This window comes from Muntiacus reevesi, chromosome 17, assembly GCF_963930625.1.
Source record: "Muntiacus reevesi chromosome 17, mMunRee1.1, whole genome shotgun sequence".
NCBI classification, from domain to species: domain Eukaryota; kingdom Metazoa; phylum Chordata; class Mammalia; order Artiodactyla; family Cervidae; genus Muntiacus; species Muntiacus reevesi.
In genome coordinates this window covers 54,898,175-55,042,353 of record NC_089265.1, presented here as the reverse complement: position 1 = coordinate 55,042,353, position 144,179 = coordinate 54,898,175, and the positions used below count along the sequence as shown (strand labels likewise).

The 144,179-nt window shown below is 40.5% G+C and overlaps 1 pseudogene; it reads left to right on the top strand.

The window, feature by feature from the left end:
- The first annotated feature begins 133,017 nt into the window (after positions 1-133,017).
- Positions 133,018-133,986, top strand: LOC136148571 (CBY1-interacting BAR domain-containing protein 1 pseudogene; annotated as a pseudogene).
- The last annotated feature ends 10,193 nt before the right edge of the window (positions 133,987-144,179 follow it).

Genomic DNA, 144,179 nt, shown 5'->3' with positions numbered 1-144,179 from the left:
TCAGATAAGAATAGTTTACTTTTAAAAGGGTATTTATATAATTTGAGTTTGAGAAAATCTGATCTATAGCTATATTATTAATTTAGACTCTGTATATTAATAGAGTTAATTTTTCAATTTGGGATTTTTTTCTCCTTCATTCCCTATAAAATATGAATAGATTAAAAAATAAGATAAAATTCTGACTAACAGTGACAAGGAGCTGAATTTGTACTATATTGTAGTAGAATGGCTTCCTTAGGTTTCTTACAGATGGATCTAAAATCAGTTTCAGAAGGAGAGTTTCATAAATGATGAGACTAACAGAAAAAATGTACAAAAACTTACACACACGGAGCTAGCTAGGTAGATTGAGATATGATATGAAATTCCTGTTTGAGGGTGAAGACTTTAAAATTGAGTAGTGTATTTAGAGAGAGTTTGGTGGTTAAATTACCCTTTCAGTTAATTTTAAACATTAGCCAATGGCACCAAAATACTTTTGACTTAGATTTATATGGCTTATACTTATATTTAAGATTACTGTCTTTTATTTTTTAGCTTACTTTTATTTTGTAAAAAAATTATCTTATGTTGGAGTACAGTTGATTGAGAATGTTGTGTTAGTTTTAGGTATACAGCAAAGTGATTTGGTTATACATCTATGTGTATCTGTTCTTTTTCAAATTCTTTTCCCGCTTAGGTTATTACAGAATATTAAGCAGAGTTCTCTGTGCTGTACAGTCGGTCCTTTTTGTACATCTGTTTTAAATGCAGCAGTATGTACACGTCAATCCAAAACTCCCAGTCTACCCCTCCGCTCCATCCTTACCCCTCCCTGGTAACCATGAATTCATTCCCTAAGTCAATGAGTCTGGAGATAATCGTGTCAAGTGAAGGAAGTCACACAGAGAAAGACAAATATCGTTCGATACCGTGTATGTGTGGATTCTAAAAGAAAAGATGCCAACAAACTAATTTACCCTCTCTTCTCTGAGAACACCCATGTCTTACTATTGTATCTGGAGACCTGTGTACCCTGCCTCAAGGACGTCATGTGTGACAGGTGATTAGGATGCTGCCCAGCGTATGGTGGGGACTAAATATGTTGTGGGCATTGTTTTTATTTCAGTATAAACTTAATTATGGGGAATCAAATAGAAAAGCAAAAGTAAATAAAAAAAAGATGCAGTTTCTTTGATCCTTTCATTCTCCTGTTTGATGTTACTTTCTCTCTCACTTATAAAATGTTGGAATTTCCCAACTCTAGAAGTTCGGAGTTCAGCCTTTGTGTGAGGCACCTCCCCGTTAAGTCTATCCCTTGGGAGTCTCCCACACACGTCACCACTCAATGGCAGAAAACTATCTCAGATGTCAAACCATTCCAGAGCCATATTTCTAATTGCCTGCTAGTCTTACCATGTTGATTAGAGATGTGACTCCCAGAAAAGTTCAGTTGACCCTTATTTTGTCTTGTGCAACCTGAGGCAGTACATTCTTTCTGTGTCAGCTCTTCAGGTATTTGGAGAGAGAAACCATTATAATTTAAACTCAGTACACTGACCTGAGGGTTTTAAGTGTCATGTCATCTGTTGAGTTTCTTATCCAGGTTCTCGGCATCCCTTTTCAGTAGAAATAATATCCAGAAATGAATAGCTGTTCAGAATATGGTCTGATCACATTAGAGTAGAAAGGTTCATATGTTCTGTGTGCCTTTTTCTTAACACAATTTGAGATTGCATTTATGTCCTGGGCATTCTAATTCTTTTTGTATCAGGAAATAAAGAAGGTAATTAAAAAAATAGATTCACTTATTAATTGTTTGATTTAAATGTCTTTATCTTAATTGATTTTTGCATAGAATCAACTGAAATTGCTCTGAGCATTTTATTTCCCCTGATGTTTAATCATGGAATGCATTGTGGCTCTTGGCAAGAATGAGAATGTCAGTCTTCTTGATTCCCTTGCTGTCTGATTTCACTGCTGTGTTGTCTTGAACATGGCCAGCCTTCAGGTACAGTGGTTCTCTCCTTTGTCACCAGGTCATCCTGTCTCCCTGCATGGGTGAGGACTGTGCCTCTCTGGCCCTTTTGGGATCCCATGCAGAGGATGAATTGTGACGTTGACACCCTGCCCCAAAACTGCTTTGACAGCGGCCTGTCTACCCTGAGAGACTATGGTGAGTAAGACTCAGAGGTGGGGTACCAGCACCAGAGGGGATTCCAGAGATCACAGGGTTTGCAGGAGAGTTTTGAAGGTGATTTTCAGACACAGACATCAGCCCTTAAATCACTGCTCACCTGGTTTCCATCTTCAGTAGAAAGACATGTATCATCCTGTTTGACCTTTATCTGTCATGGGCATTGTTTTAAAGGTTATGCATATGAAGCACAGGAGAGTGTTTTTCTCTACCAAGTTAGGGAAAACTCACAAGTTTCCTTTTGGGGCCGTACACAGGTCTCGCCTTTTCTCTTTGCTGCTGCTGCTGCTAAGTCACTGCAGTCGTGTCCAACTCTGGGCGACCCCGTAGACGGCAGCCCACCAGGCTCCCCCGTCCCTGGGATTCTCCAGGCGAGAACACTGGAGTGGGTTGCCATGTCCTTCTCCGATGCATGAAAGTGAAAAGTGAAAGTGAAGTCGCTCAGTCGTGTCTAACTCTTAGTGACCCCATGGACTGCAGCCTAGCAGGCTTCTCCGTCCATGAGATTTTCTAGGCAAGGGTACTGGAGCGGGGAGCCATTGCCTTCTCCCTTTGTATGATACATGTGTATATATGTAGGGGCGTGTGTGTCCTTGTGTATAGAATGGTCCTCCTCTGTTCTGGCTAAGGCCTAAAATTGGGAAAGGAAGACTGACAAAGAACTTAGATATATATTTACCCAGTGAGATCAACCAAACCAAATTTAGAGCCAGAGATGACAGATTCATTTATGCAGCAGCACTTCCTGAGTCTTCCTGTGAGTCATGTGCTGTTGTAGGACCGTGGGTGCACAATAAACAAAGCTGACTAAATCCTAGTCTGAAAGGAACTTACATCCCAAAGGAGGGAATTGGATGAAAAGCAAATTTAAAAAATTAAGTTTGGGAGAAGTATAGTTTTACACAGGGTGCCTAAGGAAAGACTTTGTGATCAGGTGTCAATTTTTGTTGGTAACATGATCTTACTGATGCCTAGTTTGCCATTATGTTCAAAACTGTAGCTGGATGTATGTTCCTTCCCCTTCTTCACAATGGGATATATGAGTAATACCTCTTGGAACAAGGAAAAAGTACTGTCCTGACTTGCCAAATTTGCATAATCTGAAAAAGGAGTTGAAAATATGCAAATTATCATTTATTTTTTCTCATCTAAAGAGTTCTTATTTTGATAACCAGAAATGTTAGAACAGATTGGTTACCCTCTCCACCATGGGTATTTTTGTAAATTTGTGGTTCCCTGTTATATCCTTCAAGATACCAAAGTTGAAAGTTCATTTCAATTTAATTCATGAAAAGATACTGGTTCGGTTGCTAGAGAGCATGGCATATATATGTATCGTATACATGTGCATATATACATAGGCTATTCTTGCATATATACATTGATATGTGTACACATAGACATGTTTGTGTGCATGTACACACACAGATATAACCGAGTCCCTCTAATTCCATGGACAAATAGAACACGGATTTTCCTTTTATCTGTAGATTAACTCCTTCCCTAAGTCAGCCAGCCTACAGATGTGTGTCTGTGTGCACCTGTGTGATTTGACATATAGTTTGTAAAGGTCATTCTTCTTGAAAGCCAGGTCCATTCCTCTCTACTTCGCTGAACTTTAACTTGTTGGCCCTTATCTCATTCAAAGAGAGCTTGAAAGTAAAAACCAATGGAATACTTTTTTAGAAACTGATTTTCAAATGAAAATTCTCATTATAGAGGAAGAGTGAACCATATTGCCATGCTGGGATACCACTGGGCAGGAGAGGCAAGATACTTTGAGTTCTGTTGAGACAGACAAACCATTTAAAAAACGTATGTGGTTGGCCGTGAGCCTATGGCCACCTTATCTTTGACAAAGGAGGCAAGAATATACAAGGGAGGAAAAACAGTCTCTTCAATAAGTGGTGCTGGGAAAACTGGACAGCTGTGTGTAAAAGACTGAAATTAGGATACTTCCCAACACCATACACACAAAAAATTCAAAATGGATTAAAGACCCAATGTAAGGCCAGAAACTATAAAACTCTTAGAGGAAAGGATAGGCAGAACACTCTCTGACATGAATTTCAGCAAGATCCTTTTTGACCTACCTCCTAGAATAATGAAAATAAAAATAAAGAAATGGGACCTAATTAAACTTAAAAGCTTTTGCACAGGAAAGGAAACTAAACAAGATAAAAAAGAACTCTCAGAATGGAAGAAAAGAATAGCAAATGAAGCAAATGGTAAAGGATTAATCTCCAAAATATACAAGCAGTTCATGCAGCTCAATATCAGAAAAACTAACAACCCAATTAAAAAATGGGCAGAAGACCTAAACAGACAGTTCTTTAAAAAAGAAAAATACAGATGGCCAATAAACACATGAAAAGATGCTCAACATTACTCATTATTAGAGAAATGCTAATCAGAATTGTATTGAGGTATCACCTCACCACTGGTCAGAATGGATATCATCAAAAAATGTACGAACAATAAATGCTGGAGTGGATGCTGGAGAGGGTGTGGAAAAAAAGGACCTCTTGTACTATTGGTGGGAATAGGTAATTGATGCAGCCATGATGGAGAACAATATGGAGATTCCTTAAAAATGCTAGGAGTAAAGCCAGCAGTCCCACTACTGGGCATATACCCTGAGAACACCGCAATCCTAAAAGATACAGGTGCCCCAATGTCCATTGTAGCGCTATTTATAATAGCCAGGACATGGAAGCCACCTAGATGTTCATCAACAGGTGAATGGAAAAAGAAATCATGGTACATGTATACACAATGGACTATTACTCAGCCATAGACAGGAACGAATTGGAGTCAGTGTTAGTGAGGTGGGTGAACCTACTGCCTATTATGCAGAGTAAAATAAGTCAGAGAAAAACAAATATTGTGTATGAACACATATATAATGGGATCTAGAAAATTGGCACTGATGAATCAATTTGCAGGGCAGTAATAGAGATGCAGACATAGGGAACAGACTTGTGGACATAGTGGGGGAAGGAGAGGGTAGGACGAATCGAGAAAGGAGCATTGAAACATAAACAGTACCGTATGTAAAACAGATAGCCAGTGGAAATTTGCTATATGATGCAGGGAGCTTAATGTCGTACTCCGTGACAACCTAGAGGGGTGGGATGGTGGGGTGGGAGGGAGGTTCAAAAGGGAGGGGACATATACACACACGTACACACACATACACACACACACACACACTCACACACACACACACTCACACACACACATTTACACACATACACTCACACACATTCACACACACACACACGCTCACACACACACTCACATACACACACACTCACACGCTCACACACACATTCACACACACACTCACACACATTCACACACACACTCACACACACACGCTCACACACACACTCACATACACACACACTCACACGCTCACACACACACACTCACACACACATTTACACACACACACTCACACACATTCACACACACACTCACACACACACGCTCACACACACACTCACATACACACTCACACACGCTCACACACACACACACACTCACACACACACACTCACACACACACACACACTTGTGGCTGGTTCACATTGTTGTATGGCAGAAACCAACAGGACATTGTAAAGCAATTATCCTCCAACTAAAAAAGAGATGCATGTGGCTGACATGGCCCTGGTGAAGCGCTGCTCAGGGTTTAGGGTGAAGAAATGTGGGCGGAGGCATGCCCTTCCTCTGGTGAGGCCCCCCGCCAGTACTCTGTGCATGTGCCCTGTGATTTTCCACGTGGTTGGTTCTCCCACCCACCCACAATACTCCTTACCCACCACCCCCTAAATAATTTGTGTCTGATGTGCATCTCATTCCATCTTTCTCTGTGTCCCACATATGGGATCTGGTCGTTTGTTGCTGAGGCTGAAACTTTTAAAGAAATTGTGCGTTTCAGCCTTGTTCTAGTTATGCATTGGGGTTTGTAGATATTCTTGGAATTATTTGGTGGAGAGAATGATGGCTCTTCTAAACCAGTAGCCCAGATTCTTATCCTGTTCCCTTTCACTAGGTTACTCTAGGCCTTGGGGATGGCTGTTTCACAGTAATAGGCTGCCATTAGATTCTTCTCAATCAGGGCTTATTTTAGAAGATGAGAAAAAAGTGAGCATAAAAGAGATGAGGAGTGAGGCAGCACCAAACTAATTGATTAGAACTGTTACATAATGAGCTTTTCTGTTTTCCAGATTCATAAGTATTGCCAAGTCTTACTTCAGAAGTGCAGATGGTGTTTTGCTGCTGTATGATGTTATGTGTGAGAAAATCTCTCTTAATGTACAAGAATGGGTAGATATGATTGAGGTGAGAAATCAAAACAGAGAAGCAAAAAAGTTACACTGGAGAGTTACAGGCTGTCCTGGAGAAATGCTATTTTTTTCCTTTGTCAAAATGAACTCGATTACAAGCCACTGATCCAGGCTATCAGAAAGAACTGGGTGTGAGCAGTGGGGTTCCCAGTGGCATTTGGCCGTATTGATCTCTGCCTTAGTAGCTGGGCAAGTTCCCACAGAGCCAAGGACACCACTAAAGTGAGCTACTGGGGAAAAAAAAATAACTTCTGCATTTTCTTATAGATAAAATCAGAATCCCATTGGCAGTGAGCAAAAATTCAGGCAGCCCAAGAAGGAGCAGCAGCTCTCACAAACAAGGGGGTGGTGGGGCTGAGCATGGAGTGTGATTGGAGGTGTAACAGGGGCTTCCACATGTGCTGGAAGCACAGATGAAACACCACCTGGGTGAGAGCTTGTGCCAGGTCCAGATTCCACAACAGCCATGTTTTCAACCTTATTCTTTCTGGTAGTGATTCGGGTGATTTACACATCCCAAGGTACCACTGAAATACTTTGGTATTTTAAGCTTATGTGGGTAACTGTCTGTGCTTTCGTTTGCTCTAGTAAGATGGTGTCTTTCATCTGAGAGGCTTTCATATCCTTTGGTTTCATGGTAAATACTTTCTTAAAGTAGGAAATGATTTTGACCACAGTAGTTAGGGTGCTACCAACAGTCATTAATGACTATAAAACTACAGTTCAAGCCGTGGTTCATCACACTCTCTTGGGAAGAAAACTAAAACCCATGGCTAATACAATTTTTCAAGTAAGTCTATTGTCTGTAATTTTTTTCACAGGCATTAAGTGCAGAGGTGGCTGAACGGAGAACTGATTGCTATCTGATCTCAGGTTAGCCTCTAGATTCTTCAGTTGGTCCTGTTTCATACCCTGTGAAACACTAGAATGAGTATTCTTTTTAACTAAGGAAGTAAGAAATGACTGGTCCAGGGACTTACAGGCAGTCCAGTGGTTAAGACTCTGCTCCCACTGCAGGGGGCGCTGGTTCAATCCCTGGTCAGGGAACTAAGATCCCACATGCTGAGATATGGCCAATAAAAAAAAAAAAAAGGAAAGCAAAGAGTGGTTGAAATTAATGATAAGATTCAGGCAGTAATAATGCATGTTGTTCAACTGAAATATGACTTAAAATGATTGTAAATACAATGAAAGTGTGTTGACATTTATATTGCATTTTATTTCACAAAATTTTCCACATGTTGTGTTCACCTCTGTAGCCTGTATGATAAAGAAAGTAAGAAATATAATGCTATTTTCACTTTTTAGGAGAAACCTGAGGCATAGAAAGTGTATGACACTTGTGTTTGGTTATTAAGAGGTTAGGGGTGGAAGGGGGAATTTGACCTCCTAATTCAATATGGGTTGCTCCTTTGATTAAACACGAGTATGCACAAGATTAAGAAAAAAAACAAATTTTGCCATCAAGAAAGGATCTCCAAGGTAGTTAGTGTGTAGCTGAGAGGGATCTGCCCGAGGGAACAGAAGACTTTCCCGGGATAGACCAGTGAGTTCAGAGAACCCAGTGAGAATGGATAACACTTGCTCACTCATACCCACAGATATAGAAGCTTTGTAGCAAAACCTTTAATTGTTGAAACTGTTGGATTTGGTCTTCATTTTAAGACTTTAGATTATATTCAAGGAAAGGAGGCACAGAAGACGTGGTCAGCCCCTGGGTTGAGATAGCCGAGTGACTAGCTGTCATGGCCTGTGCCAGGGGCCCCACTGCCATAATTTGCTAAATAAGCATCTGCATGTGATAAGTGACCTTTTTAGTTATTTGTATTACCTTTCATATGGTCTGAAAAGGAAGAAAACTGTATTCAAAATGAATTCTTGAATTTGTTACGGAGAAAAAATTAGATGCCACTTGGCATTTGACTTTCACTAATCACGATGAAACTTTGCCATGGCTTAAATCTTCTGATTTGAGGCAGTTGTACTGGGGTGATTTATATGGTCACTATAAGTGGGTAGAAACTCATGGTGAGTTTGTTGGAATAGGCCAGAGGATTGAGAAGCTGTTGAATGTTAGTGGTGAATGGACCCTCTGAATTAATAATTAATACGCTTTGATCGAAAACCACCAAGTTATAAAATCTCACAATAAAATTAAGGCCATTTACTTACCTGTCATGAATAATTTATTGTTTGAATATTCATGTGAGATATCTTTCTGACTTTTACACCTTCAAAAGTATTTTTGGAATACCTGCTTTGTGCATGTACTGGGCTAGTACTTGTAGTAAATCCATTAACAGAGCCAGGAGCCCTACCCTTATGGAGCTTATGCTCCAGTGTGGGAGACATAACACGGGGCCAACATAAGTAAAATAAATAGGATGATAGAAAGTGATAAATGTTATAAAAACAAAAAGAGGGAAAGGTGACAGGCCTCACAGTGAGGCAGTGGTCTAAGATAGTGTGGTCACGGGAGTTGCACCAGAAGGTGATATTTGAGTCAGGACTTGGAGAAGGTGCCCGTATTTATTTTACCTGTATGCCTGTGGGAAGTCATTCAGACGCTCAGACTCTTGGCTCACTTAAGTAAATGTTCGACTCATGGCTTCCATGTGATGCCCCCTTGGATCCTGAGTGGTTCCCCGCCAAACGCAATTACTTAAAACATTAATGGGTAGGGGGTCCAGTTTTGGGGAAGGCCATTCATTTCCTTCTCCCCTTTGCTTTTACTTCACTCTGCTGCCTTCCGTTGGAGGAAAATGGTCTGAAGAGAAAGGAAGTCGAATATAGTTTCATCGCTTCTGAGGCTTATTTTTTGATGCTGTGTCAGGTGTGGGGCCGGAGTAGATGAGCACGTGGATGCCTTTCGGCACCACAAAGAGTCATTCCCCACATCTCAGTCAGGGCTGCGGCCTCTCTTGTTCAGGAACCAGAAACCTATTTTTCCAGCCAGATTATCCTCTGTTCTCATCCCGCTTGCTGAGGGGGAAGTGTACCCTTACTGACTGCTCAGTTTTACACGTAGGGAAATGGAGGCAGAAACAGGAAGGCACCTGCCTGGTTTCACACAGCCAGTGAGTGGCGAGGTGGTGGCAGGGGTGGGGTCTCCAGCTTAACTCTGCCTCTGGCATCTTCCACTGTGCTGCCAGCTCCTCTGGGCATGCCAGGGCTGAGGGACGGAGTGCTGTGCTGATTTGGGAGCATTATCCTGAGAATCTGTAGCTTTGAATGATTGCTCATTGACTCCTCACAAGGAGAAACTTGACCTTTAGGACCTTTGTATTTTGCTTTTGTTATAAACCAGATAACAGCAAGTGTGGAACTTTCAAACTCCAATTTTGCCCCATCGTAGCTAAGGGAATTCTTGTGTGTTTTGTATCTGGAATAATGAAGTTGACTCATAATCACCATTGTTCGGAGTGAAAATTGTTCAAAATTATGTGGGTGCCGCAGCCAAATAAAATTTTGTGGCCATGCCTCTTGAGTTTGTATTGTCTGTGCAGTGGCAGGGCTGATAGAGTCAGTTTAGACCCTGGTCCTGGTCTTACAAGGTCTTATTTAACCCCTTACCTGGCAGTGGGAAAAAGTTTGGCTCCTTTTATAGATAGTTTGAGGTTTGAAGATATTGTCTGTAAATCATGTGGCACATAAGGGGCTTTTGGAAATAGTAGCTGTTGTCATCATCATCCTGGTAACGTATTAAATGTTCGACATGTGCACAATTTTTTTCTTCTCTTTGAGGTAAGATGCAGCCCATGAGAGCATTCCTCTGTGTTGGCATGAAACAAGGCTGATCTTCATGATGCTGCTGAAGCAGAGGGACAAAAATGTGTCCCAGGGTATCTTGGAGAAAAACGAGCTGTGATAAGCAAGAGAGAGGGTCTAAACTGGAAGGGGTCTTTCACTGTTGTCTCACTTTGCTGAAGAGGTTGTTTGACAAACCTCCACTCTGTTCGTTGGGTCTTTTGTCCTGATACAGGCAGTACTCCCAGTGGCCCCTTCTGCCCCGTGGAGGTAAGTAATTGCACCAAGAATTAAATCCCTTGTAGAGATAAAACCATCACATGATCTCTTCCCCCTGCTGAGTATCAATGACAAAGAGGAGGCAGAATTATCCCAACTTCCTCCTCGCTCTTCCTGTTTCTTTTTTTTTTTTTTTAATTTTATTTTATTAGTTGGAGGCCAATTACTTCACAACATTTCAGTGGGTTTTGTCATACATTGACACGAATCAGCCATAGAGTTACACGTATTCCCCATCCCGATCCCCCCTCCCACCTCCCTCTCCACCCGACTCCTCTGGGTCCTCCCAGTTCACCAGGCCCGAGCACTCGTCTCATGCATCTCACCTGGGCTAGTGATCTGTTTCACCACAGATAATATACATGCTGTTCTTTTGAAACATCCCACCCTCACCTTCTCCCACAGAGTTCAAAAGTCTGTTCTGTACTTCTGTGTCTCTTTTTCTGTTTTGCATATAGGGTTATCGTTACCATCTTCCTAAATTCCATATATATGCGTTAGTATACTGTAATGTTCTTTATCTTTCTGGCTTAGTTCACTCTGTATAATGGGCTCCAGTTTCATCCATCTCATTAGAACTGATTCAAATGCATTCTTTTTAACGGCTGAGTAATATTCCATGGTGTATATGTACCACAGCTTCCTTATCCATTCATCTGCTGATGGGCATCTAGGCTGCTTCCATACCTACACTGAAACCAATCTTCCCGTTTCTGAAATTCTTTTCTTGTCCTGGAATCCAAATAAAGGAAAAATAATGGGTATCCTATTTGGAAAAGATGGGTTTGGTTCTGGAAGATCTCTGTGCTGGGGGCGGTAGATGGTGCAGTGTATCACCTTGGTGAAGAGGTGAAGAGAGTTGGAAAACTTGTTCTTTTCTCCAGGATTCATACTCAGTTGGAATAGTATACAATTATTTTTGGTTGTGTGTTTGTATTGAAGTTGAATACCCTTTCCGTCCCCATTATTACCGTGGGCAGTGTTTATTCTCTTGTTATTATTATGTCACTGTGTCAGAATGCTACGTGGGTCTCTTATGCCTTGTCCTACCTGAACAAGGTCCGTGCAGTCAAAGCTATAAACCATAGCAGTCGTGTACAGATGTGAGAGCTGGACCATGAAGAAGACTGAATGCTGAAGAATTGAGGCTTTCAAATGACGGTGCTGGAGAAGACGCTTGAGAGTCCCTTGGACAGCAAGGAGGTCAAACCAGTCCATCCTAAAGGAAATCAACCCTGAATATTGAATGGAAAGACTGATGCTGAAGCTGAAGCTCCAATACTTTGGCCACCTGATGTGAAGAGCCGACTCATTGGAGAGGACCCTGATGCTGGGAAAGATTGAAGGCAGGAGGAGAAGGGGGTGACAGAGGATGAGATGGTTGGATGGCATTGCCGACTCAGTGGGCATGAGTTTGAGCAAACTCTGGGAGATTGTGAAGGACAGGGAAGCCTGGTGTGCTGCAGTCCGTGGGGTCACAAAGAGTTGGACACGACTGAGCAACTGAACAACAGCCTGAACAAGGAGCCAGATGGGTCAAATAAGAAGTTCACAATATAGAAGTCTGACCTGATGTGATCGTTGATGTCTGTCCTCAACACCATGAAAAGACTGCTTTGTAGTATATACTCATGAACTTTAAAAGGAAGTTCAGAGTTCACTATTTTAAGTTGGAGTTATTCCTTGTTTTAAGCCTTAGAACTGTGAACCTGATATAATAAAAATAAAAAACCAGGCAATGAAATACAGAATAGCCTCATTCAGCACAGATTTAATGGTCTCCACCCCATGAAAAGCACTTCAGTGTGAGCTGAGCAGAGGGTAAAGAGTGAAGCAGACTGTCCTTGCCCTCACAGGGTTGCCTCTCGGGGCAGACAGATATTAAACTCATATAATGCACATGTCCCCCTAGAGATCTTGTAATTCCTGGCTACATGCCAGTTTTATTCCCTGACCACAGTTTTTCAAATTTGGTTATTTATCATGCATCTCTTGACCTCCACCCTCTTGCATCATCAAAGGGAGTCTCCATTTTACCCCACAGCATATTGGTTATGAAAGCTAGCAGCAGCACCACCCGTTTCTACTAGAAACACATCCGTTTAGGTTTTTTAAGGTTCTCTGTGGATCTGGGGGTTCATGGGCAGAGGTTTCACGGTAGTCTCTCCCTGATACCTGGTTCTTCCCTCTTTCCCTTCCAGAGCACCTACCACATCCTCCCACACTGGACTGTGTAGCCACACCCGGCCCCACAGCACACACAGTTCTCCTTTCCTAAGGGAAATGGTCTCCAGCTTATTCAACAAGAACACACATAAATAACTTTGTCAGTTACAGTTGTGCTGGGAAAATACATAAGTCAAGGAGTTTTATAACAGGAAGACCTACTATCAACTTTTCAGAGCTAGAAAACACTGAACTTAAAGAGAGGATTACCTAAAAACCTAGAAGGTGGGTAAAAGCCTAGTAAGGGGGCTGATGGAGGGAATAACCTGGATAGTGGGGGCAGCAGGTACAAAGGCCTTGAGTTGGCAGGGAATTTGGAGCATTGGGAAGCTAGGGGGCCAGCCAGGGTAACTTGAGCCTTGTGAGTGAGGGGGAGAGGTGGCAGGTAAAACTGGAAGGTTGGCTGTGGGACATACAAGCGAGGCCTTTTCAGCTGGGTAAGCATTTCAACATTACTTGAGAGGGATGGGGGAAGCATTAAAGGGTTTGAAGCAGGAGAGTAATATGATGGATGATCACGTGCATAACCCCTGGGGGAGGTTGAAATATGGTGGTCTTGACAGCAGCGACATAGGCTGCTGAATCTTGATAGGAAATGATGATAGGGCTGATAGGGTGAAGGGGGAAGTGTGTTAGCTTCTGGCCAAGAGAAGACATACTTTTGAAGGACTTTTAATTCCTGAGTGCTTACCTTAAGCTAGCACTTTTCTCTCTCCCAAATTATTGGTACAGAACAGTTGGTAGCCTGGGTGACTTTTGGAAATAAGAAGCTTAAATCACAAAATTTTGTACTGTAGGGTTTTTTGTTTTGAATACAAATAAAAATCTAGTTAGGAGTTGTTCCTGGAATAACTAGGCTCAAACCTTTTTTTTTTTTTAAGTAAACAATTGAATCCAATTTCTTAACTATTTGTTTTACCAAACTCAACAGGGGAATATTTTTATTTTCTTTTATTAGTTTTAAAAGCTAACATTCCAGGAAACCTAATCAAAGCCTTCATTTAATGGTGTGTGTGCGTGTATGTGTGTGTGTATGTGTGTGTGTGTGTGTGTGTGTGTGTGTGTGTGTGTATTTATAGATCTGTGGGGCATTATTTTGTAAAACAGCCTAAAAGACGGTTTGGATATAGTGGAAGTTTGGTAAAGTTTTGCCTTATATTTGGAAAACTGGATGCAAGATAGAATTTTCACTTAGCTGTTGCATGTGCCAAGTTTCTTGACCATAACATGAGTCTGCATCAGAAAACACTTTCTTGTCTTTCAGTAGTAGTTGGAGAAACAATTAAATGCAGTTTTTATAAAAACTGGTGGTGCTTCTTGTTCACTGTGGACTCTGGCAAAATATAATACCTTTGCTGCCAAACAAAGCAGGTGCATCTGAGACACCATTGACATTTCTGCAAATGTCATCACAAAGCTAATAGTTGACGTGTATGAATCAATTCCAGGAACTACATTTTAAACACCAGAGACTATTATGAATACAACTGTCTATTATGACATTTTCCAAGGTAAAGGGGTGAAAAAACTGAATAAAGCAAATTGTATATCATGCCAGTTGGAAGCACTTTGTTTAAATTATTACTCAGGTAATTATTAAGCTAAGGCAATGATGTTAATAATAAATAACATTTTGGGATGTGGATTAGAATGAAAATTGCATCCTTGAGGAATTTGGATTTAACTGTACTTTAATCCTTGCAGTGTTCTTAAGAAATAACTGTTTTATGTTAGATTTATTTCTTCTGTGCAGTTTTCTGTCACAAATGAAAAGATGATTCTTTGCTGGTCAAAAGAATTAAATATTAAAAAAATGTGCATTAACAAAATCTAGGCTAATGATCTTTTTTGTTTTGTTCAGTTGCTAAGTTGTGTCTGACTCTTGGTGACCCCATGGACTGCAGCGCACCAGGCTCCTCTGTCCTTCACTATCTCCCAGAGTTTGCTCAAATTCATGTCCATTGAGTCAGTGGTACTATCTAACTACCATCTCACCCTCTTCCAGCCCCTTCTCCTTTTGCCTTCAATCTTTCCCAGCATCAGGGTCTTTTCCAGTGAGTCAACTCTTCCTATCAGGTGACCAAAGTATTGGAACTTGAGAATCAGTCTTTCCATCAAATATTCAGGGTTGATTTCCTTTAGGATTGACTGGTTTGATCTCCTTGCAGTCCAAGGGACTCTCAAGAGTCTTATCCAGCACTACAATTTGAAAGCATTGATTCTTTGTCACTCAGCCTTATTTATGGTCCAACTCTCACATCCAAACAGAATAATCTTTCGTTGCTGACAAAACAAAAATGTAACTTTAGACATGTAGTTCTTTCTCCTGATTATTTCTGAGATTCTGGTTTCATAAGAATATTAACTTTAGTAGAATAAGGGGCTCAGTGCTACCTTGGCCTCAAGCTGGGGTTGCTGAATTGCTGCCCCGATTGAGTAGGAATGGATGCGGCAGGTCAGGCCCTCTGCGTGGCTCTTGGCTTCTGCCCAGCACGTTGGAGGGGTGTGGCGTCAGGAGGTTCAAAGTCCAGTCTTAAGTCTACCCTGAACACCTGTGCAATTTTGACTAAATCTCTTAGTCTTTTTTAGGTGTCTGTAATCTGTATAGTGAGGGAAGGGGCTGAAGAAGCTGGTGCCTAAGGCCCTTTCTAGTTCTGACGGTGTATGCTTCTGTATGTCTAACAGCCTGGATTCCACTGAATAACATAATCACTATTTAACACTGAGTTGTCTTGTGGAATCATATTATAGTTAACTGACTCTAGATTGCCATGGTCATACCCAGAGTGCAGGATCTACCCTCTTTATTATATCATAAAGACAGGAGGGCTGGAGGCTGTCCATGCCCTTCCCTCACCTGCTCCTGTGGGTGAATTGGGTTAGCTTGGCAGCCACACTGTTTACAGTGTAGCTTCCGCCCAGACTTACATTTCTTTACCTAAAACACCTTATGCAGAAGTGTTTTGGTAACATAAGCACTTCCTGTGAACCATTTATCAAGGAGTTTTAAAAATTGTTGTTATGGTATTATGGCCTGACTTAAGGCCTCCAAGTTATGTTCACAATGTGTTACATTTGAAAATTAAAAATAAATAGTCATGTAAAGACTTTAATTTGCTTTATTATTGTGCCATCAGATTTACTTGCAAAGTACCCAAATTTTAAATGAAAACAGTATAGATTCCACAGGTAACTTTACCATTTAAAAGTTTTACAGACTTTAGAACTTTATGTATAATGGAAATCGTGTTAAATTCTTGATTTAGATCTCATAATATCTCATAAGATACTTCCTACCGTGTCAGGTCATAAAAACTTGAACTAAAAGAGTTGAAGATTTGCACTGTCTGAGACAGAATTCATTTATGAAGGAAAGCCATACATGTTTGCTTAACAACCTGAACACTGCTTTTTCCTGGAAAACCTCTCAATCCCGGGAGAAGTTTCTCCCTGAAATGCAGTTTCCTGTATGGCTAATAGGACATTCATCCTAACCACTGCAAGTACATTTGCTGTCACTGGAGCCACAAGCTTTCAACATTTTGCAGTAAATTCAAGTTCAACAGGCATTAAATTGATCAATGACCTCAAATTTGAGAAAAAGAAAAAATTCTGGCTGAGGTATCAGTGGAGCTCCATTATTGACCCCACTGGGTGTAAATCTGTCCGTAAGAGCGAGTCTTTTAAAATGCAGTTGTTAAGCATATGGTATTTTTTGCTGAGGTAATTTAATTTTCCCAGCCTTAAACCTGCTTTAGATGTTTAGAATTGTGTCTGCCTGATTTCCTTAAAGTGGAATGTGCTCGCATTTTTGTTGGGTTAAAGAAACTGAAGGCCAGGTGAATAATATGGGTTCTTTTCTCTCTTAATATTTGAACTCAGGTTCAGTAATGTCTACATTATTATGAGTATGTGACATGAAAGCCCTGTACATCAGGGTATGTAAGACAGGCCATGTAATTTAACATTAGAGAAAAAAGAAACTATATGACGAGGCAGTCATATGACATGTAGCTGATAGAGGCCTAAGGGAGAGATGTGAGTTGTCTTGTGAGGATGCTGTGATTATCATACATTGTACATCACAAAATGGGAAATTAGACTGCTTAATCAGTTTGCTCAAACTGACACGGCTGTTAGGTTTGTACAAAAGTAACTGTGGTTACGTTTGGACTGTGAATTTTAAATCATTATAAGTGGGTTCAAACACATCTTTATTAATCAAAATAGGAACCATAACAATCAACACATTTTTTGCCAACGAGAAATGTTTAGAAATGTTTATTCCTGTTCTTTGGGTTTCCCAGGTGGCGCAATGATAAAGAATCCACCTGACCAAAAAGGGGCGTAAGAGATGCAGGTTGATCCCTGGGTCGGGAAGATCCCCTGGAGGAGGCAGTGGCAACCTACTCCAGTATTCCTGCCTGGAGAACCGCATGGACAGAGAAGTCTGGTGGGCTACAGTCCATGGAGTCACTTAGAAACAGACAAAACGGAGTGACTGAACACACATACATTCCTGTACTGTAAAAATCCCTGCTTTAGGATTCACTGAACTCTTGGAAGGCATTTTCTGCTTCCTGCGGGTTGTGGAAGTGTTTTTCCTGCAAAAAGTTGTTGAGATGCTTGAAGAAGTGGTGGTTGGTTAGTGAGAGGTCAGGTGAATATGGTGAATGAGGTAAAACTTCGTAGCCCAATTCATTCAATTTTTGAAGTGTTGGTTGTGTGACATGCAGTTGAACGTTGTCATGGGGAAGAATCGGGCCCATTCTGTTGACCAATGCTGGGTGCAGGCATTGCAGTTTTCAGTGCATTGCATCAATTTACTGAGCATATTTCTCAGATGTAGTGGTTTCGCCAGGATTCAGAAAGCTGTTGTTGATCAGACAGGCAGCAGAGTACCAAACAGTGACCTTGACCTTTTTTGGGTGCAAATTTGGCTTTGGGAAGTGCTTTGGAGTTTCTTCTTGGTCCAACCACTGAGCTGGTTGTCACCGGTTGTCGTTATAAAATCCACTTTTTGTTGTCTGTCACAATCTGATTGAGAAATGGTTTTGTTGTTGTTGCATAGAATAAAAGAAGACGACACTTCAAAATGGTTTTTTTGATTTTTGGTCAGCTCGTGAGGCACCCAATTATCAAGCTTTCTCGCCTTTCCAATTTGCTTCAGGTGCCAGACAACTGTAGAATGGTTGACATTGAGTTCTCGGCAACTTCTTGTGCAATTTTAAGAGGATCGGCTCAGATGATCTTCTCAATTTGTTGTCAGCTTCCGATGGCCAGTCACTGGGCTCCTCATCTTCAGGGTTCTCTGCTTCTTTGCAAAACTTCTTGAACCACCACTGCACTGTACGTTAGCTAGCAGTTCCTGGAAAATGCATTGGTAATGTTGCGAGTTGTCTCCACTGTTTTATGACACATTTTGAACTCGAATAAGAAAAGCACTCGAATTTGCTTTTTGTTTAACATAATTTCTATAGTCTAAAATAAATATAAGATAAACAGCGAGTAATAAGTCATTAGTAAAAAACATAAAGTGAGAAATAAAGTGAGAAATGCACATTAAAATGATGTATAACAGAGCTGCATTTATTTTAGAATGTATTCCAATATCAAAATAGCAAAGTTCAACAATGAAAAACCACAATTACTTTTGCACCAACCTAATGCTAAGTGGCAAAATTAGGACTTTTTGCTACCCTGAACCTCTGGCTTGTCTTTAATGTTGGTAATCTGAAGATTCTGTTCTCTCTTCCTCTTTACTCTCTCTCTCTCTCTCTCTCTCTCTGACTGTTTTCTACCCTCATGGTTTCTAGAACTTTGTCTAGCTGATGACTTCCAATTTCTGTATTTTTCTATATTTTAATCTCCATCTTTTAAAAAAAAATTCGATGATCACATTCCCACCCACCAACAGATGGAAATTCCATAGGCATGACTGCCCCCAACATATCTAAAATCTAATGTGTTAATTTTCTCTAAAATTATTCCTCATTCTACATTCCCTTTCTCAGGAACTACCAACATTATCACTAAAAAATAGTTACCCAGAATCAGTCTTGACTCCTTCCTGGCTTTCTCCATCACCTGCCTTTAGTGGGTTCTGGGTCCCTATTGACTTAATGACCTCTCTGAAATCTTTCTTGAATCTGTCCATGTTTTTTTCTCTCTCTGTTCTTCTTTAGGCCTGAGAATTTCCTACCCCAGTTAGTTCAGGAGGCACCTAAGTTACCCTTATGGCAGAAAATGAAGAGGAACTAAAGAGCCTCTTGATGAAAGTGAAAGAGGAGAGTGAAAAGTTTGGCTTAAAGCTCAACATTCAGAAAACTAAGATCATGGCATCTGGTTCCATCACTTCATGGGAAATAGATGGGGAAACAGTGGAAACAGTGTCAGATTTTGTTTTTGGGGCTCCAAAATCACTGCAGATGGTGACTGCAGCCAATTAAAAGACGCTTACTCCTTGGAAGGAAAGTTATGACCAACCTAGATAGCATATTAAAAATCAGAGACATTACTTTGCCAACAAAGGTCCGTCTAGTCAAGGCTATGGTTTTTCCAGTGGTCATGTATGGATGTGAGAGTTAGACTGTGAAGAAAGCTGAGCACTGAAAAATTGATGCTTTTGAACTGTGGTGTTGGAGAAGACTCTTGAGAGTCCCTTGAACTGCAAGGAGATCCAACCAGTCCATTGTAAAGGAGATCAGTCCTGGGTGTTCATTGGAAGGACTGATGCTGAAGCTGAAACTCCAATACTTTGGCCACCTGATGTGAAGAGCTGACTCATTGGAAAAGATCCTGATGCTGGAAGGGATTGGGGGCAGGAGGAGAAGGGGATGACAGAGGATGAGATGGCTGGATGGCCTCACTGACTCTATGGACATGAATTTGAGTAAGTTCCAGGAGTTGGTGATGGACATGGAGGCCTGGCGTGCTGCGATTCATGGGGTCACAAAGAGTCAGACATGACTGAGCGACTGAACTGAACTGAACTGAACTGAAAGCCTCTGCCTCAGAGTTTCTCCAACATCAGTTCATTCTTAAACCTGTAATCAGGGTAATCTTTACAAGTGAAAATCCAGTTCATACTTTCTTTCTCACGCCCCCACACGGCTGTTCTACCTGCAGCAGAGAGTGCAAGTTCCCTCGCAAGTGGCAAATAGTCCCTCAGAGCTCAGCCTCACCTACCTTTGTTTGCATCTCTTATCTTGCTTCCCAAATGACAGATAATCTACAGACACCGCAAACTTTGCTTCCTGTCATGGCCACGTTCTTTTGTGCCTCTTTGCCTCCTGCATGCTGTTTCCTACACCTAGGATGTCCCTCATTAAATGGAGGTGAATTCCTATCCCATCAAGAGGTTGCTCTGCCATCAAGGTCTCCATGAAACTCTATCTCCACAAAGCCTGCCTTCCCCTCACCCCAGCATGGCTGCGGTGCACACTCTTTTTTCCTGCAAACACTGTGCTTGTGTGTTAGCAGCTTTCTTTCAGGCACCTGCTAATGATTTATTTAGAAGACATCTGTCTCTCTCTCTCTCTCAAAGCTCACTGGTTGAGGGTCCCAGAGCTTGGCATAATTTGTTGAATGACCAAATGGTTGCTGTTTTGCATTTGAAAGTTGGGTGAATTTTCTGTTGTCACTGTAACAAACCCCCATTGGCCTAGGGGTTTAAGCAATAAAAATGTGTTATCATCCAGTTCTGGAGGTTAAAAGTCTGAACTGAGTCTGGTAGGGTTTCTGTGTTGACCTGTGAAGAAGGTTCAACTCCCTTCTTTTCCTGAGTCTTTGTTTCCTTATCTGTGAAGTAAGTAGACTGATGCTCACCTGTTATCCGTCAGGATTTTGTGGGTGTGCGTTGCGTGTATTAAATAAGGAATATGTGAAAATGTGTAGCATAGTGTTTATGAACTCTAAAGAGCAAGAACTAGTTTTTCCTTTTCCCCCTACTCACAGGGCAGTGGTTTTCAAAGATTAGCGCATATCAGCTCCTTCTTGGGCTGTGCTGACCAGTTTAGCAGCCAGTGGCCGCCTGAAGTGTGGCTGATCCAAATTGAGATGTGCTGAATGTATCAAATAAATACTGGCTTTTGAAGATGGTATAAACATTGTAAAATACCTCATTGATATTTTTATTGGTAGCATGCTGGAATGATAATATCTTTGCAATACTGAGTTAAAATACATTGATAAAATCAATCTCACCTATTTCTCTTTACATTTTGGATGTGGCTGCTGAAACATTTTAAATGACATTTCTGCATTACAGTCTGTTCCTCTTGAACAATGTCACTGTCCTGGGAATCAGCATCTACTGCTCTGTAACAAACCGCCCAAACTGTAGTTGCCTAGAACACCACTTTTTAGTTTTTGCAATTGTTGGCATTGACTGGATCTCCTTGGAGTGTCCACAGTTCCTCTCCCTCATGTGTTTGTCGTCAGATGGATGGGCACTTAGATACAGTCTGTCTGTCTGCTGCCAGAATGCTCCTCCCCCTGCATCTCAGCCCTTGGGACCTCTCTGCTGGCTTCTCTCCAGTGAAGATCCCTGGGCTGCTTTTATCGCAGCTCAGAGTGGCCAGACCTCTTTTTAAGAAACATTTATTTATTTATTCAGCCACGCCAGGTCTTAGTTGTGGTAGGCAGGATCTAGTTCCCTGACCAGGGATCAAACCTAGGCCCCCTGCATTGGGAGCACAGCGCCTTGGCCGCTGGGTCACCAGGGAGGTCTCTAGACTTACTAACGCCTGGCTTGAAAGTGTCAGCACCCCCTGTCCCCGCTTTCCTACTGGTCTGAGCAGTCACCGAGCGGGTAGGGTCAGCCATGGGGGTGCAGCAAAAGCTTCACCGCTTCATGCGAAGTGCCAGACACTGCAGGGAGCTGGAACTCTTGGAGACGAGCTGTCACATTCTCCTCACCCAGAGACTGCGGTTTTCAGCTTGTCTGAGGGTGTATTTCCCACGCATCCCCAGGGGTAGGAGACTTCTTTTTCTTAAGATTGTGGCGATCTTTGGTCCAATATTGCCTCTAGAAGTTAATTCTGCAAGAAATTTTCCCCCTGGATTTTAACCATCTGTTATCTCCATGATCATAAATGGTAATAAAGCAATGACTTTTATCATTAGCATTAGCGGGGAATGGGAGCCATGTTCCAGAGTCCTAAGGAGTGAGCTGTGTGTGGCAGACTATAAATCATGTGAAACCACAAGAGACGGTAGGAGTAGCTGGGTGTGCTTGTGAGTGTGTACACATGTATGTATGCATTTGGGGGTGTGTGTGCATGCATGAGTATGTGGTCTGGTGCTCAGGATGCAGGCGCTGGGGCCCACCTGCATGGTTGGAATCCCAGCCCTGCCAGTTCTTCAGCTTTGTGACCCAAGGGAAATCTCTTCACTTTTTTTTTCTTTCATTTGCTCACATATAACATGGGTCACAACAAAATTGCGTAGTTGTTACAAGGAATAAGTCAGGACCTACAAAGGGTTTGGAATGCTGTCTGGGTAGCGCATAGGAAGTGCTCAGCAGTGCTATTTTATTTCTCTGTTTATGGTTCAGTTTTATACCTCAGTAATCTCCTTTCTCTCTCTGTCTTTTTCTCTCTTCAGGAAAGTTAAAAAAAAAAAAAAGATGAAAATAAGGATGACAATTACCAATCTGAGTGGGACCAGTTCCACAAAGTCAGCCCAGATAAGACCCAGATAAGAATTGTTGCAGTGGTTAAATCCCAAGCATCCTTGTCCCGTGAAGCCTTCATTCTCAGAGAACTGAATGTATGGGGCTTGTTTGCTTCTTAAGCAGAGTGGAGTATCCTGTGGATGCTTTGTGTGGAGAGTTACCGTGTGTGCAATCTGAGCAGTGCTCTGGGGTCCCTCCTGAGCCTTGGCTCTTTTTTTTTATTTTTTGCTGTGTTTCAATGAATGATTTGGGCCCTCTGGTTAAATATACCTGTCTTGTCATTACAAAATCTTAGCAGATGGCATGTAAATGTTTTTAAAGTGGTTAAAAAAAATCACATGCTCAGATCAAAGCTATAGAAGATGGCTGACTTTGTAGACAGTCTGTAACATTTATTTCCAGCATTCAATACTGGAAAACCAGGAAATGGGGGCTACCATCCTAGCTACACTGTTAACTAGGCTTGTGGTCACCTGCCCACATAGATCCGTTTTCCTCCTCTGTACGCAGGCAGCATGGCCTTTCAGACCTGGACCCTCTCAGCTCATAGCAGTGGGAAGGAGAGCATGATGGCCACAGTTAATAAAGACTCTTGTCCTTCATGCTTTTTAAATATTGGAGCATTGATTCTTCTCACTTTTTATAGAAGAACGGAATTTAATTGAGGGGAAAAGTAGTAATGTTTTAAACTCCAGTGGAGACAGAAAAATCTATTTTTTATGTATAAAGAATGAAAATATTTTTGCAAAAGAAAAAGTTTATATATAGAAGAGGGTATTTTAAAATCTCAGAATACTTATAAAGTCCATGGTTTGAATTCTGTGTTAAAAGGTCTGATGAGAACATATAAACCAACATACTACTGAAAAGATAATGTGCAGGAAAATTGTCACATTTCACTTAAAAAGCACAAGCCAGCAAGTGACTGCCCGGGGCTGGTGAGGGAGAAACAGAGTGGCTACTGACGGGTATAGTTTCTTTGGGGGATGATGAAAATGTTATGGAATTGTATTGTGGTAATGTTGTGCAACTTTGTGAATATACAAAAGCCCACTAAATTATATATTTGAAATGGTGAATATTATGGTATGTGAATTATATCTCATTAATGCCAAAGCCGTTGACTGTGTGGATCACAATAAACTGTGGAAAATTCTGAAAGAGATGGGAATACCAGACCACCTGACCTGCCTCTTGAGAAACCTGTATGCAGGTCAGGAAGCAACAGTTAGAACTGGACATGGAATAACAGACTGGTTTCAACTTGGGAAAGGAGTACGTCAAGGCTGTATATTGTCACCCTGCTTATTTAACTTATATGCAGAGTACATCATGAGAAATGCTGGGCTGGATGAAGCACAAGCTGGAATCAAGATTGCCGGGAGAAATATCAATAACCTCAGATATGCAGATGACACCATCCTTATGGTAGAAAGTGAAGAAGAACTAAAGAGCCTCTTGATGAAAGTGAAAGAGGACAGTGAAAAAGTTGGCTTAAAGCTCAACATTCAGAAAACAAAGATCATGGCATCTGGTCCCATCAATTTCATGGCAAATAGATGGAGAAACAGTGGAAAGAGTGGCAGACTTTATTGTTTTGATCTCCAAAATCACTGCAGATGGTGACTGCAGCCATGAAATGAAAAGATGCTTACTCCTTGGAAGGAAAGTTATGACCAAACTAGACAGCATATTAAAAAGCAGAGACATTACTTTGCCAACAAAGGTCCATCTAGTCAAGGCTATGGTTTTTCCAATAGTCATGTATGGATATGAGAGTTGGACTGTAAAGAAAGCTGAGTGCCGAAAAATGGATGCTTTTGAACTGTGGCATTGGAGAAGACTCTTGAGAGTCCCTTGGACTGCAAGGAGATCCAACCAGTCCATCCTAAAGGAAATCGGCCCTGACTATTCATTGTAAGGACTGATGTTGAGGCTGAAACTCCAATACTTTGGCCACCTGATGGGAAGAGCTGACTCATTGGAAAAGACCCTGATGCTGGGAAAGATAGAAGGCGGGAGGAAAAGGGGACGACAGAGGATGAGATGGTTGGATAGTGTCACTGACTCAATGGACATGAGTTTGAGTAAACTCTGGGAGTTGGTGATGGACAGGGAGGCCTGGTGTGCTGCAGTCCGTGGGGTCGCAAAGAGTCGGACACGACTGAGCGACTGAACTGAAGTGACTGAAAAAAAAAATACACTCAGAACGATTTAACATCTTGCCAAGTGAAAGAATGCATGCCTGAATCTCTCCATGGTTTAGAAGCATCATCTCCAATATAGTACAAATTTCTTAACTCTCCCTGCATTCACCTTCTTAAATAATGAACAGTGAATAGAATGTTCTGAATTGTTTTGGAAAGTCATCTCTTTTGAAAGGGTATTGTGGTTAAGGGACAGTAAGTCGGAGTCTTTTGTCCGAGGTGACTGATGACTTACTCTTGCACACAGCCTGGTGGGTCCTGCTCGCTGGAAGCTATGCTGCCTCCCAGACTTCCCCACCAAAATGTCTTCAGGAGCTGAAGGAGTCAACACCTGACCCCAGGCTGGCTCATTGAGGCCTGGTATTCAGGTTTTGGTTTTCAGTGACCTGAACCAATCAAGTTATTCTCAGACAGAGACTTGAATTTACCTTGGTTCATAGGGCCAGGCCAAGTAGCTTGCTGAGAAAAACAGAAAGAATAGTTCTTACTTATTGTACTAAGTAATCTAAGAACATCCCTTTTTGTTGAATTAAAACAGTTCCATGTAACAACAGTGTCAATATTTGTCTTAGAATTTATATATAAGAATGTACCTTTGATATAGAAGTATCATCTTGTTCTTTGCTTCTGGGTTTTACCACCAGCTTACCCAAACTGATTAGATTACAATGGTACCTCTGATAGACAAAGCCATCATCTTTAGCTATTTGAACCTTGATAAATATTTTTGTAACAAAATCCAAATTAGAGACTTAAAGTTCCACTTAGCAATCTTGTTTAAACAAAAGTTCTTTCTGTTGTCTTCCAGTGGAAATCAAGACTATTACCAAAATTTGATTTCATGAAGGTGTTCACAGTTTAAATAATATTTTTGGTAAGAACAAAAGTACCTAATGTTTTTAACTTAGACTTAATTCGATACATTTGCATAGTTCTGTGCAAGTAACTCATCTTGGCTCAATTTCTCATTTGAGAGCTTTTAAAATCACAATTACGCTACACTCTTTTATGTATCCTGATACATTGGATAATATTTTAGTTTCATCATGGAAAAGAACATTGAATATGGAGACATTTTTCACTGTTAACTTTTAGCCTCATACATTTTCATAATTTATTTTTTTCCACTTGCTGCTTTGTATGACATATGTGACATTTGATTATTTAATACTAAATGTGATTTGCATAAAGCCAAACCGCACAACCCTCTTGCTGAAGATAAAACTGAGGTTAAAGATAAAGATTTATTTTCATATTTGTACAGTGAATGACTTTAGAGTGATGGTTTTTGTGGGCTTTTATTGCATATGTGTGTAAGAAATTTCATATGTATATATTAAGTAGGCCTCTGAGTATTGAATAATTGTTTTATGGTTTTGATTTACATGGTTTACATTTTCATAGTATCAGCTATATTTCGTTTGTACTGTTTATGTCTCTTCAAACCATTAATAATTATCCCATAAAGTATAATTTTTATAGCAATGCAAATGTCCAAGGAACTACAAATGTTTTCTGCATTATAAATTCAGTACAGCATGCTTACTTGGGCCTTCTGGGTGTTCCCTTTCAACATGGCTGCAGGCATCTCTGAAGCAGTTTTACTTCTAGGATGTGCCTTCGGGAAACCGTGCCTTAAGACCCTGTTGTTTTCTGGCCTGGGTGAGAAGAGGATGAACATACGGTCTGCAGTGCTGTGGCATAGCCTTCTCATCTCAGCCAGTTGACCAGCTTGGAGTGTGATGGTTAGGAATAGTGAGGCTGTCTTAGGAAATTTTCAGGATGTGCTCTGGCCATCCTCATGATCTCAGGGGTTAGTTCCTTTCTCTGACCTGCCCCCCCCCCCTCCCGCCACCACTGCCTGCCCCCTGCCCTCCAGATAGCTAACTTTTTTTCATCCTTTTGTTTTAGTATTTTTTTTAATATTTATTTTTTTATTTGGCTGAGCCAGGTCTTAGTTGCAGCCTATGAGCTCTTAGTTGCAGCATGTGAGAGCTAGTTCCCTGACCAGGGATTGAACCTGAGCCCTCTGCATTGGGAGCACAGATTCTTAGCCACTGGAACACTAGGGAAGTCCCCTTTTGCTTTAGCGTAAACATCACTTCCTTCAGGAAGTTTACCCTCTTGACCCCAAACCAGGACGATGCCGCCTGCTATCTTTCGTGTAGCACCCTTTCCAACTGGTCAGCATCCTTACTGTTCTTGTATTTGTTCGGCTAGACATATGCCCTGAGTTTTATCCCTGCTTGCTGCTGCTTCCCCTCTGCTTTACACAGACCTTCAAAAATTAACTGTTTAAGGCAGGATTTGCAGAGATTTTGTAGGTGCACATACACGGAGACATGCATACACAATGGACAAGGACAGTATAAATAAGAGACAGCCTAATTAGTGGCCATGGGTATGAACTCTGCAGCCAGCCTGCCCGGTTTGAACCTGGCTCCATGTACTTACTAGTAGGTAACTATGAGCAAGGGGCATAACCTCTATGTAATCCCAGCTTCTTCATTGGTAAAATAAGGGTGATGACAGTAGCCTTCTCATTGAGTTGTTATGAAGACTAAATGAGTTAATGTATGAAAAGGGCTTGGAACAGTACCTGGCACTTTGACCAGTCAATTAAGAAAGAAAAATCTGAGGCACCACTGATTGCATTTGTCTTGTTCAGGACCCTGGGTACTACCATAAGTACATGACAACTCCTGAAATTTACCCTGTTACTTGGGGGATGGGGGCATTGTAGAGGATTCATTTTGACATAAGTTCATTAACCTCTCACATATGTTCTTGGTGTTTCGATGGACACAAAGTTGAGGTATCATATAGGATAAGATAGTGTGTTCAGTTCAGTTCAGTCACTCAGTCGTGTCCGACTCTTTGTGACCCTATCAATCGCAGCACACCAGGCCTCCCTGTCCATCACCAACTCCCACAGATTACTCAAACTCATGCCCATCGAGTCGGTGATGCCATCCAGCCATCTCATCCTCTGTAGTCCCCTTCTCCTCCTGCCCCCAATCCCTCCCAGGATAATGTGTAGAGTGGATTAAAAGAGAAGGAAATCACAAAGAAAAATGAGGCCCATGGAGTTAAAATGTAAAGTTGTGGGTGGAGTACTTACAAGCATAGGATTTCCATTCATTAAGGGCTGATTAGATGAAGTAGTTGAAGGGATTAAGAATATAAAGACTTCTGACCAAGATTTTGAATCTAAATGACAGTAAATGTGGTGGTGGTGATTTCTAACTACATGGAAACTAACCTTTATGTTAATACTAGGATGTAGCCTGTCAACAGGGTGGATATACCCAAAACACCACAAAATGAGAATACATCCCTAGCAAAGCATATTGTTTTGCAAGCCTTAAAGTAAAAATAATATCTCTTCTATCTGGATCTAGATGTTAAGATATGTCTTCATAGCTGAAAATGGAAAATAGGTACAAATGCTTCAACTCGAAATTGCAGGGCAAGATAAATTTTCATGTGCAAAATTCTAGGAATAATTACCCATTAAAAATTTTTTGTTCCTGCAACTGTGTATCAGGTTTATTTGTGAATTTATATTTCTTAAATAATTTCAGAGAGTGGAAATTTAGTTGTAAGACCCTTTAACTTTTGACCTCGCAGGGTGGCAGTGCATAAACCATGTTCCATGGCATTTGAAATATATTTTTGTAGAGTCCCACACTGTTCTTAGGATTTTGGCTTTCTAAAAACATTTCAACCCCAGTTTTCTGGCACATCTTCCCATTGCTATGCAGCAGGATACAACTCAGGAGCTGGATAAAGATCTCTTCACGGGGAGTCTTATGAGTAGTTCCAGTGTGGTTTTAGGAGTAAAATTAATGTTCTTTAATTTCCCACAAATATCATCTCTTCTTGATTGGTTATTCCAGAAATAGATATTTTGTCTCAGATAAAACCCCAAAACTTTTTAGCATGATCTCTCAGGCCCTTGGTGATCTCCCTCCTACCTGTTCCCTCACTAATTCACTTGTGTTTATTGAGCTGGATGTCCTGGATGTGATTCTAGACACTGGGGAAGTGGAGTGGGTAAGACAGATTCTCAAGCAGACTACATTCTGGTGGGCATTGACTGAAAACATGTAAATTTTTTTCCCATCTGGGATAGAAATAGGGATTTTTATCCATAGACCCAATGAGTCCATGACCCCAAGTTTTATAAGGACCCCAAGTTTTATAAGAACCCCTACCCTGAGTGAGAAGCTGCAAATGTAGTTTATTCAGATGAGAATTCCTATGTAGCAATTAAAACTCCAAACTTGATTTAGAGATGTTAGTCCTTTATAAGCTCTCATTCAGGGCTGCTTCCGCCTGGAATCCTGCTGTGGGAAGGAGGGCTTGGTTCCCTGCTCTGTCCTGCACCTCTGATCTCCTGCTTACTGCTAATACATACATACCCCTTGAGGCTCCAAGCAAGGGGAGCCTGGTGCTCACACCATATATGTTAGCAAGCTAAATCTCACAGAAGAAAAAGATGCATGTGGCCAGTAGTTCTTGACCATCAAGTGTGCTGAAGTTTAAGGATAAAATGTGTTGGCCCTTGCAGGAATGTGTTGTATAATCTACTCCTGCCTTAAAACTGCAGCTCTGAAACTAACCTGATTTAATCATCCCTCTTACAGCCACGAACATGGCCTAAGGAAGGAAAGAAGGTTTAAAGATTGAAGATTACTGGGTTAAGAATCAGAAATATTGAATGTTTTCTGGGGTGAAATGGTATATCATTTTTCTTCTCTCTAAAACTCCATTGAAACTAGAGTCAAATGGATATTTCTTTTAAAGGTACAAACCCACAAAGACAGAAGACAGTAGCAACAAAGTTATGAAACTGGAGAGCAGATAGACAGTTTGGAAATGAGCTAACAGCCTAAGAAAACTGAATCTGAAGCCAGTAGTAGGGGAATGCTGAGAGCAATCTAGATTTACACTGCAGATTTCTCCCAAAGCTCAGGAGTTTCTGGAAGCAGGGGGTTTAAAAGGGAAGGTGGGCGGGGGAAGCAGTTTGAGAAGCAGTTCTATTCTTAAATATTATTCTCCCATGCTGTGCCACTACTACTGTGACCAAAGACTGGAGATGTATTTTCTGGAGTGAAAGGGAGGGATGCTAGATTAGGGTCTATGCTGGGCACTGTTGACTGTGTTGGTACTATTTAAAAAGCAGGAGAATTAAGTGACATTATCTGAGTGCTCAGTGCTAAAAGCTGATAATATGCACTTAGCTTTCAGAACACTGATGCCTTTATCCTCCAGAGACTGAAAGACTTTTCCCCCTAATACTGGTCAGCTAAGAGGAAAGACCCCTTTCTAAGAAATAGGCCCTGTCCTCTTCACCCTACATTAAAGTTCAAAGTTGGCAAGTTGCTCCCATTACTCGGAGCTTTCAATCAGGATTTTAGCTCCTCTGAACAATTGAGGGGTCAATGGATTTTTATGGAAAGGCTCTAACATGTAAAATTGAGGGCACATAAAAAGAAAAATATCAACCTGGGTGGGGGGGATAGAGCTTATGCAGAGGAAAAAAAGCTATCATTAATATATTTAGAGAGAGGCAAGACTATTGCAGCCATGAAATAAGAACAAGGTACTATGAATGAAGAACATTCATAGAGCAAAAATAAGCTCTTAGAAATATGACAGTAAAAGTTTAAAAAAGTAAACTCTCTACACTAGAGTTTGGAATACAGATTCAAGGAGTCTTCCAGAAAGAAAAGCACAAAGAGAAACCAGGAGAGAAAGGAAGGCCAACATCCAAAAATAGCTGTTCCAGAAGGCAACAGCAGAGAAATCAGGATGGCGTAAATACTCAAGACAAACTTCCAGAACCAAAAGACATGTCGCTAGATTGAAACAGCCTATCTAGAAATCAGAAGAAGGAATGAAGATAGAGTACAAGTCTCCTAGGACCCCAGGCCTAGGGTCTCTGCAAGTTTCCAGAAAAAGAGATAAAATCAGGAAACAAGAATTAGAATGGCTGTGCATGTTGCAATAGAGAAACCAGAAGCACGAGGCAGTGAAGCAATGCTTTCAGATTTCTGAAAGAAAATCATTTCTAACCTTTAATTCTGTACCTAGCCAAACTGTCAGTAAAATGTCACTAATGATGACATTTTCAAGACATTCACAATCTCAGAAAACTCTTTCATACACGATACATGCTTTTAAAAGAAGTTCTTGGAGAACTTGTTCCAACAAAGGAAGAGTAAGTGACACAGAATACAGGAAGTAAGAGATTCAGCGCAGGAACATTCTGAGAAAGATACTGAAGGGAGATCCCAGGATGGGAGGCTTTGCCAGGTGCAAAAGGATACTGGTCCAAATTGGAGCCGTGTGACTTAAGAAAGCTGTAATCTAAATACAGCTAACTCTGCTGAATGCTGTCCATGAAAGCTAAGAGAGAAGATGTAGGAGTTCTCATCACAAGAAAAACTTTTTTCTGTTTTTTAAATTTTTTATCTAAATGAAATGATGGATGTTCACTAAATTTGTGATAAGACTTTCATGATGTATGTAAGTCAAGTCATTATGCTGTACACTGCAAGCCTAAACAATGCATGTCAATCATATCTCAGTAATACTGAAGGGGAAGAACTGCCACAAAAGTCCATTTAAAATAAAAAAAGAGAAAGCTGTCATCATCAAGTGCCATTACACCATCTTTTTATCTGAGGACAGACCTGGGGAGAGCCTGACCCAGGTTCGATCTCAGCTGGGCTCCCCTGTCCTTGCCTCCGCATGCCGATGGAGTCCTGCTTCCTTCCCTGCATGCCCTGCTGTTTAGATTAGCTGTTCATTCTGCCTCATAGGATTATTCTGTTTCTGCCTCTTGGTGGGAGACTGCATGGACTATAAAACAAAAGAGAGAAGGAGGGAGGGAGGAAGGGAAGCAAGGAGGGGGAGAGGGAGGGAAAGAGAGAGTTCTGTGCACTCTCCCTGCCTATATTGCCACAGACATTCTGTACCCACTCTCACTAGATCCTCCCAGATTGCGCATCTCTAGTAAGCCTTATTTCCAGGGAGAAACTCACTGGACTTTCAACTGATGTGTCCAGAAGGAGGGCGGGTGGGAGGAAGGAAGAAAGGGAGGAAATAAAGAGGAAGGGAGGGATGGAAGAGGTGGATTAGTATTACATGGAACACAATTTTCAAATATTCTCTAATTTAGATACTTGAATTTCACTCAAAAGTTTTTGAATCACCTGCCTCTGTTCTTCCTTACTACAGACAAATGGGTCTTCACAATAGAATTTTAAATTTCTTAATTAAATACTGTGCCATATAATTCAGGTTATCAGACTCTCTGACAGCCATTTGTCACTTTCTGTACTACCAGCATCTGAGTACCCTTCCTCTTTAGCTGGAATCCCACACCATGGATGTTAGTGGGAAGAAGAACTCCACAGATCCTAAGAGAAACTTAAAGGAACAAACATTCGTCTCTGCATCTCCTAAAACCCAGACTTATGTGTACAACCTAGACTTAGTAGCTATGTCTAAAGGAGTGACACAGACTTCAAGGTGGTTGTTAAATCACTCACCCACCGTGATGGTAGAGGGGGTGCTACAGTGGCATGTGTTGGCTGGACCCTGGACCCTCTGCGCGTGGCTGTGGCTGTACTCCCCCAGACTGAGCTCCCTTGCTTGATATCTGCTTGTAACCTGTAATCTGCACTGGTTCTCAAGACTTCTCAGTTCCTGTGAGTTACCCAAGGCCTATGGACAAGATTATTTTCTGCTAATACTCAAAAAGAATGTAAATAGAATTAACCCATTAATCTTTCTGATTTGTTTACGAGTAACACCTCTTAACTTTGGTATCAAACCCCCACCCCCAATAATTAGTATGTTATATGTATTTTGTCTTGTTTTTCTTCTTGATCTGACAAATTACCGCAAGCCCTATGACTGAAAACAGCATAAAGTGATCTCACAGTTTCAGAGGCCACAAGTACAAAATGGGTCTCATGGACTAAAATCACAATGTCGACAGGATGGAATTTCTTCTGGAGATTGCAGAGAGGATCTGTTCCTTGTTGCTTCCAGCTCCTTAGAGGCTCCTGGCATGACATCACTCCCCCTGCCCTCCAGCAGTGACATCATTCAATTTCCTTTTCTGCCTTATATCTCTTTCTGGTTCTGACTTTCCTCCCTTGCTCCTTCTCTTCTGAGGACTCTAGGGATTTTCTTGAGATGACCTGAATAATCCAGAATGCCCTCTGCATCTCAAGGTCATTAGTCACATCCCCAAAGATCCTTTTGCCAATAAGGTAACAACATTACAGTTTCTGTGGATTGTTACTTTGGTGGGTTATTAGTCTCACTACTGCCACAACACAATAATTTTGTACCTTTATTTTTTTCTTTGTAAGTTATTAAGTGATTTAATGTTATAAAGGAAGAATGCTTTTACTCTTCCATAGTTTGCCTTTTTATCTTCTAATTCGGGGAACCTAAATAGAAGCACAGAACCAAACGTTTTGAGACCTATTTTAATACTTGCACATGAAGTTATTTTTAAAAATTCATAGATGCTTTTTGAAAATAGGAAATGAGCATTTATCATTTCAAACATAAAGTTTATAAAAATGAACACAACCTGACATCAGTTCAGTTCAGTTCAGTTCAGTTGCTCAGTCGTGTCCGACTCTTTGCGACCCCATGAACCGCAGTATGCCAGGCCTCCCTGTCCATCACCCACTCCTGGAGTCCCCTAAGCCTTTATAGAGGGCCTGGACTTGTCAACCCTTTGATTTTGGACTTTGGACCGCCAGAATTGAGAGAGAATACAGATGTGTTGTTTTAAATCACATAGCTTGTGGTCATTTGTTCCAGTTACCCTTGGAAACAAACACAGTCCTCAGACATCTCCAGCATTCCTGCTAGAGCTAGAAGCTTTGAGAAGCATGCATGGTGGGGAAGAGAGGACCAAAGAGGTGCAGAGGACAGTTTTTTACTTTCAGGCACTCAGAGTCCAGCAGCATTGTTAGGGACCTTAGTGATTCCCCCATCCCACTCGCAGGTTTATCCACTTCTCAGAACAGCAGTTGAGGACAGGTGACATCCATGGTGACATCTGTGTGTTACGCTTTCTCTGCAGGAAGTGATAGCCGGAAACGCTGTGGGAGAGGAAATGTCAGTAAGTCTCTGGAAGCAGGCCATCGTGAGATCAGCCTCAACGAGAACTGAGGCCAGAATTTTCAACCGCTGAAAGAACAACGGTAGTATTTAGAGTTGTTTGGAGCTGTTTTGAGGTTCTTTGCCAAGATGAAGAAATCGGAGACTAGAGGGTAAGAAAATTCTGTCTGAAAATACTTCTAGCTGGGATTCAAGGGGGAAACGTGCAGAGGTCACCAGCTCCTGGGGACCCACACGGCTCCAGCGTCACACCTTCCCAGCTCCTCTTGTACATGGTAAATTCCTACTGGGTTGGCTTGAGTTAAGTTGTGACCATTTCCCTAGCTCTTGTTTCATATGAAGAGTTGAGCTGGTCATAAGAGAGGAGGGGACCCATAGTGACTCTGGTTTTTGTGCCAGTTATGTTAATGCATGTTCATGAGCCAGGACGTTTGCTTTTCTTTTCCCTATGGGACATCTGAATTTTTACCATATTATGAGGTACTGCAGACTGAGAACTGGAAGGATTAGAAGATAATGACTCCAACTTTTTGACAAATGCTTTGGGAAACCTGAGGACCTTTCTTGGGTAAGTTATCATTTACCCAAGGTCGCACAGCTTGTGAGTAGCAGATTGACATACCTAGGTTTGTCATGTAGCTTTAGAAAAACCATTTAACCAACTTTTCTCTGATAAATAATAGCACTGTGGAAGAGCAAGTTTCTGCTTGCTGTGAGGGACAAGTTTGTCTGCATGTAGTAGGTGTTCCATCAAACCCTGCTCCATCAAAATCAGACTCCAAACCCAGATGTCTTGGATACCAGAGTATGGTTTGGACTATTAATTGCTATCACGTCTTTGGAGAATAATTTGGCAATACCTATCAAAATTTAAAATGAACTTTATTTACCTGTTTTCGCTTTTACAGATATATTCACATGCATCCAACATGTCCATCACTGCAGCATTATCTGTTATAGCAAAGTTTACAAAGGAGCCAAATAGACATTTTAACAGGATTGATTTTGGTGGGTCTGTGCAGAGGAATATTATTCAGTCATCAAGATGAACCAGCTCTCCATATACTTATGGAACCATTTCTAAGATGTACTGGTAAATGGAAAAGAAAGATAAAGAACTGATAAGCGTAATATGATATGATTTGTGATACATAGGATGTAAATACATTTATGCTTATATATGTACAGCCTACCTATGGAAGGACCCAGAAGAAATGCAAGGGAGGAAAATTGGGGAACTGGGAGCCAAGGGTGAGAATGAGATTACCATTTAGTATACCCTTTGGAACCTTTTTGGAGATTTGCTTTATGTGCATGTATTTCCTATTTAGAGAAAATAAACACAAAGCGAAAAGAAAGGCTGGCCAAACAAAAAAATTCTGGTGGTTTCAGTGCTGGCACTAACAGCGACCCCACTCATCTAGTCTAATGTGCTCGGACCAATCTCCTTTGACTCACTGGCCTCTTGGATCCTCACCTTGGCTCTCTCCTGACTCCCAACGCCCACCACCAGCCTCCTTTGTCCTGAAAGCCCATTTCAGACAGGCTCCTCTGGCTTCCATCTCTGGTGCTCTCTCTCTTGGACATGATGCCAGCATGATCTCTGGCTCTGCGGGACTCGGCCTTCTGGAGCCAGCTGACTCCTGGGCTGGCCAGCCAGGTCACCAGACAACATGCGTCTCCTGGCCACAGACCCGGCCTAGGCACAAGGAAGGAGTGGTCTGCGTGGATGTCCATTGCGCAGATGTACTACTGGTTCTCTTTGTGGTGACATTTTACCTTTGATTGGCCCTGGCCAACTTGGTTTTTTCATTCACTTGTTTCTTCAAAGGTTGATTTGTTGGTTCATTTGTTCATTCATTCATTCAATGCTTCTGAACCTGAGAACAAGTTGCGGTTCAGTGGAATTAATATTAGGGATGTGCCTGGGAATTTCATTTCCCTCTACTTTTCCTTTTCCTCAACTGCATGGATAATTTAGGTTTTATCATATTCTGATAGCATAAGACTGAATAATTAAACCAATTGAACATGTTACATTAACAGAGGCAGTTTCTGGGGGTTACAATTAAATGACCTTTCTTTCACGCTCACCAGAAAGGATCTATAACAATGTGTTCAGTTTAATGACATTTGCAGGCGAGTTTTATTTCTCTTGACTGAATTTTTTTTTCTGAACCAGTAAAAATCCTTATTATTGAGGCTTTTCAGTGGTCCAGTTTTTTCAGAGGGCATCTTAGGGAAAGCAGGGAATGTCTGTAGACCATCGACCACTTTCTATCTTTAGCCTTCAGGGATCTTGGGTGAGGTTAGAAGAGCTGCCAGGAACCCCATCAATATTGAAAAACGCCTCCAGCCTGATTAAGCTTCGGAAATACCTCCATTGATCCTATTCAACTGTTTATTGAACACCCACCTCAGATTGACTTCAGAAAAGTCACCTTCACTCAAGGCCTGGGAGGGAGGGCACATGTGGACTCTGGGTGGGAAAAGGAAATTCCTCATGGGGTGACTGAAGAATGGGCTGGCTCAGCTCCAGCCAGAGAAGGATCCAAGAGGCAAAGCCTCTAGGTCCTGAACACTAACAGGGTTATGGCCTCTTCTGTTAGTGAGGTGGTCTGACCTGAATGGGCAATGAGCAGGAAAGGAAACCTACAGAGGGGCAGTGGGAATGGTCCAGGAAGGCAACGGCTTTCATCAACTCATCAAGAGGCACTGTCTTGAAAAACCCCACAGGGAAAAGCAGCAGTGTCTGGTGTTATCCTATAGAAAATGTTCTTTAATGAGATAGCCCAATAGCATGGTTTTAAGAATAGTTACTCTGGAGTCAGAGTAACTGCCTGGGTTTTAATCTTTATTTTACCTCTCTGGATTTCACTGTCCTCATTTGTAAAATGGAAATGTGATAGTATCCACCATGCATGGTGGTTTGAGGACTAAATGAGTAAAGATAGCACCAGGACCATTGTAAGTACTCAAAAATGTAAACAGTTATTTAAACTGTGCTGTTTTGCCCTTCGCAAAATAGCCCTCTTCCAGTGAGTGGAACTGATAATTTGCCTAATTTTGAATTTTGTACTAGAAGGGTAATAGGCTTTTTGCACTACAAAATAGCTTTTTTCTCCCCTTTTTTGTTTCTTTGCTTTCTTGTCTTTTCAACTTCAAAACCCCAAGTTTGTTGATCGCAGAGAAGTGATGCAAACGAAGGGAGCCGCACAGTCTGTGGTCCTGGGATGTGTTCCTGGATGTACATGTGCTCATTAAATTCAAAGAACAGCCCATCGTTCCTGGCTTAAAATGTCACAGAGAGATTGCAGCTGAAAATCCCCAAGCCCTTGAATGATTCACCTTAGGTTTATGCCCCTCTTTGATTGCAAGTGCCATCAGTAATGTGGACTAAATCATTACCTCCCCCAAAGCCCGCCCAAATTAGCTTTTCCCTGAACCTGTGTGTTCATTGTACTAATCATTTGGAAATAATGTCCTCCTGAAATACAAGTTCTTCAGGTTTATTTAAAACGGCTTGCGTTTGTGTACAAGCTGACATTGCCTGAGGAGAAAGTCAAAGACCTTCTCAACAACAAACTTTTGACTTTGCCCTTGAAATAACGACAATTAGGAATGCACCTGTCAAATTCTGTCACTCGCAGAACTTCAGTAATCAAGACATCATCAGTCTTGTCCTTTTTTCTATCTCCACAATACTCCTTGGCTTCTGATTTGAGCCTGAATAACTTTTGAATAAATTTCAGTTTTGCAATCGAAGTGTAGTTCTGACCAGATAGACCTATTCAGACTTTTGTAACAATCCATTTCCAAATGATTTTTCCATCTATGCAGTTCAAGCTGCAAATCAAATCTAACTGTTGTGATACTGAAAACTGTTCTTTTCTAAGAGCTCCTCAGAACCATTCCTTAAAGGCTGTCCCTCTTTAGGACCACCTTGGGTGTGTTCAGTGAAAAATTATTATATATTTTATGATTGTTTTATTATTTTTTATTATATTATATATTATTATATATAATATATTATATTATATTTTATTATATTCCTGGGGCTCATTTCAGCTATTTTACCCAACCCTATGCAGGGGGAGAAAGGTCGCAGTTTATTTCAACAGCGGCCCCTGCTCTTTGAAGAGCAATGCGTCAGTTCTTCCGCGGTACCGCTAGGTGGCACTGCAGCCCAAGACATCGTTCTCGGTCCTGCCTTCCGCCCCTCCCCCCCTCTTTCTGGGCTGGAAGCACAGGTTGGATTGGCAAGCAGGGAAAATAATCATTAAAAATAAATGCAATCAAAAGAAGTAGGTTATTATAGTGGCACATTGGAACTGCTTTAGTTAGAAGTCTGTCAGCCTCCCATCAGAAATGTTGTTTGGGAGGAGTTTGCCACTGGGCTGTGAAAATCTGCTAGAGGTTAAAAGAGACGCTTGCTGGGCTTCAGGCTTGTAGCCCATTTAATCCAGAGAAGTTTGACTTTAGATGGTCGGGCGGCTTTGAAGTCGCTTGGAAAGATGCACAGATGGATTTGCTTTGCTTAAGGCGATTCATAACTGTTTGTAACATGCGCTATGACCCAGTGATGTATGGTGGTTTCACTAGCCATGAGCGAGGGTGCATCCTTAGGAGGATTTCAAGATGAAATTCTGAAAAATGCTGTTGTCTGAGCAGGGAAATATGATTATGTATACGCCTTTATCAATTCCTACAATAATTTTGTAAGGTAGGTAGTTGAGAAGCTACATTTTACAGCAGTCAAAAAACTTTCCCAAATTTCTGAGGTAATAAATGCTGGAGCTGAGATTTGAATCCAGACCTCTTTGATTTCAGAGTTGTACTTTTGAACCATTATGCTATGCTGACTTCTTTCCTGATTTGTATGTTTTAATAACAGATACATCATTGAAAATATAATTTTGATTGGTTGAAAAGTTGACAGTACAAAGTAGCATCAATTTGGAGTAAAGCCTCCCACATATGACAAGAGACCTGAATTCTAATATCCCACTTACTGGATGAATGACTTTGGGCAAGGATCTTCATCTGCCTCATCCCAGGTTCCATATCTGTAAGCTGAGAGTTAAATTTGGATCATTCATTTTCAGCCTTACTGTATATACTGCAGGGCTTGTTTAAACTGCAGATTCTGATTCAGCAGGGCCAGGGGGTCTGAGATGCTGCAACTCAAAAAGTTTCCTGGTGATGCTATTGTTGCTGGTCCAGGAAGCACATTTTAAACAGCCAGGAGCTACGTGATGATTGCTAAGGCTTCCTAGTATCTGAGCCTGTGAGTCGTTTGAAACTCTTGATTGAACTGCTTCTTAATTTATATAATTGGCACAAAAATATGAAGCAATTGGTTTGGTTATCTTAACGTCCGGGTACTTGATCATTCGCCCCAACATGCATTCTCTCTTCTTCCAGCAGTAAATCTACAGAATCTCTGGAGGTTCTCTCTAGTCCTTAACCTGTGCTTCAGGTGCATTTGGAAGGCATCAGTGTTTACGATTTTCTGGCCAGAAAACTTTTGGTTCAGGGAATGTCACGAGACAGATTGAAAGCCAGTAAACTACAATCAAATGTACGCCTGAGAACTCAAGGACGAGGCAGAGATGTTTTTCCCTGGGCTTGATCTTGAAGGACTAGCGCTGCCATGGTCATCTCGCCTGAATACTTGTGTGCACAGTAAGTTTACCCACGAAGAGAAAATGGACCTAAAGATATGTAGGGAGAGAAAGCAAGTCCTGGGACGCCTTTTGAGCTTTACTTGTAAAAGTAACTGGGCAGGTTTACCCATACATGGTTAGATACATTTATTAACATGTGTATGTGTATGTGTGTGTGCCATGTGTAATTACCAGTTAAAGGCCTATCAACTGTGTAGGTTCAATCTCCTCCCATTGAAGGGCCTTACGCCCTGGGATCTGGGCTCAGCGTTGGAGAATGGGCCCAAGGCTGAAGACACCAGTAAAAGTCAAGCAGAAAGTACAGTAGAGGCATGGATGAAATGAGGGGGTAGAAACGGGAGGGAGGCCGCAGATCCACTGGACAGTCAGGCTGCAGCCCAGGGGATGAGAATGGGGCTGCAGAGAGGTGCCGTAGTGCCGGCCTCTGGCTGTGTACCATCCACGGCGAACCTCTGAACTCTGCAGTAGGTGAGGAGGACGTCAGGAAGTGTGCTGGGCCAGGAAGATATAGAATGAGGCTAGTCTGCTTACTCAGGCCTTAAAAACAAAGACATATACTATGGGTTGAAATTCATTTTGGCTAGGAAACTGCTGCTTGTGGTGCATGCGTGCGTGCATGTGTGTGTGTGTGTGTGTGAGTGTGTGATTATTTATTTTCCGACAGAAGCAGTAACCTCAAATGGTCCCTTGAGACTGGGCAGCTATTATGGATGTCACAGATGAACTCCTTGTAGGATGGCCGACTTCACTTTGACCTGAGGCAAAGCTATTTAAATTTTATTAGGGAAGCAGGCCAACCACCCTATTAGACCTCTGGGTGATTAAAAGAAAATCATCATATAAAACATTCCATTATGTAGGTCTGTTAACTGACCATGGCTTCTTGATGAACTTAAAATATCTGATAGGCAGATAGCATAACAGTAACAATCTGTCTGAATCAGACTAAACACACTCAATTTTATGGAATATCGTGACATCTGTATTTTTCTTATTTATGAGCAACTCTCCTTTTTCCCCCCATCCCCCCAAACACAGTTGCTTCAGCGCATTCCAAGTCCGTGTTCCCGTGATTGTTTTTGTCTTGCTTCAGTGACTCGAGAGCATTTATCCATGTAATAGCATGGTCTTCTGCCCCACTGCTTATGCTGCCCTCACGCCTCAGCGAGTTTGCTTGATGGGATGCAGACAAAATGCTGCTTAGTATATTTTATGTATCTAAATGAATATTTATAGCAAACAAAGGAGGCAGACATTTTAAGAGAGATACAATCATTTTGAGGCAAATGGCTAATTAGGTTTTATCATATACAATAACTTACAATCCGAGTACCCCTTATTTGCCTTCTAGGACAGTGTGTGTGCCATATTTGACTAAACGATGGATGCTGGCATGTTGGTTTATGAATAAACCAAAACACAACCTAAAATAAGTTGGTAAGCTTCCGTCTCGGTTTAATTATTCTATGCTAGTCATTTACATGTATAAAGATACTGTGTGTTTAGGAAGTTGTGATTAGGAAATCGTACAAAAAATTTTATTAAAAGGATACCCATATTATGGTACAGATCCACAGAGGAATCTAATGCAGTTGATAAGAAAGAAAGAGAGAGATTTATACTTGCTGACAAGAAAGGATTTCTAAACACAAAGACAATTTTGTAATAAGTCTATTTAATGTTAATCTGTTTTTATTAAAATATTAATAGTAAGACTAATACACATTTGTCTTATAAAACTGTGAAAGAAGCTGTAATTAACTTATTTTCACAAGAGAAGTAAGATAATGGGTTACTATCTCTTTCTAAGTTGCATTTCCATATTATTTTATTGTGGGATTTTTTAATAATGAGGAAAAAAAGTAAGTGTTTTCTTTGCTTCCCAACTTAGTGTATATAGAAATAATTCTGGGCTACCACTGGAAATCTGACTACCAAAACGTGAGCTGGTAAGGTAAAATGAAGCAGTTGCTTTAGCTGTTTATGGAAGAAAAGAGTATGATAGAAATCCTTGAGTGTCTGGCTTGGCGGGGAACTTAGGGGCAGTGAATCTGACTCATCATTTTGGTGATGGGGAAGATGAAAGATTAGCAAGAGAGAGTCTTTTCTGAGCTCAGGCAGGCAGGGCATAATGAGATACCGTGGACGTAGGGTCCCAAGATTCCCATTCCCACCTTTGCTGAACCCACTGGGGCTCTCCATTCACCAGGTACACTTGTGAGAATTCACAGATTTTTTTTTTTTCCATTTTAGGTCTTTGGGGGGAATTAATTTATATATTCATGTAGCTTGAGTCATCTGCTTCCTTATGAAACACACACATGATTCATTGGTGGAAGCACTGAAGCTCCTTTCCCCATGACAGAGGCAGAAATTTGGTGATAGGAGAGCTGGAGTGAACTGTCTACAGTCCACATCTCTGTTGTCTCCAGGAGTTAATACGAGTTTGTCTAGGTGGAAAGTGACCCTGGAAAGCAGCAAGAGCGCTTTCGGGATAATGTGGCCGGGTGAAGACTCTGGACGTTGGGTTAGAGTTGGCTTTGTAAGAGCAGTCTTAGGAACTGCTTCCTAGGTTGGGTGTAGGTGGAGAGGTCAGGCTTCAGATCCACAGGCCTAGGTGACCTCCAGAACATGATGACTTATAATGGAGAACAGCTGTATTTGCAGTTAGAGGCCTCTCTGCCCCCAACCCAGCAACGCTGCTGTAGAGAGCTGAGCTGAGCTCATCACAGCCTTCCACCCACAAAGAATACACTCTTTCTTTGGGACTAAGTCTGCAGAAAAGTGAAAGTGAAGTCGCTCAGTCGTGTCTGATTCTTTGCAACCCCATGGAATGTCTGCAGAAGACTCCATCAATACCAGTGGACTCCAAAGACAGTTCTGTATGGAGGACATGGGATGTATTCTGTCATTCTGGGGGTGAGCAGCAAAGGGGATAGCTTGGTGTGTGCTGAGGGAGGGCTGGTGACATCCCGAGGAAGGCTGAAAGGGGATTCTGCAGGAGAAGCTGGGAAAGAATTTGGGGAGAGGGGAAAGTCAGACATAAGAAGCACAGTCTAGGATTATGTGAAAGTGGGGAATGAGGTCTCCCCTCCAAAGATATTTTGTCAAGGGCTGTTATAGAGAAGGCAGACAAACTAGCATGAACCATACTGGCTGGTTCACACTCGAGGTGTGACAGTGGCTTGTTGTAACTAGGAAGATGGTGGCAAGTGTGGGACTCTAGAAAGAGAAATTGAGATGAATCGTAAAACTTGTTTGATTTTCCCTCCTGAGAAATTGATTCTAATACAAGTTTATTAGGAACATTTAGAGTGACTCATTTGCCTCTTGGCCAATTTAGCTTATGACTTTATTATTAAAAATATATGATCAAATCATAAATGCAAATAGAGAGGTGGACACAGTTTTCTCTTGGTGAGCATCACTTAGCTCGAATAATATTCTTTGCATAGCATTTTCTAGAAATTGTTTGCGCTACTATGTACATTTTCTGGAGAGCAATAGTTTAGAGATGATCCATTTTACAGATGATAAAATGGAGAACTGGAGGCACTGGGGCATTTCCAAAGCCACGGAGAAAATCAGTAGTGAAGCTGGGATAGGACTCAAGACTCCTCAGATTCAGGCTGATACCATTTTCTGTTGAACTGTACTATCTAAGACTATGTTAGCTAGAATCCTTTCCCTGGCAAATATTTCTTTCCTTCCTCACTCCCTTCACAAACCTGGAAAGGAAATACAGGTCAGCTGAGTGACAGGGTCACTAACATGGAGAGACTGGGTAATTTCTTCTCTCCCATCATTGTCAGTAGGATGTAGTTCCTTTCCCTGTCTCATTCACTTCTCCCTGGAGAAGGAAACGGCAACCCACTCCAGTATTCTTTGCCTGGGAAATTCCATGAATAGGGGAGCCTGGTGGGCTACAGTCTATGGGATCGCGAAGAGTCGGCCACGGCGGAGCTACTGAGCACTTCCATCTCTTCACTACTTTCCAACCCCACGAGTCAGCCTTCTCCATTTTATAAGGCAGTATTGAGTCCAGCTTAATAGTGTATCTTGTAAAAGATCTAGATTAAATTTATTTTATCCTTCAGAGGAGAAATAATCACAGAAAACAAGAGTATTTCTTTCATTTAGGTCATAGCTGGTCACATCTAGCCCAAGAAGCACTAGCTGAAATTATTTGTTACATCTTATCTGGGTGCTGCAAAAAATTTAGACATTGTTTTGAAGCGTCATCAAATTAGATCTTTTCTTGATGGAGAGTTGTCATTAATTTATGCAGTTGTCAGGACTGGCAATCAAGCTGCTTCATGTTTGAGTATACACTCTGTGGAGTGCATTCATTTTTGGGTGTCACAAGAGTGCAAAATTTAGAAATAATGTAACAACAGAGATGATTTACCCTTCTATTTATTTTCTCTCTTTTGGGAGAATGTGTTGTTCTAGAAAGGAAGACTGCAGTGCTATCTATTTCATTCCGCTTTGATGATAACCTTCCCTTGTACAACATGTCAATTTTGAATGATACAAATTCCTTTCCCCCATAAACACAGAGATGGCTGACAAAGCTTTAACTTTACTGAATGTGATGCTATAATTAAGGAAATGTGGACTTTGGAGGTAATCATTAGTTCTTCCGTATGAACATCTAGCCTGGGATTTTGCCGCCTACTATGTTTCCTTGTTAATAACAGTGTTGGGAGGCTTCCATGTAATTGAAATTGCCCCCTTTGAAGAACTGATGTGTTAAGTGATCATGTAATCTCATGATGAGCTATCAATGGAGAGATGAAGAGTTTATATACTGGCACAAAGTGGAAATAGTCATACAGTAAATTTCTGTACCACTCTGCAAGTTCATGTGGTAGAATTAAAGTAGTTAGGCATTACTCTTTGCTATATACATTAAAAAAAATACTTCTAGGTTGTTTTAGGTAGATTATAAATGAATTCCAATCATATTCCATGGATTCAGCCACTTGGGGTGAAGGACTCCATAGGTCTTATGCAGGGGTCGAGGCGTGGAGTGTATTTCTCAGTTATTTCTGTCACAGTTTTGCATTCCAAGCATAAGTATACACACCCAATAACTTCTTTATTCATTCATCCACTGATAGACACTTCAGTTGTTTCCATGTTTTGGATATTGTTAAATAATGCTGCAATGAATATGGGGGTGCAAATAAAGATTTTTGAGTTAGTATTTTATTTAGACAAATACCCAGAAGTGGAACTACTAGGTCCTATGGTAGTTATATTTTTAGTTTTTTGAGGAACCTCTCAACTGTTTTTCATCGTGACTGTACCAATTTATTTTCCCACCAACAGTCACAAGGGTTCCCTTTCCTCCACATCTTCACCAATATTTGTTATTTCTTGTCTTGTTGATAGCAGCCATTCTAATAGGTTTGCAGTGATATCTTGTAGTTTTGATTTCCCTGATGATTAATGATATTGACATCCTTCTAGATTACTGATGCAATCTTCTTACTAGTAATTGATCTGTTCACATTTTCTATTTAATCAAGATTTTGTCCTGGTAGGTTGTATATTTCTGTGAATTTATCCATTTCTTCTAGGTTGTTCAGTTTGTTGATATATAATTTTTCATAGCAGCCTCTTATGGTCCTTTGTATTTATACTGTATCATTTGTAATATTTCCTTTTTTATTTCTGATATTATTTGAGTCCTCTTTTTCTTGGTTAAGTCTAGCTAAAGACTTGTCAATTTCATTTATCTTTTCAAAGAACCAGCTCTAAGTTTGAACTTCTGTACTGTCATTTTGGTCTCTATTTCTACTGTAACCTTTGTTATTTCCTTCCTTCTACTAACTTTGAGTTTCATTTGTCCTTCTTTTTCTGCTTCCTTGAGGTGTAAAGTTTGGTTGTTTATTTGAGACTTGTTTTTTGAAGTAAATATTTATTGCTATGAAATTCCCTCTTAGAACTGTATTTGCAACATCCCCCAAATTTTGGTATATTTCCACTTTTGTTTGTCTGAAGGTATTTTCAAATTTTTCTCTTTATTTCTTCTTTGATCCGTTGGTTTTTTAGTACTATGTTGTTTAATCTCCACATATTTTTTAATTTTCCAGCTTTCTTCATGTAATTAATTTCTAGTTTCATGCCATTGTGCTGGAAAAGATACTTGATATGAATTTAGCCCTCTTAAATTTATTAAGGCTTGCTTTTTGACCTAACGCATTACCTTTCTTAGAAAATACTTCATGTGAACTTGAGAAGGATGTGTATTCTGTTGCTTTTGGATGGAATGTTCTGTATGTTAATCTCATTTGATCTAATGTGTCATTTGAGGCTGATGTTTCCTCATTGATTCTCCATGTGGATCATCTGTCTATTGATGTAAGTGGGATTTTAAGATACCCTACCATTATATTGCTGTTTGTTTCTCCCTTTAGATCTGTTAATGCTTGCTTTATATATTTAAGTGCTTCTATGTTGGCTGCATATATGTTTACATATGTTATGTCCTTTTGTTGGATTGACCCTTTTATCATTATAAAGTTCCCCTCCACTCCCTCTGCAATACACTTGGCTCTTCTTTGTGGAAACCAGAGAGCTTCCAGGAAAGCAGACCAGATGATACCTCAAGCTAATCTCAAAGAAGTAGAAGTCTTATCAGGGCTTTTCATTGTCCTAGGATCAGTTCTATCCCAGGATATTGAATACCCGCATTCCAGATGGGGATGATGAGGAAATTGTCAAGAAAGATGGTTCTTGTCAGCTGGCCCTGTCATCTTCACCCCTTATTTGGAGATGTTTATCCTGTTACTCTTTTCCTATTACCTTCGTTTCATTAAGGTTCTTTTTCTTCCCCCTGAGATTTTATCTTGTTCTTTCATTTGTTTCTTCATTTTGCTTGACACTCCGTGCTGGCTTCTAGACAGGGGATGAAACAACCACTTCTCCCAGCCTTGAAGGAGTGGCCTCGTGTAGGAGATGAACCTTGTTGTTCAACCCTGCCCCGATGCTTTGCTGTCTCTCAAACCTCTGTGCTTCTCCAAGCAGCCTGTTATAATTTTAGTGACTCTCAGTAATAGAGGATGTGGCAAGAGCTGTCAGTGTTTCTAAGGGGAGGATCTCAGCATCTAGATTCAGACTGTTTAGAAGCCAGACCCCTCAGGCAGTATGAAAATATGTACATTTATTTTGTGGGATCATAAGTGTATAGTCTGCTGGCCAGGTGATCTGGCACTCACAACAATTGGAGCTCCAAACAACTGTGTAAGCTCTTTCTGGGAGATACTGGGGAGTTGGAGCAAGACAGAAGGAGATGGCCAAGAGGGCACCCACAGCCCGCATTGCTTGAGAGCCGCTCCAGAGTCTGCTAGCTGTGTGGGGGACCGCACACCTGCCCCTCGGGCCAGAGCTCCAGGACAAGCCAGGAAACCAACAGACTGGGGCGTGGGGGGTCGGGCGGTGTCAGTCCGCTGTCCGCAGTCCCCGGGCTGGCTGCCTTCCAAGAACTGGCTCTTTGACTTGTCACAGTCCTGTAAGATCCATGAATGCAAGCACCCCGCTCCCTGTCCACCAGAGCCAGGCCATCAGAGGGCATCCCCTGGGCAGCAACTGCAAACCTGGGGCACTGGATGCCAAAGCCAAGGCTGGGGCCAAGTGGAGAGCTCCCCTCCAGGACACGCCGGCTCCCTGGAGCACAGCAGCAGGAAAGCCTAGAGGCAGTGCCTGTCCTCGAGGTCTCTGCAGAGGGTCACAGTCAGCCCCTGCATGTGTGCTTAATTAGAAGCCTGCCCCTCAGGCCCATCCATGATGATAAGCTAATAGGCCTTCTTCCCAGGGGACTTCCCTGGTAGCTCAGCTGGTAAAGAATCCACCTGCAATGCGGGAGACTCTGGTTTGATTCCTGGGTCGGGAAAAGCCCCTGAAGAAGGGCTAAGTTACCCATTCCAGTATTCTTGGGCTTCCTTGGTGGCTCAGATGGTAAAGAATCCACCCGCAATGCGGGAGATCTGGATTCCATTGTTGGGAAGATCCCCTGGAGGATGGCATGGCAAGTCTCTCCAGTATTCTTGCCTGGAGAACCCCTATGGACAGAGGAGCCTGGAGGGCTACGGTCCCCGGGGTTGCAAAGAGTCGGGCACGACTGACTGACTAAGAACTTCTTCCCAGAGACAGGCTTCTGGGTCTGCTACCTCTTGCTGTGCCCTGAGGAGTGGTAGCTACTTAAGAACCCTTTCTCCTTTGGTTACAGTCTTGTGAGACCTACAGGTATAAGCCCCACTGGCTGCCAGAGGCTGGTGTTACAGGCGTGTCCTCTGGCAGCAGCTGCAAAAATTAGGGTATGAGCTCTTTTCTGGGTAATACTGAGTATTACAGTTCCACAGGACCAGGAATGCAAGCTCTATTTGCCTCCAGAGCCAGGTAGTCAAGAGGTACCCACCGCCCCTCGTGGCAGGCACAGAGATCTGGGCACCAGACGCAGGTAAAAGCTCCCTTCTGGATGATGCTGGTGCTCCGGAGCAAAGGGGAAGTTTGAAAATGGCCCCCTCCCCAGCCTCCCTCGCTGTAGAGTTCCCGCAGACTCCTAGAGGTGGGTGTCAATTAGATGCCCGCCCCTCAGGACAACACTCTTATCAGCTGGTGAACCTCCTTCAGTTAATTCAGGGCTTGATTGGCTGCCTCCAAGCTGGGTCCCGGAGTGGGTAGAGCTGAGCACGTGGGCCCTTTAAAAGCGTGCTCTCAGGATGCTGTAGTCCTGTGGGTCTCAGGATGGGAGTCCTGTTCGCTTTCAAGGTTAGAGCTTTTGGGGGCTCCTCTCTCAGGTGCAGGTACTGAAAGGTAAGGTGTCCAATGTGGGGCTCAAAGTTTTTCCTCTTGGGGAGAAATTCTGGGTTTTGAGTTTTCTCCTGGTTGTGGCTCGCTGTGCGGGGAGTGGGGTTTATATCGAGACTGTATGTCTGTTTCCGTGTGGTTTCCTTCTTGTTTGCCACTCAGCCTAACTTTAGGTTTTCTTAAGAGAAAAATCTGTCCATATGTGTGTCTAAACTCAGTGTGCCTGTGGGAGGAGGTCAGTTTGGGATCTTCCTGTGTTGCCATCTTGAACAGTAACTTTTCTGGAAGGAGTTTTAAACACTCTTCAAATCATGCAACAGCTTGCAGCCTACAGGTTTTTAGAGAAAATCATAGGAAATAAACACTTTAAGTAGCATCAGTGTGAAAAGAATGATCCTGGAGGCATAAAACATTGTCGAGGTTTTCTAAGTGCTCCTTGATACATTGGGGCCTCAGTGATTAAGATTTGAACTCCTGTGATCTATTTAATACTGACAAGGTTATTCTAAGGGCTTTGTGCTCTCAAACATGAGCAGCATTTCATTACCCTAGATTTCTGCAGAACCTCTGAAATGCCAAGAGTTTGCCTGCTGTTTCTAACTTAGGAGAAATACTGCCTGGTCCAGCAGGTCGGAGGACCTTACCTTTGCATGGGGCCCACCGTGAATGAGAAATGGTAAGTCTTTACAGCCAGAGCATTTGAAATGGCCTTTCAGTTCTTAATTAGTAGATGCTTTCTATACCACTGACTACCTGGGAGTGACTTGAAGGAGAATTTGCCTAGTTTTCAGGGGGGCCTGGGAGAACCATTATCACTCACAGTGTGTTAGAAATGAAAGATTGAAGAAAAGATGATTAAAGCCCCAGCAGCTGCCTTCACAAATGAACTTCAGGAGAAAAAAGAAGTTTAGTGTAAATGTGGCAAGTCTTCATGCTGGAGCTTGATGAAATTAAAGGCAATGCCAGGTAATATAAACCATTGTTGAATCTTTCTTTTATTAAAACTGGGCTAAAACAAGGAGTAGGAATTTGTCAGGTGCAGTAATTACTTTGGTACTTTACTGATGAAAGCTCTCTTGGGCAAAGCCTTCCTCTCATCTATTTTCCATTTCCTCATAAGTTAGACTTCCAGCTGCTAGAGGAGAATAAATATGAGCTAAGAAGAGGGCAGCTTTGCAGCCTATCTATTTATGAATTAAAATTTTAAGGGTAGTGCTGGTGATGTTCCTCTCATTCTTTCAGTTGCCCTGAATGAGGAAATCTCTAGATTATTTGGTCAGTTATATTCTTGGGAGAACTGAGAAACATACGTGTTTAGTGACCATAGAAACAGGAGGAAAAAAACTCAGGCATTTGTTATGTGTAACCCAGGTGTTGCCGCTTAGGCAGGAGATGGAAGGAAGATAGGGGACATTAGTGGTGGGATTCTGTTGATGGGCGGGGCTGTGCTCCCTCCCTGTTGTTGGACCTGAGACCAAACTATGGTGGGGGTAATGAAGGTAATAGCGACCTCCTGCAAAAGGTCCGGTGCACTCACTGATACACTCAGTGCCCCCGACCCTGCAATAGGCCACCGCCGACCCACACCTCCACTGGAGACTCCTGGGCACTCACAGGCAAGTCTGGGCCTGTCTCTTGTGGGGTCACTGCTCCTTTCTCCTGGGTCCTGGTGCACACGAGGTTTTGTTTGTGACCTCCAAGAGACTGTTTCTCCAGTTCTGTGTAAATTCTGTAATCAAATCCCACCGGCCTCCAAAGTCAAATTCTCTTGAGAGTTCTCAGTCCCTTTGCCAGATCCCCAGGTTGGGAAATTTGTTGTGGGTCCTAGAACTTTCTTAACAGTGCGAGAACTTCTTTGGTATAATTGTTCTGCAGATTGTGGGTCGTCTGCTTGGCGGCTCTATGGTGGGGTTAATGGTCCAAGAGGGCTTACGCCAAAGACTGTTTGACTAGGTAGTTGCAAAGGTCCATCTGGTCAAAGCTGTGGTTTTTCCAGTAGTCATGGATGGATGTGAGAGCTGGACTATAAAGAAAGCTGAGCACTGAGGAATTGATGCTTTTGAACTGTGGTGTTGGAGAAGACTCTTGAGGGTCCCTTGGACTGCAAGGAGATCCAACTAGTCCATCCTAAAGGAAATCAGTCCTGGGTGTTCATTGGAAGGACTGATGTTGAAGCTGAAACTCCAATATTTTGGCCACCTGATGTGAAGAGCTGATTCATTTGAAAAGACCCTGATGCTGGGAAAGATTGAAGGTGGGAGGAGAAGGGGACAAAAGAGGATGAGATGGTTGGATGGTATCACTGACTCAATGGACATGAGTTTGAGCAAACTCCAGGAGATGGTGAAGGACAGGAAAGCCTGGCATGCTGCAGTCCATGGGATCGCAAAGAGTCAGACACGACTGAGCGACTGAACTGAATGGTGGGATAAAAGAAACTGGTAAGGAAGAGGTGATGAGTCTGTGAGGTTCTTGCTGATTGTATTGTGGTCTTTGAAACAGAAGTATCACCTGGAAGCTTGTTAGAAACGTAGCATCTGAGGCTTTACCCCAGAGATACTGAGTCAGAATCTGTATTTTAATATCAGCAGCTGATTCATATGAACATTTGGGTTTAAGAAGCTGTAGTCGATGGGCAGTCCTTGAACTGGGTGCTGTCAAAGCCAGGGAGACCTATACAACCCAGGGGATATTAACAGGTTCTAAGAAGGCATTTAAAGAGGGCATGCCAGTGGAAGGAATTATGCATTCAGTGCCTGTGAAGACAGCAACAAATAGCTGGAGCAGTAGACATTCACAGGAAATTTTTATTTTTAAAAATTTTATTGAAGTATTGTTGATAATGTGTTTAACTTTTGCTCTACAGCAAAATGAGTCAGTTATACATGTACATACATTCATTAAAAAAAAAAATCTTCCATTATTGTTTGTCCCAGGAGGTTGGGTAGAGTTCCCTGTGCTATACAATAGGACCTTTTGTTGATCCATTCTCTAAAAGTTTGCATCTGCTAATTCCAAACTCCCAATCCTTTCGTCCCTTACCCACCTCCTCTCTATGTCTGTCTGTTTCTGTCTCATAGATATGTTCATCTGTGTTGTAGACAGGAAATTTTTATAGTTAAGGCAAGAAAGCTCTCTGCTTTAAGGAATGAAATGGTGTAATAGTTGGAAAGGAGTTAAGGCTCTTCGCAGTATGTTTACTTGTTACGGAAAAAGGGCGCTGGGTGATCCAAGCAAGGGCAGTATGGACGAGTGTGAGGTGTGGAGCTACTGGAAACAGAAGAGACACTCAGAATCAGATAATATAACTGGTGAGACACTCGGCGAGATGGGCGTAGTCCAGGATAAAGATCTGCTTCTTATCACTTGTCGCTAATAGCTTATGTAGCGAGGTGGAGTTAACAATAAACCTAGACCATGGCCCTCGATGTTAATTCTTAATAATTTACTATACATCCTTATCTATTCCCACATACACTTAAATTAACTCTCAAACTACATAATTTGTTCATTAATGGGTTTTGCTTCTTTTCAAGCATGGGCTTATTTCCCAGCTTTTATACACTATGTGACTTTGATCACCTGTATCTTAGCCTCAATTGCCTCAGTTTCCTCAGCTGTAAAATGAGGATAACAGTAATGCTCATCTCATAGGTTTGTTTGAGATTTAAATGAATTAGCACATATTATTTGCTAAAAAGAGCACCTGACACTCAGTTCAGTTCATTTCAGTCGCTCAGCTGTGTCCGACTCTTTGCGACCCCATGAACCACACACAGCACGCCAGGCCTCCCTGTCCATCACCAACTCCCAGAGTTTACCCAAACTCATGTCCATCGAGTCGGTGATGCCATCCAGCCATCTCATCCTCTGCCGTCCCCTTCTCCTTCTGCCCCATAGTTAGAGCTTAATCATTATTTATAAAGTCTTGAAATAAAAGAATGCATTCAGGTAGTTTAAGCAGAGATAGATAAACCAGGAGGATTTAACCAGCATTGGCAATCACTCTGTTAGGACAGATCACATCATCAGATATATTAGGTGCTCTAGACCTTAAAAATGGGTCTGTCTGTTCTAAGTTGCTTCAGTCACGTCTGACTTTTTGTGACCTGATGGACTGTAGCCCACCAGTCCCCTCTGCCCATGGGATTCTCCAGGCAAGAATACTGGAGTGGTTTACCATTTCCTCCTCCAGAGGATCTTCCCAACCCAGGGATTGAGTCTCTTAATGTCTCCTGCATTGGCAGGCAAGTTCTTTATCACATGGGAAGCCCCTAAATAAGGGTAACATAAAAGTTAGATAGGATTTTGAGTAGGCATAACTTAAATGTGTTTCTATATACCTGTGAAATGAGCTCCCTGGAAATGGAAAATCCATTACTTATCTTTGCTTCCGGAAATCTCATCCATTTTCTTGGGTCCCTTTTATTCTTGCTCCCTTTGAAGGCCAAGTCCACACTAGTAGTTTTTGGATAGTGATAGTTGAAGTATTGTGGTTGAATTTCACAGTCCTTAAAAACTGAGGAATTGAACTTAATCTGAAGCTGTATCATGCATCTTGATCTGAAAGACAGGAAGACTAGAATACAATTATGATGAGGTAAAATTGTGCAATATTTAGGATCAGCTGAATCTCATGAAGAATGAGCCATTTATGATTAAAACCAGCTTTAACGAAAAAGTTATTCTCAATTACTTTGCAGTAGTTTCTCACTTGGATTCTGAAGATCTTCCTCCTCTGTTTCCCCTTTTCCCTTCTTGAGGGGCATTTCTGCGAGGAATGTCTATATGAACCCCGTTTTTTGTAGGCAATAACAGTAAAATCCAAAAGCAATGCATATGAATAGCTCTCCTTGAAGAGGCAGAACAATTATGTTAAGTAAGTTTAACTTGTGTTCTAGACTCGCTATCTGAAAACTTTCCTTCTGGTCATGGCTCTGCTCTGACACTGCTGTCCTCTTGTTCCTCCAAGGCTCAGGGTCCCATCTGTGAAATCTGAATTAAAATATGAACCACGTATTCAACCAACTTAAAATTCTAGGTCTCCGTGATTAGGACCCTATGCAAAAGAATTATGAAAAGCATTTCTAGCCAATTAGTTAAATTTAACCTGGTTTACGAAAGTTGGGGCTTCCCTGGTCACTCAGATGGTAAAGAATCCCAACCGCAATGTGGGAGACCTGGGTTTGATCCTTGAGTTGTGGAGATCCCCTGGAGGGGGGCATGGCAACCCACTCCAGTATTCTTGCCTGGAGAATCCCCATGGACAGAGGAGCCTGGAGGGCTACAGTCCATGGGGTCTCAAAGAGTCAGACATGACTGACTAAGTACACACAGGAGAGCTGGGGTCAGGAACCAACATGAGACGACCCTGGGGGGAAATGCAAGTCTTTCCCTGAATATAATACTTTCCTTGGCTAAAAGTAATTTCTGAGAATAATTTCTTATCCTGATTTTCCTTCAGTCCAGGGCCATGTCATTTGGCTTCTTAGTAATAATGAATTTTTATTTTCCAAACTGACTTTCTTGCATCTGTTCTCTCTCTACCATTGAAGATGCTGTTGACAGTCTATACAAACCAGGAGAAAAGAGGTCTTTGAGATGCTAATGCATTACACTTGGAGTCTTTTGGCCGAGGTGGCTTAGGCTTGGCAGGAAGGATGTGGCAAAGTTGCAGGGAAGTCCTGAGCCAGCAGGGATTACTGTAATTGAATTCCTGGGCAGCCCCTTGCTGCTTTCCGACCCAGGCACACATCTTTGCCTTTTTTTCTATTTTCTTTCTAGCTTCCATAAATAATCTGCAGAGTGTCCACAGTTGGCAAGCAGAAAATCAATTGGCCCTTGTATCTTCTCTAATTAATTTCTTATTGTCAAGCAATCACAAGGCCTTGGTAGGGAATAAACTAACTCTTCTACCTGTTTTGACAAAACAGAGATTCAGGGTGGAAAAAACAGGTAAAATTCTATAGCTGTACTTCCTTTTGTATATCTGTAGAGTGCAGTGTCTTCCAAAATTATAAATTATTAATGTAAACAATAATTTAGTTTAATATATTATCTTTTTTGAGCTCTGCTTTTTTAAAAGCTACGTTTTAGTGTTATGTGACACAAACTATGGGTATTATAAGTAAATAGAAGATAGTGATGACAAAATAAAAAAATGAAGTACATGAAAATTCCTAAGCCTTTGAAACATGTGTTATGAAGAGCCTAGTGGACATACATGTTAGGTGCTCAAGAAATATTTAATGGATGAAAAGAATTTCCCCAAACAGTTCTTATTTGTGTTTCTACCTACCAACAGTTTAGGAGATAATCTATTTTATACTTACCTACGCCATTCAATTCTGTTCCACTTTTAAAAAGTTTAAGTAATATATTCTTACTGCACACCTATCAGAATGGCTAAAATTAAAATATTGAAAGTACCAAATGCTGACTAGAGCAACAGGGACTATAATCCATTGTTGATGAAAATGGGGAATTGTCTAGCAACTCTAGAAATGGCTTGGTAGCTTTCTATGAACGATACACACTTACAAGACTCAGCAAGTGTACTCCTAGGTGTCTGCCCGAGAGGAATGAAAATTTGTGTTCATACAAAAACTCTACACAAATGTTTACAGTAGCTATATTCATTATCGCCGCAAACTAGAAACAGCCTAAATGTGCTTTAACTGCTGCATCCATGTAGTGTAATCCTACTCAGTAATATACAGGAGCATATTTTTGATGCACATAATTAATTGCACAATTGCAAAGGCACACTGTAGCATGAAAGAAGCCAGCATCAGAAGGCTACATACAGCACGACGTTCTCAGGGAGTCAGAACTACAGTTAACCTGTGGACAGCACGGGATTAGGGGCGCCAACCACCCCCTCCTGGTTGAAGTCAGAATATAACTGTAGTCAGCCCTTCTCACCCACGGTTTTGCATCTGCAGATTCAACCAAACCTGTGTAGTGCTACAGTATTTACTATAAAAGAAGTCATGTCTAAGTGGACCGCATGTATAATTTGAACCCGTGCAGTTAAACTGTAACTGCTGTTCAAGGGTCACTGTATAGTGATGGAGAGTAGGTCAGTGGTTGCCAGGGGTTTGAGGCGGGGTTAATGGGGAGGTTTTGGGTATAATGAAACTGTTCTGTATCCTAACTGTGCTGGTGGTTACGTGAACCCACGCATGTGCTATAATTCATAAAACTGTACCTCAATAAAAAGCCACTTTTAAAGTGAAAAACACATTCTTATTGAAGACTATTAAATGATAGGGAAACGTGAAAGTAAAATGGGGAGTCTTCACTCCTTACCTCCCTAACTCAATCCAGGGTACGTATCTTTTTAGAGCTCTCTCTGCAAGTCTGCAGGCTGAGAGCTGCTGGGAAGGACATCACCTCAGGAGATACGTGACCTTGATTTGTGTCCCAGCCCCTTCATTTACTCAACTGTTGCTTTGTGACCTTGGGCAAATTACTTAACCTCTCTGTTTCTCATTTTCCTTATGTACAAAATGATGCTTCTCACAATCTGGTAGGCATTTGCATGACAAGCACTTAAGCATTTTCAGTTTTTACTGTAGGAACATATGACATGCACACATAAGATAGGTTTGTATTATTTGTATCGTTTTGCTGCCTCTTTTGTTCATGTGACATTACATTATTACCTTTCTGTGTCAGTATATGAAGGTCTTCCCTACTTCTATGAATGCCAAATGCTGCATTGTAGTAGTCTATCATATGTATGAATTAACATATATTTAATATTGCATATTTATAAATATATTTAATGCATTAATATTAGGTTTAAAGTTATATATTCTTTTTAAGGGCTTCTGTGGTGGCTCGGACAGTAAAGAATCTGCCTACAATGCGGGGGACCCAGTTAGGATCCCTGAGTTGGGAAGATACCCTGGAGAGGGAAATAATGTTTTCATTGATGAAGGCACCTTTTTTTTTTTAACTGAAACTGGTTTGTTACTTTAAAAAAATTCTCTCCACCAATCCCATCCCAGTGTGCTTGCAATCTCCTAGGATTTGTTCACAGTTCATTGCTGGTGCCCTTTCCTCCCTTCTCATTCTTTTATTCCTCTTTCTCCTTTAAAAAATCTTTCCACAAGTTCTGTGGGCTTTTGGGGAGGCATTGGGAATGACGTGTGGTTTCAGTTAACCATCACGAACCAGACGCTCTTACCCTCCTAACCTCCTTTCTTAAACCAGTCCTGCAAGTCAGGAGAAGTACTGAGGCAGAAGATTCCAATGATTAGGGGAGAAAAGTGAACTCAAGCTGGAAAATTTGAGTGTGAATTCTGCTTACCCATCCATTAGTTAGTTGAAGGTGGGCATTCACTTTACATTCTCTGGTTCTCAATTTCTTCAGCTGTGAAATGATAACGGTCAGACTGGATGAACTCTACAATTCTGTGTTATGTCCATTTACAAAATGATGACACTGTGGCTCACAGAAGTGAAATGATTTGCCAGCGGTCCTCCAGGAAGTAAGATATAGGCTTGAGTCTTGAACATGTGTCTTTGGATTTCAAGTCACGTCAACCTGAGCAGTGCCACTTTAGAGGCTGAGAATGACGGGGACACCTCTGAGTGCCGTTTCCTACCACGTGTGGATGTGGGCGTGTGTCCACACACAGAAGCTGTCCCAGGAGGTGGCCTTGTGGCCCAGCTTGGGTTGGCCCAGCACCGAGGAGCTACCCTGTACAGATGGCGGGGCGGCTGCTTGCACAGTGGTCGGGCCTCCCAGTGCTGGAGAGCGTGGCTGATCTCATTCTGAAGTCGCTCCGACAACATTCCTCTCCTGGCGGCCGTGTACTCTCTCCTCCAGACCTGTGCAAGCAAATGGCTTTGCAGCAGCTTTGCCCAGTCCTGGTGTAAATGAGGCACATGCATCAGGCCTGTGCATTTGTGTATATTTCCCTTACTTGAATCTTTCCACAAAGTCTTTTCCAGACTTCATTTCCTCCTTCCCTCCCATGGATTTCCCTTTGGGTTGTTTGAGTAGTTTTTGGTCTATGTCAGGATTATTTATTTATTTATTTTAAAAATTCCCAACAAAATCCCACAACTCCTCCGAACACCCAAAGAAGCAAACAGGAAGTCAACAAAGACTTGCATCCTACCAATGCAATAAAAGTGCTTCTTCAGCACCATCACATCAACTTCTAATTAGGGGATCGTTTGCTTGTTTCTTACATGGTTTAAGAATGAAGCATGCGTCTATTTCCACATGCCTTGAATTTCTTTTGAATATGAGTTTCTGGAATTTTTTTTTTAACTTAAACAATTTTTATTTGGCTGCATGGAGTCTTAGTTTCGGCATGTGGGATCTAGTTCCCTGACCAGGGATCAAACCTGGGCTCCTGCATTGGGAGCTCCGAGTCTTAGCCACTGGATCACCAGGGAAGTCCCTGGACTTTTGGAATTATGATTTGTAGCTTCATTCTTTCTGGTCTCCTTCTCCATTTTCTGGTTTTGTCACTTTCCTAAGTCTTTTACAGTTACACCCTCTGGGCAACCTTTTGGTTACTCTAGACCAGCTGTACTCAACTCTGGCCAGATATTAGAATCACTTCGGGGTTTAATTCATCTTTGTTGGATTCTCGGTGTATATATATTTAAACATACCTCAAGTGACTTGTACATCAAGAGAAGAAATGGATAGCATTTGTAAATGGAATCAACTCGTTCCTTTCTCTACCTAGCTAATCTAGCCTTTTCCTCTTTCAGGAATTCTCAGATTGAAAATAAGAGTTTCCACTGCATGGTTGTTGGCTTTCAAGACTTTGATATGACAATGTGTTTACCACTCTGGTATTGTGATATCCACCCTACAGGCTTATAGACACTCTTAGAAGTCACAAGATGAACACAAGATACAGCAAAATATTTTTGCTTGCTTTTTATTTTCTCTGTCACTCTTTAATTTATAGTTTTCAAGAAGTAGATGAATTATATAGGATTTTTAGACTCTTCAGTAAAATGAGAAGGGGAAAGGGAGCTCTAGTTTGCATAAATTTGTACAGCAAGAAAGTATGCACATTTCAGAATATGTGGTATCAGTATTTGAAATGTTTTTGAGTCTAGTTCTTTTTAAAATACTTCAGGGTATCCTGACTCTAAAGACTCAAGGTATCTTGCACAGGATACCTTGTATGCTTAAGCTAACGGGAAGAGAGTCATAAAGCACACCTTCCATGACCACCTTCTGTTGGGTATCGAGAAAACTCTTTCCCTTCATCTAAGCACCTGTGTTGAATTTGGTAGCTGTGGTGTTTGGACTGATTCAGCAGTAATTAATCTCCAGGCTAATTAGGAGCTCTGTTGTCATTTTGCTAGATGTAATTAAACTGCATAGCTGGAGAAAGTTGGGGAACTACGGTTTCCAAGAAAACTCTTCCCTGTAACTTGGCAAGGAGCTCAAGAGTGACAACATAATCAGCCAATTAAATATAAGCTGGAAGCCTGATGTCCTTCAGGATGAGTTTACAGGAAGAAGACAAATGTGTGTTCACAAGAGGCACCTGCTGTTTTACTGCCGGCTTTTTGGAAAGTGCTTGGAGTATTCTAGAGGTTTTCCCTCATTAATCCTTTTTATGGCTTTATTAAACAGGAAGCAGAACAAACATTTCAGTCCCTTTCAAACAGGCGATGGTTAATATCATGAAGGTCAACTATTGTTGTCAAAGAGCATAGTGACCATGGGTTAGAAGAAGTTTCAATAATGTATTTCCTTTTAAAATGTGATTATCTGGAGAGGAGCCAAGATGGCGGAGGAGTAGGACGGAGAGACCACTTTCTCGCCTAGAAATTCTTCAAAAAAAATAACTGAACGCAGAGCAAACTTCACAAAACAACTTCTGATCGCTAGCTGAGGTCATCAGGCGCCCAGAAAAGCAGCCCATTGTCTTCGAAAGGAGGTAGGACAAAATATAAAAGATAAAAAGCGAGACAAAAGAGCTAAGGACGGAGATCCGTCCCGGGAAGGGACTTAATAGAGGACGTTCCCAGACACCGGGAAACCCTCGCACTGGCGGGCCTGCGGGAAGTGTTGGAATCTCAGAGTTTGAATCTGACTGGGAGGGATACAATAAATAAAACCCACAGATTACGAGCCTAAAAGCAACTCCCAGCAGAAAAGTACCCCAGACGCCCGCATCCGCCACCAGCAAGTGGGGGCGAACGGAGAGGAGCGGGCAGCATTGCTTGGGGCAGGGTCCGGGCCTGAGCGCCCTGAGGACAATCAGAGGGAGCTTCTGTGAGTTGCCAACTTGAACTGTGGGAGAGCAAAGAGAGAGAAAATTAACCGGCCCGAACACACTGCCGGCCGTTCGCAGAACAAAGGGACCGAGATTCTGGGCGGCCGAAGTCCGCCGGGAGGGTCGCGGCGAGACGGAGGGCGCGGGCGGGAACTGGGGCTGGGGACGCGGAGGGCAGAGGGCGCGCACGCCCGACTGGCGCCGCTGGAGACTGAGGCTGGGACCGCGCGGGGCAGAAGACGCGCCGCACCGGGGAGAGAGCGCCCGTCAAGCGCCTGGCTGCCTGGGCCGCTCGGGCGGCGTGGGGACGGAGCGCGGGCCCAGCTTTGTGCGCCGCGCTTTTGTGACTCGCCCGAGGGCTGGAGCCGCGCGCAGCTTGGTGCGCACTTCAGACAGAGCAGCCCGGAGCCTGAGCAGCGCAGACCGGGAAAAGAGCGCAAGCCTCGCCCGAGAGCGCCGGCCCCTCCCCGCACAGCCCCTCCCTGCCCAGCCCCTCCCCGCAGCGCGACGGAACTAGCTACCTGAATAAGAATCCACCTCCGCCCCCTGTGTCAGGGCGGAAATTAGGCGCGGAAGAGACCGGCAACAGAACCCAAATAAACAAAGGGAACCGCTTCAGAAGGGACCGGTGCAACAGATTAAAATCCCTGAAGAAACCACCGACTGACTACAACGGAAGGGCCTGTAGATATCGAGAAGTGTAAGCTGGAACGAGGAGCTATCTGAAGCTGAGCCGAACCCACACTGACCGCAACAGCTCCAGAGAAATTCCTAGATATATTTTTTCTTTTTCTTTTCTTTTCTTTTTTTTTTTTTAACTAAGGGAAAAAAATTTTTTTTCTTTTTTCTTGGTTCTCTTTTATTTTCCTTTAAAAATTCCCTATTACTCCCCCATTACTCCTTAACTTTCATTTTCATAGATTTTTACGATTTTTTTAAATTAGGCAAAACAATTTTTTTTCTCTTTCTTTTTTCTTTTTTTTTCTTTTTCTTCTTTTTTTTCTTTTCTTTTTTCTTCTCTTCTATTTTCTCTTTTTCTTTTTCTCTGATTTCTTTTAAAGCCCTCTAGCACTCCTTTTACTACGCCTTAATCTTCATTTTCAATACACTATAACCTTGCAGAAGAAAGAGAAAAAAAAAAAAAGAAGAAGAGAAGCCCTATTTTTATACCAAACTTCATATATATTTCTAAAATTTCTTTTGTGTGTTTGGGTTTTTGTTTTTAATATAGTATTTTTAAGAGTCTAACCTCTACTCTAGATTTTTAATTTTTGTTTTTCAGTATATGATATAAATTGTGAACATTTAAGAATCCAATATTCAGCTCCCATTTTTATTCAGGAGTGTGTTGATTACTCTCTCCCAATCTTGACTCTGTTTTCTACCTCAGAACACCTCTATTTCCTCCTTTCCCCTTCTCTTCCCAATCCAATTCTGTGAATCTTTGTGGGTGTCTGGGCTACGGAGAACACTCTGGGATCAGACAACTTCGTAGATCTGTCTCTCTCCTCTTGAGTCCCCCTCTTTCTCCTCCTGCCCATCTCTATCTCCCTCCTCCCTCTCCTCTTCTCCATGTAACTCGGTGAACCTCTCTGGGTCTCCCTAACGGGGGAGAAACTTTCCACCATTAACCTAGAAGTTTTATTATCAGTGCTGTATAGTTGGAGAAGTCCTGAGACTACAGGAAGAATAAAACTGAAATCCTGAAGCAGGAGACTTAAGCCCCAAACCTGAGAACACCAGAAAACTCCTGACTACATGGATCTTTAAGTAATAAGTGACCGTACAAAAGCCTCCATACCTGCACCGAAACCAACCACCACCCAAGAGCCAATAAGTTTTAGAGCACGACATACCACGCAAATTCTCCAGCAACGCAGGAACAGTGCCCTGAACGTCAACATACAGACTGCCCAAGGTCACACTTAACACATAGACCCATCTCAAAACTCATTACTGGGCACTCCATTGCTATCCAAAGAGAAGAAATCAAGATCCGCACACCAGAACACTGACGCAAGCTTCGCTAATCAGGAAACCTTGACAAGCCAATCGTCTAACCCCACCCACTGGGTAAAACCTCCACAATAAAAAGGAACCACAGACCTGCAGAATACAGAAAGCCCACTCCAGACACAGCAATCTAAACAAGATGAAAAGGCAGAGAAATACCCAACAGGTAAAGGAACATGAAAAAAGCCCACCAAGTCAAACAAAAGAGGAGGAGATAGGGAATCTACCTGAAAAAGAATTCAGAATAATGATAATAAAAATGATCCAAAATCTTGAAAGCAAAATGGAGGTACAGATAAATAGCCTGGAGACAAAGATTGAAAAGATGCAAGAAATGTTTAATAAAGATCTTGAAGAAATAAAAAAGAGTCAATTAAAAATGAATAATGCAATGAATGAGATAAAAAACACTCTGGAGGGAACCAAGAGTAGAATAACGGAGACAGAAGATAGGATAAGTGAGGTAGAAGATAAAATGGTGGAAATAAATGAAGCAGAGAGGAAAAAAGAAAAAAGGATCAAAAGAAATGAGGACAACCTCAGGGACCTCTGGGACAATGTGAAACGCCCCAACATTCGAATCATAGGAGTCCCAGAAGAAGAAGACAAAAAGAAAGGCCATGAGAAAATACTCGAGGAAATAATAGCTGAAAACTTCCCCAAAATGGGGAAGGAAATAGCCACCCAAGTCCAAGAAACCCAGAGAGTCCCAAACAGGATAAACCCAAGGCGAAACACCCCAAGACACATATTAATCAAATTAACAAAGATCAAACACAAAGAACAAATACTAAAAGCAGCAAGGGAGAAACAACAAATAACACACAAAGGGATTCCTATAAGGATAACAGCTGATCTATCAATAGAAACCCTCCAGGCCAGAAGGGAATGGCAGGACATACTGAAAGTAATGAAAGAGAATAACCTACAACCTAGATTACTGTACCCAGCAAGGATCTCATTCAGATATGAAGGAGAATTCAAAAGCTTTACAGACAAGCAAAAGCTGAGAGAATTCAGCACCACCAAACCAGCTCTTCAACAAATGCTAAAGGATCTTCTCTAGACAGGAAATGCAGAAAGGTTGTATAAACGTGAACCCAAAACAACAAAGTAAATGACAACGGGACCACACCTATCAATAATTACCTTAAATGTAAATGGGTTGAATGCCTCAACCAAAAGACAAAGATTGGCTGAATGGATACAAAAAGAAGACCCCTATATATGCTGTCTACAAGAGACCCACCTCAAAACAAGGGACACATACAGATTGAAAGTGAAGGGCTGGAAAAAAATACTTCACGCAAACGGAGACCAAAAGAAAGCAGGAGTCGCAATACTCATATCAGATAAAATAGACTTTCAAATAAAGGATGTGAAAAGAGACAAGGAAGGACACTACATAATGATCAAAGAATCAATCCAAGAAGAAGATATAACAATTATAAATATATATGCACCCAACAGAGGAGCACCGCAATATGTACAGTAAACACTAACGAGTATGAAAGAGGAAACTAATAGTAACACAATAATAGTGGGAGACTTTAATACCCCACTCACAACTATGGATAGATCAACTAAACAGAAAATCAACAAGGAAACACAAACCTTAAATGATACAATGGACCAGCTAGACTTAATTGATATCTATAGGACATTTCACCCCAAAACAATCAACTTCACCTTTTTCTCAAGTGCACACGGAACCTTCTCCAGAATAGATCACATCCTGGGCCATAAATCTGGTCTTGGAAAATTCAAAAAAATTGAAATCATTCCAGTCATCTTTTCTGACCACAGTGCAGTAAGATTAGATCTCAATTACAGGAAAAAAATTGTTAAAAATTCCAACATATGGAGGCTAAATAACACGCTTCTGAATAACCAACAAATCATAGAAGAAATCAAAAAAAGAAATAAAAGTATGTATAGAAATAAATGAAAATGAAAACACAACAACCCAAAACCTATGGGACACTGTAAAAGCAGTGCTAAGGGGAAGGTTCATAGCATTACAGGCGCACATCAAGAAACAAGAAAAAAGCCAAATAAATAACCTAACTCTACACCTAAAGCAACTAGAGAAGGAAGAAATGAAGAACCCCAGGGTTAGCAGAAGGAAAGAAATCTTAAAAATTAGGGCAGAAATAAATGCAAAAGAAACTAAAGAGACCATAGCAAAAATCAACAAAGCTAAAAGCTGGTTTTTTGAAAAAATAAACAAAATTGACAAACCATTAGCAAGACTCATTAAGAAACAAAGAGAGAAGAACCAAATTAACAAAATAAGAAATGAAAAGGGTGAGATCACAACAGACAACACTGAAATCCAAAGGATCATAAGAGACTACTACCAGCAGCTCTATGCCAATAAAATGGACAACTTGGATGAAATGGACAAATTCTTAGAAAAGTATAACTTTCCAAAACTGAACCAGGAAGAAATAGAAGATCTTAACAGAGCCATCACAAGCAAGGAAATCGAAACTGTAATCAGAAATCTTCCAGCAAACAAAAGCCCAGGACCAGATGGCTTCACAGCTGAATTCTACCAAAAATTTAGAGAAGAGCTAACACCTATCTTACTCAAACTCTTCCAGAAAATTGCAGAAGAAAGTAAACTTCCAAACTCATTCTATGAGGCCACCATCACCCTAATTCCAAAACCAGACAAAGATGCCACAAAAAAAGAAAACTACAGGCCAATATCACTGATGAACATAGATGCAAAAATCCTTAACAAAATTCTAGCAAACAGAATCCAACAACATATTAAAAAAATCATACACCATGACCAAGTGGACTTTATCCCAGGAATGCAAGGATTCTTTAATATCCGCAAATCAATCAACGTAATACACCACATTAACAAATTGAAAGATAAAAACCATATGATTATCTCAATAGATGCAGAGAAAGCCTTTGCAAAATTCAACACTCATTTATGATTAAAACTCTCAAGAAAGCAGGAATAGAAGGAACATACCTCAACATAATAAAAGCTATATATGACAAACCCACAGCAAGCATCACCCTCAATGGTGAAAAATTGAAAGCATTTCCTCTGAAATCAGGAACAAGACAAGGATGCCCACTCTCACCACTACTATTCAACATAGTGTTGGAAGTTTTTGCCACAGCAATCAGAGCAGAAAAAGACATAAAAGGAATCCAGATAGGAAAAGAAGAAGTGAAACTCTCGCTGTTTGCAGATGACATGATCCTCTACATAGAAAACCCTAAAGACTCTTCCAGAAAATTACTAGAGCTAATTAATGAATATAGTAAATTTGCAGGATATAAAATTAACACACAGAAATCCCTTGCATTCCTATACACTAACAATGAAAAAACAGAGAAATTAAGGAAACAATACCATTCACCATTGCAACAAAAAGAATAAAATACTTAGGAGTATATCTACCTAGAGAAACAAAAGACCTATACATAGAAAACTATAAAACACTGATGAAAGAAATCAAAGAGGACACAAACAGATGGAGAAACATACCGTGTTCATGGATTGGAAGAATCAATATTGTCAAAATGGCTATTCTACCCAAAGCAATCTATAGATTCAATGCAATCCCTATCAAGCTACCAACGGTATTTTTCACAGAACTAGAACAAGTAATTTCACAATTTGTATGGAAATACAAGAAACCTCGAATAGCCAAAGTAATCTTGAGAAAGAAGAATGGAACTGGAGGAATCAACCTGCCTGACTTCAGACTCTACTACAAAGCCACAGTCATCAAGACAGTATGATACTGGCACAAAGACAGAAATATAGATCAATGGAACAGAAAAGACAGCCCAGAGATAAATCCACGAACCTATGGACACCTCATCTTTGACAAAGGAGGCAAGGATATACAATGGAAAAAAGACAATCTCTTTAACAAGTGGTGCTGGGAAAACTGGTCAACCACTTGTAAAAGAATGAAACTAGAACACTTCCTAACACCATACACAAAAATAAACTCAAAATGGATTAAAGATCTAAGTGTAAGACCAGAAACTATAAAACTCCTTGAGGAGAACATAGGCAAAACACTCTCCGACATAAATCACAGCAAGATCTTCTATGACCCACCTCCCAGAATATTGGAAATAAAAGCAAAAATAAACAAATGGGACCTAATGAAACTTAAAAGCTTTTTCACAACAAAGGAAACTATAAGTAAGGTGAAAAGACAGCCCTCAGATTGGGAGAAAATAATAACAAATGAGGAAACAGACAAAGGATTAAGCTCAAAAATATACAAGCAACTCCTGAAGCTCAATTCCAGAAAAATAAACGACCCAATCAAAAAATGGGCCAAAGAACTAAACAGACATTTCTCCAAAGAAGACATACAGATGGCTAACAAACACATGAAAAGATGCTCAACATCACTCATCATCAGAGAAATGCAAATCAAAACCACAATGAGGTACCATTACACGCCAGTCAGGATGGCTGCTATCCAAAAGTCTACAAACAATAAATGCTGGAGAGGGTGTGGAGAAAAGGGAACCCTCTTACACTGTTGGTGGGAATGCAAACTAGTACAGCCACTATGGAAAACAGTGTGGAGATTTCTTAAAAAACTGGAAATAGAACTTCCATATGACCCAGCAATCCCACTTCTGGGCATACACACCGAGAAAACCAGATCTGAAAGAGACACGTGCACCCCAATGTTCATCGCAGCACTGTTTGTAATAGCCAGGACATGGAAGCAACCCAGATACCCATCAGCAGATGAATTGATAAGGAAGCTGTGGTACATATACACCATGGAATATTACTCAGCCGTTAAAAAGAATTCATTTGAATCAGTTCTAATGAGATGGATGAAACTGGAGCCCATTATACAGAGTAAAGTAAGCCAGAAAGATAAAGAACATTATAGTATACTAATACATATATACGGAATTTAGATAGATGGTAGTGATAACCCTATATGCAAAACAGAAAAAGAGACACAGAAGTACAGAACAGACTTTTGAACTCTGGGGGAGAACGTGAGGGTGGGATGTTTTGAAAGAACAGCAAGTATATTATCTAGGGTGAAACAGACCACCAGCCCAGGTGGGATGCATGAGTCAAGTGCTCGGGCCTGGTGCACTGGGAGGACCCCGAGGAGTCGGGTGGAGAGGGAGGTGGAAGGGGGGATCGGGATGGGGAATACGTGTAACTATATGGCTGATTCATGTCAATGTATGACAAAACCCACTGAAATGTTGTGAAGTGATTGGCCTCCAACTAATAAAATAATATTTAAAAAAAAAATGTGATTATCTATATAGATTCCTATGGCAATCACCAGATATATAAGATAATACTCACACAAAGATAAGAACTGGTGAATAAATTCTTTAATTGTTTTGGGGGCCAACGTTCTGTTCCATTTTTTCATCTAGGGTAAGGAGATACCATATGTCAACTGTAACTATAATAGGTGTTGCTGAATCACACTGGTCTTGGTCTTGCTTAGAAAGGACCATTTTGAAGAGATGAGGAAGAAGGTCCATCTGGTCCATATTCCCATAAAAATCAGCCTTGGTAACCTGTTTGGCAAATAAACAGTAGGCATCCAAGCCCTGATGTAGGTAGAAAGACATTGCAATTTTAATAGCTTTTAATAGCTTTTAAAATTAATAGATTTTAATTTTGTAATTTTAAATAGGTTTTAATGCTTTACTTGAGCTCTAATCTGACTCTTTGAGTGTACACAGAATACACAGTCAAGGAGAAAGCATTTAAAGCATGGGATAGCTACCATCACTGGTGTGTTTCCTAAAGCATGTGTAGGTGTGTATACTGGCCCCACAAAGGATACTCAGGAACTCAGGATCTGGGGAGGTACATCTAGTCATATAGATAGTTTTATATCGTTGGATATTGTTCATAGTTTTGTTTATGGCAAGGGATTCTCATTTAAAATAGCAAAGAATAAATTTCCATTTGAAAATAAATTTCTCAATAAAACTGCAAAACTGCAAATTGTTAAATAAATAATGATATGGGTGACGTGCAGGTAGAGGCATAATTATGAAAGGTGGAGCTTGAATAGCTAAAAGTTGGGAAACAGGGTCTTCTATTTATTTTCCATGGTTGTTGGGGGGTAGAGATTGACTTCCAAGGGCCAGGGAAAATTTTTCAGGATGTTGGAACTATTCTCTATCTTCGCTGTGGTGGTGGCTGCATGACTATATACATTTGTCAAAACTCATAGAACTGTATACTAGAAAGGGTGCATTTTACTGACTGTAAATTATACCTCAATAAACCTGACCGAAGAACAAATAAATGTTCATAGTGTTCCATAAGAAGAATTACCAGTAAAACACGAAATAACAGTCAAACCAAAATGAAAGGCCACAAATATCTGCAAATCACTTCTTGAGGGTGGAGAGAGTCAGGCTCAACTTTCAAATTGATTTACCTTGATAGACAGCCTCTTAATCTATATGTCTGGAGTAGAAATGTCAAGTGAATACTTTTAAACAAACTGTTTTCATTCAATCATTTTGTTTTCATTCATGACTAGATTCATTTCAGCCCTACTGCTCCTCATAGTTCGAAAAACTTACCATGGCAAAGAGTGGTTGGGTATTAGTAAATGCTGTTAATGATTGCCCTGTAGCAGTTTTTCCATATAAAACACACTCTAGTTTTGGGACAGTTAGGGAATTCCTTAGTTTGGAAATGATGGAGAAACTAGGAACATATAAACCTTTGGAGATAATGCCCTCAGAATTATTTCAGAGTGGCCAACTTTTCCTCCCCCAGCTTTTTAAATAGTGTGATGAAGTGCAGACTGACCTTGCATGTCTCCCTGTCTCCGTGCTCATCATGCTGCTGCTTCTAAGTTGTCCGACTCTATGTGACCCCATAGACGGCAGCCCACCAGGCTCCTCTGTCCCTGGGATTCTCCAGGCAAGAATACCGGAGTGGGTTGCCATTTCCTTCTCCAACGCATGCATGCATGCTAAGTTGCTTCAGTCATGTCCGACTCTGTGCGGCCCCAAGGACAGCAGCCCACCAGGCTCCTCTGTCCACAGGATTCTCCAGGCAAGAACACTGGAGCGGGTTGCCATTTCCTTCTCCACCGTGCTCATCATATTGTATGGTAATTTTTGGCTCACCTTGGTGTCTTTAGCCTTTGAGTTCCTTAGGAGCAAGAGACATGTTTCATTCATTTTTGCGTCTTATTTTCTAGCACAGTGTTTATAGGAACTAAAAATTGTTTCTAATGAGTAAGTGAAAACTTATGGCTTTCTAATTATACTAAATGAATCATTTCCATGTAAAAATGGGCTTTTGCAAAGAGCTGGGCAAGTGGCATGAATTATGAGATGCCAGCATGGACACGTGAGGCCATTGTCTATGATACTGTACGTGTAGCTTTTCTTGGAGGCAGGTGGCTGGATATGAAGACCTCTTGAAACATGTTCTAGTTTCTGGTTGGATAAAATAAGAACTGCACAAAGCTTTTAATGCGTTAAGTAAGATTTGTTTAAGGTAGTATAACAATGAAAAGTCATTTAAGTCATTGATGCATTTTTAAAGGTTCCTCTACCTTGCAAATACAATGCATTATCAAAGTTATGTGCATTTTTATAGACACTGTTTTTAAAGGACTAATTGATTTTCTTTTGAAGCAATGGTATATTGTTGCCATTTCTAATCATTCCTTATTAGAATAAGAGATATCTTTTCCTTGTGGCTTTTTAGGGAAGTCTTTTAAAGTAACGACATGAAAGTCTGGTAAACGTATAGTTTTCATAATTGTATCTGTTGTGATTCAAGGACTCATTTAAGATTTCTATTTATTTTTCTTATTTTGTGGCAATCATAGTTAACCATGTTCATCTTCTGAAACCCATGACACAGTTTTCATATCAAGGAAGGCAGCACTCACCTTAGCAAGCCCTCAGGATTGTTTATTGATTACAGATTCAGTTAATTCTCAAATGGTGCAAAACAGTCAAGATCGGCTCCTTTTTGTTGATTTACTTCCAAAAGGCCTTGCAGGATACTGCCTACCTCTGTAGCTTCATTTCACAATTTGTCTAGGCTCTGTTTCCTTTCACACATAGTATTTACCATCATCTCATTTATCCCAGGCTTACTAATCAATACATCAATTAACAAATATTTGCTGCGTACCTTCTGTGGTGGGTGCACGGTGTTTGCCTTGCCCAGGAGACGTTCTCCTTTCGTATGATAGCTACACTTAGGCTTCCCTCAGGCGAACCTCCCCCTACAGCCCTAGTTCTGTGCTTTGGATTTTCCAGGAGCTCCGGCAGGAGGCACATGACTCAGATTGGCCAGTCGGTGTATCCCATCCCTCTGGCCCCAGTGGCTTGTATGGTGATGGACATACAACATAAAACAGTCTACTCAGAATGAATTCCATGACTTTTGACTTAAACTATGGGGAAGAGAAGCTCTTTCTCCTGATTACTACCCAGGTGCAGTGTTTCTGGGGCTGTCTTTAATCCCACTGTTAGAGGATCTTTGAAGAATGAAGCCAATATAGAGAAAACCAGAGTCAAGGAGTAGATAAAGAAATTCTTATGTTCTCTTTAAAAAGCCTGATCTACCTGTGTCTGAAGCTGATATCAGATTACACATGTACTTTGGAATACACTGTACTTCTGTCCTTACACTCATGAATGCCAAGATCCTGGAAAATACAAATTTATGGTTTGCAAGTGTTTATAATAAATCAGAAAACAGATCATATCAACTTAGCATTATTCTTCGAAAGTATGCTGTTTTTCTGTCTATCCCTGAAATTATCACTTGATGTCAGGATTGTTTGCATATATCCCTTTCTTCAATGATAAATCTTCTATTTGCCTCCTTGGTCTTAATATCTAGCACAGTGCTTGCACATGGAAAATTATTCAGTAATTTTTCACTGAGTTTATCTGAAAAGACAACTAACTAATGGTACTCAGGGATTTGTGGTACACGCCAGACGAGTAGTTTAGACCACGACATCCTATTGTTTTATGTCAAATGGCATTTTTTTTTTTGTCTTCTGGGTCAGGTCTTCATTCTAATGGCTAGCATGAGATGATTTGTGTTTTGTTTTGCTTTATTGAGCAAAGATATGGCTAGATACTAGACAGAGGAAGCTTTGTTGGGATAGAAGAGGGGAATTGAGAGACTAAGACTCCAGAGAATTTATGTTTTACAAGGAATATGCTTCATTATCAAAATTAAATTATCTTGTTCACTTATCAACTTTACACTGATAAACCATCAAATCTTAATTTTAATGAGGAAAAGAGAAAGGAAGACTCACTCCCAAGAATCAAAAGTATATGCAATAATAATCATATCTTGATCATAATCATTGTTTTTGACCTTCTGTAGCTCAGATGACTCAATTACGTTTATGTAGTTGCATTGTAGAAACTTTTTTTTCACTAGTAATTAGAACCAAATGTTCTGACAAGGTCTGATTCTTTCTTTATTCCCAGAGCTGTGAATCTTTGTTTTTCCTGGACCAAACTAAAGTGAACTTCATTCCTGTCTGATCTTTTACCAACTTCAAAAGTGGAAGCACTGGAAGCTACTTTGTTCAAGGTAAGTGAACCAGACATCTGCACTGAATATTTGTTTCTTTTGTATTTTAATTGATACAGACATGGATGGTCTTCTTATGAGAATGCATACAAAACAATGTTCAAAATAAACATAGATTCATGGCTAAGATTCAGAGAAGGAACTGAAAATACGAGACTGATATTTAAACTTTGTTTTTTCATCTTGGGTTATGTCATTCTATAGGATGTGAAATAGTGATGGTTAACATTTCATAATTCCTTTCTGTGGCTTTATTAGATAAATAACATCATAGGTTCTTCGTAAGAGAGGGACCCCTGAAATCAGACAGACCTAACTTTGAATCCCAGCGCCACCATTTGCCAGAGTTCTTAATTGTAGACAAGTCACTTACCTTTTTCTGGCCTGTTTTCTCATCTGTTCCTCATGGAGTTGCTAAGTACTTAAGTTGCATAAGTATTCTAGTGTGTGAGATCAACGCACAGTGGTAGGACTAGTCGTTACACGTTAGCTGGAGTAGTAATTACAATACAGCCTTTCCTTGTATTCTTTCTAGGAAACTTGGTGTAAGGACGATCCCATTTTCCCCAAGGTTGAATGGGCTTGTAGCTGGCTAGGCGCCCTCTTTCTTCATATTCCAGTTTCAGAGAGGCATATAGGGTTGAACTGGGTGTCCTTCCAGAATGAGGGAAAACAGCTCTTCAGTTCAGGGTACACCTCTAGGAAACATGAGGATGACAAATAATAGAAAAGAACCAGCCCCAAATGCGTTCAAACTGTGAGTATAATCCTAATGTTGGTTTTCATGTAGCTGAGTTTTTTTGTTAAAGGAATTCTAACAAAACTAGTTTTGATCAAAGTAGTTGACCCAATGTCATACAAGAAATACGGATGTTACTGGAATTGAATAGTTTGTTGCTCGAATAATAAAGACCACAAGAGGAAGAATTTGGTTTCTTGTTTAATCCCAGCTCCAAAAGTTGTACCTGGAATTAAGTGGTGCTCATATATAATTATTGAATAACTGAGTGAATGCTGCTTAAAAAAAAAAAAAAAAAAAAAAAAGGTAGATTTGGGCTGCATTGTAAGTGTGGTAAATGTGGCCATATAAAATAAACTAGGTAGAGGCAACATGGTTAAGTCAGGAAGCTGAAATTCTTATTCTCTGAAGAGCTCTAAGAGTTGGTTCAACTCCCATTTCTCCAAGATCACACCAGTTTGACTTTTGAAAAGAGGACAGGCCAGATATATTCTGAAGTTGAAAGGTTCTAGAACTCTCCTGGAAAACTCCATATCTGTGTGAAAGAACTTTCCTCATCTGGGAACTTGGAGAACTTTGCCAGGCAACACAAATATTGATCCTTAGTTAATCTTGCCTTAAGACCATGCCTTAAGGCAATCATACCGTAAGACAGGTTTCCTTGCTCCACCTCCATTTGCTTCTGACACTACTTTGTCGCAAGCTACCTGTTACCTTGTGTGCAGTTGATGATGACCCCAGTGATAGTTATTCATAGTTTTCCTTCACAGAGAGCAGGAAACAGTTCCTTTTTATTATCTGGGCCATATGTAAATAGCTGAATGACATTGTTGCTTTCTGTCTGCAGACAAAGAAGTTTTGCTAAAGTGTTCACAGATAATACTGATTTTTTGTATGTCCTAGATCATCTTCAGGATATTATCATGAACTGTGATTCCAGTTTCTTTTAGAAAATAGTATAGTATGTCAAAGTACTTCTTTCCTTTATGTGAATAATGCTTTATTCATTTAAACTCTTAATGTGAAACAAGAATATTTATTAAAAGATTTCATGGAAATTTTGGGTAAAAAACAATGCTTATTTTATAATCAGAAATAGAATAGTATTTATTTTGGGAAAGAATTTTTTTCTTATTACCATGGTGGGTTACTGACAATTTAGGATAAGGTAACTAGTATAATAATTGAATATATTTCTGTTGTCAAAAATCTTTGAAAATGGACAGGTTTCTTGCTAAATGGCCTAATGTATATGAAACCAAAGCACAATTTTTCTTGTTCGGTTACATACTAGATGTAGTATCAAAAGTAAACCACAGCCTATAAGTTCACATCATGGCTAGAATACATCACAGGACGGCATAATTAGAAGACAAGTATGAACCAATGAAACCCACAGAGTAGAAAGATACCATTACAGATTTATAGATCATACATCATCAAAAGTACCTTATGATATTGATGAAACCGAAAGACCTGGCTCACTGAAACCAATTTACTTACATTGTATATGTAAATAAAAGACAGTAGGTCTGGTGAAATTAAGTTGACTAACTTAGCAAAAGATTTCAGTGCTCTCTAGTTTGCTTTGAAGGTATAATTTATGAAGATGCTTTAAGGTCATATGTAATACAAATGACAGTTTTTCTAGAGATATATTTGTGCTCTGTAGGATTCATGAGTAATAATGCCTGGAGCGCTCCAACAAAGGTAGTTGCATGAATTAATGGAGCTATCTGGGCATCAGTCCAATAAAAATGTTGGCTGAATGCTTCCTTGAGGGGAAAGGATATTGAGAACAGGATAACTATAAGCAATTGATGCTGGTTAAATAGAACATCTTCCTTTTTCTTTTCCGCTTCCGTTTGCATTTGAACTGTCAGCTGTGTGCCTTTGAGAGAGGAAGAAAAAGGCTTCAAGGGGCAAGTTTACTTTAATGCAGAGAGTCAGTTTTCAAGTAATGTAATCCTTTTTAGGATAGACTGACGTTGAGTGTGATTAGCAAACCCTTGATAATAAAGTCTCTGCATTTAATGCTGATATCTCAGACCTATGCTATACACTTCCCATAAGATTGAAGTAAAATATGTAATTCTCAATTTCTAGGCAACTGTATATTTGAATACCTTTATTTTGTGTTGGAAACAATGGGAATAAATGGAGTCAGTTAACTAGGTCTAATAGGAAGAGTTCCTTTCTCTCTTGGCTTGGTCTTCTATGGGGACATAAAGAAATAAAAACTGTGGGCCCATAAGAACTCCTGTGTTTCACTTGCCAATCATAAATAGAAGGCAACTGGATGTCTTTAAGTGATTGTTAATGGGCGTGGAAGAAAAGACTGTGGTATGCAATAGCTGAGCTGGGTGGAGTGTCACTTGCTTTTCAGAACTGGTCTGGGACTCTCTTTCCATTTATAGCCATGGAATGGATGGAGACCAAATTCAGCATCAGAATGTTTTAAATCCATCCTTGTTCTATCACTTTCTAGCCATGTTACTCAGGGCAGGTGGCCTAACTTCTCTGAGTACCACTTTTTTAATCTATGCAACTGGAAAAATAAAACTCTCCTTGATGTCTCACAATCCTTTCCTGAGACTCTGATGAAATAATGTATGCAGACGAGTTTTGCTGGTTATGGAAAACTATGCCATTGTGAAGTGTGGGTATTATTATCCTCACTAATGGAAAGCTCCCTGAGGGTTTATACCTTTCATAAACCTCTTCCAGCTGCCTACTTTATCTTCCAAACACTCCTCCTTTGGCTCTTCCTTCTTTTTGTTCTAATTACATCCAGGAGGAAGCCTCCATTAGGAATTAATGAGCTTTAGTACCTTCATTTGCCATCTGCTCCCCCGTCCCCTTTTAACGAATGAAGGTGTGTCTCAGCCTCAAGACCTTACATTGACGGTAGCCAGGCAGATGGGAGTGATTCAGATGAGAAAGATTCTTTATTCCATGGTATGAAGGTCACATTTGGGTTTGGTGCTGCTTTTGGAAGCCAGATGGCAACTAGAAGGTGAGAAGACCCTCTGTTCAGAGCCCTGCTATGGGACACACGGGCCCCCCTGGCATTAATTTATTCAAGCAGACATTTATTCATTCAATTAACATTTACTGTGTGTCTGTTATGTGCCAGACACTATGCTAGATGGTGAGGATATAAAGTTGAATGAGACAGACTCTTTTCCTTGAATTGCTTACAGCCTACTGGAGGAGATAAACGTGTGTACTCAAGTGATTGCAGTGTAATATTTGTGCTTTAATAATGTTATGGCATGGAGTCTAGGTTTGAATATGGGGAAAGCTAGAAGAGCTGAGTTACTCTCACAATTTGGGCTTTTCAAAGAAAGGACGGTGCTCTAGTTCCTTTCATGTCTGTTAGCAAAGGGAACTAGTCTGTGGACCAATAAGTATCCAGTCGATACCCCGAATTCTACAACTTTTAAAATTTACTCCTACCTATGCTGTGTTCAGCCTGGGAATCACCTAGAACAAAACTGCAGTATTGGAAATATTTGCACATGTAGAGAATAAAATCTCCCCATCTCTATTCATCATAACTGTGTGCCATCCATTGTTTAATGAAGAGTGTGGTAATTAGGGTCCTCAAAGAAAACAGATGGTACACAAAACTGTTATGAAGGTGTGAGTACAACCCCATACAAGGGATTGTGCAGGAATCTGGGGATAGTGGCAGCTGAGCCAAAGCAAATTCTATGTCCAGAGGAGAAAAGAGAGGGATCAGTTTCAGGAACCCAGCGGAAAGCGGTCTTGTAGAACTGGTCTTCTTGAGAGGTATGGTAACCTTCAGTGGAAGGTTATAGCCCACGTGGAGGCTGTCTGGTGGGGACAGAGTCAGGGTAACAAATCCTGTGACTTTACCTTCCACCTCTCTCCCATATGTCTCTCTGAAAGTGAAAGTTGCTCAGTCAAGTCCGACTCTTTGTGACCCCATGGACTATACAGTTCATTGAATTCTCCAGGCCGGGATACTGGAGTGGGTACCTTCTCCAGGGGATCTTTCTCACCCAGGGATTGAACCCAGGTCTTCTGCATTGTGGGCAGATTCTTTAGCAGCTGAGCCACCAGGGAAGCCCTATGTCTCTCTAATGCTCTTCACAGCCCAGACCCAGTCAGAGGGGCTGGGATCCTGTAAGCCTCGGCCTTGCAGGTCACCAGAGAAGGGTGGAGAGGTGGCCTGGAGAGAAACAGATGATAACCACCCAGGAGGGTTTAGGATCCTTCCCTGTAACATAAAGGCATAAGAATGTAGGCTTGCCTACTCCCCAAAGTTATGTTACTTATGTATATATGTATGTGTATATATAGCATAAATTCTGTGCACATATATTTTAGTGTGCCTACATATACATATTATATATACGCACACATACACGTGTATTTTCTTAAATCATAGCACACAAGTTCTGTATAGCTTACTTTCTTGAGATGCTTTATCAAATATTCTTTCTTTCCTTTTAGAAAAAGACTTAGTTATGGAAAAGTTTTAAAATATATAAATAATAAAGCCCTAGATGCCCATTATTTTGCTTCAGTACTTAACAATTTATGACCAATCTTGTTTCATTCATACTCCTATCGAATCTTCATAATCCTACAATTTTGAATTATATCCTATGTTTGGCTTTTGTTAGGCCAAAGGCATGTTAAAACTGTTTTTAAAAAAAAGAATCCCCTTTCTCAATCACGAATTTAGCATGTGTATTAAGAGCTGAATGATAGGCAGTAATTAATGTTTTTTAAAAGGTCAGTCGGCCCCACGAAATCTTAAGATTATTTTAAGATAATAATGAAATGGTTGCAAAATACAATGAAGTAACATGATTTATATAACTATTTTCTGTGTTATAGTTTAAAAATCTTGGCTTGTACCTTTTTTACTTCTCTTTTCATTGTTTGGTAGCTAAATGAAATGGAAGAAAATGGAAGAAATCTTGGTTTAGGAATTTAGTCATACCCACCTCTGTTTTGGAAACCTATCATCGGGTACCATTTACTATGCAGGACGTTGTTTCCCTCTGGTTTGTAATGTGTTATCTTCTATATATCAAATTTCAGTACATGCATGGGCCTGTGTTGGGCACTTCTTTTTATTCTGTTGGCTTATTATTTCATTAAATCATTGTGCAAGTATCACACTTTATAATGTGCTATAAATTACCACTGTATCTGACATTTAGAGTCTTCAAAAGTATCTTCATCTTTCTTGGTCTGCTTTTCTATATAAATAGGCTTAGCTTGTCAAGCTTCATGGGGAAAAAGTCCTGTTGGTGTATGGCAGTTGATTTCTAAAATGATCTGAACTACAAAACTTATTGTTTGAGAACTTTAAAAGCTGCTCTAAGACTGGGGTCCCCAGCTTTTTGCTGATTGTTGTTGGCGGTCCCCCAGGTCCTGGAGGTCCTGAAATTCCTCCCCATAGGCTGCTTCATTGTGGCTGCTGACTTCAGCCAGCCAGAAAGGAGGGTCTCTGGCTAGTGGAAGGCCTGGTTCCTCTTTGCTGAGCTTTCAGTGACCAGGCCCCACAGGACAATCTCCTCTGTTGATATACCTTTTTGACTTGAGACCTTCGTAACATCTGCCAGACTCCTTCACCTTCGCCATACTCAATTGTTTAGAAAAAAGTCACAGATTCTGTCTATGCTGAGAGGGCGGTGATGACCTGGTGTCAACACCAGGGGGGCAGAGTCTTAGGGCCGCCCTGGAGGTTTTTTGCATAGGGCTAAAGTAAAATGACAGAAAAATTGCCATCTTTGCTCACAGCTTTGGTTCTTTAAAAGTCAAGGGCATTTCTGGGATGAGACCTGCAGAGGCAGAGGTGTTAGGGTGATGTGGGTCCAGCCCATTTTGCCTTGTATTTGTGGGAGGGAGAAGGAACACACACTGGCCTCCTGAGCTTTGTAGGTGGCTGTGCTGGGGCTCTGGGAGCTGGCTGTGTGCCGTCTCCCCTTCAGAGGATAGATGTGGGGACGCAAGGACAGAGCTCTGACAGGCAGGCAACAAGATCTCCTTGCAGTCAGAAGCCCAGGAAAGAGTTAAGGCTTGACTTTTGTTCCCAAGCCAGGAGTTTTTGATTAGAGGCTTAATTGCTGTTGGAAGGTTTAAGTGTAGGGTATACACTTAGTGACCTGAGACATTCAGAGACTGGATTTCGTACCTACTCTTCAGCCTGCTCCCAAGGACAAGAAGAAAAGAAGTTTGGGGGCATGTTGTTGGCACAAACGCTGGGCGAACAATCACCTTCCTGGCCGAGCAGCAATTTCCCAGTGCAGGTGATTCTCTATGTGGTATTTGTGCTGTACATCTCCCTCCACCTTTCTGGCCCCAGCCTGCAAAAAATTTCTGGCACAGCGGGGGATTAGTGCCTAATGGCAAGAGAAAAGGCAATTAGCATTTCCTAACAGCTAACCAAACACAAAAGCTGTCCCCCAGCCTTGCATGGAACACCTCTGACCATCCGTCCCTCCGCAATGGCAAAGCCCCGCACCTTACAATTTGCGCTTAATTATACAGGAAAAGAGAAATCTGTTTCTCCAGGAGAGCCTCTGAGAACCTGTTGGGGAAAGCTTTCAATTTTAATTACAGAAGAAATACTGGCTGAGGCAACGTTGAAAGGGAATTACCTTTCCTTTTCTTCCGATTTTGCAAAACAGCTGGCCAAACAGAAACCCGAGGCTCTGTTTAGGCAACCAGTGCAGGGTGGCTGCAGGCCGTGCTGGGGTTCATTTTGCAAATCAGCTGGAAAGATTTCTTTGGGGCTTAAGGAAGCTAATTTAAACATTGCCTGTGTACAGAAACTTTAATCCCTCTTAATATGTCAGCTGTGCGTCAGAAAATCAGACCTCCTGTGCCAGCGAGCTCAGGAAGAAAACCAATACCATCTTCATTATTCAAACCATCAGCCCATAGACAAAGGGGAGAAACAAGAAACAAATCATGCCAGTGACACCCAGATCTTTCCTATTTCATTTTGACAGGGTTTGTTTCCATGGGGCGCTGGCTCCCCCCACCCCATCCTGCAGCCATCACTGCCTGTTACTCTTTATGGTAATTGAAGCTGGGCCCCAAAGCCCTCAGAGGCTTGTATTTTCTTCTCACATGAGTGACGCTTCAGTGATAAACTTGAACTTAAAGTTACTGAGGCGGAACTGAGGGTTCATTTGATAGCTAGTGGTTTTCAGCAACTCTGAGGGGCTCCGGGACCCAGCGTGAGGTAGATTGTTAATGTCCTGTGAGGGAAAACAATAACACATTTCATTAATGCGTTCATGTGTGAAGCATCCATTAGTGCGCTGGAGGTATTAATGACGTTATGCTTCAAACTGACATGTGGGGCATGGCAGGAATTGCAAGGTCGGATGGGAATAGATGACATGATGAGCAAATATTTGAATGGCTTCATTTGCCTGCAGGTCAAACGGTGGATGTGAGGAGTGGAGAGGGTGGGGGCTGGGAAGGAAGCTTTTTGTTTTAACATAGACCCGTGGCAGCAGAACCAAGAAGAAGAAACACACACATGTGTGCTCAGCATGTGCCCTCCCTCCCAAAGAAAACCAGAGTCTGACCGCAGTTAAAGCGTAAAAACAGATTTTACTCAGGAATTATTGCAATCAGGGAAAAGAGACCTCAGTTTAGAGCTGGGCTCAATTCCAAGTACAGCACGGACAAGTGGGGATTTATAGCTGAGGAGCAGGGCGGCGGGGGGGGGGGGGGGGTGACGGATGAAAATTGTTGAGAGGAAACAGCAGGAGTGTGGGGGCATTGCAGCTAAATGGACTGGACAGGAAGCTTGCTGAAGGCTGGCCAGGGTGGTCAGGTACCAAGGGTGGTGGATGAGGAATTTGATCAGACACTGAGGGTTGTTAGGTATGGAAGGTGGGTGTTCTTTTTAGATTGACCTAACAAGATTCTTGCTAAAACTGGGCAGTGTGGGTCCTACCAAGACGGACACTGCAGGTTGAGGCCTGGAGGGCTGAGAGGAGCCTGACAATCAACGAGAGTCTTTTTCTCCCCTGTCTCCTGCCTCCTCCCTCCCCTGCCAGACACACATACAGGTGGGAGGGTGGGGAGGGTATGCACAAAAAAGTGGGCAGACTGAGAGCACAGGTCATATGATGGTTTGTTTGCAGGAAGGGGCCAGGCAGACTCTTGGCTGACAGAAAACTTTCCTCAGGCAAAATCTTCCTCCAGAAGACCCCATCATCAGGCCAGGATGGAGATAAAATGGTATATTCTCTGCCCAACCTACTAATGAGGGATAGCAATTTGGAAACCCAAGTGCTGTTGGATCCTTCATCAGGTGGCATCAGACAGTCCCTGAATGATACTGGGAGAAAAGAGAAGACTCGGAATTGAACTTGACCTCTAGGAGCAGGGAGTTCGTTGCAAAACTTGTCAACTATGCAGAATGTGACACGTGTTAGAACAGGTGTCAGTGTAAAGTGCCTTGGGAAACAGACCAGAAGTGACTGATGTGTACACCACATACATCTGGGTTGGTCACAGAGAGCCTGGTTTATGCTGTTGTCCCAGCATGATTCAGTTCAGTTCAGTCGCTCAGTCATGTCCAACTCTTTGTGACCCTATGGACTGCAGCATGCCAGGCTTCCCTGTCCATCACCAACTCCTGGACCTTGCTCAAACTTATATCCATTGAGTCACTGATGTCATCCAACCGTCTCATCCTTGGTTGTCCCCTTCTTTCTTCTCCTGCCTTCAATCTTTCCCAACATCAGGGTCTTTTCTAATAAGTCAGTTCTTCACATCCAGTGGCCAAAGTATCAGAGCTTCAGCTTCAGCATGGATCTCTTAAAAGTATCCTAATTTGAGGTCAAATAAATCAATGGTGTTAGCAGTCAATAGAGTGGTTACCCTGGCTCTGGGGAGAAGCAGGATGGGATCCCAGGGAGGGGCTTCTGGCCTAATTTCTGATTTTAATCTGGTTACAGGTTCCACAAGGGTAGTCACTGTGCACATATGGTTTGTGCCCTTCTCTGTATGTGTGTTATGGCTCAGTCAAAAGATTTTTTGTGACTGTCCCAGTTGGGAAAAGACCTAACACTCTGCCCGTTATTCCCTCAACTTCTACACTCCTCACCCAAAGGAGATCTTTAGCTTAGAAGGAGGAGTGCATGTACATCTTAGCTTATAGTATTTTAGCTTAGTTTAGCTGACAAAGTAGAGCTGCCTGCTCCTTGATCAAGGTCCCAAAGGCTGAAAAAGTTGCAAAAGGAACCATGCAAGAAAAAAGGGAGGGACAGACAAGATCCTTGCCAGGATCACTCAGATGCCAGGCTGGGCTCCATGTGCAGAGGTCTATTATTCTTCCCAAGGTACCTTTCTTGTTGCTGTCTCAGTACCAGAGATGCTAACATTTGGATTTATTTTTTTAGTTCGTGGCAATGTAATTCACTGAGTTTCTTACACAAGCTGAGTTGGGCAGCTACTGTTCCATTTTTGCTTTAATAATGAGATGTAGAAAAAGTATTGAATTTTCTCCCTGGGTTGCAGCAGTTGAATGCTCACTGGATTCTGAATGGGGAGGGTTTGATGACTGCAGATGGGAGGGGGAAGAGGCCAGCAACACAGATCCCACGGTGACAAGTGTAATTCAACGTGAAGGTCTGAGCGTTTGGCAGCTTCTCTGAGGAGGGCGCCCTTTGTTTTCCCTTCTCTGGATTCCAGCGGTCTTTCCCAGCCGGAGAAGACAGTTCCCTCAATGCAGTTCTAAAGCAGAGCGAGGTCTGCCCTGCAGCTAAATTAGCAAGAGAAGGGACTCCACACGCTGCAGGAATCAAATGCCAGCCGGGCAATCTCAAATGGCAATCCTGTAACGAGAAGGTTATTGCAGAGGTGGACCTCACTCCTTGCACATTTTTCCCCCCTGAAAATGAATTTTAGATCTGTTTTATGTTATTCATAGTCACCAGATACTAGGCACAATTTGAATGGGACTGGGAGGGATTAAAATGTTAGTAGCAAGATTGAGTACTCCAGGTATTTATCTAGTTAGTTAATATGACATGGGTCCCCAGACTAAACAGAAACACCTATGAAGCTTTAAGACATTTTCTCTCCCCAGTCAGAAGCTGAGAATGATGAATCTTTCCTGGTGGTGTTTTAATGTTGCTCTTTACTCATTGCACCCATTGGCCTGAGTTAATGCTGGAAAAGACAGTTATAATGAGTCGGAATAGCAGGAACAAGCCAGAGATGCTGTGAATGGAAACATTCTTTGCCAAACTTTTTTGGAAGCGGGACTGCCTAGAAGTTGATTCTGTCCTCACCATCCCCTCCTCTCAGTCCACCGACTTTTGGACTTCAGTTTGGCTCTCCCGACACATCCTTGAAAACCCAGCCAAGGTGCTGTCTCCTCCAAGAGTCTGCCTGGACCCCTCCAGGGGAGTCTGGGTGGATCTCTGATGTATTCCCTATGAACCCTGGCTTCCCTCTCACAGAACCTTCCTCATGAATCTTTCTCTTCCACTGGCACAGGGGTATCACTGGATACCCACTGCAGAGCCTGACAAAGGTATTCAGTTCATAGAAGCACATTTCCTTCCATTAGGTAGTTGTGACAGCCTGAAATGCTTCTGAAATAAGATATTTGGTTATCATGTTACATGTCTCAGGTAACAAACTCCGTTCAGGTCCTCGTTAAGGGCGTGCCAAACTGGTGCAGACAGTCGTCTGTGCTCTGTTAGTCTGAACCATCTGGAATTGCTAGTAATTGACTGTCACTGGCTTAGAAAAACGGCAGTTCTGTGTGGCTCAGTCTATGCCTGTGCTCCCTGCATTAACAGATATCATTCTAATGGGAAAAGATGTGTTTTCCCTCCTACACATTTAGTTGTTTTGCCAAGTGGGTACGAGCATCTGCATGCTTTTCTTTTAAAGGCAGGCTCAGAAGCTGCTGAGCTTTGGCCACCGCTGACTGCTGACATGTGACTGGCCGCCGTCGACAGTGATAGCTGATGCTGGCTGGTGTTGGCGCGGGAGAGGTGAGTGACGAGGCGAGGGAAGCCTGGATCCCGCCTGGCCCTGCTGCCTGTGTCACGCTGAGCACTGCGACCTTTCTGCCTGGGAGACGACTCCTGGCAGATGGCAGTGAGCGAAAGGGCAGCGTTGGCATTAATTAAGTCAAAAAATTAGGTCTGAATAATTTGAGAAGAGAACATTATGTTGGTGGTAAATGGGATTTTGGTTGGTTGGGGAGGGTGCAGAAGATTTTTGCTTTTGCAGAATTTCTGTCATCCCCTGATTTATACACAGCAAAGAAATTTTCATGTGTTGGAGAAGAACTTTTTGTTTTGGAGGTGAAAGAGGTTAACGTGCCCTTAAAAGAGGGATAATGAGCACGTACAAGTGCCTTTTGTAATAAAGAGGGTCAGAGGAGTAGAAAGGTGAGCTCAGGAATTAATATTTCCTACACCCAGCTTTTCTGGGTGCAGTGGTCTGATTCTATAACCACTAGCTTGTGAGATGATCTCATCTAAATAAACTGACACTGATCAGAATTGTAGGTAGGAGAGGTGTTTCTATAGCTGTCCTTTCCTTTGGAGGGAAAGCAAAGATATGGCCCACGGATAGCCACTTGCTCTCTAGCCATACACTAATCAAAGGCAGTTCTTCTTCCTGCTGAGCCTGAACACAGACATGACCTCAGAGTCCTTCTCAACCCAGAGCTCGGGTAGCCTGCATGATGAAATTTGTTGACCATTCCTGCCAATATACTGAACAGACAAACTCTGAAAAAAAATTGTGGCAAGCTGACAAGCTGGCTGGCTCAAAAAAACTGAATTCAAATGAATTTCCCATAGCCTTTGTCCTTATTAGTGGGCTCCTTACAAGTCCTACAACATTGACATCTTGTGGGCGCTAGTATTTGCGGTTTGTTTTTATCTACTTTTCATGTAAAGCTAAGAATTTAAGGTAGAAGAGCACTAAAGATACTTTATTTGGAATTTCTTCAAAAAATATTTATAAAACTTCAGTGTTTTGAGGATGAAATTTCTCTTAATACTCATTTTTGCTTCAATTCTAAATACTTGCAGGTATAATTTTTTTTCAAATTGCATTGTCTATTTCCTTATAAGCAAGAAGGATATTGCCTTGATAAAGTTTTAAGAATTGGCTATTGATACTGAACATTTAAAATACATTTCTCTGAATTTATATTTGTAATTGCTCTGTGTACTATTTTTTTTCTGCTCAGAATAGGTCTATGTGGGACTGTTATTTACTTCTCATTTAATTGTTGAATTCTTCCCTTCCAATAATTGGAAATCAATATCATTACTAATTCTAGTAATGAATGGAAACCAATGAACATTAAATATACTTTAAATTGATTCGTATTGTAGTGAATCTTCGTCTCTTTTTCTCTTTGTTGCATCATGCACTTGGCCTCAAATACATCCACTGCAAGCAGCCAAGCCCTCTACAGTCTAGTTATTGCCCGTGCCTTGAACTCAGGTGGCCGGCACCAAATATAAACTACCCGAAATGGAGATGTGGCTGGTTCTTTGGCTCCACGATCTTTGTTGGCTAAAGTCAAACTGTTTTTATGTTCTGTTTACCCATGGTCCAGAAACGCCACAATTGTTAGTGTATGTATACAGAACTGAATAGATAAGAAAGGCCCTTTCCTGCTGCTCTTGGTCTTGTCCTTCCAAAATGATCTTTTAGAACTCAACATGTGGCATGCCTCTCCTCATTCTGTTCTATGAAGTTGACATCTCTCAGACCACACCATCTATAAAAGGCATCATAGGGGCTTGTGACTTCTGTAGCCCCTGAATGTCTGGCTCAAATGTTTTCCCACGTCTGTTCAGGCATGCTTTGTAGTAATTCAGGCAAACATTGGACGCACTTAGGGGCTCTGGGGTCTTAGGCTCACGGCAGGCACTTCTATGGAGCCACACGTGCATGCTCATGATTGTGGTTGTGATTCTTTCATAGCAACTCTTTGTCTAAGAAAGATCCTGTAATTTAATGTTTCTTTTTGGCCTATTAGAATTTATATTTACCTTTCTAGTATGCTTTAATGTTCAGGCAGCTTGTAACAGAGGGAAGATGTGGTACAAAACTGTAATTGCTGGGATCCTGCTGTTTCCCATCTCACCTGCCTCCAGGTACTTCACTTATTGAGACTGTGTTTCCAAGTCTTCTTACAAATGGACCTGTTATTGTCCAAAGCTCCACTTCCCAATAGAAACATAATGTGGGCCATACATGTAATTAAATTTTTTCTAGTGGCCATATACAAAAAGTAAAAAGTTACTCTCCATTTAAAGTTATTACAAAATAATGGCCATGATAATGGCTGTGTAATATATCCTTGTTGCTTATCTGTTTTATATACATATAGTCTCATAATATATAAATGAATCTTACTAAATCACTATGTTGCATATCTGAAACTAATATTGCAAATCAGCTATATTCAATAAAAAATAAAAATAAATAAATAGCAATAGTAACCCGAGAAAGCTTGGAATGATAAAATATAGACATAATTTAGATTTTAGTCTTTGTGAGGATTCTTCTTAAGAACTGCTGCTGCTGCTAAGTCGCTTCAGTCATGTCCGACTCTGTGCGACCCCATGCACCAGGCTCCTCCGTCCCTGGGATTCTCCAGGCAAAAACACTGGAGTGGGTTGCCATTTCCTTCTTCAATGCATGAAAGTGAAAGTGAAAGTGAAGTTGCTCAGTCATGTCCAACTCTTCGCGACCCCATGGACTGCAGCCTACCAGGCTTCTCCGTCCATGGGATTTTCCAGGCAAGAGTACTGGAGTGGGGTGCCATTGCCTTCTCCACTAGGAAGGCTCAATTTTAGTCTTATCTTCATATTTTAATTATTGATCTGTTTAAAAGTTTTTGTATTTTATAGCGCTTTTTACTTTTTCAAACTATTTCCACATACATTCTCTCGCTTGCTGCTCTTTGGCAGTCTTGTGAAATTGGTGGGGCAAATGGCAACAGTCATTTTACTCTTGAGATGAGGAAACCAAGGCACAGTTAAAAGGTGACTTTACCACTAGTATGACAATGACAGTGATATTTGTGTGACATCAAACCTGTGACTTCTTGTTTTTCTGGGTAAAGTTGCTGAAGTCATGGAGCTTCCTAAAGATAGGTGAAAGAGAGGTTGGAAATTTCACTGGTTGATACTCTCTTAAATGAATGAAAGCTGTCATTTATTAATAGGAGTCTGTGGTTCAGTTACCCCCATGAGGTTCACTGGCCCCTCACTGAGCATCAGGCACTCTTCCAAGAACTTTTCATGTGTTGGCTTATTTAACCCTCAGGACCCACCTTTTAAATAAGGAAACTGAGGCACAAAGGGGTGAAGTCATTTGCCCAAAGTCACACAGCCAAGAAGCAGCAGAGCTTGAATCAACCCAGCTCCAGAGCAGCGTTCACAGCCCTGCGCTGTTCTGCCTCGGTGTCTTGTCTAGGGTTGAATTCAAGGTCCCTGGTTTTTCTCTAAAACACAAAGGTTTTGGAACACAGTGGTTTGAAACACATTACCCAGTAGAGGTCTTCTATCTAATTCCTCCCTCCCTCTTAGGACTGTCCACAGTAACAAAATGTTATTCATGTAAATACAGTATAAGGTTAAGGAGTTTTCCTTTAATGTACTTTCCCCCACTCATTTATTGTTTTTAACCTTTTATTTAATACATATTGAGTAATAGAATCATGGTGCCTGTGAGAATTTTATTTTACTATTTAGACAGGTGAGCATTGTTCAGGGCTGTTGGAAGCCTGTGGTCAGTCATTAGTCCTGGGCAGGTACTAGTCTGCAAGTAGAGTGAGATGCAGGAGCTAAAGTTTATATTTTTAAAAGAAGACTATATCTTGGTATTTATTTTCTTATTTATCCTTCTAACTCTTTCTTTGAATTTCACAAGTTATAATTTCAGAAGTTCTTGCCTTAAGAAATTTATAGACGATAGAGTATTATAAAGAAAATAAAGTCGCCTCTAATTTTAACTTTCAAAGGTAACTTTGCTTAAAATTGTGTCTCTCCTTCTTTACCAATCCATCTATTTCCTTCCCTCCTTCCTTCCCATCACCTCTCATGGCATATTATATACTTTTTCACTTACTATTTTATATTTTACTATATGTGGTTGGTCAATTGCTAAGTCATGTCCGATTCTTTGCCACTCCATGGACTGCAGCATGCTAGGCTTCCCTGTCCTTCACTCTCTATACAGATCTATTTTGCTATATGCATAAGTTATTTTGTGACATCATTGAGAATTTTCATTAAAGTAATGGGGTTATCGAAGAGTCGGTGTTCTGGGTGTACATGTGACATGGTTTTACTTCCCAGACACTGTTTTTAACTTAAACTCCTCTCCTCCTGGGGTGTCAGCTCTTAATGACATCCTGGTCAGATTCTCCAACTTTCCCATGGCCTTCTCTGCCTGTAACAGTCCTGTTTTCAGTTCTTTAAGGCTGAATGAATTTTGTTCATTTCAACACTTGATGTTTCAAAGCTTCGCTTGTTTCGTCTCCAGAACAGGATAGCTCTTCGACCCTGGTGCTGGGGAGCCGGGGCGGCAGGGGGGAGAATGACCGGGCTCTAGTCCTTGTTCCCTGCCCGATCTCAGGCTGTCACCTCAGGTCCTGGGGGCAGGAGCACTTTCCTCAGGGGCCTGTTGAGGAGATGGTCTCCCCCACTTTCTGCTTCCATCGATTTGATGGATGTGTCTATGCTGAGTGAGGGGCTCTGGATAGTTTCCTTGGGGTGGTATTTGGCTGCATTCTGCCCTCCTCCATCCCTGGGAGCCTCCTGAGAGGGACAGCTGCGTCGAGTTTTTCCATGGGCCTGATCTCTAAGCCATCCAGGCCTCAGATGCCTTCTCCTAGATAAGCCTCTTTTTTCCCAAGAGCCCAGGCCTTCCCCAAACCTTGATCCCCTTTACAAGGAGTCAGGTGAATCGCCGAGGGTGACTTTTGCCTTCTCCAAGGCCACAGAACACTCTTACGTGTGGCCCCGCCCTGCTGGCTTCCCTAAGAGGCTGCACTCTGGGCTCTTTGAGCCTCACCATCTTGGCCACTCCAGGAGGCACCCCTCCTTTCGAAGCCTCCCCATCAGACTCGGCGCCGTTTCCAGTGCGCGCTGTGTCTGGATCTGCAGAGAGCAGGTGCTGACCCCTCCCACGGTTCTCCCGGCTTCAGATGCGGCTGTTGGCTGCCGCATCTCAGCAGCCTCCCTGCAGGGAAGCAAGATTCTCAATTCTCCTCCTCCAGGACATCCTGCAGCCCTTACAGGTTTTCCTTTGGAGCGTCATCTCTTGGCTTTGGGCAGGAAGGAGCATCCCACAGAAGGGGAGGAGACAGCATCTCAGCATGAGCTCAGCAGCTCACCCAGAGGCTCAGGATGGCCCCACCATGCCAGCTGTCTTCACAGGGACGCTGGGAGGGAAGAGCTGGGCGAAGGGCTGATTCTGCTGCCTCTGTAAACCAGATGAGATGACGTCTGGCTTCTGACTTTGTGTAGCTGCTCTGTGGTCCCTTTAGAAAATCAGGGTGCATGGGACCTTGGTTTTCAGCTTTGGGCACAGTCACCAACTCGAGCTCTGGAAATAGTATGAATCTGGCACGTAGGCACTAGTTTTTATTACTACATATTCACTTATGCATATAGCCTAATGGACTGACTTTGGGCTCTCCAGACCTGAGGCAAGGACTTGGGTGTGGCAGTATTCAGAGCTGATCCCAACAACCACAGTTGCTAAACGGGGAAAGTGAGGCAGGGAAGGGAGTACGCGGGTGAGAGGTTTATCCCAGGGCCATCAGCGGGGGCTGGGGGCTGGGGGCAGGGCGGTCCTGCTGGAGATCCACAGAGACACCACGTGGAACGGCTGTGGTCGCTCACCCTACCCTCCCTGAAGTGACCCTCTGGGAGTGTTGACTCCCTTAGTGCCAGAGAGAGCTGTCTGACAAAAAAGCAAGAGAGTCAGAGGCACCGGAGATAGGAAACTGCCAAGGGCTGGACATTCTGTGTCAACAGCTGGTGAACGTAGTGGGAGGGGCAGGCCTGGGACTTGGAGCAGGACGCTAGGATGGATAATCAGCCACACTAATTAAGTGGATGGATAATATTGGACATTTAAGTTGTATCCTTTTAATTTTGCTATGATGAATCAGCTGTAATGAGTAGGCCTATTTTTATGTACACCTTTATTTAGCATTCGTTCTGAGATGTTGAATTTCCTTTGTGGAAAGGCATGGCATTTTGAATTTATGTCTTGGGGCAGCTTAGCTTATGGACTCAAACTTAATGTGAGTAACAGTGAAGTTTTTTGATAAATATTCCTCAGGCAATCCTACTCTCTTAAGTATGGGGGAGATGGCTTCATCTTGCACCCATTTACCTTCTGTCAGAGCAAGTAGTGAAGCTTTGACAGACGCGCCTGCTCGAGAGCTGAGGTTAAAGCTATGTGTGTGGCATGCATTTCTCACCACTGGATTCTCTTTTAGCTCTTACCCAGCCTCCAAACAGAATTGGTGGAAAGTGATGCACATGGGTGACACAGAAGTGTAGGAATGAGAGAAATTTAAAGAGGCAGCCCTTAGTAGAAACAGAACAAAAGGAAATCCGTTCAGCAACAATTAATGGAGCACTTACTGTATGTAAGGCTGTAGGCTGTCGAAGCTGTTGGGGGAATGCCGAGGTTGGGCAGCGTGATCTTGACACGTGAAGAGCATCACCCCTCGCTGAGGGAATTTCTGGATTGTTCTGATACAGAAGTCCATCTGAGTCAGAGGTCAGTTGACTGGAATGTCTGGAGGCTGCTTTGCGAAATGTGGCACACGGTTTCTGTAGGTCTCTGGCGGGTTTCTTGTAACAGACTCAGAGGAAGGGAGATCTTTAAGTAGAAAACACCATAGAAATGCTTAGGAAGAGTCCGCAAAACCCATCGAGCTTATCTTGGCAAGCCTCTCGAAAGAGGGGGGCTTTTTTTTGCTGAGTCCCTTAATTGCAGTTCTACTTCATTATGGATATTAATGATCCAGCATTTCTAACTGTTAGGAAATGAACTGAACTGGAATTATGGTCCATAAGCATGATACATTTTTAAATAGATTCAAATGATAATTAGGATATGCATGCACATTGGGGTCTAAGACGAAAGGCAAGCCTTTCAGTTTTACTGAATTAGCTGAAATTAAACCTGGAGTTTGCCAAGCAGCTTGTCTCATTCACTCTTCTCGGCTGTTGTAGCCTCGCCAGTGACGCTAGGTGTCACTGTGTGAACTTCTACTGAAGGAAAGATAAAATAGAAAAGGAAAAGAGAAAAAGGTGACACTGTTTTACATTCAGCATTCCTCTCCCCATTTATTTCTTCTTAGTGTTGGCTATTTTTAAGACTGTGGAACACATGCATATACACACTTTCCAATGACTAGGTTGTCAACTAAAAATTTTCTCTGACTTTGGGGATTATTGTCTCTTAAGGATAGCTGAAGAGAGCGCTGTTTGCACATATGTTCAGGGGCCTCGTAGAAAAAGACATGAGATTTTATTTTTTAAAAGATTAAGCCTTGAATGGCTTGTCCTGAGGTTTACTGTTATTTACTTAAAATTTTATCTTAAGGGCATTTTCTTCTTTAAAAGGAAAGAAAAAGGATAGGGATGAAAAGCACAGTTAAAGAGCAGAATAGTAATGATACAATGAGTAAAAATATTTTGACTTTGAAATTCCCCAAATGAAAACTCACTTTCAAATATTTCATTTTTGTTTCAGTTGCAATTTTATTTCCTTCCAACCTATCCCATGCAAATGTAATTGAAAATTTTGTGGTCCTGTGGCTGTGATCTGATATTTGTAACACATAATGTTGTCTCGTACCCCTGTATCTGACTTCAAATAGGAGAGATCTTTTAGTCTATCTTTAGTTCTAATCCTATAACTGGAAGCTGTGCTTGGGTCAGTGTAAGGACCAGCACCGCACTTGCTTTGTACAAAACCTGTGGACAGTTCAGACGTGCTGCTGCTGAAGAAGAAACACAGAAACACTCTCTAGACACACCATAAATCATCACTGTCCTTCAAGACTATATGGTTTTTCCTTTGCCTAAAAGCCTGGAGTCTTTCATTCTCTGTTAAGTAACTCAGTAGCATCTTCCCTTAAAAATATATGGCCTATAATCAATTAGGGCCTGGAGAGATTGTTACTTTATATTTTGTGCTGTGCCTGCAGCATTTTGTAGTGCCAATGAATATTTTATAATAATAGCTGCGTGCCAGCTATGTAGTATGTGTCATAGATAACCTTTATTTTTCTGGCAAATGGTGGAGCTGCACCTCATTTTTCTGATACCTGTGGCTTGCATGTTCTTCATTTCTGTAAAATTGTGACAGCTGGGAGTCTGCAACCTTTTTCTGAGTCAAATGATGTCCTTTAGACTGAGCAGTACAAGTGTGATGCAAAACTATAGAGTTAGCAGGCAGGTATTGGAAGCAGAAGTCAAACTTTAATTTAGAAGATACTCCTGGTGGCTTTATGGTTATAATAGTGATAGCTGACACTTCACTACCATTACCTATATACTGTTCTATGGGGCTTCCCTGGTAGCTCAGCTGGTAAAGAATCCGTCTGCAATGTAGGAGACCTGCGTTCAATCCCTGGGTTGGGAAGATTCCCGGAGGAGGACATGGGAACCCACTCCAGTATTCTTGCCTGAAGAATCCCCATGGACAGAGGAACCTGGAAGGCTACAGTCCATGGGGTCACAAAGAGTTGGATACGACTGAGCGACTAATCCCGTATATTGTTCTATGCATTTTCTATATGTTGTCCCACTAATCCTCACAGTGAACTAGTAGGAATTACTACTATCTCCATTTTGCAATGGTGGCACAGAGAAGTTAGGTTACTTTTCTGTCATGTATCATGTACCTGGTAGGTGGCCAAGCTGGGGATTTAAGTCCAAGCAGTCTGGCTTCAGAGAGGATGCTCATTCAGAAAATCTGGGCTGTAGGATCTGTTTTATGGACCTCTGACCCCAGGGGTATCTTCAGGTGCTTTACAGCTTCTAATATATGGAAGAACTGGGATGGCTAGATTACTTCTCAGAACTTCCTCTCTCCAGAATCCTATGATTTTGTAGTCTGTGAGAGGTGTCCAGGGTGTTCAGTGTAATATTCTAGATGTCGATTGGAATCTGGATACAGTGGGGCCAGGGAGAGAGTCAAAGATATCCTCTTGGATGTCTGGAAGTATGGTAATATCACTGAGGGAAACAGGAAAGTCAGTATGGTGAGGTCATATTTACTTTTTATGTAAATCTAGTTTTTGGTGGTGAACAAACACCTCAGTGGGTTCATGAGGCAATAGTAATATGGTTTCAGAGCAGCGTTTCTTGAACCCTGGCTTCCAGACCACATGTATCAGAATCACTTGAGTGCATGTAAGATGGAATTTCTGAGTTCCTTTTCAGATCTATTGAGCTAGAAACTCAGGTGGGATCCAGGAATATGCATTTTATCGGCTTTCTAGGAGGTACTTATGGGTCACCAGATGAGAACGTGAGGGGCAGCAGTTGGTGATATCAATTCAAGAGCCACAAAAGATTAAGAGTTCTGAGAGAGGCAAGAGTGTATGAGAGCAGTGTGAGGTCCAAGCTCATACTGAAAAGGAAAGCCAGTGAGAGGAGAGTGGGGAAATGGAAGAGGGGGAGGGTTAGGACTGGGTGAGGAAGACAGGGGCCAGGACTGCCACTTGACTTAGACGACATAAAAGGAACTATTTCAGTTGAGGGATGAAGACAAATGGAAGACAATTTAGAGAATTAGGAGTGAGAGGGTGGTGATAAAATGTAGACATGAAAATGAGGATTTAAATAAGATGGCGGTGTGAAGGGACATCATCACAAGAGATGGTTTGTCAAGATAAGGAAAGCTTGTAGTAGATGCTGTTTTGGGCTACGCAAAGTGGCTGTGGGTACAGGGATCTGTGTCTGTACCCTTGCCCATGTTGTCCTTTCATTAGAATTGCTGGGAGGCAGAGATAAGGGAATTATTCTCTTTCATCTTTAGTATTTTGATGCTGGATGTTGGAGACCACCCTCAAGGACTTAAGATACTACCATTCACCTCAGTGGTGTCTGTGTAGGCTAAAAAAGGACTCCCTAAAGGTCACATTCTAATTTCTGGATCCTGTAAATGTGACCTTACATGACCAAAAAATCAACCAAGCAAAGGAAACCCCACAAAAACAAACAAAAAAAGAAAAGAAAAAGAAAAAAGCTTTCTTGGTGACTCAGATGGTAAAGAATCTGCAGTGCAGGAGACCTGGGTTCGATCCCTGGGTCAGAAATATCCTCTGGAGAATGGCATGGGAACCCACTCTAGTATTCTTGCCTGGAGAATCCCACAGACAGAGGAGCCTGGCAGGCTACAATAAATGGGGTCGCAAAGAGTCGGACATGACTGAGCGACTTTCACTTTCTTTCAGATGCAATTCATTAAGTATCTTGAGCTGGGAGAGTATTTTATATTTTCTAGGTGAGCCCTGAATGCAAATACACATGTGTTTAAACAGAGAGGCCAAGGGTGATCTAACACACACACACATGCGCACACGCATGCATATGCAGAATAGAGGAGTTTCCAATGTGAGCATGGTGGCAGAATCTGGAGTGATGTGACCCCAGCCAGGGAATACCATTAGTGTCCAGAAGCTACAAGAGGCAAGAAACAGCTTCTTCCTTAAAGTCTCTAGAGGGAGCGTGGCCCCGCTGACACCTTGATTTTAAGTCGTAAAAGTGACTTAGGGCCTTAAGAATTGTGAGAGAATAAATGCATGTTGTTTCAAGCCACCAAGTTTTTGGTAATCTGTTACAGCAGCCCCAGGAAACTAATAGAGTGTCCCAGTTGAGAAAAGATAACATGATGTACAAAGAAAGGATTTTTTTTATGTTCCCCCAGCCCAGCAGCACCTGTATTTCTAGATGGGTTAACAATAACATCCTTGACAAAGGCGCTTTTAAGCGTTCCATCTCTCACTGTCTTCTTGACAGTTTGGAAGGAATTAAAGCACTTTGCTTTCCCCACAGTGACTAATGGGGCTTGCTCTGCTATTTTAGGGCAGTGTTTTACTGTACTTTTTTTTGGGGGGGGGTAAATTGTGGAACTCATTACTGTAATACTTGAGCAAATTTAAACACCTAACTCACACTCCTCTTTTATTCCTTTCTCCCGTGTGACCAACTGTAGATACTGCATAATGAAACCAAATAAACTCCATGAAGTGTGTAATACCTACTTAATTCTGTCCCTGTTCTTTAAATTGAGAACTTCCCTTTTCTTTCTGACTAGAGTCAGTCATTTCACACATACAATAATACCCATGCATCTACTGTTAGTTACCTGAACTTAATAAAGATGGAACTCAAGTCTGGTTAGATTGTCTGGAGACTTAGTGATGAATGGAAACTATGTTAGTGTAAGGTGGCCCAGCTGGTAAAGAATCTGCTTGCTGATGCAGGTTTGATCCCTGGGTGGAGAATATCTCCGGAGAGCTCACTTCAGTATTCTTGCCTGGAGAATCCCATGGACAGAGGAGCCTGGCCAGCTACAGTCCATGGGGTCACAAAGGGTCGGACATGGCTTAGCAGCTGATCACTCATTGACATGTTAGTGTAAAGGTATGAGAGGCAGATAGAACTTAAAATGGTTAAGTGGCGATCTGATTATGGTGATGGGTCTTTACCTTCATGCAGAGTTACTCTGAGGGAAATAAAGACACACAAAAGTGATTACAGAGATAAATGTAAACACACACAAACGTACACTGCCAGAAAATTAAAAAAGACAGGTAACAAATGATATTCAAGTTTTTTCTTTAAGCTGCCAATAAGCGATGAACTCATTGTCATTGGTAGGTAAACAATTTGGATTGAATGTCAACTGGTTTAAAAATCTCAAGTTTGTGTTTAAAAAGACTGGTGTCTCACTTACCTTGTATCTCTAATATATAATAGTACACTAACGCTACTATACTGCAGTATATAAAGTATACTACAATACTTCATATGCAGTATTTTCTCTCTTACATATGAAACTTGAAGGAGAAAAAAAGTGAAAATCAGAATAATATTTAGTTTTTACAAACTAAATATACAGATCAAATTACTATTTCTTAGAGATTAACAGTCCTACTTTAACATTTTTTAACCAATCATCTTAACTTTTAAACTTGAGATACTTTTGAGGTTCTCTTTTGTCTTAATTCTTTCCTTTATAATTTTATGATGTACCTGGTCCAAGCCAAATTGGACTGAGGTCTTGACCATATTTTAAGCAAGCCTATTCTTACAAGCTTAACCATTTGATTTTAATGGTTGGGAAGGCTGGAATTATGAGTTAAGAAGAAGGAGCTGACTGAGTATTCATGCATTCAGCCCTGAACCCTTTTAAATTTACTCATCACTATTCAGAAAGCATAATTCATGTCTCCATCAAGAAAGCAATTGCTAGGATAAATTTTCCAAAAATGTGGGAGGAGGAAAAAAAAAACCCTAAAATGAATGTGTGTCTGAGAACTCCATATGCTTAAATCACCAAGACTCCATCTTTTTTTTGATTACCTTTGTATCCCTAAAGCCAAAGTAATTCACCAAATAAAAATGGTCTTTCAGCTTTCTCTGTCTGATTCAGACAGCTCTCTTTTTGCATCTCTTAAGTGGTTCCTACAGATTTGCCGCATAAATGTCTAACTTTTCTTCCCCTCTAGCTCCGTTTTGAGTGGAGCTGTGCAGTCTATGGACTGCTGTGATTGGACTCATGCAGACTTCGGGTAGCTCTTTGATTGTGATTTCAGGCTCTCAAACCAGGAATGCTCCCTGGCTTGGTTCACCCTTTCTGCATAAACTACACGCTGACAATGAAAGGAGAGTATAGACACTGGTGCCCACGCTTCACGTGTGTACTGAAGTCAGAACTAGCAGATCCAGGTGGGCAGCCTGTAATTGTAAGGCGCCATAAGTGAAAGAAAGACCCTTCCATGAAGAAAGATATTACAGGAAGGTCTAATCCAGCATATTTTTCTCCCAATGAGAAATGTAGAAATACTGCATGACTGGGTTGACTGCCTTAGGTGAGAAAGGTCACCAGGCCCTAACACTGTGGGTCCAGAACGTGAAGATCCCTTCCCTTCCCACTTCTGAGTCTCTTCCAAATCCCGAGCTGTTTTGCGTGCTCGCTGAGGGATGCCCCCACCTTGTCAAGCCCCCTTTCATTCCTCCACCCAGACAGTTGCTCTGGCCACTCCTGAAGCAGCCCTAGGGATCATCATCATCATCATGCAGACAGAAGAAAAAGCCCTCATGAACACTCCAGGCACCTGAGGGTCTTATTGGCAGGGATTTCTAGGCTCCTGAATACACACAGCATTATCTGGAAGGAGGGAGGAGGAAGGGGGATGGGTTTCAGGTGGGCTATCCTTATGGGCTCACAGATACTTCCTTTGAGGGATGTTACAGTCAAAAGCCTACAGATCAGGGACCTCTAAGTACCGGGGCTTGGGGCAGGCCCCCTGATTCGCTGGGTGGCAGTACTTCAAAGATAACTTTTTTTCTGGATTAGAGATGTATTTTCTGCATAATTTGTCACTTCTCTATATATTTTTTTGTTATTTTCCCTCCTTTCTTTTTTACTCTTTTTCACTATTCTTCAACGCCCCTTCTTCCTCTTCATTCCGTGATATTTAACAGTTTCTTGTTTGAGAATCCTGCAGTTGGGATGAACGCAGAAGGTTTCGCCTGAGCTCTTTCTCACCAACGTGCAACTCTCGAGTTTCACGTTCAGTCAGCAGCTCAGGTGAACCAGAGAACAGAAGGAAGTCAGCTGGTGTAGTTTGGAGACATTTTTCCAACATGCCCCATAAGACATTTCTTTTGGTCTTTAGTTTCCAAGTTGGATGAACCTAGATTCTCCCATCTGCCATGTTGCCCTTTGTTATTAATAAACTTCCTTTTTATTGGCTCAGCTCTAACGGCAGAGTCTGCTTGACAACATGCACACGCTGGTCCTATACGTTTTTAGGGGATAGAAGATTTAAGATGTGTGGTAGCAGGAATGTGAAGCCTTTTACTTTATTGCAATAATGAAAGGGAAGCAAAACTTCTGTAGCTTAAAAATAATAAAAGATTTAATTTCTAAATACTCTGAGTATAGTATTAAAACATGAGGTAGCATAAGGCCAGGACATATTGGGATAAGCAGGAAAAAAAAAAAAGCACAGACATTGCATATTTTGGCTTTTTTATGATTAGCTAAGAAATGTATCAGAAAGAAGCATTATAACTTTTGGACACTGTTTTTCAAACTCTACAGACTTGTGCTAACATAGTAGCCACTACCCAAATATGGCTATTGATTCCTTGAAATATTGCTAGTTTTAACTGGGGTGAACCATATTAATAAGAATTGTTATTCTCCTTGAACATAAATGAATAGACTATCACTATGTCCCCAGCTCCTGACCTTGACAATGACCTTGGATGCAAGCAGGTAGTGGCGTCACTCAGGAAGGGTCTGCTGGTTGATTTTTCCAGCTAAAGGGGCATAAAGTTGGTAGCTAGATGTACTGATGCACCAAACCCAGAGATGAGTTGAAATTTTTAATGCTTTACTCATTCCAGCACTTGTGAGATTTTGCATATATAAGACAAGGGCTGGTGATATGTTTAATAACTATACTCAAGTTCTGGGACAGTCTTGGCTCTATCTATGGTGTTGGGCAAATCAATAAATGTTTTGGGTTTTATTTCCCCTCTGAGATGAGGGATATGAATTAGATGATTGTTCGAATAGTCTCCAGCTCTGAAATTCTACATGATGAATTTCTTTAGAAGGCTGCATTTCACTCGGCTACAACCTGCCTGAATCTTTCTCATCCATTGTCATATGAGAAGGCAGAGCCCTAAGAGTGAGTGTTTTGTGTTATGGGAGGGGAGAGTTTTGGCTCACGGGTTAATTGTGGGGATAATGGAAGGCCAGATCAGGGCATCATACAAATAAAGGGCTTAAAGCTTCAGGATGCTGTGTATCAGCAGACTTCTAGAGAGGAACTCTGCTATCTTCCAATTTATATTTATGAAGTAACTATGGGTGTATGTGGTTTCTCCCCTCTTCTGTTATATACTGTGACATTTTTCCTTTGTATGCAGAGGCAGGATAAGACAAATTAGGAATTACCCTTCACTTTGGACAGTGAACTAAACGGATCATGGCAGGAAATGCATGAAAGACATTTAGGGAGAGAAAAATAGAAAAGAGGTTCAAGGGTAAAGTGACAGGTCCTTGAGACTCACCAAGAAGTGCTGTTCAGCTTCAAAGATGACGGCATTACTGCAAAGGATGCGTACAAGAGTCTTTCGAAAAGGACAATTTCTCTCAAAATGTGTGGAGATAAATTTCTCAATAGCCCTGAATTTTTGGCACCAGGTGGCCTTCTCAGTATTTCAATTTATTTTTATAGACACTTCCTGATGAAGACCTATTTTCTTTTCTTTATTGTTTATAATGGGTTGTTCAAATATCCGAATGCACAGTGACCAGGCATCTGAATCAGCAATACTCTTAATAATTCTTAAACAAACTCTGCTGATAGGGGACGTAAGCCATTAAAAAAAAAAAAAGGCTTCCTTGGTTTGGAGGAGATGGGATGAGGTGGGGAGAGTTGCTTCTATTTGGTAAATTGACAAAGACGGACCAGTGGTTGGCTGAGCATCTATATAGCTAGGGAGGGAAGAGAGAAAACTTTTCAAGACTTTCATTTATCTTGTTTTTCGGTGTTAGAGTTCTTGAAGAGTTCAGGTATAATCACAGCCTTCTGTTGCAACAGGAAGCACCATCTGCTGAAGCATTCTGTAAGCAATATAACATCTCTCCAGAGATAGTTTAGCATTCAATTCACAAAGAAGGATGGCAGAGACTTGTAAACAAAAGGAAACAACTGAAGCAGTGAAGAATGGGCTGTGCTCTGAACATTCAATATGTTTCTTTATAGCGGAGAAAACTTGTAATGCTACAAAACCCTGACTGAATTCTCTGATGCATTAATTGTTTTGTTTTGTGCGTGCCTTTTTCTTTTTTTAAACTCCAGCCTTTGAAACTGCCTTTTCGAAACCACCCTGGTTTTTGTTGTGATTTTTGTTTTTGTTTCTTCCAGCATAAGCCATTTTTTTTCATGGATCAGCTGGGTCATAAGTTACTGGTGAAATGAAAAAAATTTTTTGAACATTTGATAAAGGCTGTACTTTGTATATAGCGTTGTGTTTTGGAAAAAAATGCTAATGGCACAGCAAAGACCGGCAGCATTTGGCACCATCGTGTGAAATGGGGTCTTAGCAGAAGAACTTTGCAATTTATTTTTTGTTTTATTTTTTTTTTTCAGTTGGCCAGGTTTTTATTTATTTATTTTTAAATTTTTTTTACATTTATTTTTATTAGTTGGAGGCTAATTACTTTACAATATTGTAGTGGGTTGTATGATAAAACCCACTACAAAGAACTTTGCAATTTAAAGCTTTGCTATTTTATCGTAGGAAAAGCAACAAACAGTCCCCAAATTTCTATAGATACCAAATTAATTGAAAACACTGCATTGTACCCCAAAGGACAATCCTGTGGAAACTAATTTGCATTGTTAAAAGATCAAACGTCTAAGATGAGTGGCCTCAGTTCTTCTGTATTCCAAATTGTCCCTGATACAAAGACCCAGGGGTGGGCGGAATTGCTAATACTGTAGAGAGAGAAGACATCAACATTTTGATTTCATTGGCTGATTCATGTTGATGTTTGGTAGAAACCAACATGATTCTGTAAAGCAATTGCCTTCTATTAAAAATTTAAAAAAATTACAAAAAATTCTATAATCAGAGTCAGAGCTAAAAAAATTGACTGTGAATGAATAAATGGTTTGGAGGTAAGTTTTGATTAATAAAAACCCTTCTCATTCAGCTTCTTTCCTTAGGTACAGAGACTTGGAAGATTTTGATCTTTAGTTGTAAATTTCCCCCAAATATCCAATATCTTATCTTATGGCATAAGTGGCCAAGAAAAATTTATAGAAGCATTGACCTTTATTTAAAATCTTCACCTCAGAACCTAGATTGTTAATGTCCTAAATTGTAAAATTATATGTGGGAAAAAAACAACTTAATGTCTCCCCCCTCAAAAGCGAAAGTAAAATTCTCATTGCTGTATCATTATATAAATTAATGATATTGAGTGTGTGCATGCACATGCATGCATGCACTACACTTCAATAATTGTTATGTCTATGGTCTTTATTGCCTTGTAGAAATTAAATTGTCATAATTAAAACAAGTTCCATTACTTTCCACTTCTACTCCTTTGAAAGATGATAGATCCCTACCGTTTTTTTTTTTGGTGGGTCATTAGGTACTACAGATTGTTTTCCCCTAGATCTGTTGGTTTACTGCTTTAAAAAGAATTAATCACCTGTCTCACAGCTTCACCTGTTACTCTGCTGGCTTTCACTTGGGGAGAACTCTTGTTTTTTTTTTTAGAATCACAGGATGTCTGGGGAGGACCCCAAATAATACCTCTTTCCTGGTCTGAGTAAAGGAACTATGCAATATTGTTTGAAGAGTCCAGGGAGGTGTTCTGTTGTCTGTTTTAGTTGGTTAGCAGAGCATTTTAAATGGTTCTGTATTCTTTTGACAACCTTGTCAAGTGATTGCTATTGGAGACCAGCTTGGTCTGGTTGAGAAATAAACACTTAGCGACTTTGCTGTCTGTCCTGCCTTTGTGGCTTGTCTGCCCTCTATAGGTGTGTGAACTTAAAACTCCTGGCCTATATGCAGGCATGTTAGTCATTTATTATAGAGCAGAGCAGGATTTAACTGTTCCTTAATGACATTATGAAATCTCATACACACACACAGACACACATCTAGACATGTACACATTATCCCATGATGTGAACATACAGCTTTATTAATGTATAGCATATGTTTCATCACAGTGGTTGCTGATCTTCATTAAAAATCGTGTGATTATACAAATTAAAAAATCATATATTTTATATGAAATATTATCATTTGTGTAGCTATGAGAGAATAGGCCCCCAAATAGCATTCATTCATTCAGTATTTTTTGTAGGCTTGTTGAGTATCGATTCTATGTTGGGTATTGAATTCTGGAACTATAATGATACTACATTGATTTCATATCAATGATCACTTTATAGTTTTTGTTGACAAAGGCAAGGGGTGATAAAACTGACAGTGTGGTCGAGGGGTTAGCATTAATCTAGGACATTGTGGGGTGGTTTATATTCCCAGATTCTCTTGTCTAATGTCACTTCCTAGGAGATAGTCTTTAAGTTAGTTAGAACTTACGGATGCTTAGCTCAATATGTGTTCCTAAGTCTAGTTGCCTGACTTACTATCTGTGAGTCATTGATCTCTCTGAATTCTTCTATTTTGGCTTGATATTCCTGGCTTTCAGTTCTGAGTTTCCTGACGATGAGGGTGGGAGAGACCCTTGGTATCTCCTTGTGGAGGAGAGGTGTTTAGTGCCGGTAGCCTGATCTGCAGAAAGACCTCCCTGAATGGTAGTCTGACACTTTTGTGAAAGTTGTTAAACATCCACCTCACCCTAACGTAGTACTGGTGTGGAAGAATGATAGCCTCCCAAAGATGTCCAGATCCTAATGCCCCATACCTGTTAATGTGTCAGCTTGTATTTTGCCCCGTCTCTGTGCTTCTCTCATCTTTAATTAAGAAATGAGAATAATGATATATGAAAAGTGAAAGTGAAAGTCACTCAGTTCAGTCGCTCAGTCATGTCTGACTTTGTGTGACCCCAGGGACTGCAACACGACAGGCTTCCCTGTCCATCACCAACTGCTGGGGCTTGCTCAGACTCAGGGCCATTGAGTCGGTGATGCCATCCAACCATCTCATCTTCTGTTGTCCCCTTCTCCTCCTGCCTTCAATCTTTCCTGGCATCAGGGACTTTTCCAGTGAGTCAGTTCTTTGCATGAGGTGGCCAAAGTACTGGAGTTTCAGTTTCAGCATCAGTCCTTCCAATGTATATTCAGGACTGATTTCCTTTAGGATGGACTGGTTGGATCTCCTTGCAGTCCAAGGGACTCTCAAGAGTCTTCTCCAACACCACAGTTCAAAAGTATCAATTTAAACAGAAAGTTGCTCAGTCATGTCCAACTCTTTGTGACCCCGTGGACTATACAGTCCATGGAATTCTTCAGGCCAGAATACTGGAGAGGGTAGCCTTTCCCTTCTCTAGGGGATCTTCCCAACCTAGGGATCAAACCCAGGTCTCCTGCATTGCATTCTTTACCAGTGAAGCCCAATGATACCATAGATAGCTCTGAATAAAGCTGAGTCTGCAGGGATCGCAGACCCTCAGATGCATAGCTTTCATGTCCAAGTCTGTCCATCCATGTTTTCTAGACTCCAAAGTTCTGAAAAATACTTTTCTGTTGTGTGAACTTGTGAGACTGGGCTCAAATCCAGGTCTTTTGAGTCTTTGTCCAATATCCTTTTGATTCTATCACAGTTGCTTCTAGGTGGACTGGAGCTGCCCCCGAGCAGGAGCCTGTGGAGAGAGTGCCTTAAGGTCTGCTCTCCTAAACGAGCCGACAACCTGAGGTTTGGACTTTAACATTCTTCCACACTGGCGCTTCCATTATTAAGGGCAGTGAAGAGTTTTCTGGGTATCTTCTCTATCCTTTTAGGTGGTAGGGATACCCAGAGAAGGGGTATCATGCTATGTGTCTCAGTGAATGACTTCGCACTGCTTATTGAGACGCAGAGAAGAATGAGGGCCTTCAAATAAAATTGCTCTCATAGGCCATTTTCCTCATCCTTCTGTGCATCCCATATTATTCATCCTTTCTGAAATGTAAAGCAGGAGAAGTTCCTGGGCATAATAATGTTGAATTAGTGATTCTACCTAGCAGATTTAGGTAGGCTATGCAGAAATGTCTTCTTGTCTTTTTTGGGGAGGGGGGAGAGGAGGAGGGAAAATTATTTATTTATTGGAGTATAGTTGATTTGCAATGTGATAGTTTCAGGTGTATAGCCCAGCGATTCATACACATATGTATAACTGGATTGGCCAAAAAGTTCGTTCAGTTGGTGAATACGTCGTTCAATTAAGTTCTTGGTGAAAATGAAAAGTGTGTCTTTTATTTTTACTTAAAACCAAATGAACTTTTTAGCCAGCCCTATGAATATATATATATATATATATATATATATTTTTTTTTTTTTTTTTCATGGACTTCTCTGGTGGCTCAATGGTAAAGAATCTGCCTGCCAATGCAGGAGATGCAGATTTGACCCTTAGGTCAGGAAGATCTCCTGGAGAAGGGAATGGCAACCCACTCTAGTATTTTTGCCTAGGAAATTCCATGGAGACTGGTGGGCTACAGTCCAAGGAGTCACAAAAGAGTCAGGTACGACTTAGTGACTAAACAACTATATATATGTATTCTTTTTCAGATTCTTTTCCCTTATAAGTTATTACAAAATATTACATATAGTTCGTTGCTATACAGTAGGTCCTTGTTAGTCTTGCTGACTTTTTAATGAGGGAATTCCAAAACCCATTGTCATCTCTGAACATTTCTGTGCGTGTCTGAATCCCTGAAAGCACTCGTAGGTTTGTTTCCAAGTCCCAGCACCTCCTCTTGCAGTGTTGTTGAATTTGGGAACATTCAAATGCAAGAAAGGTAAGTGAATTTCTCACACATGCTAGTTAGCGACCCAATTTCCTGTGGCAGAGATCCTGGCCTAGAGTCTAGGTCTTTTGACAGAGTTGTTGGTGGTGAAAGAATTTTCCATGGTGGTTGTTAAAGTCCATGAACAAATTTAGAAGCAACATTAGAATTTGAAACCAACATACCTGGAGAACTATGCATTAAACCACTGATTTAGAAAGAAAGTTTCCAAGTTCTTATTTAGAAATAAAGGAATTGTTTACAGAGATCCATAAAACTGTCAAAAATATTTATTTTTCAAAATCATAAGCAGTTTTTAAATTAAAAAGTACTTGTAAAGCCATGTGCCAGACACTGTAACACCCTATAAAGTGAGTTCTCTTATTATTCCCATTTTACATATAAGGAAATGAAGGCTTAACCAGGTTATGTAACTTTTCTCTGTGGTCATGTGACTTGTAATGGCAGAGACAGGATTTGAACGCAGGCCATATGGCTTCACGGAGCAGTTATTAAAACTACATTATCTGCCTCAAAAAGACACATCAAGATGAAAGCAAAATCAACAGATCTGGCCATTATTAAAATAAACGAACCAATCCAAAAATGGGCCAAAGAACTAAACAGACATTTCTCCAAAGAAGACATACAGATGGCTAACAAACACATGAAAAGATGCTCAACATCACTCATCATCAGAGAAATGCAAATCAAAACCACAATGAGGTACCATTACACGCCAGTCAGGATGGCTGCTATCCAAAAGTCTACAAGCAATAAATGCTGGAGAGGGTGTGGAGAAAAGAGAACCCTCTTACACTGTTGGTGGGAATGCAAACTAGTACAGCCACTATGGAAAACAGTGTGGAGATTTCTTAAAAAACTGGAAATAGAACTGCCATATGACCCAGCAATCCCACTTCTGGGCATACACACTGAGGAAACCAGATCTGAAAGAGACACGTGCACCCCAATGTTCATCGCAGCACTGTTTATAATAGCCAGGACATGGAAGCAACCTAGATGCCCATCAGCAGACGAATGGATAAGGAAGCTGTGGTACATATACACCATGGAATATTACTCAGCCGTTAAAAAGAATTCATTTGAATCAGTTCTAATGAGATGGATGAAACTGGAGCCCATTATACAGAGTGAAGTAAGCCAGAAAGATAAAGAACATTACAGTATACTAACACATATATACGGAATTTAGAAAGATGGTAGCGATAACCCTATATGCAAAACAGAAAAAGAGACACAGAAGTACAGAACAGACTTTTGAACTCTGGGGGAGAAGGTGAGGGTGGGATGTTTTGAAAGAACAGCATGTATATTATCTATGGTAAAACAGACCACCAGCCCAGGTGGGATGCATGAGTCAAGTGCTCGGGCCTGGTGCACTGGGAGGACCCTGAGGAGTCGGGTGGAGAGGGAGGTGGGAGGGGGGATCGGGATGGGGAATACGTGTAACTATATGGCTGATTCATGTCAATGTATGACAAAACCCACTGAAATGTTGTGAAGTGATTGGCCTCCAACTAATAAAATAATATTAAAAAAAAAATAAAAAATAAAGGCTGACTGCTATGATCATAGTGGTGGAAGCATATGAGGGGGAGAGAATTTAAAGCACTTTGGAGTATTTATCCAAAGAAAGCAAAAATAATATCTCATAAAGATATCTGCTTCCCCATGCTAATCACAGCATTATTTATAGTAGAAAAGATATGGAGACAACCTAAATATCCATTGATAGATGAATGGATAAAGAAATTGTGTGTGTGTGTATGTGTGTGTTTCAGCCATAAAAAAGAATAAAATCTTGCCACCTGAAACAGCATGGATGGACTTTGAAGGCATTATGTCAAGTGAAATAAATCAGACAGACAAAGACAAATCCTTTATTATCTCACTTTATATGTGGAATCTAAAAAAACCAAACCAAGCTTTGACTACAGAGATTAGTGGTTCCCAAAGGCCGGGACAGGGGATGGGTGAATGGGTGAAATGGGTGAAGGAGATCAAAAGATGCAAACTTTCAGCGATAAAATAAGTAAGTATAAATCAATCAACTAGTCCTGGGGATGTAATATACAGTGTGCGTTACTATAATTGCTAATACTGTATTATATATTTGAAAGTCATTGGGAGTAGATTTTAAGAGTTCTTGTTGCAAGAAAAAAATTTGTTAACTGTGTGGTGACAAATGTTAACTAGACTTATTGTGGTGATCATTTTGTAATATATACAAATATGAGTCATTAGGTCATAGATCGTAAATCTAAAACTAATACAATGTATGTCAGCTGTATCTCAATGAAAACAGAAACAAAAACAGCAGTTGACTGAACATTTCTGACAAAGAACTACCATTGCTTTAACATTCTAGTGCCAGCATCCTTGATGAAACTTCCCACAGTATAAGTATCTCCCATAGCTACATTTTTATTGTCCATCATCTCCATCATTTGACGACCTTGAGAATCCTAGTATAGGTTATTGAAGCACAGCATTCTGTGGGCATTCATGATGAATTAAAAGTGGTAGCTAGCTATTCATTGCCCATGTGCGTTTGATGGAAAATTTAGCAAAGCTGACAGAGTAACCTGAATACATCAAACAATAGACAACAGGCTTCATTTATAGGTAGAATAAATAAAATATAATTGAAAAGTCTGATTACTTTCTCTCGTATGTGCTGTAAAAGTCATGAAAGAAATGTCCAAGAAAAACTTGCTAACCCCCAGATTGTTTCGTTTTACCCTTTTACTTGTTACTGGGGGAAGAGGAGTTGTTAGGATGCCTCTGCAGAGGCTGAATAATTGTTGAATGCTAGGAAGCAGTGGCCAGAATAATGCCTTCTACGTGCATGCTGCGTGGCAGTTTATAAACCGCTTTCCTACATGGTATTTCATTTATGCTAGCTACAACCTTGGTTGTAGGAATTATCTTGACCTGACCTATGAGCAGCTCCAGCTCAGTGAGGTTCAGAGAGTTGATGGTCATGTTAGTCGTATGCTGTGGCTCTGGGCCCCAAACCTGGGGCCGCTCATAACAAGTCCAAGGCTCTTGGTACAAGGCTGCTACCCTTATTCTTCCCTTTTCATCTCCAGGGAAGAGTGACCCTTGTCTCCAGTTCTCTGCAGGCAGAGGGAGCCAGTGTAGTGTGCTTTCATCCTCTCTGTGGATCCAAACCGATGTTAAGCACACCATACAATGTAGAGTTTAACGATTTGGTGGCCTTAAAGCCCAGTGACTCGCTTTTGGTTTCCTTTTGCAGTAGAAGACGCGTGGCCAGGGTGAAACTCTAGCCCATTCAGAATTGATCATATACTCCGGGTCGACCTAAAATTGTACTGCAAAAGTAGCATGCCATGAATTTTGACATCCATTTACTGTTGTTCTTGTTGAGGGGACTGTTGTGAGTTTCCAGAGTCCATAAGCAAAAACTCTTTGTGCTATTTGAGGCTTGACAGAATCAGTCTTGTTTAACTGCCAGTCACTAATATTCTCACATTGCTACTTGTGCCTGCCTACATGAGATGCAGGGGATAAAACGAAGATAAAGACACAGTCCTTTGCTTTTAAATAGCTCATAATCTAAAATGAGAATCTTACAGTCCTACTCGCATAGAATTAATATGAAAATTATAACCAAAGTGGTTAAACCCTGTCTAAATTTCTTACCATGGTAATTAGGCTTTGCTGGATATTTACCATGTGCCTCTCTAGACCGACTCACCATCCTTTTTTTTCCCCCTGTGCTTTGTCATTGAGACTGGCATTTATTGACTGAAACTGTGGGCTCCCTTGCTTTCCGGCTTCCCTTTGGGAGAGAGAGAGAGTCATCAAAGTATTTGTTCCTGTGCATTCCTCCTTTCTGGGGTGTATCCCTCTAAGAACACAGACCTCTCTGGGACACTGAATCCTATAGCTACAGCTATAAATTTTTCTTTAGGTTTCTGAATTCTTCCATCTTCAGTATCCTCCAGGGTGATAAGGACTCCCTGTATTTGGTAGTTATAGACTATTTCACTTTCCCTTGTTACTTTCCCTTAATCCTGCCCACACTTCTGCAAATAGCCCATTATTAACCTTCCCTTGATTATCTCATCTGAAAGTGCCATCTGGCTCCCAGAGAACCCTGAGTCATTCAAGGCTTCCTATGATCTGGCTCAGTTCTCAATCCAGCCACATCTGTCAATGCATCTCATTAACAATCTCTACCCTCTCCTCAAAGGACCCCACGATAGCATCGTTTTCTGGGATGGCCTGCTCATCAACAAATGCTACCGAGGTCATGGAGACTCACAATCTTACCCCACAGTCAAAATTAAACCTGCACTCCTCCACTCCTGATACCAAATCAAAGTGCCGCTCATTTCATTCAACCTTATCTTTATTTGCATGCTTGTCTTCCTTATCAGGCCACTTGCTTCCTGAAGGCACGGCCTCCATCATTCTTACATCTGGAAATACATAGTGAGCAGTGACTATGTATTCAGTTGAGAAGGAGTGAGCTTCCTTGCAGGATGCGTATCTAATCATTTAGCTGTTAATTGCATAATCTGGAGATAATCTAGATTATTTGCTTTCGTGTTTTCTACTTCCCCACTCCTTTGCTATGGAAATCTGAGAAGGAGATTTGAAGTGAATCAATTGTGTTTATCATAAACAATTTTGATGAAACCATACATTGAGGAGAAGGCTGAAACTTTTCAAGGTAACCATGTCTTTGGGCTCTGTTTAGAAGATGAAGGGCTCTTTCTTCTATTGACAGTGATTTTCAAGTACTAGCTCTCCTGTGGGAACTCTATAATAGCATTTGCTTTGTGAGGGGGAAATTCAGCTTAGCTTGAATTGGTGCAAGTGAAGAGTCCAAATGGAATTCTTCTTGGCAAGGACTTCCCATTTCTAGCCACTACCCGCTGTCCAGAGAAGCCCTCCAGTATAAGAGACAATGGCTGTGGGGTCTACAACAAACGGAAGGGGTCACTTACCTCTCGGACCAATGCAACTCAGTTCGGTTGGGAATGTTACTTTCCTTTTAATTTCTTTTGGTTGCTTAGCAAGCCTGTGCCTCTTCTCGGTAAGATCAGTGCCCTGTTTTGTTCTAAAGTCAGCCCCCTTTTCTCACCAATCTTCAGTAGTTTCTTTCCTTCTAGCTCAACGCTGTGCATGAAGGTTAACATTTAACCGTGTTATTGCCTGTGCAGATTTCCAACATGTGAGTTAGGGAGCAGCTGTTTGCCCCCAGAGCCCCTGGACCTGAAGGCTCTGCCGTTGGCTTTCTTTATTACTGGATCAGCACTGTCACGGATGCAGATCTATTCCCCCACATGAGGAGTGACATTAATTTTATGTTGTTTACGTACTCCTGCCATAAGGTTAAGCAATTCCTACTATTAAGCTTGATGAAATTGCATTACCTTAATGAAATGCACTTTACTGATAAAGAAGAATGTCACTTTCACAAGTGGAAGCACTGTTAGCAAATTTTTACGAGAGAATTCCCAAAATCATATCTTAATTGCTTGGACAGCTGTGTAGTTTACATAACGAGCAAACAATGCCAAGGTTTTTTATTTCCTTTGTCAGCTATACTGGATGTTAGTATGCATGGTGGACCTTTTTTGGGCCTTTTATTACTTGATTGCAAATCATTCTTCATTGTTGCCCAAATTTATGGAAGGACATTGCTCCCTGAGGTGCCATTTCCTTTCAGGTCTGTAACTGAACATGACTGATGGCGCCAGAGTAACAGTTGCTTATTACTGCGTTCACTGAGCTGTGATTGCTCCAATACTTTATGTTGGCAGATGTGTTTCCCTAGGAACAGCATCTCTGAGACAGAGGTCATTGATCAAACCCCCTCTGGCTGTTCCATTATGTGCAAATTATTGCTAAAAGCAGAGAGGCTGCAAGGGAGGTGGTGTGTACTCATTGCAGATAGAGCGAAGGGAAGTCCAAAAAAAAAAAAAAAAAAGCAAGTGTAATGAAGCAGGAAAAAAATTCACCTAAACTAGAACAATGTTTTTATAATGTGTATTAATGGGAAAAAGGGGGAAATTAAGTGACTTTGAGAGACACACAATGGGAGAAGAGTCAGATTTTGTTGTTCTGGGGTAACTCTAGAATTGGGCTTGCTGACAGCATCCTTGGCAGTTGTCCAAGGCTAGAAAGGGGCGTGCGTGTGGGCTATACCCAGAGCGCTGTTGTGCTAATAGGGTAAGGATGAAGTAGGTTAAGTGGCCAATACACAGCACTCTCTTAAGTCTATTTCTGGCCAAATGTTTAGGAAATGCTGGAGACATTCAGGGATCATATGCAGAGACCTCCCTTGTCCCCCAGCTTCTCGGGGAAGTGGTGGAAGTGATAATGAATTGACTGACTTTTGGGAAGCACTTAGATCTAGACTGTCCTTTGCTCAGACTCAAAAGCGTGAGACCTCTTAGCTTTATGCTCGGCTGTAGCCGCGGCTCTTCTCAGCAGATTTCTGGGAAGGATAGATGCACCCTCCCCGCTCCAAGTGGGGATCTGTCTGTGGCTGAATTCGGTGAGACCGTGGGATGGCTCCGGTAGAGCTTGTGGACCGGACACACAGCAACACTCCAGTGGTGCTGGGCCTCTGGGCCACAGCCGGCCACCCCACTTCTCACACTGACTTGCTTTTTGGTTGGTGTTGGCACGACTCACCTTTCCAAGATTGCAATTCAGTTCTCTTTATCTGTAAGATCTTTCCTTACGATGAGCTGGATTTTTCCTAGGGCTTAAGACATTCCCTTGACACGTATTAGAGGCTTTAGGAACAGTGCGTGCTAATTCATATAGCCTTTGACAGTGCTGCTAGGGTCTTCCTAAATATTATATTTACCCCCAAGCTAACTTGATGCCCCCTCACCATAACCCCTGGGAAAAGATGAAGGTAGGTGTAGAAGCTCCTTTGCTCATAAACACAGTGGGTGCCAGTAGGCTAAGTAAGGCTTTAGGTTTCTAGTACTGGAGTGACCGCTGATGTTCTCTCTGAGTGGCTGGCAGATCTGACATCCTCAGTGGTAGTTGTAGTCAGAGGGATGAAGGTACATGACTCTCATGCATGTATAAAATAAATATATCTCAAAGACATTGTTTAACTCATTAATTAAATGAGGGAAAAAGATGTTACAATAAGTTCAAAGGAGAGTCCAATGAACAGATGCATTTGTGGATTAGGAATGTTGGAAATGAATTTGCAATTTCAAAACTGGTTTGGGTGGACTTTAATTTGCTTGTCTCTGGGCAAGAATTCATTGCATTGCTATAAGTTTGTAAGTATTCGGCTTAATCTCTACAGAGTTATGAAAAATGTAGTTTAGACTAAATCATAGCCATAATAATAAATATCATTTATCTAGTGCTAGTGTTGTGTTAAACTTTTTTATTTTTATTTTTATTTATTTATTTATTTTTTTGTGTTAAACTTTTTAAAACTCAATTGTTCTAGCTCTATTTAGGAACAAAGCGTGTTGGCTCTTAAAGAAACATTTTTAATTTATTTTATTTATTTGGTTGTACCAGGTCTTAGTTGTGGCACGCAGGATCTTTGGTTGTGGCATGGGGATCTGGTTCCCCAACCAGGGGTCAAACCTGGACCCCCTGCATTGGGAGTGCAGTCTTAGCCATTGCGCCACCAAGGAAGTCCTTAGTGTTGGCTCCTTGAGAAATATGTTTCTTTGTCGTCCTCCTTTATCCAGATCCACCCAGAGAATGATAGGAGGTTAAGATAAAAAGTTTACTAGAGTAGGTGGACATTTAAGTAGGTAATTTTAAATGATAAAATAAATCTTCTTACAGAGGACATACAAAGTAAGGGGAAAAAGAAATGTTTCAGTTTTAACCCACATCAGTATTTTTCTTCAGTTTCCTCAGATGATTAGAGCATGAAGATAAGTAGCATACATGACTGGAAAACAGGCTGGGGCCATATTGTAGAAGTCCCCGAATGCCAGAGTGGAGAGTTGGTCATTAACTAGGATGACAATGGGTGCCATTGACTGTTTTGAGTAGGGGAAGTCATATTGTTAAATCTATGCCTTCAAAAGATTAGTTCAACAGAAGTATCTGGGTTGACTCAGAGAAGGAAGAGATGAGAGGAAAGGCAATTTAGCTACTTTAGTAGTTTCAATATATGATACCAAGAGTTTAAAATATGAGGTGAATCATCACAAATGTGACTTCAGATAGAAAGTTTGGAAGATGCTGACTATTGGACAAAGCCTGGATATGGAAGCAAAAGATGATATATGGCTTGACAACTACTTTGAGGTTTAACTCTGTGTGACATAAAGGATGATGAAGAATACTAACAAAAAATAGAAAATTTGGGGGAAAGTGGTAGATGGGGGAAAGAAGATGCATTCAAATTTGCAACTTCTGACTTTGAGATCTAAATGGAATGTTCAAATGAAGATGTCTGGGAGATGACTGAAAATGTTAGGAGGGAGATAGTCCCTGGAAAAAAGGGTATATGTAGAGAAAGCTCCTGGCTAAGGATAGTCATGAAACTGCCTACACCTGGGGAAGCAGGAGGATAAAGAAGAGCTAAAAATGGGGCAGAGATTGATCAGAGAGGTAGGAGGAGGGCCACTTTCAGTAGATAGAAGAGAGAAATTTCAGTGAGGCTAGGGTTAGCAGTGTCAAAGATTTCAGAGAAATCTTTCACGTCTTTGACTGAGACATGGTCTCTGAGAAGGGAAGGCTGGTCCTAAATGGTAAGAGGTGAGTGGGAAGCCAGAAGGGGGAATGGAATTAGAGTACTTGTTCAATAAATTGTGATTAAAAAGATAAGAGACACGAAATGATTATCTCATTCTAGTTACAGCAGAGGGAAGTGTTTTAAGATGTGGGAAAATTGAGCATGATGCTTAACTTAGTTGAAGGAGTTTGGAGAGAGAGAGATTGCAAATGCAAAACAGAGGGAGAAAAATTCTGGAGCAAAACAGGAAGAGATGAAATCAAGCAAAATAGAGATATATTTTGAGATCAATAATCCATTGATCGATCTTGGTAAGATTGAAATTGAGGGCTCCTGGATGGCGTTGGAGGTGGGAGTTTAGATACCGTGCTCAAGAAATATGAGAAAGATCCAACAGGGCACAAAAGGACAACTTGTTTCAGGTTGATAAAGTTGTCTTTGTAGAAGTATGTTTCATGGATGCTTGGCAGGGGGTAATGGGGCCATTTTGAAGAAAGCAAAAAGTTGGAGTGTCTTTGAAAGTAAGGTGGTAGAGTATTAGTGATCACGACTGCCATTGGATCTAGGACAGTTAGAGAGTCAATGAGCCCAGAAGAGGGTCCTGGACATCCAAGAGGCATGACAGAGTTCTAGGATCTAGAGATCATAATGATCATAAAAAAGTCATTGGAAGTGTGGCATTTAGAAAAAAATGGAAAGAGATGAGTTATGGTCAGAGGAAAGGAATGTCTGTAAGTGGAGACCTGGGAGGAGAGCAATGTCTAGGGGTAATGGTGAATGAGATCCGGTCACATGGCAGGTGATTTGTTCATGTGCAGTGGACCCGTGCATGGGACTGAGAGCAGGGAGGGCATTTGAGGCATTTGCATCCTCAAATGCAAATCTTGCATCCAAGGTCTACCATCGTGTGCAAGGGCAATGGCAAAAGGTCTGAGGCTGGTACTTTGACTTGGGTGCTTGGAAAGTAAGAGGATGGCTAATTGGATGGGAGATCCATGAAGGTCAAGAGGTTGTTGTGTGAAGGTACAGGGCTTCCATATGTTGTGTTTATGAAAAGAACGTGGAGGCTTAGTTGAAGAGAGTTTTGGAGGCCAAGGACAATTTTTTTTTTAAAAGGATCTTCCCAAGATTAAAGAAAAATACAAGTGGATCAATGTAAATTTAAAAAGTTAAAGTACAAATAATGCATTACTATTTTAAAGGTGTATTTGCTCTAGAAATATTAAGAACAATAGGTTTGTTTTGTAGAGGATGCATGTGTGTGCATGTGTGCACGCCTCTCTGTGTGCACCTGTTAAAGCAAAGATACAGATGCAGAAGGTGGGCAGGTTACAGTGGTAAAGTTCTGTTATGAGACCATGACCAGATATTTTCCCCTCATTTTCTTGCTAGTCTTGGGCCATTTCACTGCTAATCTACACATCCATCAAACAAACAGGAAGGGGAAATGGAGAGTTGGATTACAAATCTGTCAATTTTGTTATTCTTGGCAGTTCAGTTTCAGGTTTTGGTGGGGGCAGAGTTTGAAACAAATGACAAAAATTACATTTCCTGATTGTGGGAACATGGTTATGGATAATAAGTCCACTACTTGAAATGCCATGCAGAGGTCAGATTTATGGTTTCTTTGGGTGTTCTATCAACTTCAAATATATATATTTTTGATGCAATCCAGTCACCAAACTTGCTTTTCCTTAAGATTTTTAGGCTTTTTATGCTACCAGGTGGAAAGCAATAACAAAAACCATAGAGTACCTGGAGAAATACAATAGAGTGGGTATGAATTTCACAGGCCACAGACTCAGATGTGCAAAAATCAGAAATGTAGCTTTCATTTCATACCCCCTTTTCACTTAAAGCAGAAAATGTAGTTACCCTGATTCCAGATAAACTCAGCCAACTTTATTTTTCAGGCATTTCAACATAAACATGATTAAAAACTAAGATTCTTACCCTCTTGGTCATTCTCCCCAGTGTAGCAACTAAGCTTCCAAGGGCTCTTGGGCTTCATGGTAGTGGGCAGGGCAACTTGCCCATGGTTGTCCTCTGCACCCGCAAAGATGCGTCTCATCTTGGTCATTTGCTCATTGTCCTCTGTCACTGACTGGTATCCTCTGTGATTATTCATCTGCCAAGGACTCTGGCTAACATGTCAGGCCATCTGTTTCCTTTTTGAACCACTCATGAAGGCTGGCTGGTCTTCAACCCATTTCTCAGCTATATATGAGCCCCCCATGTGGGGTCCTAAAGACTCTCTTGTTCTCTTTTAATTTTTAAAATACAGTGAACAATTTAATGTATCAATCTATAAGCAGAGAAAGGGAATTTAGGGGCTTCAATGTCTTTTCCTATATAAGACCAACAATTGAAACATGATTCTAGTTCTTTATAATAATGCCTCCTAAGGCTTGGTGTTGGTGATGACCGTATAAGATGTGTTGCAAAAATAATCACGTGTTAGAGAGATGCTTAGTAGTTGCATTAGTTGTACTTTGAGAAATGATGTGACTTTTTAAAAAATATAATGAGTCTTCAAATTAAAGAAATAAGAAGTAACCAGTTTCTACCCTTGTGTAAAGGATTTTGTATTTCATACTACACACATCAATCACCTAGTGCAAAATTTAAAAAAACAGTTACTTATTTTTTCTTGATGGAAAAAGTAATCAAATTCTTGGCAAAAATGTACAATTAATTTCAACATCCAGAGATGAACACTGGTTTTTGCATACTTTTTCTTTCTAGATGTGCAATTATTCAGGCACATATACATATTTTTTAAAAAGCATTACATTTTACAACTATGCTGCAGAATTTGAAAGGTGAAGTTATCTAGTTTTTAGACTGCAATATCCAATGTCACAACATTAGCACATCTGACAAGTCTGAGAACTTGTGAGGTTGGTGGTCAACGGAAAGAGTTTTCCGTGAATTAGTCTGCATGGAGAAAGTCGAAGGGAAATGAGGTCCTGGAGATTTTCTGCTGTTCTGTTCACACTAGCTGGGTTGTCTGAGTCTTGATGGGCTGCCCTCACCTGCCTGCCTGTACCCCTTACTTAGCCTTTGACACTGTGCAGCTCTCACACCATGACGGTAGGAGGTTTCTGTCTAAGGCCCGTGAAAGTGAAAGCCGCTCAGTTGTGTCCGACTCTCTGTGACTCCATGGACTGTAGCTCTCCAGGCTCCTCTGTCCATGGGATTCTCCAGGCAAGAGTACTGGAGTGGGTTGCCATTCCCTTCTCCAGGGGAACTTCCCAACCCAGGGATTGAACCCAGGTCTCCCGCATTGCAGGCAGACGCTTTACCATCTAAGCCACCGGGAAAGCCCCTTCAACTCTGCCCTGAGACAGGAGGTGCAGGCCCCCTCTGACCTGGTGACCCGCTGAACACATGTAAATTCTTCACTAACTTTAACTCATCGACTTCACTCAGGATCTTGACTTTTAAGGTGGGACAATTTATGCTTTCTCAAGGACTTCAATATGCCCGCTTTCTTCCATTCCTCCTCCCCCATTTTATCAATTCCATTTCCTTTTGTCAGAGATCTTACCTTTATACCATCAAGTCTTCTTCCCAAATTTATTATTAATTCTATGTACTATAGTCATATTAAAATCAAGGCTTTAGGGACTCAGATAATCTTTTCTTATAATGCTTAGTTTCAGCAAACCACATGTCCATTGATTTTCAATGCTTATTTATTTTTTTTGTTATGAATTTTAAAATCATTTCAGAAACAAAGTGAAATTCTTTGTTATTTATAGGTTCTTTTGCTAGGAAATTGGGACGTAAAAGGTGAGCCATGGATAGGCAAGAAAAAACTTTCCTTCCTTCTTGGTTATAGGCTCAAAATCTAAATATGATAGTTATTCCAGTTTTAAGGTGCCCCTGACTAGGGGGACTGTAAAATTTATCTTTCAAACCAGGCCAACTCTGAGAGTTAAAGAGAAGTTATTATTAATTATGCCAACAAAATATGCATATACCAAGGATTATCCCAAGAAAAATGGGGTGTTAGATTAATCTGCCTTTGATCCATGGATGCAGGTTAGTATTTAGTCAGAGATGCAGAGGTCTGCAGCTTCTCAGGTAATGCAATGGGAAAAAATCAGCTTGTCAATGCCATGGCATCATAAGCAAAAGATAACATAATAGATTGAGATAACTTAATCTCACAAAGTAGATTATCTTTCTGTATATTCTTTTTTCTTCATAAACTTTATTGAAGCTGGGTTTAAGAATTTAAGTCTGACATCAGCTTTTGAGGTGTGTGTGTGTGTGATATGGCATAGATTTCAATTGTGAATAGTGCCTCCTAGGGCTGGCAAGGAGAGGTGACAGAGGAAGTTAGCGAGGAGGAGGAAAATATTGAAAGATAAGGGTTGGAAATGATGTTCTCCCTCCATTACCAACCAGAAAGGACTTGGGTTTGATTGGATTAAGGAAGCATGTCTTGACATTTAGTTTCTGAGCAATGATTATTTCTCCCTGCTTTCTTTTGATCTTGGAAAGCAATTCTGTGGTGAGATAACTTGAGTCTAGGTGGGGCTGAGAAGGCTAGGATCATTTTATGTTGCTTAAAATTTATATCAAACACAATGTTTGTCTTGCTTGGTGTTTAGCTTTAAAGTTAATTTTGCAAATATAAATGCTGGTATATTTCATATACATACATACATACATACATACATATATATATATATATATATATATATAAAATTTCTGATTTCTTTTGAGAAACCAGGAAACATAGTAACTCCGGGCCAGCAAATCCAAGAAGCAAACATTGGCTGGAGCCATATCTGAAGGCTTCTAAAATGTGGTTTTCTCTCTGCAGTTCACCATGGGCCAACTCCTTACTGCTTTATCCAGACCATTTTATTGATGTATGTCGGCTAATGTCTACTGCAGACTTTAAATTTTGTGATTCCTATATTTTATCATGCTATATGTCAGAAGTTTCCAAAATAGATAGGAACTAAATATAGCAGATGTATCAGGGCTAATGCATTTCTAAGAAATTCTAGCTGTCATTATTTAGATCAGGTTATTAAATAACTATTTTTAATATTTTGAGATATAAGTAACACATAGTGAAATTCACAGATACTGGTTGCAGTATGCAATGAATTTTGACAAATGTGTATTTCCTGCATTATTGATACAGGATCAATAATGTACCCATAGGTCACAGTCAAAGGCTCTGTTGGCATAGATTAACTTTGCCTATTTTAGGACTTTATAAAAATGGAATCATACAGCATGAACTTTTGTGTTCAACTTCTTTCTTTTAGTATAATGCTTTTCGGATTCAAGCATGTTGTTTGAAGAAGCAATTGTTCTTTTACATTGCTGAGTAATTTTCCATTGTATAAATATGTTGTCATTTGCATTTGGGTTGATTTCTACTTTTTAGGTGTTTTGAATGAAGCAGGTGGAATATTTTTGTGAATATATATTTTAATTTCACTAAGGTGAGAGTGAGGTTAATTTCACTAACCTGAGAGTGAAATGTTTCAGTGATAGGGTAAATGAAAGTATAACTTTATCAGAAACTTCTTACATTTCCAGATCAGTTGTACAATTTTACACTCCTGACAGCAGTGGATGAAAATTTCAGTTGTTTCACATCCTTGACAGTAGTTAATATTGGGAGTCTTTTTAATTTTATCTATTCTAGTGGGTATGGTAGGATCATGTTGTTTTAATTTACATTTCCCTGATAACTAATGATACTGACCATTTTCATGTACTTATTTGCTATTCATGTGTCTTCCTTTGAGGAGTGTGTCTTTTGTTCATTTTTATTGTATTTAACAACCTTAATTTTTAAATATACTTTACATATAAATTTTATATATATATAATTTTATTTATAGTCTGTATACAAATCTGTTGCCACATATACTCATATATGTATATCTACATACATATATGTATACACATTGTCTCATAATTAAATATTTTGTTTTACATGATTCTATCTTAGACATTGTAAAAGAACCACATGTAGAGGGAATTTGTAAATAATGTCAGTCTTAAAGTACATGAAGTGACAATAACATGGCCACAAATTGTCTAGACTCGAGAAAATGGGCCCAACCCCCTTCTGTTTTGATGAGCATAGCGCTTGGAAGCCGTCCCTAAAAAACAAGATGAATCATAGTACAGGCTTATATTTTCTGTGTCTCTGTTTGTATGCATTTTCTTTTTCAGAGAGGAAACTTCTAAGGTTTTGCCACTAAATAAAAGGAACAAGTTCAATTACACAGCTGTGTGATCGTACCTGCTCCTGGGGGCAGGCTGCTCTCCTCTGAGAGCTTTCGATCACCTTCCTGCCACATACAACTACAATTCACCTGAAGTGGTGTCAGCAGGACTCTTCACCCTGTGCCAGATAATAGCTTTTCCTTTTAGTGTTAAAAGATCATATCGTTCTGTGGTTCTTAGGAGGGAGAAGCTGGCCTGAGGAGGCATGCCCCAGGTTCTGCTTTGATGAGTGAGAAAAAAGCATGAACTAGGTTGGTTTGAAACGATAATTGGAGAGCAGGTCTCAGAGTCTAGTAGCCCATGTCTTTTATGGGAATTCAGATTGCTGCTCAATCCATTATTGTGTCATGTTCTTGCTCAAAACCTTCAGTGGTTCCGGATGTCCTAGAACATGGAGTTCAAAGTCCTTCAGCATTAAGTACAAGCTGACTTCATTAGCCTCATAAACTACGGTTACCACCTCTAGACTAAATGCCGCAGTCAGCAGTGCTGCCTACGAAGTATTTCTCTCTCTCCTGTTTCTGAACACAGGGTAGTTAAGTGTGGTCGTGCGACTTGCCTTATTGAATAAAATGTGAGTGGGATCTGTCACTTCACCAGGTCCCTTTTCCAACTGTGTGTTAATTGTGGATTCTGATTGTGGCAATGCAGTGTCGGACATGGTGTTTTCCTGTTCTCCTCTGGGACCGTTTAAATGTGTGTTCACAAAGGTGGGTAGAGAGATCAGGGGTTTGGGGTTAAGTCAGGCAGATAACCCAGTAAACTCTGCACTCCGTTACTCCTGTCTCCTGCCTTGCCTCTTTGGTTATTGAATTCCACATCTGTAAAATGGATAATTATACCTAGTTTGCATTTGGGCTGCTATAACAAAAATATCATGGGGCTTCCCAGGTGGCGCTAGTGGTAAAGAACTTGCCTGCCAATGCAGGAGTTCAGTCCCTGAGTCAGGAAGATCCCCTGGAGGAGGAAATGGCAACCCATTCCAGTATTCTTGCCTGGAGAATCCCGTGGACAGAGGAGCCTAGCGAGATACAGTCCATTGGGTTGCAAAGAGTTGGACGTGACTGAAGTGACTTAGCATGCACGCAAAAATACCATATACTGGGTAGTTTGAACAACAAACACTTATCATGGTTCTGGAGACTGGAAAGTTCAAAATCATGGTTCTGGCAGACTTCGTGTCTATTAGGTGGTGGCTTCCTGGTTTATAGACAGCCATCTTCTTTCTGTGTCCTCATGTGGCAGAAAAGAACAAGGGAACTCTCTGAGGTCTCTCTTATAAAGGCATAAAAGCTCTCCATTCAGGGGTACTCCACCCTCCTGACCTAACGCCATCACACTGGGGGGCAAGCTACCAACATGAATTTTGAGGGGGGATACATTCAGTTCATACACCTTGACAACACTAGAAACAAAGCTGAGGAACGCTGAGACAGTTGTTTATGTTACACACCTGCTTTGTCAAGCAAATCAAACAGATTAAGCTGAGTTTGTAAAATGAACAGTAGGGAGGCAAGCTGAGAAAGTCTGAATTTTTATTTCAGGTAGGTTGTTTAGTCATGATAAGAATACTTATCAAGTATATTTTCATTTTAAAGTTTAAAACCAAACCTATTTTTTGTAAAGAGAATCCAATATAGCATTTTATTTATCAAAAACAAAAGTAAACAATCATTATCTAGGACCTGGGTATTAGTTACTCTGTCCCGTTTAGTTACTGATTTATTGACCACAAATATGATTGTTAGGAAATAAAAGATTAGAAGGCCACAGTAACTAATGCCGAAGTTGTAGATACTTACTAAATTGTCCCCTGGTGACTGGATTTAAACCATCTCCCCAGATCTCTAGGTTATGGTGGAAGAGGCACATTTTGACTTACAGCATTTACAACTGTCTTATCTTCACAGTTTTATTAATAAAGATAATTCTTTTTGCAGATATTAAAAACTTTAGTTTTTTTGAAGTGAAACAAACTTGTTCTAGTTTCCTAATGTCAATAAGCAAAAAAAGATATGAAGAATTACTGTGAATTTTTAGACCTTTGCAATGTAAAATATAATTGTTTTATTATCAACATTAATTATCATGCAGCTCAATGACTTGGCTCTCTTTTAGTGGTTTACAGATTTCAGATTGTCAGGGAAATTACATATAATTTGTTTTCCAAATTAAATTATTAGACAGCAGCATGGCTTGTGCACTCAAAATTTAGCTTGGAAAAGCATTTAATAATTAAAATGCCATGTGTTGGGAAAAGGGAAAACATCTCCCCACACTTTAAAATTATGTTCATTAGAAAAGCCAAATTTAAAAAGCTTGAGCCTAGTAAGGATATAATGAAGATACACTGGAACATCTCCCTCCTGGAGGTGTTGTGGCTGAGGACTCTTTCAGAAGTTTGACTCAGTGCAAATCATGTACTTTTAATATAAAATTTTATCTTTATAATATAGAATGTATCCTGAAATCTGATATCATCATATATTTGCCCAAATATTCATAAAAAACTCCTGACCTTTCTTAAAAAGGAGGGTTAATTGTGTTCCTTTCACCCAATTCAGTTGGAGAATTGGAGGCCCACACAGAAAATTGTCTTGCTTTACCTTGGACAGTGGCCAAGGAAATATTAAACACCACATCTTTTATGTATGTTCCTGGCCTGTGGCTCTTTCAGCTGTACCAAACCCAGGGGTACCCTAGGCTGACACATTTCTGTAGAGCCAGAGTTACAGAAATGAATAAAGCAAGGTTGTATTCAGGCATCAGTTGAGTAGCTGGTTTACATAATCTGCATGGTCTGTCTTAACTGTAGGTTGCATAATTTCTAGTGGAAGATTTCTGGGATGAACACTACACAGACAAGGTAATCTCCATCTTTTCCAGGAAACCAAACAAAATCAATCAACAAAGAGACATAAAAACAAAAACACAAATGCCATTTTCTGAGAAACTGGAAAAGAGAATGTGAAATAATTTGTTAAAGGTGCCAAAATAAGTTTAGTTTCACACAAGAGACATTGGGCATGAGCTAGAGAAGGAGGGGAAAGAGATGTTAGAGATAGATAGAGATGAGAAAGAGAACACACTCTGGAGAAGCAATTACGTTCAGAGGAAGGGAAGAGGGTCTGTTACAAACAAAATCCCACAGGCCAGTTACTTGAAAAAGCTGTGTTGCCTGTGTCAGCTGAAGAGAAGAGAGCCCTCTGTGATATGAAAGCCTAGAATGCTACAGTGGTCCTCCCCACCTACAGAAATTCCTTGAAAATAGTTGGTCCATAAAAGAGCTTACACAGCATCTATAAAAATATATTACAAAATAGGAGGAATTAGCAGTAAAATTTATTGACAAGCAGTATTCACCAAAAAGTTGTTTTCATGAGACAGATGAAAATTATGAATACATATTTCAACATGGACCAAAAACTTTATGGTCTGGTTGCTTCTTTGAAGTAAAACCATGCACAAAAAATCAAAGTAAAATCTCAGGGAAGAAATGATGAGGCAATGAGAAGAAATAAAATATGAGCTGGTGGAAATCAGGAAGTAAGTAGAAGAAAGAAAAATTATCATGGAGGAAGACAAAATTGGAGGAAGGCTTGTCTGTCATGCATGGTAGAAAACATGTACAGAGAACTGAAAAAAAATTAAAATAATTGAAATATGAATTAAAGAGTATAAAGGGATTCAAAAGAAGGTAGGAAAAGGAGACCCAAAACAAAAGCATTATCATTAAGAAAGAAAGGATACAACAACCAAAAAACCCCAAGATATAATTAAACAAGTCTTGCCTGAAATTAAGGGAACTTGTACCTATGTATTTTTGTCTGTTTTTTAATCACAAAATAGTCACCATTAACACAAGCAATAGGGTAGATTTTTGATTCTTATATAGTGCAATCAACTAATTTCTCTTCCAAGTTCATATGTTGACGCCATTAAACCCCAGCATGGCTATATTTGGAGACAAGGCCTTTAGGAGGTTCAGTTCAGTTCAGTCGCTCAGTCGTGTCTGACTCTTTGCGATTCCATGGACCACAGCACACTAGGCCTCCCTGTCCATCACCAACTCCCGGAGTTTACCCAAACTGGTGTCCATTGAGTCGGTGATGCCATCCAACCATCTCATCCTCTGTCATCCCCTTCTCCTCGTACCTTCAATCTTTCCCAGCATCAGTCTTTTCAAATGAGTCAGCTCTTTGCATCAGGTGGTCAAAGTATTGGAGTTTCAGCTTTAACATCAATCCTTCCAATGAACACCCAGGACTGATCTCCTTTAGGAAGGACAGGTTGGATCTCCTTGCAGTCCAAGGGACTCTCAAGAGTCTTCTCCAACACCACATTTCAAAAGCATCAATTCTTTGGCCCTCAGCTTTCTTTATAGTCCAACTCTCACATCCATACATGACTACTGGAAAAACTATAGCCTTGACTAGATGGACCTTTGTTGGCAAAGTAATGTCTCTGCTTTTTAATATGCTGTCTAGGTTGGTCACAACTTTCCTTCCAAGGAGTAAGCGTCTTTTAATTTCATGGCTGCAATCACCATCTGCAGTGATTTTCGAGTCCCCCAAAAATAAAATCAGCCACTGTTTCCACTGTTTCCCCATCTATTTGCCATGAAGTGATGGGACCAGATGTCATGATCTTAGTTTTCTGAATGTTGAGCTTTAAGCCAACTTTTTCACAATCCTATTTCACTTTTATCAAGAAGTTCTTTTGTTATTCTTCACTTTCTGCCATAGGGGTGGTGTTATCTGTATATCTGACATTATTACTATTTCTCCCGGCAATCTTGATTCCAGCTTGTGCTTCATCCAGCTCAGCGTTTCTTATGAGGGACTCTGCATATAAGTTAAATAAGCAGGGTGACAATATACAGTCTTGACATACTCCTTTTCTATTTGGAATCAGTCTGTTGTTCCATATCCAGTTCTAACTGTTGCTTCCTGACCTGCATACAGATTTCTCAAGAGGCAGATCAGGTGGTCTGGTATTCCCATCTCTTTCAGAATTTTCCACAGTTTATTGTGATCCACACAGTCAAAGGCTTTGGCATAGTCAATAAAGCAGAAGTAGATGTTTTTCTGGAACTCTTGCATTTTTGATGATCTAGCGAATGTTGGCAATTTTATTTCTCGTTCCTCTGCCTCTTCTAAAACCAGCTTGAACATCTGGAAGTTCACTGTTCATGTATTGCTGAAGCCTGGCTTGGAGAATTTAGGAGGTAATTTAAATTAAATGAGGTCATATGGATGGGGCCCTAAAACAATAAGATGGGTGGCCTTACAAGAAAAGAAAGAGGAAAATCTTTCCCTCTTCTACACTCAAAGACAAGGCCCCCAGACAAGCCTCACTAGAAACTGAACTCTGCCCAGAATCTTGATCATGAACTTTTCCAAGCTCCAGAACTGTGAGAAAGCCACTCAATGTATGGTGTTTTGTTATGACAGTCTGAGTGGAATAGTACACATACCTAACACTTTAAAATTAGAGACTGCATGATTTTTTTCCCCAAACACTCCTGGGATTGGCATAAAAGAATATGGGATTGGCTCCATATTTTTGGCCACAAAGTAATTTCTATGACTTAAAAAAGTAGAAATAGTATGGACACTATAATTAATATATATATAATATTAATATAATATATTAAAGTGGGAAAACAACAAAAAGCGAAGACAGCATTCCTACCTTTGGGGGAAAGCAGCAACAACAACCCAAAACCTTGAACAACTTTTCAGTTAAGGAGGAAAGTACAAACAAAAAGTTGTGAAGCAGATAAAATATAATAATTAAAACAACAGCATGGGATACCCCCTTTGTTCATTGTAGCACTATTTACAATAGCTAGAACATGGAAGCAACCTAGATGTCCATCAATAGATGAATGGATAAAGAAGTTGTGGTATATATACACTGTCAAATATTACTCAGCCATAAAAAGGAAGGCATTTGAGTCAGTTGATGAGGTCGATGAACCTAGAACCTATTATACAGAGCGAAGTGAGTCAGAAAGAGAAAGAGAAATATTGTATTCTAACACATACATATGGAATCTAAAAGAATGGCAATGAAGAACTTATTTACAGGGCAGCAATGGAGAAACAGACATAGAGAATAGATTTATGGACATGGGGAGAGAGGAGGAGAGGGTGAGATGTATGGAAAGAATAACATGGAAACTTACATTACCATATATAAATAGATAGCCAACGGGAATTTGCCGTGTGGCTCAGGAAACTCAAACGGGGGCTCTGTATTAACCTAGAGGGGTGGGGTGGGGAGGGAGATGGCAGGGAGGGTCAAAAGGGAGGGGATATATGTATACCCATGGCTGATTCATGTTGAGGTTTGACAGAAAACACCAAAATTCTGTAAAGCAATTATCCTTCAATAAAAAAAAATTAAAAATAGCATGGCATAGAGTTAAATTTTTACCAAGGAGTATACTGACTTAAATATTAATATCAATAAAACTAGTATTAATGAAAATAAAGTATGAAGCGTTTGATTCAAGAAAATCAGAAAAGAAACAGCAAAGTGAACCAAGGGACAGAGGAAAGAAAAAATATTTAAAAATAGAAGATAACAGCAAAATAAAACTCTCGAGAAAATAGACAATGTATATAACAGACAAAATTAAAAGCTGATTTTCTGAAGGAAAACAAAAACAACAACAAAAGAACTGAACCTACTAGTCACGTTTTTCAAAAAATAAAGGGGAGAAAATACAGGCATAAATAACCCAGATCCCAAGGCAATTCAAAGGATCATAGGAAATGAATTTATTTGATTCTAAGAAGACAAATTTTAAAACATAGACAAAATAGATGATTTTCAAGTAGTGTAATTTGTTAAAACATACGTAGATGAGACTGTAAAATGTAAACAAACAGAACTTCATAGGAAAACATAAGGGAACTTGGCAAATGGTTCCTTTCCCAATTTACTGAACATGATAGTTTCATAGGTGAACTCTATCAAGGCCATTAATAAGCAGAGATTCCAACTAAAAAAAAATTGAAAACAAACTAAAAAAACTAAAGAAACTGAAAGTTTGAGGAAAGCTTCTAAATTAATGAAGCAAGCATTGTTAATACCAATATTAGACAAAGAATGTTTAGAAATGAAAACTAAAGAAGTTATAAATATTGATATAAAATGCTAAATAAAATATTAGCAAATAGAATCTAGCAGCATGCTAAAAAATATATTGAGTCCAAATGGTATATATTCTGAAAATGCAAGTATGATTCAACATTAGGAATTCTATGAATATAGTTTATTGTATAAATATTATAAAAAGAAAATATTAGATCATCGGATCTTTAGGTCTATAAAGTCATTTGACATCAAAAGCTTTCTTATTAAAAGCACTCAATATCATAATAATATCCCAGCCCAAATACAGTGTCAGGCTTAAACAGGGACAAAATATCTCTAAGTGAGGAAGAAGACAAAGAATGTCACTACCATTAATTAATGCTGTAATGTACTTTCTCATGTAACAGAAAAGAAAAAAAGTAATAAAAAGTGAAAAAAAGAAAAATTTATGACAATATGTTTGTATATCTAGAAAAGGCTAGAGCAAAAAAATTCAGTGAGTGGGTGCTCACGTTCACTTCTTTATTAAAATGGATAACCAACAAGGTCCTACTGTATGGCACAGGGAATCTTGCTAAGTGTTATGTGCTAACCTGGATGGGGAGGGGTCTGGGGGAGAACAGATACATGTATATGGATGGCTGAGTCCCTTTGCTGTCCACCTGTAACTATTGCAGCATTGCTAACTGGCTATACTCCAACACAAAATAAAAAGTGAAAAAATGAATATGCACACATAATAGCTCTCATATATACACAGAACATTGTCAGATGCTATTACAGAATAAAACATTACATTTTGTATTTGCAACAAAAAAATTTTCAAATACCTAGTAAGATTTCTACTTTTGGAAAGATATTGTAGATGTGCTTTTCCCTCTTTTTATCGTTGAGTCTAAGGAAGCACTCTGATTTTACATACAAAACACGAGAAAGTGCTGAAAAGTGGAGTGAAGAGGGTATCTGGCTAAAGATTTCTGACCCAGTGAACAGCCTAGTGGTAAGAGCTCTGGGTTTTCTTTTTTCTTCCAACTTGGAGCTAAGAACCTGGTAACCCCAAGATGTAAGATAAGCCCTACAGAAGCTCACACTCTCCTGTTAAAGGATAAAGAAATGTACAACCAAGCAAGACAGAAAACTTTTAGATAGTAACCTTTCTACTCCAACCAGTTGTCATAAAGAACTGTGTCCATTTTCTACTTCTGCAATACCGGCAAAGGCAGAGAGAAGACCCTAGATTTCCAAACTTACCAGGCTGAAATGAACACCTCTCTTGGCTGGGGTGGGGGTGGGCATATGTGTTCAGTTGTTCAGTCAAGACCACATAGGGAGCTGGGACTTCCAGCTCCCCTAGAGTTTATTCTTCCACCTCCCTGCTGGGATGGTATCAGAGGAAGCCTGGAGGAGAGTCAGGACTTTAATATCCGTCCAGTGATAGTTTGGGTCAGGTGGGAAGCCTAATCCTAGTTTGCTGAAAATGCATGTTGAATTTTGTCAAATGCTCTTTCTGCACCTGTTGATATGACGTGATTTTTCTTCTTTAGCTTGTTGATGTGAGGGATTGCATAAACTGGTTTCTGAATGCTGAACCAAACTTGGCTACTTGGAATAAATCCCACTTAGTTATGGTGTATATATATCTTGTTGGATTCAATTTGTTAATATTTTGTTGAGGATTTTTATGTCTATGCTCAGAGTTATTGATCAGTAGTTTTATTTTATTATAATGTTGTTGTTCAGTTTTCAGTCGTGTCTGACTCTTTGCCACCCCATGGACTGCAGCATGCCAGGCTTCCCTGTCTTTCACTATCTGCCAGAGTTTGCTCAAACTCATGTACATCGAGTTGGTGATGCCATCCAACCATCTCATCCTCTGTCACCCTCTTCTCCTCCTGCCTTCAATCTTTCCCAGCATCAGGGTCTTTTCCAGTGAGTTGGCTCTTTGCATCAGGTGGCCAAAGTATTGGAGCTTCAGCATCAGTCCTTCCAATGAACATTCAGGACTGATTTCCTTTAGGATTGACTGGTTTGATCTCCCTGCAGTCCAAGGGGCTCTCAAGAATCTTCTCCAGCACCACAATCTGATTTTGTTATTAGGATAATGCCGGCCTCATAAGACAGTCTCTTCTGCTTGTATTTTCTACAAAAGATGGTAGAGAATTGGTATAATTTTTTTCCTTCAGTGTTTGGTAGAATTCACCTGTGAAACCATCAGGATCTGGCACTTTCTGTTTTGGAAAGCAATTAATTATTGATTCAATTTATTTAAGATACATAGGTATGCCTGTTCAGAAAATCTGTTTCACCTCATGTGAGTTTTTGTAGATTGTGTCTTTCAAGAATTTGGTCCATTTCAACTAAGAATAACCAAAACTCAATAAAAGAAAAGCAAGAAGGGATACCAGAGCTATCACATGAAAATAGACCATATTTCTCCAGGTATTAAACATTATGACACTGGAAAATGAATAGGCAGATCAATGCTATGAAATCAAGAAATGGATTCCTTATGTATGATAAAGGTTTAATCTCAGATCAGTGTGGAAAAGATGGACTATAAAGGAAATAATATTGGGGTAGGTGAATATCCTAGTATATTTCACAATACTTGGCATGAAAATTGGAAAATTGTTAGTCAGTCTCAAAAGTGAAACACATAATAATAATAAAAAGAAAACATGGAGAATAGTATTTAGCCTTGGAGTGGAAAAGTCCTTTATAACTGACACAAGATGAAAAAGCCATCAAATATTTGTAAACAAATCTAATTTGTACACAGATTAAGATATGATATTTTGCATGGCAAAAATGCTGTAAGTAAAAAATACAAATGACAAACTGAGAATAATATTTGCAAATGACATCACTGATAGGTGGTTAATTTCTCAAACATAGAATTTCTATAAACTCTAAGTAAGAAAAAGAGCAACAAACCAGAACAGGCAAAGGAGGAGAATGGAAGTTCACAGAAGATGACTAATGACTTTCAAATAACTCTTACACATAGGCAGTGATGTGCAATATCATTCATAAAAGGAAAAACAGAAGTAAAAAACAGAGATCCAATCTTATAATATTGGCAGAAATCTAAAAATTTGATAACACAAGATAATGGTTAGGCCGTGGAGGAAACAGACATTCATGACTGGTGGGAATGCAAATTAGTGCAATTAGATACTGGGAAGTATGTATCAAACTTACAAATGTATTTACCCTGTCACCCAGAAATTCCATGTCTCAGCATGCATACTGTAGATATGCTCAAGTACGTTTGAAATGACATATGTACAAGATTATTCACAACAGTTATTTGTAATAGCAAAAACACAGAAACATCTTAATACCATCAGCAAGGAACTGATTAGTCATGTTCTACATCTATAATAGAACATTCTGTTACTGTAACAATATGAAAAAAAATCTATCTCTAAGGTAGAGAGGTCACTGGTATACATTATCAGGGGAAAAAATTTGACAAATACAAATATATACACACATATACATATTGTACATATACATATATGCGTATATGTATAGAGTAAGCTACCATTTATCTAAAGCACTACAAAAATAAAATATATAGGTGTGTGTGAATATATGTAGCTGTGTAGTATATACAATTTTTATATTCATATTAATTTAAAGATTATCTGGAAATAGGAATATTAAGCATAACACTGGCCAGACAGGGAGCTGGGTAAACATGGTATGGGGGATGTAGAGATATGTTTTACCAAATGATATTTCATATTTTTGGTGTTTGAACCCAATGAATATATTATGTATCTAAAAATAAATTTAAAAAATCTGCAAAATAGAATTAAAACGAACTACAGTGTGAACATTCAGAGATTCAGTTTTCTTTTAGACTGTGGTGGTGGCATCATAGCAGCGTTTCTTGCCTGGTCTTCTGTGGAACTTTACTGCTTTGGGGCTCATCGAGAAATCTGAGCAACGTGGAGCTCTAGAACTCTCTTCACCTTTTTCAACAAAATAACACTGTATGTTTCCCTTTGAAAGAACAGTACCAATGAGTTAAAAGGTACTTGAAAATACTGGACAATATAGAACACATCATAAGAGAATTTTACTTGTTGCTTCCGACATAAGTTGGAAAACCTAAATAGAACGGGTGGTTTCCTAGATCAATTGATCCATTGTCAGAAACATAGAAAATGTTTTTAAACGTCTACCATGAACAAAAGTATCAGAACATGGTGTCTTCTGCATCTCTCAGGACATTTTCGGCTCAAGTATCAGAAACCCTGATGTAAGCTTAAATGATCTGGATAGTTGTTATTTCATCGAACAGGGAATGCAGAGGAATCACTGACTTCAAGATTGTTTCGGGCAGTGGTTTAATGCTGCCACACTTGGCTTCTGTCTGCCCTGTTCTGCTATCCTGAAGGTTCAGCTACATCCTAAAACAGGTGACCCTCAGATCTCAAGGGAGCTGCCAGCTTGTGGTCAGGATGAAATACTATTATGTCCAACTGAAGAGAGAGAGGCCTGCTCATCGACTGTGGGGACGTTAGCCCTGTGGTTGCAGTGAAGCAAGTTGCTGGCATGTGTGTTGGGTGTAATAATCCCAGATGGGTTGGTTCTGCATCACAGATTGGACAGCATTCTTTAATTCTTAACCCTGAGTCAATTTCTCCACTGCTCCACCAAAATACAAAGCAGCTAATGTCCCTTTTTTAAAAAAATTTTTTCTTTATTTTCTTAGCTGTGTCAGGAATTTAGTTGCAGCACTTGGATCTTTGATCTTTGTCGTGGATCTTTAGTGGCAGCATATGAACTCTGCATCATGTGGGATCTAGTTCCTGGACCAGGGATGGAACCCAAGCCTCCTGCATTAGGAGCATGGAGTCTTAGCTACTGAATGACCAGGGAGGTGCCTAACATTCTTTATGCTTAAATTAGCCACAGTGGGCACACAAAGATAACATAAGCAAAATTAACAGAGGAATTTTATATGGAAGCAAATTTAAAATGTGTAACAGAGCTAATATCTATCATGTTTAATGGACTTTTACAAATTGGTAAAAACAAATAAACAAAAGAGACAATGTAATAGAAAAATAGATTAAAAATGAATAAGTAATTTACAGATGAACAAATACAAATTGCCAATAAATATATGAGAATATGCTCACATTGACTAGTAGTGAGTAAAATATAAATGAAAGCAGTTATTAACTTTCCCTTTATACCTATCTGATTGTCAAAAACTAGAATGAGGATAATAATTTTAGGGAGGAAAGCAGGGAAAAGTGTATACTCATAAACTTCTGAAATGTGAATTGCTGTAGAGTTTTTTGGCAAGTAATCTAATAGTATCTCCTGAAATTAAAGCTACAGTCTTACAGCCTAATGGCAGCTCACACAATGCATAACTTCTGCCAATCCATGCAGGCTCCTGGAAAAAGCCAAGCCCTCAGGGTGTAAGTTTTAAGGCAGAGGGGCAGGAAACTCAAGGGAACACCAAGATTAAGTGTTGGGGATATGATTCCACCACATGTGGTTTCACATGTGGGTTGAATGGTTGCCATATTGATTCAGTCTGCACAGCTATGAACTCCTCTGCTCTATGCCTGGTATCCCACTCAATTTTAGGGCTAGAGTAACAAAGAGAAACTGTCTTCCCCGCCCTGGTTCTGGGGAAGTGAGAATTTGGACAAAGCAATCATTTGGAGCAGGACAGAGCAAGGTCTGCCCTCTGCTTAGCTCCCTGTCCAGGCTCCTCAGTGGGGCTGGGGCAGCTACTTTTCAGTTCCTTTCTCCCTGAAGCATCTCCATTTTATTTGCAATTCTCTCCATCCCTTGGGTTTATATACTTAGGTCGAAGAATCCCCAGGATCCTGTCCCTCTTCCTGCTCCTACTCTGCACGCATCATAGACGCCCCCTGGTTTCTGTGAAGCGTTGCCCAGCTTGACTCCTCTAGAACACAGCGCAGGTGGGCTTTCCAGTTTTGTTCACACTGGATTTGGCCTCAGGTGTGTAAATTTAGTAAATCCATTTAAGAATGAGATTCCTTTGTGGTGTCTTCTTGTCTGCTTATCATTTTCACCAGCCCATCTTAAACATGCTTTTGAACTCCACCAGAAAAAAAAAATCTAAAAATCAGTTACTTTAAAAATGCTTACTTCTCAGTAGATTCTCATCCTCAGTTACTTCCAATGACAAGGTATCTTTTTTAAAGTATATATTTATCTCTATAGTCAGGCTGTTCATTGAAAAAAATCTGTATCTCTGCAGGCATATTGAACAGAGTAGGTGCTGACCTATGGGTTGGTACCTTTGAGAAATAGCTTCTTGTTATGTTTATAGTTCCTCTGACAAGTGTCTTTACTCTGCAGGAATTTCAGAGAGGCATACGGTCAGATCCCCTATTTTCTAGATGCAGATGAAGAAAGGAGGCTAGAAATTCAGCAGCAACTGAGTAAGCTGTGCCAGAGTGACTTTTCCAGATGTCTTCGGGCTTTGCAGTTGGTACTGTCTTTAGGGAACGGCTTGGACTTGATTTAACATTTTCTAAATTGGTTCACCCACCTTTGAGTCTGGAGGATGTATTGCTTCATGCTCCCTCAGATTAATGTACTGCCAGCAGGTCTGACGCTCCCATCTCAGGAAATTCATTAACACGTTGGGAAATCCGGAGACCAGGTGTGGCACCGAAAGGTTAATCTCTCCTACTTCCTCCTTCATAGCAACTTCAGTGTGAATTATACTCAGGTCGTTTAAAGTGAACAAATGAAGGCAATCTACCTTCCCTGTGCTTAAAGTGGGATTCACACGCTGCTGGAATTTTAAAAATAATTTTTATTTAGTTAGTTAGTTGTTTTCTGCTGCACAGAGACTTCGTTGCTGCATGGGCCTTTCTCTAGTTGCAGTGAGCGGGGCTGCTCTCTAGTTGTGGCGCTCAGGCTTCTCAGCGCCCGGCTTCTCTTGCTGTGGAGCGCGGGCTCTGGGCTGTGGTCTGCACAGGACGTGGCTCCCCGGCTCTGGAGCACAGGCTCGTTCGTTGTGGTGCACCGGCTTAGCTGCTCTGTGGCATGTGGGATCTTCTCGAAACAGGGATCAGGACGCGGGGGGCGGGCGCGCGCGGGGCGGACTCTCGCGCCCCGGCGCACGTCCGGGCGCCGAGACCCTGTCGTTGGGCCTCAGCCCGGGGTCCCCAGCAGTGAGCGAGGCAGCATGTTGAGGCGCAGCTTGGAAAACCGCGATGCTCAGACCAGACAACTGCAAGATGCTGTCACCAATGTGGAGAAACATTTCGGAGAACTGTGCCAGATCTTTGCTGCTTACGTGCGGAAAACCGCCCGACTGCGAGACAAAGCGGATCTCCTGGTGAACGAAATCAACGTGTATGCCGCTACCGAGACCCCGCACTTAAAGCAGGGCCTGAAAAACTTTGCGGACGAGTTTGCCAAACTTCAGGATTATCGACAAGCCGAGGTTGAAAGACTTGAAGCCAAAGTAGTTGAACCTTTGAAAGCTTATGAACCATTGTAAAAATGAAGCGAGATGATCTCAAAGCAACATTAACAGCAAGGAATCGAGAAGCTAAACAGTTAACTCAGTTAGAAAGAACACGTCAGAGAAATCCATCTGATCGACATGTTATTTCACAGGCAGAAACTGAATTACAAAGAGCTACAATGGACGCTACCAGAACAACTCGTCATCTGGAGGAAACTATTGACAATTTTGAAAAGCAGAAAATAAAGGATATAAAGACTATATTTTCAGAATTTATCACTATTGAAATGTTATTTCACGGCAAAGCTTTAGAGGTCTACACTGCTGCCTACCAAAATATACAAAAGATTGATGAAGAAGAAGATTTAGAGGTTTTCCGACATTCTCTGTATCCCCAAGATTATCCATCCCGTTTAGATATTGTAAGAGCAAATTCGAAGTCACCTCTTCAAAGATCCTTGTCAGCTAAGTGTGTATCTGGAACAGGACAGGTATTGACCTGTCGACTAAGAAAGGATCAGCAAACAGAAGATGATGATGATGAAGATGAAGACTTAGATGTTACAGAAGAAGAAAATTAAATTTCTTAAGTAAACTTTGCATTTCAATTTTCAGCTTAAATGACTTGGAATCCAGAATTACTAAAACTGAGAAACATAATACTGGCTTGATACTTTAAACCTCAAATGAAATCCTATTGGAAATGTAGAAATTATTAAAGGAAATTTATGCCAACCAAAAAAAAAAAAAAAAAAAAAAAGAAAGAAACAGGGATCAGACCCATGTCTGCTGCGTTGGAAGGTAGATTCTTTACCACTGAGTCACCAGGGAAGCCCATGCCCCTGGACTTTATATCTAAGAATAATAACTTTTTATTCCATTTATTTTTATTAGCTGGAGGCTAATTGCTTTATAATATTGTAGTGGTTTTTGTCATACACTGACATGAATCAGCCATGGATTTACATGTATTCCCCATCCCGATCCCCCCTCCCACCTCCCTCTCCACCCGATCCCTCTGGGTCTTCCCAGTGCACCAGGCCCGAGCACTTGTCTCATGCATCCAACCTGGGCTGGTGATCTGTTTCACCATAGATAATATACATGTTTCGATGCTGTTCTCTCGAAACGTCCCACCCTCGCCTTCTCCCACAGAGTCCAAAAGTCTGTTCTGTACATCTGTGTCTCTTTTTCTGTGCCCCTGGATTTTAGTTAAGACGCCAAGGCATGTGTGTGTCTCACACATCCCGTGGTTCCTAAATACCCCAAAATGTTTGTATCATGGTTTCCTAAACCACTCTAAGTGTGTACTCTTTTGCTTCAATTCCCAAGTAAAGAGAAATCTGGAAGCATAACTCCAGAGGTAAAGACTTTCCAGGCCATTCCAATCTGCACAGAGAAAATAACCCTCTGAACCTGAGAAGGAGGAATGGGCTTGCCTCGATGTCTCTGTTTGGGATAAATTTATTGCAGCACCCTAATTTTGTCTGGAGTTTCTGGCTGTCCTGCTCCTCATTCCCTTAAGACTGTGACCACTTCCTTCTTGCTTTACTTTAGCACATTTTCCATCTTCAACTGTCTCCTCCTACTCAAGAAATGCTGGTGACTCTCTTGACCATGGGGTTCAATTGTTTCTTGCTTTCCCCATCAAAGTGAACCCTGGTTCAGTACAGCTTGCAGCCCCAGCTAACTTTAGCACTCACAAACACAGATCTACTGCCGAACAAATGGGAATTTATTTTCTCTCCCAGTTATCTGTTTCCTTCCACATCTCTTTCAGGTACCCTCTCCTCATACGTACCCTCCTAGCCTAACCTTATTTCAGAGATTATCAGGTTTACTTTTTGATTTTACTGCTTCCCATTCAAATTTTGCCCATAAAACTATTTTACTATTACAGAATGAAATATTGTTTTCATTACTTTCCTACCCTAAATATGCATAGTAATAACACACTTGTGATGTATAGCAAGTCCTGTATTAAATACATGATAATACATAATAAGAATGTATCATTTTAATGAAATATCTTATTTCCTCTATTGTTACTTACTGTAATTTGGTTTAATTCGGCTCGAGTAACCTTTTTGCCCACATGTAACTCTTAAAACACGTTCTTATGAACACTGCATATTAAAAAAGAAAGAAAGAAAATAAGCCAGTCAGCATCAACTAAATATCAAGGTGAACATTAGGTCAGGTTCAAGTTTGGAGGAAAAAAGAGAAAAGTACAAAGAAATTTAATGAAAAAATCTAATTGAGGAAATGTGCACAGCATCTTCGGCAGAATGTTTTCAACCAAGACAGAGCATTATCGGTGATCTCTGTCTGCTATTCATATATCCAAATTCTGTTACTGCGGAGATTAGGAGGAATAAAGGAATATTCAATGACCCAACAACCAGGGCCCATTCTTTTTCAGTGTGAAACTTTTGTCGTAGACATAGAAGCATCTGAGAAAAGACAGCTCAGCTCGACTATCTGGATAGGAGAGCTGGTTCCTTTTCTTCTCAGTCTAATCATTAAAGTGAAAAATGCTCGTGTAGCGGAACAACTCCAGAGGCCTGGCTTGTTGAACAGATTCTTTGTAAATTACACTAGCTCTTGAATACCATCCAGGTTCTTAATGATGATATTTCGAAGGTGACAAGCTTCAGTAGCAGGGAAAAGTTCATTGCAGCCTGGTGGTTGTGATTTCACCCTAATAACACCATTTGTACCTGGGCCTTTTAGCTTTCAGATTCTGGAAACTGGGGCTCTAATCATGTGGCTTGGGGAGGCCTGGGGACAAGGCTTTGACAAACGCTGAGGCCTAAGTGCTGGATCTCAAACTTCTGAGTGGCCAGCAACACTTTCCGGCTGGCTACATATAGCTGCTGAAGATGTCTGTAGTCTAAGCCCAGACAAAATTGCAGATGGAATTAAAGTTACTAATTAGTTGATCTTAAACTGGGGAGATTTCTCCTGGATTATCTGGGTGGGTTCAGTCAGCACCAGTCTCCTTAAAAGCAGAAGAGGAGGTCAGAGTGGTGTGATGTGTGAAAGACTTGACTCATTGCTGCTGACTGTGAAGATGGAATAAGGGGCTATGAGCCAAGGAAAGCAGGTTTCTTCTAGAAGCTGGAAAAAGCAGGAAAGTGACTTCTCCGCTAGCATCTCCAGAAAGAAGCTCAGCCCTACTGACACCTTGACTTTAGCCAAGTGAGGTCTATTTAGGGATTTTAACCAACATAACTGCAAGATAATAAATCTGTGTTGTTTTAGACCAAAACCCACAAAATTATATTAAAAATGCATTTGCTGAACCTCTCCACCAGAGTGTCTGCTCTGGGGATGGATCTGAGAATGTACATTTCTAACAAGTTTCCAGGTGGAGAGGATATCTCTGCTGGTGTCTGTAGCTACATTTTAAGATTCAAGAAAAAAGAGGCTTCAGCTAGTCAGGATCTCACAGAAGTGAAGGATCTCACAGAAGAGTGGTGACTGCTGGCTAATTAGCTAATTGCCCCATCCAAGAAGAGTGAGATTTCAGTGTTATCCTGTCCCAATACCATAGAAATTGTGCACCCTCCTCCTCCTGCGCTCTCTGCTATGTGAGTTTGAATTCATTTCTCTGTCCTATTCTGTGACTTTCTCTCCTTTTTTTTTTAAATTATGACTTCTAAGCTGTAGAAACTTGAATTTTAAACCTGACATCATGCACCATTAACTAGTTATATAGCCTCTAGCAATTTATTAGAATCCCCTGAACATCAATTTGATTATTGCTGAAATAATGATAATACCTGTTTCTAATGTGATTGGGAAACTGTAACAGTCATTATGCCCTAAGGCCCTGTAACAGTACCAGGTGCATTGCAGTACACAGTAAATATTTGTCACTCTTGGCTTTTATTGCTTGAGAATATCTTTCTTCCCGCTTTCTCTTAGCATTCTGGCACTTTGCTTCCAGAAGAAGGAGGAGTTTCTGCTTCTCCCCCTTTACTCATTTTTTCTTTCAGGCTCACTGAACTAGGTTTGGTTTTCATGGACTTCAACACACTTTGTCAGATCTAAGTTAAGCTCCTATCAGAGGCCCTATGAAGTTCAGAAGGGCTGACTCTCTTCTCCTTTGTAACTTTGCTTGAGCTTCCCCAAGATCATCTTATCAGGCTTTGCAGAAATTTACAGTTATTCACTGAAGGTATATAGCAGTTTGCGATGGGAATTATAACACAAAGGGAGTCAAGTTTAAATTTCTTGCTAGGTATGATTTACCTAGGAGTCCAAAGGGAGTTGCCTAAGGATTCAAGCCATTTGTTAACCTGCTCCTCTGATCCAAGGATTGTGCCTTTTATTTCTTTGAGTTCCTTCTCATCTCTTGATAATCTTAATCTACCTGCCTGGGGTCTTCATGCCAAAACCCAAAGAAAATCAAGTACTTGAAAGTATTCCTTATCCCACATTCAAATAACCAAGATTCAGATCTAGGGTGTTTGGTCTGGACTCAGAGAAAGGATCAATGGTCTCTGAAATCTTTTGCTGTTCACAGAGGAGGGATGGAGTGAAAGTGGGCATCCAGGGCTCTGCAGCTTGACTTGTAAGCATATCTGTTTCTTTAAAATTAAAGACATATGTTTGCATCTCTCCCAAGAACAAACATTTATTCTTCAGGACAATTCAATCTAACTCATATTGAAAACAGAAAATATATTCATATAACCTCATAATTCTGAAGCAGTAAAGTTCTATTTCTATGAAACCAATGGGTTATATCAATGTTCTGAATAGTATATGCTTCTTCCCTGCTTCCGCTAGAGTGCCTCCTGGAATGACTCAGTCCCCATTACCCTTTAATGTCCTCTTCCTTATTTCACATTAAAAATGCCTGTTCTACACAATACTGTAAAGCAATTATCCTTAAAAAAAAAAAAACCTGTTCTACCAAGGGCTGAATTGAGTTCTTTGAACTGGTTTTATACTCATTAGTCTTTATCTGGGAATAGAAAGTCATTATTGCAGTTACAAAAATGTCTTCCTATCCTCTAACGAAGAGGTAAACTTACTGTGTGTACCTCATGATATTTTTTCTTTCTACCCTTGCCCTGTGACTGTCTTCATCGTTGTTGTCAGAGTGATTGTTTTTTAAATCAAACTTATTGAGCTATAATTTATAAACATATGTTGAAGTGAATAGCTGAACAAGTTTTGACGAACATATGCACCCATGTTAGCACCACCCCACTCATGACATAGATTTCTGCTGTTCCAGAAGGTTTCCTTGCATCACTTTGCAGTCAGTCACTCCACCTTTCTCTTGACACCTATCATTGATTTTCTTTGACTAGAAACTGTTTTGCTTGTACTAGGACTTGTATCATCTTTTCCATTAGTCACATGTTTTACAAAATCATGCATATTATTGCTTAAAGAAGTAATTAAAAAAATTGTTGACTATGACATCACCTTATGATCATCCTATGGTGTTTTTAATCTATTCCCTTCTTGATGGACATTTGAGTTGTTTTCAATTTGGGACTCTTACAAACAAAACTAATATCATTTTTGAATTTTTTTTGGAGGTAGACATATACATTAATTTCTCTTTGGGTAAATACTTAGAAGTGGAGCTGCCAAATCGTGTGATAAATGTCTATATATATTAAAAAAATTTATTTATTTTTATTTATTTGGCTGTGCTGGGTCTTAGTCGTGGCATGTGGGATCTTTGATCTTCACTGTGGCATGCAGGGTCTTTTAGTTGCAGCATGTGAACTCTTTTAGTTGTGGCATATGAGATCTAGTTCCCCAACCAGGGATCAAACTCAGTCCCTCTGCACCGGGAACGTGGAGCCTTAGCCATGGGACTGCTGGAGAAGTCCTGATAAATGTACATTTGACTTCCTAAAAACTACCAAACTCTTTTCCAAAATGGTCAAAGTAGCTGTACCATTTTATAATGCCACTAGGGATGTATGAAAATTCAATTTGTTCCACATCTTTGTCAACACTTAGAATTTTCATGCTTTTAATATTGGTTACCCTAGAGCTTTCCTGGTAGCTCAGCTGGTAAAGAATCTGCCTGCAATGCAGGAGACCCTGGTTTGATTCCTGGATCAGGAAGATCCCCTGGAGAAGGGATGGACTACTCACTCCAAGATTCTTGGGCTTCCTGGTGGCTCAGATGGTAAAGAATCCACCTGCAATGTGGGACACCTGGGTTTGATTCCTGGTTTGGGACGATCCCCTGGAGGTGGGCAAAGCAACCCACTCTAGTATTCTTGCCTGGAGAATCCCCATGGACAGAGGAGTCTGGTGGGCTACAGTCCATGGGGTCACGAACAGTTGGACATGACTGAGTGACTTAGCACAGCACCCTAGTAGTATCTCACTTGATTCTAACGTGGGTTACCATGATGACTAATGACTGCATCATTTCATTTGCTTATTATATAGTTATATCTTCTCTTGTGGAAAATGTGTAAAAGTCTCTTGTTCTATTTTATCTGTCCTTTATGCACATATGTTTTGTGAATATTTTATTCCAGTAGGACATGGCTTTTTAGTTTCTTAACAATTTCTCTTGAAGATAAGAGGTCTTAAATTTCAATGATAACCAATTTATATATGATTTTCATATATTGATCTCATATCTTGTGATCTTGTTGAATTCCCTTATGAATTTTAGTACTTTTTTTGGGGTAGATTCCTTGGTATTTTCAGCCAGGTAAACATCATCTCACAATATAAATAGATTTACTTGTTTTTAATCTTCATGACATTTATTTCTTTTTCTTGTCTTATTGCACTGGCTGAACCTCCAGTATAATATTAAATAGAAACTGCAAGAGTGGATATTCTTCTTTTTAAAAATTTATTTTTGTTGGTGGATATTTTCTTTTCAATATTGTGTTGACCTCTGCCATACAACAAAATGAGTAAGCCACAAATACAAATATGTCCCCTCCCTCCTGAACCTCCCCCTGACTTCCCGCCCCATCCCACTCCTCTAGGTTGTCATAGAGCACTGGGCTGAGCTCCCTGTGTTGGTACAGCAGCTTTCCACTAGCTAGCTATTTTACACACAGTAATGTATATATATCAATGTTACTTTTTCAATTTGTCCAACCCTTTCCTGCCCATACTATATCCAAAGTCTGTTCTCTATGTTTGCATCGCTATTCCTGCCCTGCAAATAGGTTCATCAGAGTCATTTTTCTAGATTCTGTATATATATGTTAATATACAATATTTGTTTTTCTCTTTCTGACTTCACTCTGTATAACAGGCTCTAGGTTCATCCACCTCACTAGAACTGACTCAAATGCATTCCTTTTATGGCTGAGTAATGTTCCATTGTATATATCTACCACAACTTCTTTATCCATTCATCTTCTGTTGGACATCTAGGCTGTTCCCATGTCCTAGCTATTGTAAATTGTGCTGCGATGAATATTGGGCTACATATGTCTTTTTTCAGTTATGGTTGTCTCAGGACATATTTGCCCACTAGTGGGATTGCTGGGTAATGTGGTAGTTTTACTCCTAGATTTTTAAAGGAATTTCCATACTGTTCTCCACAGTGGCTGTACAAATTTATATTCCTTCCAGCAGTGCAAGAGGTTCCCTTTTCTCCACACTGTCTCCAGCATTTATTGTTTGTAGATTTTTTGATGATGGCCATTCTGATTGGTGTGAGGTGATAGTAGTTTTGATTTGCATTTCTCTAATAAGCAGCAACATTGAGCATCTTTTTATATGTTTGTTGGCCATTTGTATGTCTTCTTTGGAGAAATGTTTGTTCAGGTCTTCCCTCCACTTTTGGATTGAGTTTTCCATTTTTCTGGTATTGAGCTGGATGAGCTGCTTGTATATTTTGGAAATTAATCCTTTGTCAGTTGTTTCATTTGCAATAATTTCCCCCCACCCTGAGGGTTGTCTTTTCATCTTGTTTATCATTTCCTTTGCTGTACAAAAGCTTTTAACTTTAATTAGGTCCCTTTTTTTTTTTTTATTTCAAATTCCATTACTTTAGGAGGTGGGTTAAAGAGGATTTGCTGTGATTTATGTCTAAGAGTGTTTTGCCTATGTTTTCCTCTGAGTTTTATAGTTTCTGGCCTTACCTTTCAGTCTTTAATCTATTTTGAGTTTATTTTGTGTAAGGTGTTACGAAGTGTTCTAATTTCATTCTTTTCCCAGCACCACTTATTGAAGAGGCTGTCTTTTCTCTATTGAATATTCTTGACTCCTTTATCAAAGGTAAAGTGCCCATAGGTGCATGGATTTATCCCTGGGATTTCTATCTTGTTCCATTGGTCTATATTTCTGTTTTTGTGCCAGTAAAATACTGTCTTGATTAGTCTACCTTTGTAGTATAGTATAAAGTCAATGAGGTTGATTCCTATGTTTTTCTTTCTCACCATTGCTTTGGCTATTCAGGATCTTTTGTGTTTCCATACAAACTGAAATTTTTTGTTCTAATTCTGTGACGAATAAGTTGGTAACCTAATAGGGATTGCATTGAACCTAGATTGCTTTGGGTAGTATAGTCATTTTCACAATATTGATTCTTCCAATCCAAGAACATGATATATGTCTCCATCTGTTTGTGTCATCTTTAATTTCTTTCATCTGTGTCTTATAGTTATCTTTATACAGATCTTTTGTCTCTTTAGGTAGGTTTATTCCTAGGTGTTTTATTCTTTTTGCAATGGTAAATAGGATTTCCCCCCCTAATTTCTCTTTCTGATTTTTCATTGGTAGTATATAGGAGTGCCATGGATTTCTGCATATTACTTTTATATCCTGCAATCTTACTATACTTATTGGTTTGCTCTAGTAATTTTCTGGTGGCATTTTTAGGGTTTTCTATGTACAGTATCATGTCATCTGCAGATAGTGAGTTTTACTTCTTCTTTTCCAATCTGGTTTCCTTTTATTTCTTTTTCTTCTCTGATTGCTGTGGCTAAGACTTCCAAAACTATATTGAATAATAGTGGTGAGAGTGGGCACCATTGCCTTGTTCATGATCTAAGAGGAAGAGTGGATATTCTTGCCTTATTTCTGCTCTTGGTGTTCAGTTTCTGATCTTTAAGTATGGTTAGCTGTAAGTATTTTATGTATACCCTTTATCAAGTTAAGAAAAGTCCCTTCTATTTCTGGTTTTTATTATAAATAAGTGTTTGAATTTTTCCAGTGCTTTTTCTTAAAGTACTGAGATATTAATTTGACTTTTTCTTTTGTTCTGTCGATGTGATGAACTACACGGAACAGTTTCTAAATGTTTAAATAACCTTGCATTCATGAGATATAAATCCTACTTAGTCATGAAGTATTATCTTTGGTACATAGTGGTGATTCTATTTGATATGATTCTTTGAGTATTTTTGCATTTTTGTTCTCAATAGATAATGGTCTGTAATAATGTTTTCTTCTGATATCTTTGTCTGATTTTTTTATTGTTATGCTGCCTTCATAAAATGAATTGAGAAGCATTCCTTTCTTTAGTAAGTGAAAGATCTTGTATAAAATTGTTACTATTTCCTTATTAAATATATGATAAAATTCACTAGTGAAACGATCTAGCTCTGGAGTTTTATTTATTGGAAAAAATTTTCTTTTCCTTTTTAACTTAATATCATTAATAAATATATAAAAAATTGCCATTCTGCTTATTCTTGAGCTAAACTTGGTAACTAATGGTAAATAATACTTTTCAAAGAATATATCCATTTCCTCTAAGTTATCAGGTTTACTGGCAAAAAGTTGTCCATTTTGTTCATTGATTATCCTTTTATATAATGGGGATCTATAGTGATATCTCATCTTTTATCATTGGCACTAAATTTTTTTTGTCTTTTCTTGAACAGTACTTATGGGTTTTATTAATTTTCTTAACATTTTCAAAAACTCAAAAATATTATTTTCTCTGTTGTTTTTTATTTTATTGATTTCTGCTGTTATATTTATTAGATCTTTCTAGTTATTTTGGTTTAATTTTTTTTTAATTTTATTTTTCTAGTTTTCTAAAGCATAAATGTAAATCATTTATTTTAAACTTTATATTTCTAATATAGTCTTTTAAAACTATAAAGAAGTTCTTATACAACATTTTAGCTTTATTCCACAAATTTTGCAGTGTTGTATTTTTAGTATTATTTTATATATTTACTTTAAAAAAGTATTATTTATTTATTTATTTGGCTGTGCCAAGTCTTAGTAGTGGCATGTGCAATCTTTGTGGCATGCAGGATCTTTTAGCTGTGGCATGGGGTAGTCTTTAGTTGCAGCATGCAGGATCTTTTAGCCATGGCATGGGGTAGTCTTTAGTTGCAGCATGCAAACTCTTAGTTATGACATGTGGGATCTAGTTCCCTGACCAGGAATTGAACCTGGGCCTCTTGCATTGGGAGCATCAAGTCTTAGCCACTGGATCACCAGGGAAGTCCCTGTAATGATTTCCTCCTTGATCCATGGTTTATTTAGAGTTCTGTCACTTAATTTCAAAATGCTTTGAATTTTACTATATACAACTTGTTGGTTTTGAATTTAATTTCAATGTGGTCAGAGGACATACTTTCAAGATTTCCAGGTTTGGCTTTTACTAAGACTTGTTTTGTGGGCTAGCATATGGTCTATGTCAGTGACCATTTCATGTGCACTTGAAAATAATTGTATGCTTTGCAGGTGCTGGAGTTGTGTTCTATAAATATCACTTAAGTCAAGTTAGCTGATACTGTTGTTTGACCTGTTGACAGCCTTTCTGAGTTTTTATTTATTTTATTAATATCAATTACTAAGACAAGGGTGTTAAATATCTACAAGTATGATTTTGGATATTTTGATTTTTCTCTTTTATTCCATCAATTTTCCCCCCATATGTT